At 39.3% G+C, this 113,481-nt stretch overlaps 2 protein-coding genes across 3 annotated transcripts; one reads left to right on the plus strand and one right to left on the minus strand.

The window, feature by feature from the left end:
* Window positions 1-1,958: 1,958 nt before the first annotated feature.
* On the minus strand, window positions 1,959-76,833 carry arid5b (AT-rich interaction domain 5B). 2 transcript variants are annotated; one of them, XM_086259083.1, is made up of 10 exons: window positions 76,764-76,833; window positions 76,177-76,431; window positions 66,686-66,920; window positions 43,519-43,749; window positions 23,138-23,301; window positions 21,131-21,404; window positions 16,443-16,495; window positions 15,298-15,395; window positions 7,295-7,505; window positions 1,959-7,105 (listed from the first exon to the last, which is right to left on the minus strand). In XM_086259083.1, the coding sequence occupies exons 1-10, from the start codon at window positions 76,782-76,784 to the stop codon at window positions 5,105-5,107; spliced, it is 3,543 nt and encodes a 1,180-aa protein (XP_086115209.1). In that variant the 5' UTR covers window positions 76,785-76,833; the 3' UTR covers window positions 1,959-5,104. The 2 variants fall into 2 exon arrangements, with proteins under 2 accessions (XP_086115209.1, XP_086115210.1); XM_086259084.1 differs by lacking the exon at window positions 66,686-66,920.
* A 21,745-nt stretch (window positions 76,834-98,578) lies between these two features.
* LOC147315994 (transmembrane protein 26-like) lies at window positions 98,579-106,104 on the plus strand. Its single transcript, XM_086259085.1, has 6 exons — window positions 98,579-98,851; window positions 99,306-99,402; window positions 99,543-99,632; window positions 102,245-102,441; window positions 102,564-102,643; window positions 103,986-106,104. The coding sequence occupies exons 1-6, from the start codon at window positions 98,661-98,663 to the stop codon at window positions 104,486-104,488; spliced, it is 1,158 nt and encodes a 385-aa protein (XP_086115211.1). The 5' UTR covers window positions 98,579-98,660; the 3' UTR covers window positions 104,489-106,104.
* Window positions 106,105-113,481: the final 7,377 nt, after the last annotated feature.

Here is a 113,481-nt window from a genome sequence, read left to right on the forward strand (position 1 = left end):
ACTAGGTATGCTTGAGAAATGCATAGAAGTACCACTAGCAGGTACTCTGAAAGCTGTGTTATTTTGGACAACTGACTGTGTAGCCCTGATGAAACTAATTGCATGAAAAGATATCATCTTATAACGGAGCCAAATTTCCTTTCATTTTATGAATTTATAATCAGTTTATATAAATAAAAACAGCATCTTGAATTTGTAGTTGTTTGTTTTTTTTGTTTGTTTGTTTTACTGTTTTTGATCAAAATATTTTGTAGTTTTTTACATTAGTATTGTCCTCTGATCTCAATGGTTGTTGTTTAGCATGTTCATTATTTAGACTTTTACTGGCACTTAATTTTATGTATTGCAACATAGCTATTCATTAATCATGTCCCACTGCAGTGTAATTTGCGTATAGTGCAATGTTAAAAAAATATAGTAGTTAATGTTTCTCAAAAGGTGCAATTTTCTTCTCACTCTGTTGTCTTGGAAGCTCACCGTGTTTTTTATGATTGCTGATCTGCAATAAAACGGCCTACATTCCACCCTGGTGAGGCTGCTTTATTTTTGCTGAGCTTGGAAGTATTACTGAATATTTTTCATGTTTAAGGTTTACCAGGGGGTGGCAATAAAAGTCAAAGCATAGCTTTTATTGCCACCTAGTACACATCCCATAGAGATACATGCACTGGCACATTTCTCTACTGCAGCAAATACTGAAGAGGCTTCTCTGGCATTGAGCCCAGAGGTAGCCTGTTGTGAAGATTAAGGCGGATGGAATCTCATAGCCAGATAATGGTATTACAATAATAAAACCCCATTCACACTGCATTTACCGAGGGAGGGAAAAAAAAAGCATTGCTTTGATGTTAGCACACTGACATTAAATACCAGTTTATCCAACCCTTGCTATTTATCTGCAGTTCAGTTAAAGAACACCACTGAAGAAACAGGAGGTGGGGTGCCCCCGGCCTCTCGGCCTAGGGCTCGGTCACTCAGGCACAGCTGGGGGCCGGCGGAGCTCACGGGCACGTCACTGCAACTCCCCCTGGCTTCTGCTCCGCGGCTGCTGGGCGAGCCCTCATCTGGGACTCTCCTCAGCTCTTACTGGAACAGTGGCACGGCTGCCCCTCTGTTGGTCTTCCATGGTCTCTTGTGTTCTGGGGGCCTCTGGATGTCTGGAGTTTTGATCTCCTCCATACCCGCTTCACACCCTGGAGGACGGGGCTGTGGCCCCCCCACACTCCCTAGCAGATCATTACATGGAGAAACCTTTGGAATGCAAGCATGCTGATCCACACAGGTATGCACACATGGGTATTCACAGACGCGGACTAAAGCTTTCTTGGCTGCTGCCTCAAAGCACACTGTGCGCTGTCTATCTTGCGTGCTGCACAATATCGTTTATTATTTAGTAAATATTGATATCTATGACTAGCTAGTTTATTGTGATGGTGCTTTGTTTTCTCTATTATTATGTTGCTCTTTGTTGTTTGCTGTCTCCTCTGTTTGTTTGTTTTTTTTGTTTGTTTTTTTTTTTTCTCCATACAGGTGACCCAGGAGTTCTTTTTTTTTTTTTCCCTCTCTTCCCCCCCTTCTCACCGTCTCTTCTCCCCTTTGGTTTTCTTTCTTTCTCTCCCCCTCTTTCTCTCATTCATTCCCCCTGTCCTATTTATTAAAAAAAAAAAAAAAAAAATGACAAAGGATGAACTGAAGCTCTGCCATCACGTAATGTCGCATACTGCTGTTTCTGATGTCATTTAAAAAAAAAAAAAAAAAAAAAATTAAGGCGGATGGAATCTCATAGCCAGATAATGGTATTACAATAATAAAACCCCATTCACACTGCATTTACTGAGGGAGGGAAAAAAAAAGCATTGCTTTGATGTTAGCACACTGACATTAAATACCAGTTTATCCAACCCTTGCTATTTATCTGCAGTTCAGTTAAAGAACACCACTGAAGAAACATATAGATAGTAAAATACTTTAATTAAATATACAGGAGGTCATATAATACAAAATGTGTATTTTTTTTGTCTTGCCTGCCAGCTGGGTGATTGGTAAACAGATGGCTGCTGTATCAAAAACACTTTCAGGATGCACATTAATGGAAACGACATGGAAAAAAAAAGTGAAACGACAACAAATAAACAATATCCTAATTCTTAAATTGTAGTGTTTGAATTTAACGTGATCACGGTGACCTTGAAACAGAGCAAACAAGGACACGGCTAGATTGTGTAACCAACTTTTATACTGTTTTTATACTATATACAGATTATAACAGTTTATATGATAACAACCACGCAGTCCTATCTACAGTGCTATTTACACAAAATAAGACGAGAAGGAGGGGTTGCCATGAATTGATCCCGTATGAATGTTCTGTACAGGAGCCAGCACTAATGCCAGTTTTACCTACACACAGCAATGTACAGTACTTAATCAGAAATGAATGTCTTTATCTAAGTATTCGGTAAAACTTTACAGACGTTTTACAGATTTTTTTTTCTTCTTTTGAAACACCAGACATGTTCACTGTGTATTTCGACTATCCTGGATTGCAATTATATAGTGGTTGTAAAAGCCGGCGCAGGTGTTGTCTTTCCACCTCAGGCTATGGAGCATGGTAGGCATATTTTATGGAGTCTGGTACCTTTTCATCACTGCTTGAAAACACATAGAGCACACACGCCCTGCGGGTGACAGACACCAGACCTGTGTCAGGATCAGTAAATCTCGCAGGTTCTTGTATAATCGACTGGCTGACAGAGTTAAGCTAGGTCAACAGATTTACTTAAGTTAAAGCGTAAGTGTTTAAAATTTAAACTTCTTAAAGTGCCCCTATGTGTTTCACCTTATTTATTTATCTGTTATATAGCTTTTCTTTTGTATATTTAAAATTATTCTCTCACACAGAAAACACTGCTGCTGAACTGCCTTGCTAGTCCAGGCTTTACTTACTTGCCTACATAATAATGTAACACTGTGACATATTGCCTTCTTAGCAGCTAGTTTGGTGCACACTCAGACAAAGAATAATGAGCAGTGGCATGAATTAAATCCAGAGTCAACCAGCTGCAACTTCTTTAAAATGCTGCATATCTCAGTTACACCTAAAGAACTGAATACCAGTAGATTCATCTTTTATTCGTTAGTTTTTTTAAGTATTTTGGGGGGGATGGACTTTTTTGCCTTCGGAGTTGAACCCAGGGCCACTGTGGAATATGGCCGCTTGTGAGCTAAACCAGAACCCAAATTACTTTTATTTTTGACAGCTATATCATAGAATAATTGGGAAATTCTTGTGTTTACTGTTGGTACAGAGCACGGGTAGTGTGGCTAACATTATCATCCTTTGCTTCTGTCTGCACTCTGCAATTACACATACTGTATTTTTACAGCAAAATTCCCGATAAAGCTGCTCACATTTACATATTTTTCTATTTCTGCTGTCAGACAACAGAAAGAGCACAAACCCACTGAGACTAATTTAAAATAGCTGTAACTTTCAAGCTATTAAACCATTGCTTAGAACTGCTAGAATTATAACAGCGACTTTGTCTAACAATATCACTGTTTATATAAGTAGGGGGACCATTTCAGAGGTTGGGAAGAGTATAGAAAAAAGGTTTTCATCAATAAAGTGTGTAAACTTACTCAAATAGGTCCCCAAATATGTTATGAACCTGTAAATGAGCACAATAGGGGCACTTTATAATTTAAGCACAGATACTAACCATTAGGTTTACAGCATAACTGTTTACATTTTAAAAACATCCCATTCTGTGCCTCACACATTAAGTCTGGTGTCTGATAGCCAAGTGTGCCATACTGTTTTTGCATGGGTGTCTGTGCGCTTCGTTTCAGACAAGAGTGACAGTAATATTGACATTCCTACCCTGCTACAGAAGATAAACCTTAACAACTGTAGTGCTAACTCTAATCCAACACTGCGAAAGGCACAGATATTTGCAAAGCAGTAATATCCTAAGTGACAACATTCCTATCAAATCATACAGGGAGTCTTTTCAGCGTACTGAAGAAAAGAATATGTTCACCAACAAAAAAGCTTTTCAAGTCAAGAACAAAAAGATGAAATGCTGATTTTTTTTTGTGGTGAGCATTCCACAGCAGACAGCTGCTTCATTATGCTGGTCCTGCAGACAAAAACAAGCCGCTACAGTCTACTCATCACAAAAGGTTTAGGGGGTCATATCACTTTTAGTTTAGAAAGTAAAAAAAATGTAATGACTTTTTAATCAATGCTTAACAAAAAAAAGTAATTTGTCAACAGACTGAACATGAAAACTGCTTATTTTGTATTTGAACTGAAATACATGATTATTAATAAAAGAAAAAACCTGAACTGAGGAACAAGTGAGTCTACAGTACATCTGTCATACACAGCACCTCTAAATGTTTTGTTATGATTAAACTATTCGTGTTATGCAGCACCACAGTGAGTGTTAATGTCTATTCTAAAGAGTCCATGTGGATTTACTGTGGCACAAACAGGCAACAGAGCTCAGCGTGGAGACATGTAAACAGATACAACACCACTGGCTGCCTAAAGAGTAATTATGCGCTAAACAGCTGCTGAACATGGTTTGCAATTGTGAACGCACCTCTAGTTATATAAAGAATTTGATTTACGTTGTCATGTTACTTGTAGTGTTCTTAAGCAACAAAGTTTAGCCCTCAGATGTAGTAAACAAATGGCTTTTCTCTGTTGCCCTCAACATTTCACACATCCAGAGCAACAACCTGACTCATGGTTACTGAGAGCGGCAAACTGATTTGTGAGCACATACACATGAGCATTGTGCAAATAAGAATACGACGACAACAACAAAAAAGATACAGTAAGTGGTGATACAAATAAAGAACAGTGCAAAGTATATAAACAAAGGCATAAACAATTTAAAAAAAAATAAAGAAAATGGAATTTTCAGTCCACCTGACTGATGCATTTATCAGTCAGTTATCAGCCAAAGTTACATAATCAGTGTTTTGTTTTGACTGAGCCACAATCCCCGAGATAGAGAAACAAAGACAAAGAAAAGCTGAGACAGTTTCTGAGGATGAAGAAAGAGAGTGGGAAATAAATGTCTCCTCTTTCTCACAGTCTGGTGCTGGGGTGTACCGAGGACAGCTGAGGTGGTGGGAGGGTTGAGAGAGGGTATAGATGGTGCAACAGGTCCCCATACAGTGCTGCCCCACCAGGGTGCCTGTAGAAGTGGTGTGGGCTAGGACTAGAGGCCAGAAGCTGCCTGTGGAGCATCATGGAGTGGAATAAAGGGGGAACAAGAGGAGATACTGCTGACTGGCTTTTTAGGTACTGGAGACCCGGATGCTGTTGGAGCCCGTCCTGGGCCCCTGGTGAAACCAGGCTGCCAGGCGGGTATATGCCAGCATAGAGGGGTGCGGCATGAGGTGGGGGAAAAGTGGTTGTAGGGTGTCCCTCAGGAAGATGGTTGTTGAGGTGAACAGCATGGGCCGGCTCAGCTGGTTTCAGCTCTTCTGGATCGCTACGTCGGATTGTGCCAGCAGGGTGGATTGGTGTAACCACACGAACTTTCCTTTCAGGGACATCTTCGCTCTCGGGCTCTGCTAGACTTCTTTTACTGGGTCGATTGGGGCTGGTGAGGGAGGATTCACCTGAAGCTTTGGGGCTGGGAAATGACTGTGATGCCTCTGCTGGGTTCTGCTTGGGGGGGGAGATTGTCATAGGAGGAACTCTGCATGCTTTAGGGTGAGAATCCAAACCCTGGTGCATGATGGAATATGAGAGACTACAGAAGGGAGGCTTAGAGAAAGAGGAAACCCTCTGAGAGCGTTGTTTAGAAACTGTGAAGTCTCTTGGCTCATCTTCGGCCTCTCTGCTCTCGCCGTGTGTTTGAGTCCTGTCACTGAAGTGAGATCTGTAGGCCAAGCCCTCTTGCTCCAGGGTGCCACAAACAAAACCCTGGCTGCCTTCACGGTCCCTTGTGTAGTGCTCTCGCCGCTCTGCACTAACAAAGCCAGGAATCCTCTCTTGACTCAGACAGTTCTCAGTTTGCCTATACAGATTGTGGAGGTGAGGGGAAGAGTAGCAGTCACTTGCGTAATTCCGGGGCTGAGAAGCCGGGCCCTGGAGTAGCTTCTCCCCACAGTTTTCCAAGGCATCCTGAGCTCGGGGGAGATAGGGCTGCCATGGTGCGCTTACTTGAGGCTGGGGATGATGGCTTGTCCGGCAATTGTAACTCTCTGAAAGCTCCCCAGCAGTGCTCCTCTCTGATGGGCCACCTGTGGCTTGGTGGTGAGGCTTGCTGCTCTGGGCATGCTGGATGACTGATGGCCTGAATATAGGAGCTACCTCTGGGATACCGTGCCTTTGTCCTAGTCCCTCCTCTTCACTCTTTCTCTTCTCCTTTTCCCCTTCAGACACTGATATGACAGGAACTGAGGATGTAGCTGTGGGAGGTGGAGGCTGAAGAGAAAGAGGTGTAAAGGAGAAAGGGTTGGACTCACACACTTGAGAGAGGAGCTTCTTTTTGGCCAAAGGAGACATGACCCCCTGGCTTGCTTTGCAGTAGGCAGCCGTCTGTCCGGAGCCCTGGGTAGACTCCTTCTTAATAACCCCATAGTCTTCTTTCTCTGGGAAGGAATCTGTGCTTAAGTCTATACACTGTTTGTCTGCCTGTTTACACATCGGCAACACCTTCCCCACTCTCCCACCATGACCTTCAATGGGGTCTTTGACCCTGGAGAAGGGCTCAGGCAAGGCTACATGTCCAACAGGTTTGTCTATATCCCATCGATGAGACAGGTAAGGGTTTTTAGGAATGAAATGACCTTCATTTTGCTGTTCACAGGTGAGTTTTGACTGCAGGGCCTCACTGATTTGCCTCCATTCGGGCTGGGAACCAGAACCAGTACAAAGGGGTAGACCAGCATGTGGGCCTCTGCAGTCTGGCTCTTTGGGGCAGAATGAAAATGGCTGCTCCACCGCCAGGGACTCCTCTTTCTTCAGGGTAAGGTGTAACTCTTCCTCCTCTATTACAATTGGTTCATCTTGCAGAGGTACCTCCTGTTTTATGGCTGAGGGAGGGTCATGATCCTCTTCTTTCACCGTATCATCCTGCAATTTGGAAAAATGATAGTTATTTCAGTTTTTCAAAGAAGAAAAGAAACTCATACTTTCTTATTTGGCAAATTCAACACAGGGGATGTGGGACTGATGAGAAAGCATAGCAACATAAAAATTAAATTGAATTGAGAGTGAGATGGAATCCTGATGAGCCAGCAGCTGGATAGGTTTGCTACTAACCTGTGACTGTTCTTGGCCTTTCAGTGTATCCCCTCTATCCTTTTTACTCCCCAGCTTGGGATTGCTCAGGCTTTTTAATTTCTTGGCCCCTAGTCCTTTGGCTTTGGCTCCTGACGCCTTCTCCTGGCTGGTCTCCTGCTTCCTGGGTTTGGCCAAGGGGAGGGGTTTGTCGGGCTCTCCTTTAATATGCCTCTCGTAAGGGAGGAGGAGCCTGAGGAAGAATGTGGGCAAAGCAGATATGATCAAGTTATGTCCTGTCAACTTTGCAAGGCTTGGTTACTGATATATTGTGGATCATTGCACATAAACAAAAAGCTTTTTTTCCTGCTAAACAGGAAAAAGGTGGAAGCTTTTTTCTTTCTTTTAAAAAGCAAAACACCTTGATTGTTTAGCGTAAAATACAATACACCACATTGTTTGGCAACTGAGCTGCAGCTTCGCCCCTGGCATGCAGTGTATCAAATAGCTTGCTTTAAAACCTCCTTGTTTTAATACCTGGCAAGCATTAACGATCCTATTGTAATTAAACTAGGTTAGGGGAAATCCAGGCTCAAATGGGTGCCAGAACATGTGTGTGTGTGTGTGTGTGTGAGAGAGAGAGACAGAGAGAATTTGAATAACCAGTTATCTCCTGCTGAGACAGATCACATTTGGTATTACTTTAACCTTAACAGAAAATAATATGTGTGTGTCTGTGTATGTGTGTGTGTGAGGGGATTCTAAAGTTAATGTAATTTGGAATGAAAAAAAAGGAAAATATCTTGGAGAAATGACATCAAATTCTTTAACTTCACCGCACATAATCTCTAATTTAATATACTAATGTTATTAATGATAGAAGCCCTTAAATTGGTTATAATAATGAAATATTTCAGCTGGTATAAGCATGCTTTAGCTGTTACATGTTATGAAATCCTGAATAGCTGCGTATGCTTCAACTTCATTAAGTCCATACTAAGTAACAAGGAAAAATCTGTAGAATAAACATTAGACTATTTTTGACTTCTGGTAATCCTCCTCTGAATACGCCGCAAGTCACTTTTCCATATCTGATGTCATAACTAATGGGAACATTAGGATCTGGATAACATAACAACACCCATGTGTAAAATAATAGCATGAAGAAACCAGTGAGGGAAACTTTTAGGCTTTTATTGCTAGGAAAAGAAAATGGAAATTGGCACTAGACCAGAAATAAGAAACGCTGTGGAACAGGAAACCAAGACAACTGAAAAACTACGACACTAAGAACTTCAATAAGTTCTTCTGAAAATCTTTCCAGCTCCTCTGTCAGTTTCTTTAAAACAATAAAAATCCATGAAAGCCAGACAGAAACATGACTTTCTAAGTCATGAGAAGAAAAAAAAAGGTCTTCTCGTGTAACGACAAGAGACGGTTGCACTATTCCTTTTAAGGGACATGGCGGTAAAACAAACAATGAATCAAGAGCTGTTTCGCCTCCTCTTCAAAAGGAAGAAAAAAAAGCCTCAGAGAGTTCAAGAGGCTCTGTGGGATTTTTTGTTATTTTTCCTCTGAACAAAAGTGCTGGAAGGGAAAGCGGTGAAACTACATTTCATACAGCTGGTCTGGCACCAGGCCCCAGGCCAAGAAAGGAAATGTACTATTAAATGTGACTTATTGGAGAGATGGAGAGCAAAGAGGTTGTGAAAGAGAAGAGAGGAGGGAAAGGGCCAAAAGGAAAAAGAAACAGAAGGATAGAAAGAGCGGCATAATGACATGTTAATGAACAGGAAAAATGATTTTGAATAAAGGAATGAAAAATCCTAGAAAACATAACTTTAAAGTAGAAGCTGTGGATTTTCCCCTGTTAAACAGGGAAGTGCTTCTCAGTCTTTCTATAATTAGGCCTTATTGCACAAAAAAGGAGGGTGAGGTAAATCTTCCACTGTTATAAACAAAAGGTCTTGAAAATTGTTATCGACATACCGACATGTAAAAATATCTAGAGGCTATTAGAGATCAAGGGCTAGAAAAGTGACATGTTTGCTGCATATACAAGGGTCTACTGTTGACTATCAGCAGGATCTGTGGGAAAGAGATGGCTGCCTGGGCCTGGGTCAACTTTATGGAATGTCAATAAGGGCTAGGGGGATGGTGGTGTTGCTGGTTAATGTAAGAGCTGAACCAGGGAAATTACTGGAGCTGAAAATAGTTACACATGGAAAGCTTAAGATGTTATGTTGGTCCGGGAAACCAAAAAAAAAAAAAAAATCAGCCTCAGGAAGTTCTATTCATTGTTAGAAAGACTTGTTTTGTAACACTTAACTACTGACCAAAAATTTCAGTCTATCAAAATATGATTGTACATTTTATACACCCATTACAGTATCTTTGACTGCCAGGAAACAAGTATTAAAACTGCAGGAGTCCTGTAAAAAACAAACAAACAAACAAGGCAAAGCAAGTAAAAATTAAAAATAAAATCCTAATAGACCCCTGTGTGTGAAAGCAATTTCAAACACTGCACCTATAACTTAATCATGATTGTGTAGTATGATATAATAAGCACTTATAATACAATACTGCTATAAGTAGCAATTTCCTTCAAAGCAGGGGAGGGGCTAAGCTTGGCAGCCACTGAAATAGTTGAGAGAAAGCCAGATGTAGTTATTAATTTGAGCCACTTGGGGGCGTATTCTGCACTGGAAGACTCCAACAAGGAATTTCATCAAGGCAGGAGAGGCAACATTTTTATGAGGTCAATAAATACTTAACTTCCTCTCATGCCAATTTATCACCTGGCTTTTGTTTAAGCGGCCGTTTTCCATGTTCCTTAACAAGGAATCCAAATACGCAGTGAAGATGAAATATTTATATTAATAGACAGAAACTATCTCATGTAATTAATCAGAAAAAAATATTTCTTCATATATACAATGGATTATATGTGACTGATTTTGGAATCTGGGATCAACAACACTGTGATTCAACAGAACAAAACTGTCAACTAAGCAGGTCTGTGCCTTTGAAATAATGGCTTACACACAAAGCACTTCTACTGAAAACAACAAAAAAAAAAAGACAACTTGGCAAAAACAAGGTGACTTTACCAGCAATGTGCTGCTGTTGTCCGAGTCTTGTGTTACAGGAACAAGCACTGTGCTCAAATCCAAGAAATGCCTAAGTCACCAAATAAGTGGAAAAAGCCCACAGGCTGTTCCATTTCAACAATTTCCCTCTCATCCGTCTTGAAATTAATTTTTGCTGGTGTTGTGTTAAGATCACAAGAGCTGCTTCATGCGTTAAAAGAAAAAAAAAAAAAGGCTGGTGGACAAGCCCCTGGGGCTGTAGAAAGATTTGGAGGAAAGAAAAATAACGTACTTTTACAAGGCTGTGAGGAAAAGAGAATAAAATAGAAAAGGATAAAATCAAATCTTTATCATATGTAAGTGGAATGATTAAGCACCATCACAGCGATGAGAAAACAATAACTGCTGTAGAGAAAGAGCCAAGATGCCGGCAGAGGGATAAACAGACATTGTAGCTGGTCCCTTTGCTTTGGATTTATGCCTCAAAGCCTCTCTTTTGTCTCGAAGCCAAACCACTTGAGGTGACCCTCATTCATGCAGTTAAAACAGGAGGGCAGCGCAGGAATGTATGAAAAACTTAAGTCCTTTGTCAAGTCTGAAAATACCAGATTTAAAATGACCTCTACTGTTCCCCCGGGGTTTGCTCTCATTAGCTGCTGCTGCTGCAGCTTGCAGTAAATGTTCACCATACAAGGTGTGAGCCAAGAGTGCTACATGTAAGTGTTTAAAATAAATGTGTACTATTCTGCATAAAGGACCACTCAAGTCTTTCAGTCACTAAAGTATTAATACGCCGTAATATCCACAATATGTTCCCTCTTGCTGCCCTGAAGTGGACTGAAATCTCAGCAAGAATATCATTAATTTAATTTGCAACACTGAAGCACTTATTAATTTCAGTAGACTTGAATAGATTCTCATACAGTCGATTGCCTGTCACACATCAGTGCCATAATTTGTGATTTCTCACTGCCACTGGGGGAAAAAACCCCTCAGACCTTTTGATTAAATTTGACACATAAAGAAATGATCCGATATTGTGATTTGTTAGATGGCTGCAAAAAAGAAAGAAGAAGAGATTTTTATCACTGAATGCTCAATAAAGCATTTGTCTTGGGGAAACCATCTCGCTCTCAGATGTTAAAATAGCTGCCTGCTATTTTAGTGTAAAGAACATGCAGCTCTTTGGCTGCCTTCCCACTCTAGCTCAAGTCCACATTCTGTGGAAGTGTTCATGGATATACAAAGACTTTGGCCATCCTTCTGATACAGACAACATGTTGAGACATTATTATAGTCTTAAGGAATGCTGAGAGTAAATACTATGTTATCATATTGCAACTGTCCTATCTCTCTCCTGTTTTTTTACTTTCTTTCTTTTTTTTAAAAACTAAAATAGTCAACCATTTTTACTTCTTTATTAAATTCTATCAACGTCTCATCCTGCTTCTTTCAGGTTTACAAGGTGATACTCTTTCCACACCACTTCTTACTGCAATCTAATGATACCCTCTGCTGCAGGACAACAGACCAACTTAAATCTGTGTTTCAGTGTAAAAATATAATGCGCTACATCTGATGTATTGCAACACAGCAAGGACAATGCGGAGCGAGACGCTGACGAGTTCAGAATAAAATTTACAAAACAATCCTGTCTCTTTCTCTCTTGCCCAAATTTGAAACCCGTGGTATTATACGGTAATTCTCAGAGCAAGGACTGACTCAAGGTTTCCTAATAATGTATTTTTATATCTGGAAAGCAGCTTTAGTGAATGCAAAAGAACATCGATACCAGGAGGAATGAATAAAGGCTGAATCAATAAAACATCTAGTCGACTAAAATTGGAACAGTCGTGCATCTGTCTTAAAAGAAACACATATCTGCATGATCTGAGCCAGAGAATATTTCACAGGCTCCGCGTACAGTACATCTGGCAAACATCCATTACTTTATAGACAAAATGATTTAATCCAAAAACCCCTCATCTGCGTTTTCTGCTATTACCCAAAACCTCAGAGTTTTTAAATAGCAAATTATTCTAAATTGCTTCGCTGTTGCCATGGATACCCCCCACCTCCCCCTCCAAACCCCCCCCCCCCCCCCCCCCACACCAATACCAACCCCGTGGTGCAATTACATTAGAGTGCCAAGGCATGGTGAGGTATTAAAAATCCGTAACAGGCAGAAATGAACAGAGATGGTGGAATGTGATGTTTCTGTTACAAGAGATCACGTAGGAAACCTGGAAGATTAAATATGTAGGAGCTGTTAAAAGGCGCTGACCTGTATAATGAAAGAAACAGCATGAAGTGCAAGGCAGGGAGTGGAAGAGAGAGAGACGGGGAGAGGGAGAGTGAAAGAGAGAGAGAGGAGGGAGAAAATGGCACAGCACAGAAGCAAAAGGCAGTCTATTTCAAGGTTATTGATGCCATCTTTTTCATGACCTCATTTTTAATTCAGAGCGCTGGGCCCTGACAGCTAATCTCGGGAAACGGTTTAAATAAATATCATTAAAGCTTCCCCGTAGCTGCAGCGGCAGACCTTGGCTTGGACATTTCTACATTGATTTTTCCCTGCGCACTAATGAAGGGCGCTCTGTGCCTAAACAACAGTAACTTTGAAAATGACAATTAGCTGAGGTTATCTCCTGTTCAATTCCAGCTATGTAACTCTATTTCTACCAGTGATTACCGCCCGCTCCTGGACAGCATAAATATAGTGATTATGCCCCTGGCTCCATCTTTCACAATAACATCTCCTAGGAAACCATTTCATATGATTTTACCATTAGGGCTGTAAAGGGATAATGTGTATAATTTAAAACGAGCACTGAATGCTTGTGGATATTCACAGTCTTTAACCCAAATAACACCAAGACAGCCAAGAATATCCACTTAATTGAAAGCAATTATGTCCTGAAATATTGTTTCCTTTTTTCCTACTAGCTGGAGACTTATTTCCTGCTCTACTCTACTTTGGCCCACTGAGACAAATCAAAGTGATCCTTCTGAGAGATGAGGAAAACATAGGTGTTGTTCCAGTTTGTTCACTGTACATTCTTCCCTGTGAAATATATTTCTGTAGCACGTTGACTAATGATTAAAGGTGGAAACAAAGACGCCTCTGGGGAACAAACACATACTTCAGCGAGCCCACAAACAGCCTCATTCATCATGCAGAGAGAATGGCCGTGTTTGCTGAGTTAATACAATGAAGCTAATTGCCCTCCAAGCAGTCCAAACACCAAGGCTCAGCTAAAATTATTCCCCTGATTGGAAACTTGCTCAGCTTCAGCTGATATCTCTCTCTCTCTCTCTCTCTCTCACACACACACACACACACACACACACACACACACACACACACACACACACACACACACACACAGTCACCCCCAACCCCTCCTTCTCTGTCAGACTGATATTCACTGCAGTGTGTGGATATTATTGCTTTGTATTGATTCAGCATTATTTTCTCTCAGCTGCTTCTCGGTGGCTGGAGAGGGAAAGGCCAGCGCAGCAGCAGTCACACCTCAGCGCTTCCCACAAATTCGTCCTACACCCCTATTTTATGCCTTACAGACAAATGAACAATATAGCGTTTTACTTCAAAGTAATTGCTGCACTCCACAAAATAAGGATGAAACACGTCTTGGATTCTGAGTTTTGCAACAACAACAAAAAAAGCAAAGACTTCTTTTTTCCCCAGTATCATATTTGAAGCCATGAATTGATAGTCACGTCTATTATTAGTAGAAATAAGAGCATCCAGTTTGCAGCAGGTTCTTATTTGAAGTTCGGAGAAACAACTGGGAATGCAGCATAAACACTGGAGGCACTTGCAGCTGAACATTTAGAGGCGCATTGTCAGCTTGTCAACAAATTCAACACCTAAAATAATATACTCTCACAAATATGGTGTTGCAAATTTCCTGGAAAAACTGCCCTGGCCGCCAATGCTTGTGCTCGTGAATTCGCTTACAGCATGCAATCTTGACACAATATGAAGGTGCCTGGCTCCCTCATATGGCACTGCTGGCATATTGCTGTATTACGGATAGGTGTGTGTGTGTGTGCCTGAACTGTGCTGATGCATAAACCTGCAGCAGCCGGAGGGATGTGGAGAGGGTCACAGGCCCGGAGGAATGACCTGCTTCATGAGCGACTGGTTATCTCTTGCTGGGAAGATCGTATTTGGCATTTGTTTAACCTTGGGAAAGTGGCTGTGTGTGTATGTTTGCATGTGTGTGTGTGTTTGTGTGTGTTTGTGAGTGTGTGCTAGCAGCCCTGCATTAATAACCACACAGCTCCCTTAGGATCATATCCATATGCTTGCTTAGGTTTTGTAATACCATCTGAGTGATTATAATGTGGAGGTTGAAAATGCTGCAGTATCAGGCTGAACGATTAAATGAATATATTAAACTGGTGTTTTCATTTTATCCCGCAGCTTTCTGTGCTTGTAATGCATATATAGTGGAAAATGGAGAGACTGCATGCGTATTCATATAGTTCAGCTAATAATTAAAAACTTTGCTGTTATTTTGAACTCCTTAATCCTCTTTGGTTTGTTTGTAGAGCGGAATTGGAACAGATTACAGCACAATTGGTTTCACTGTGCCACACAACTGATCAATTGAGGCAAGGAAAATAACCAAATCTCATGTCATTATGAATTGATTTAGGTCCATAGGATAAGGAAGACATTTCTAAATACAATTACAGCTACATGCTAAAACAGTCGGCATCCCACTGTTGCTCTTCATGTGTACATTGACTTTCCGTAAATAAGATCAATATGTGTCCTGCTGTGTCCTGATGTTACAAATAAAGCATTGTGAAAGTACATTTGATGTAGCTGTGAAGGAGTTTACCCACTTCAGGCGATGCAGACTGTTCACATGTGCATGCATAACAATGTGTCATATATAACTACCCGACATAATAACTCACCTCTCGTAGTGTCTCCGTGTACATGTGGCGGCACTTGTGCTGCTGGGGTTGCCGCCCAATTCATCATATACATGTTTCCACTGTCTGCGGACTGTGATCTGGAGCGATGGGTGAGAATACAGAGTGATCAGACAAAAAGACAAAAGAAATAGAGACAAAAAAAGAGATAAAAATAAGACCAAGAGAAAGAAAAACACCAAAAAATAATAAAAGACATAAGTAGTTGACATCATTTCAAGGTCTTGGGGAGCTGATGAGTCATCATGTTCCAGTTATTGAATCCTCAACACTCAATTCTCTAACATAATAAGCTCTGTTAACATCATGCAGTCAGTTGTTCCTGCTACGACTCCTTATTCCACAACAGATGGGAATAAAGGACGAGCTACAACACAAAACACAAAAGAATGACGGCTGCCACAGAGCCAACAAAGCCACAACATGAAACGTGAGATAATCAGCTGCAGATATGAGCGTTTTAAAAGGATATGAGCCCCAATTATATGAGCTGTATCCTGTTTACGGCCTAGTTTAGTTGTCTGTTTGGACGACACAGCTAGCATATTTAGAAACAGGCATAAGCAATCGACTTGAAGACTTAATATCAAACATTGACTTCACTTTGAAAATACGTCGCACATGAATAGTGAGTGAATAAAAGGCAGGTAAGGCTGCCAAGTTAAATGCCTCATACACCCTCATTTCTGACTCACTCTGGCTGTGTGTGAACTCGCATATAGTACTTGCTCACACGTGGGTATGTATGTGCATTTCACTTCATCTCCAAATGGGAAAAAATGAGTGATTTAACCAATTTCCTTTTGACCAGTTTAGAACAGAGGAACATGTGTTTTCCACTCCAAGGGGGTTTTGAAACAACAGCATCATTTCTGCTAAAAGTGGCTCTGAGCGAAACTTTCTTCTTGGGAAAACAGTGACTGAGCTCAAGGGGTAAAAGGAGGGCAGAGAAATAAAAGGCAGGGAGGAAAGAAGGAAGACAGGTTGGAGGACAGCATTAGTGGAAGAGACAATTTAGAAGAAAAAAAAAAGAGCAAGTGTGGATTTTTGGAGGAGAAACAGAAAGAGGGTGGGGAGGGAACTTCATGGAAAAGCAGGACTATATTGCCACATGTGTGAATACTTACCAACTCATATCCTCCGAGTTTCTGAGCAGCTTGAAACATAGTCCAAAGGTTGACTGTGGGAGAGACAGAAGACAAACAAGGGAGTTAGGAACTCTGGGAAAGGACCTGAGCTGAAACACATAACGTCATGTGCAGTCATTACACAAGAGAGAAGGCGATGAATATCAAACTTTTATTTAAAAGCTGCCATAACAAAACAAGTGTTATGACTAAAAGGTATGTTTACACGCTGAAGTCATTTGTTTAGATTAAAAGTAGTTCTGGGCGCTATAATTGTATTTATTACATAAATGGATTGTTAGCACTGACAAATCAACATGTTTAAAAGCTGATGACATTTTATTTTAGGTAAAGTCTAAAAGCCTACAGAAAGCATCAGTACGGGCAAATACATGTTTAGCTTTAAACCATATAATGCACATATAAATGAGCGAATGCACGGATTAAACTATAAACTAATGAGACACACTGAAGAGAGTAGTAATTACATATTCTTTGCCTGGAAAAGTGAAAACAGCTTTTCATCATAATTTCACACAAAACAATTCTGCACTTCAGCTAAAAGGATGCAAATGAATACTGAGCACTTATACAATCATGACTATGTGATAGAATACAGCATATGCTTTATCCTGACAAAGAGATGTGTTAACCCTCAGCTGCCGCCTGCAGGTATGAATGAAACACCATTAAAAGCATCAAACACTTGGCAATATGCTCAAACTTCTGTTTGAACTAATGCAAATTCCTTTGCATTGATTTTCCCATGCAAATACCCCATGACAGCCCATATCAAAATAAAAGTCTTGTGTAACATTTTCCTAAAAATAGCCGTGTAAGCTTTCAGAAAGGCTTCAAATGGCTGTCTGTCTTTGAAAGAAAATATTTCCCACAAACAAAGAACCACGAGTTCATTGGGAGACTTTTGTGCCAATGACATTTGTATTTGCTTTCTGTAACATCATTGTTTAACATTTTTATATGAAGGCCTATAAATAAGAAAAGGAGGCCTCGCCTGGGGAGAAATCCATCAAAATTCAATCTGTGCGTACACAAAGCCTTGCATTTGTCAAAATGACATTTTCCTATCTCCGCATTTGACAGCATTGATTTTTTCCTTCCCTCCTCTCTGTGACCGTTGTCAATGCACGGGTGGAATAACAAAGGGAGCTGGGTAGGTTTTTCTGTTTGAACTGAGCACGCTGGCGTATTGTGCTTTCTGACTGTAGAAACAGAAAGACGGTCTATTTAACTAGCTTGTTATGCATCGACTGTAATTATTACAATAGCACACGGGACTGGGAGGGAACAGGACACATAAAGGAAATGAGAGAACATGCCTTTTCTTAGATGTCTTGTCATTAGCAATTTCTTTTCTTAATTCCCCTCTATTTGGCAGGGGCAATTATCACTGAGATAAGGATGACAAAACAGGAACACAATGCAGCCTCAATGACACACCGATGGCATGGCAATTAGACAACAAGGCTGGAAGAAGGAGACAAATTGGAACTGATGTTCACAATCACATGCTGATGCCCGAGCACTGAAGCACACACAAAAAAATTTCACACAGAGGCACACACTCACACTTAACAGTTAATCTTGGAGATCAAGGGCATTCACAACATACAGTGTAACTACTTCTACTCTTGTTTTATTCCTCCTACATCCACTATCACAATCTCAAAATTATCTTTCTACAATCTCTACTGCAGCCATGCAACTTAAATGGCAGCAACTGTACAGCAAAGTCAACAAAAAAAAAAACCCAAAACAAAAATAGAAGGACGACAACTCACTGGAATAAACTGCAGCCACACTTGGTAGCTGTTTTCTGCAATTCAAATGCTAGTGCTCTCGTAGCTTTTAAAATGACTGAGCAATGCAAATTAGGAATAAAAAGAGTGCATACTACAGCTGGAACATTAAGTTTAGGGACAGCAATAATCAGTGGGTAGTTTCACAAACAATCATTTTAAAAATTCAAAAATTGTATTATTTGGGTACTCTGGCTTCCTCCCACAGGCCAAAAATATGCATATTAGGTCAACTGGTGATTCTAAATTGGCTGCATCAGCCCTGTGATAGACTGGTTCTCTGTCCAGGGTGTACACTGATGTTCACCCTATGACAGCTGGGATAGGTGTTTAAGAAAATGGACCGATGGATGAAATTATCTGGCTCCAACTCTTGAAATGTGAACACTTTCTTTTTCTTTTCATTTTACTAAATACATCAGCAGGGAGAAAAAAACCCCAGTTCATTGGATTTCACCTTGCACGCTGGGATTCTGTGACTTTTTCATAGTTTCACAAATGAATCACTGATTAGCTGTAAGTAGAACACTAAACAACATGTTGATCTCTAGATTAAACAGAGAAATTGTTCATTTCCACCTTCCAGCAAAGATAAGAATATCTTGAGCCTCTAAAATGTAAAGACATCTTGTGCTTATCTTGACAGAAAACTGAATATGAGGCCGGCTGGTCTCAGATGAGCACTTGAGCTCTAAGATGTTTAATTCATACAAACCTTGAAGTGAAACATGAATTCCGCATGAGAGTGAGGCAGGAAAACAAGTGGGTGCTGAGCTAAACCAGCAATATTAGCATTTCTCTGTTTAAAATAGATTATGAGTCATTCGAGGTAAAGGCAGACCGACTGAATTTCAGTGGTTAGCGGTCTTATCTCTCAGCCAGACTGTAAAGCTTCACTATTATGGTGTTAAAGGTAAGACTCCAAGGCTAGAAGATGAGGTGGAATACGCAGAAATAGTCTTCGTTCAGGTTCAGATAGGGTTTTTTTGGAGGTGAGTCAAATGGATATTTTAGTGATCCAGCCAACAAAGCATGGGTAAGTCTGGTAAATCAATCAACCATCTGTTGCTTTGTTAAACTCTGGAGAACTTCATAAAAGATTATTACTCAAATGCAACTGAAATAACATAATTTGGATTTCCATTTCAGGAAAGTGAGCTCTGATCTTTTAATGCATTTGTAGCAAGTTTAAAGAGAAGACTATGAAAACGGCGTCTGATTACATCTAAGGGTTTGTTGTATTAATTATGATGTGTTTTCCTTTTTTCCTCCTCTTTACATGTGCTGATGTGCGCTCGCTGCCAAGGACGAAGTTTAAACAGCATGATTTCACCATTTAATGAGGGCCTTGCTTATGATGTGTCTGGTTTTGAGATTCAAAGCATGTACTGTATGTAAAACAGTTGGCGCGTGGACCTCGACTTTATTCTGAGCTCAAACTGAGAAATGCCAGCTAAAAGTAAAGCGAGTTGGGTATGCAATTCTCCCTCCGACTCTCTACGTATTCCTCGCTCCCTCTTTATATCTCCCGCAACCACAATGACCTATTTAAGCAACAACATGTCGGCAGTCAAGATGACAGGACTGTCAAAATACCGCAGTGAGGTTAGCGCAGTCGAGTCGACCACAGCTTACCTTCGTGTAATAGTTTAGAGTAATGAGTTTTACTACGCTATAAACTGTCACTGTTACATTCAATAGGCATGTCTCCCCTCTCCCTGTCTCTCGTTAATTTGCTGGAGTTGTCGTGCTACATTCTGATCTGAATGGCTAAATTCTCCTTGGTTCCTCTGACATGAATGCAAATGTTATGTCCCTCCTTGAATAAAGACTGAGCATGAACTAAATCTGAAAACCACAGTTTGTGAAGAGAGCCCGCATTCTCATGCGTCTTGCCTCGACATCAAACACATAAAGCAAACACACTTTTTCACTTTCCAGAGACCACAGTGTGCCCTTTTTGATGCTTAGGTGCGCGTTTTTTCTTCTTCTTCTCTGTCCTGTTCACACCAAATGCAAGCTAAGCATCCGACCTATATTAGAAATCTTTCATCTTGGGCCGACGTGTTTCCCATACATGTGATGTTCTTTTAACACTGGTAGAGGACGTTCTTGGCCTTCACAGGAAACCCCTTTGACAAGTGAGAGAAGATATTCTCTCTTTATATAAAAGCCAGGCAAAATGTGCTCTGACAGGAAGTCTCCTGAGTCTTTTACTAACTGCTAGATGGGATTTTTCTCAACATAGAATATTAATCCTTTAGTTTATTATTACTACACACTGAGTTAGTTTTTTAACATTTTGGCTGCAGTTTAAATTCTGGGGCCTTAAACATAACGCCCATCACATATGGGAGCACATGAAACTCTCACACTCTAGATGAATAGGAGAAAGTCCACCATTGACTAAAAACCAGCTACTTGTTTCTCCTTTGATCACAACAGGGGCTCTGCATATATAACATGTGGTTAGAGATGCCGATTAGAGTCCACGCAAGGTTTTCCCCTGCCCGTTACACCGACATGTGTGACTTACAGAGTGCACTTTCACTCTGATACATATACTTGTGTTTCTTTTCTCCAAGCACACGATATTTTAGGGTTCAAATAATAATGTGCTTTCTTTTTTCTGTGCAGGGAAATTCTGAGGAGGTTTGGGGGCTTTTTTTTTTTATTGCTTGTTCCTACAGGTGTCTTTTACTCCAAATTTGTTTTAATCTCCTCTCAGCCTCAGTCGATGTTACGACCTAAATTTTCAAAATAACTCCTGTAAAAATGTATCCACACAAATTTTTTACTATCGATTCGAGCGCTCCATTGCGTCAACAACGGCAGTGAGGGAATAAGAGAAAAAGTTGCCCTACTCACTCTGTTTGAAGCCGAGGAAGGGGATCCTCTCTATGGGCGTGTCTCTTTCTTTCATGTACTTGTAGAGGTCTACTAAGAAAGCCTGCTCCTCCGCTCGGCTCTCCTCTGATGTATCCTCCTCTTTATTGTCCTCTTTCTCACTTCTCTCCTCCCTCTCCTTTTCCTTTCCTCTGTCCTTCTCCTCGGATAAAGATTTCTTACTGAGGCCAATGGCCTTTTGTTTGGCCGGTGCGGTTATTTTTCCGTTGGGTACCGTTTTACAGTTGGGTTTGACCTGCAAAGAGAGAGCATACAGACTCAGCGGATGTATTTAGCGGAAAATTAAACCCTTAACAGAGTGTTATTCAAATGATGTCAGACAGTTTGTATGACTTTTGTTAGAGTTTAAGCACAAGTAAATATTCCTAATGGCCACAGAGGAAAACTCCCATTGATTATCAATGAAGCAGCTCTTCTGGTCATAACAGATTAGGCACAGATAGGTTTGACTCCAGCTTTGAGAAAGAATTGCTTATATTGATTTAACTGTCCAAGGTCATAGGAATGACTGTGGAAGAGCTTTTACCAAAGATATTTCCCTCACAGGAATATTACGACTAATGTCAGACAATAAACGAGGACAGAGGTACAAAATCAAAATATCAATAGAAAGTGATACCACTAAACCGATGTTTTAAATAAAGAAAACATGACAAGACCTAGTAATGGGGCTTGATGATTATTTCTTGTTTCCAGTTTCCTCCATCGACTAACATGATTTCAGAATGAGTTGAGTGCTTCTCATTGGTGGAAACTGTTCTTAGATTAAAATATGAAATAACCCATTAATAACCCAATTTAAGATTACACTGTACCTGGTAAGAGGCTATTATGAGGAAAGTGACACAGACAAAAAAGTACCTCTCAACAAAAGATCCTATCATAATATCATAATCTATCAGTGATAAGTTAATCAGGTGAAATCACATTAGATTTAGGAAGAAGTCAATTATAGAAGTATAATCAGCAAATGCTGTCATAATAAAAATAATAATTTTTAAACAGTCTTCATTCCCCAGTCGTCCTTGCTTCATTTGTGTTGATTTGTGACATCCCTTTTTGTAGCACGTGGCCTTCGCAATCGTGTTGCTTTTTACACGTCCCGAATAGACTACACTGTTGCTGTGTTGGTCATTGTGTAGGAAAGTAAAGGTTATTCTGTAACTTAAGATTCAAGGACAACGTGGAAAGCAGCTGGTTGGCAACAAAAGCTGTGATCTTAACATAAAGCTAGTGGACTTTAAAGTTACTATTTGTTGTATAATATCCTTATAATATGTCTTTTACAAATATTTATGTAAGTGTAAGCTTGTAGACTAGCTTACATGGCTATATGTTCTAAGGAAATGTAATATATGGTGTATGTATACCGTACAGGCAATGCGTGTAATAGACCTGCTGACTGGAGGATACCATGTCAGTGTCAATTTTTTGCTTTGCGTTGGCATGAAAAAGGTGTTTTTTCTCCAATAAAGTGCGGAAATGTGAAGTGGCAGAGCAGTTCCTCTCAGAGCACCGAGTCCGCTCAGAGTCATGTGAAGGACGCTCTGCAGGCAACAGCAAACAGCTTCCCCACAATTTTAACTAAAACTGATAAATTACTGTCTTACTAAGCCTAACCATAACAGTGTGCAAGACTGCTTCCTCCAGGCCAATTTGAAGAATCCAGGGATCAAACCCTGAACCCCGTAATTATAGGACAACATAACTCAGAATCTGAGCCAAAGCTGCCAAAACAGTTCTAGTCTGTGTTTTTTTTTTTTTAATCTATAGGGTTATCTCTGGAGCATTCACGCATGCATGTACAGTGACACTGATGAGGCATCCTCTAGTGGACGCTTGTTACCGTGATATCGCAGCTGTTTTTATGGCAACACTTCTCCATTTTATTTTAAGAAATATTTGCTTTTAGCCCATGTCCCAGTTTTAACATGTAAATACTCCCTGAGGGAATGTAACTCATCTTACCTTGGTTGTAATTTTGCCCTCTGGACTAGAGGGTTCCTGTGCTGTCACTGCTGTCGAACCCTGGTTTGACCCTGATGACCCCTGACCCTGAGCCTGACTCTGGGAGTCTCTCCTCTGAGAGAAGGACAGCTTCTTCTTCCGAGGTCGCCCCTTCAGGTTGGGAGCTGACGGAAAGGGAACAATGACAATTAGATTTATCCATTTAGATGGAAATTTGCTTTTTAAAATCACTGAATACTTTCAGCTCTTTGTTGCCAACATCTAATTCTTTCATAATAATATACTTTGTTTTACAGGAAGAATAAAAAAAAAAGACTTAAAAAGAAAACGCCTTTTAAACCCAAATATGTATTTCTTGCCTGGGAACTTAGAGGGAGGGTATGACAGGAACATTTACAATCAGGGGAAAGGAATTTCACAGGCCTGCTAGCCTGTAGCTAATTATTTTTAAACTGGATTAGTGCAACATTGTGCTGAATGGGGTTGCAGCCTGCCAAATTGCTCCAATGTGCTAGTAAACACGATCCTCAAGTTCACTCCCAGCCTAAAAGAGAAACTCCATTTTAAATTCAGACAGATGTATTTTTAAGATTACAGATGAGGGCGTCATAACAGTCAGGCAGTTAGAATAATAATGAAAATGACAGATGCTGGTTAACCGAGAAACCCACAAAAGGGAAGAAATTTGAAACAGTCAGTTTGTGCTAAGAGAAATATTTCACACAGATGCTAGACAAACATAGCTTGTATTTTTTTATAACCGCAACATATATAACATAAAAATGCTTTGTCTTGCCCCCCCGATTCTAAGCAACATAAATAATTACACTGTACTACAGCACATCAGATGAACTCATAATCATGACTCTATTTTTGGTTTCCCTCTGGTTAGTCTTCTCATGTCTTAAAGCTCAACGCTGTTAATTAAAAACACATGAACCTGCATGATAGGAGCTCTTTGTTTGAAAGGCTGGCAGATATAATTGCTCAGTTCACATTACACACACAATAAAGTATCTAAGCCCTCCAAGTCCTTTGTACACCCACGTTTATGTCAACCCGCAATTGTAATGTAACTTTTTGGCAGAGTGACTTGCCTCCTCGCAGCAACACAAACAGAGATAAGCTCAAAGGAGAGGGAAAGAAAAACTTCAAATAATCTAAGTTCAGTCATGTATTTCTCAGCGTCGACATTCTTTCTTTCCATCTGCAATGACAATTAAATCACATCCAAGGTTGTTCTCTGCCAAAAGGACTCTGTGATTATTTTTGTCGGATCAAATTCCCATCAAGAGAATGTTACAATAACACCAGAGCTGAATAAAACTAAGAGGCAGTCATTAAAAGGGTAAAATGATCACGACTCAGCAACCCATCACTTCATGTTGTTATTTTCACAACCGCTACGCTGCGGAGAAACAGCACAGGGAAAATTCCAAGGACATTTGTTGTGCATTTGTCATCTCTTTGGCACTAAAAAAACAAGTTTTCAACGCTGTAATCTTTACTTAGAAAGCGCTGGGTGTGTTCCTCCCTCCACTGTTTATCCACTTTGGTGCTTATCCGGCTCCTTTTATTCGGCCAATTACTCATTAATACTGAAAAATAACACATCTTATTGTATTTACTTATGTTTAATTTTGAAGGGTCATAGACATAAGCCATAAAATATCACAGTATGTTTCGTCTCAGCCAAATTGTGATGCTTAGGCTTTATGTAAGTAACACAAGCCATAAATATAAAGTAAAAAAGAAAATGAAAGCTTGAGATGACTAAGAAAACATATCTCATAGAGAACAAATATAAGAGGAGTTATTATGACTGCTTGCAGGTTTGAATCCAGATTTATCCTCCAACATGTGACATTAGATTTAAACAAACATCGCAGGTCCGAGTAAGGTCACACACTCAGTGTGGTTCTGTTTTTAGTCCAATCACTAACCTCGCTGACACCATACACTGAGTTACATAACCTGCCTGTCTGTTTACATTTTTCATCAAGTCAAATACTGCTGCGTAAGAAAAAGCTGCAATTACTGCAAAACGCTGCTGCATAACACTCTGCAACAGGGCAGCGAGTGAATCTGAATTCAGTGACTTATTGACAGAGGCCAAACAGAACACATTTAAACCAGCCAGGCAGATGCTGCAGATAGGGGTTAAATGGTGCATTCATGTACTTTTGTAAATATACAGAAACAAGCACACAAGGTCAAGTAAAGGCAATTTTTCTGTGCTGCAGAAGAAGCGCTGATCTGCTCTCCTCGTGGCAGAGTTGCGTAAGGGAGGAGTCATCAGCTTTAGAATAACACAAAGAAAATAAGACGTGGACTGACTCTGTGCAGATCGATTTTGTCGAATGGAAACACAGACATTTATAGTCTGTAGAAAAACAAAGCCAACATCACAAGACGATGATTTTACAGCACCCTGGGAGACGTGGTATTTTTAACACTCTGTGGGCATTAAGTGTTTTTGTCAATGTACTAGAAAAGAACGAGATCATTTAAGCACACTTGATACTTCCCCTCTGCAAGCCAAATATGGACCTTATAATCATACACCAAAAATGGATGCTGACCAAGCTTCCCCTTAAGTTAATAATTTCTTACTTTGTGGCTTTCTGCTTATTTGGGAGACATGCACTGAAGTGACCAGAGGACTCTTTCCTAGTCCCCCATAAAGCCCTAAGGCATACTGCTAACACATGCAGACACACACATACACCATCACCAGACACTGGTGTTATAGTAAAACAAAAAAATAGTGACTAAATTCATATATATGGATAAGGGTTATTCCCATCATGAGCCACGAAAGTCACAATGACTTCAGCACAGAGAAGCACAGGATGAACACTTGATCTCAGGATGCAGCTGAATGCTTTTAACAGCTTTAAAACATTGCTTTGTCTAATAATTTCTACCCCCTCAGATTCAATTAGACACAGCCCTGGCACCTCTGTTTCATTGCTATTCAGCTGATGTCAATGATAATGAAAAACTCATTAGAGACAGCTCAGGAAGGGTTCTGACGGTTCTATGCATCAACAGAGGCGAGCCACAGGGAACCACAACAAAATGGACTGATTGATTGAGAGGCTGCTGTGAGTAGAGAGACATATCAAGCCAACTGGAGAATTCAAGTGATGGATGTCTCAGTTGATAAAGCTCACAAAGCTGACTGAAAAAGTGCAATATCTGCATGCTCACTTAATGAACAGGAGGGTGGCTTCACAGATCCTCTTTAAAGTAGTTGGACAAATGATCACGCTGATGGGCTGCATGGGCCAAATAATTGTGCTGTGCCTGTTTTTGTATTTGTTTGGCAAACTGAAATTAAAGGCTTAGAGGATAGAAAAACACTTTGATGTGCTTTACAGGATTAGTGGCCAACTCATCCTTTCATTTGGCACTTTGGAGTAACACTTATGACAGAAATAATCACTCACAACTACAGATGTGTGCAGTGGTTTCCTAATTTTAGCCACACCAGCAATATCGGTTAAAAGAATGGCAATTTTGGTCAGCTGAAAGATCAGTTCACCACTTTGGCACAGATGAAACAAGACAAAACAGCTAAACAGAGGAAATTTTTAAAGATGTTGTTAAAGGTTCACATGGATAACAATAATTTTGACTGAAAGTCCTCGACAACTGCAAAAAGTTTGGTACAGACTAGATTTTTAACTTGCTATTATCATGGTAAAAAATACAATAAAGTTTGATTAGGCTAGAAAAGTACACAAAGGTGGCAGAAAGCATCTAATCCCATAAATTAAGGTTATTCTTTAATGGGAATCTTGATTGTATTACCATAAATGTGCAGTCATACAGAAAGAGTGGGAGTTACTCACGCCTTTGTTTTCTAACACTAGTACATTTCCATGTTATTGTATTGTTTAGCCTGTTACATTATTCCATTGTTAGGTGGTTGCTAGGCAAGATGACGACATAATAGATCCTGCATTATGAAAGTTTTTGTGGGAATAATTGAGATGTTACCGTCATGAAAAAAGAATGACAGACTGCTTTTCTGAGGTGTTACAGTTGCATAAAGCTTCAAATGGGTCATTTTAGCCCATTTGTAGGTAGTTGCTAGGCAACATGATGACATGATATAGATCTGATATAGATAAGAACCTCCAGGGGCCGAAGATGTTCCTGTGTGCCAATTTTGGTTGCTCAACTCCTCATTGTACGCGAGGCAAACAAACAAACAGATTTCATGTATTATAGTAAGAAGATTATAACATGCATACTGACACAATGTCACCACTTCATTTTTTCAATATTAAAGCTACATTTCTCATGGCACCCCTTGCATTTTTTCTCTGAAGCTATTTTCAAGTCAAAAGTTGAATCTACTGTTTTTCTTAATGACCAAAAACTCCTTATACAACATGTTGTTAGCACCACTGTAACTGCCTCGGGGAACTACACAGTGTGGTAGACTTACGTTAATTTACAATCATCCTTGTAATCTTATTATGCAAATATACAACGAGGATGCTATAAATGTTGATCATTCATTTTATTGACATTTACAAAGGTCAAGCTGAAATAAATCATTAGTAAAAACTGTTCAGAAATGCTACAAAGTTTCAAATGACAAACTAAACACTTATCTGTGGATTTTCTTGTTCAGTTCACTTTTAAGTGCTATAAATGCTTGATTTTTTGCTTTAGTGTTAATCCTTTTAATTATTACAATGCAGGGATTTGTTAGAGGAGCATTCATGACCAACAGTCACCTATTGTTTCTTTTTATTTCAGTGTATTTTACACCCAGTTTCAGGTTAACTATGATAACCTTATTCAGCTCGATAAATAACATTTTTTTTTCAACTGTAGACAAGTTAAATGATAATTTCCCTCCTGAAGTGATGACTGTTCTGACTCATCACATTTGAAAGAGGAACATATGAGAGTTTTTATCCCCCAGACAAACTGCAATTGGGGAAGAATGCCCCATCTACGCTTTCATGAAACCAGACTCCCACTCATGCCTCTGCGCACATCCTTAATTCTACAGTTGAACTTCAACTACATCTAACTTCAGCTAATGGGGTTCAAGTTCAAACAAAGAGGAGAGCGAGGATGAGTGTGGTATTTCAAGAACAAGCACCAGAAGAACATGTTTTGACATATTTTGTTGTCTTACTTGGTTGCAAATTCACTAAAGGCCTGACACCCACTCAGCAATTATCAGAATAGCCCGCAGCCAAAGGTAACATTCATGTTGCAATACAAGGCCTTGCCTGTACAGTACAGTATGTCCCCCTGGATAGAATATGGCAAAATGTAATTTTGAAATTATAATTAACGACATTTATGGACAGAATTCTTGATAAAAAAACCCAAACAAAACAAACAAACAAAACCACAGAAGCACAGCAAACCAAAATAAAATTATGTAACATCCTGTTGATGAACCTCTAAGCACATGCGGATCTTTAGAGCAAATATAGCATAACCACTCAAGTCAGTTCAGCAGCGCAGAGATATTGACGAGTGGAGTTATGTTCCAGAGCTTACAATCAATGGGAATTCTCCAAAGAGAGATCCTCTAGGTCAATTAGTTCAATAAGTAACTCCCTGATGAGTTACATGCTGAAGGTTCAGTAAATGTAAGGGCTTTTTTTTTTAACTAAACACACTGTAAAGTTGTGAGAGAGAAGAGCTCTATCTGTGCAGGTGAGAAGCAGTCCTCAGGGAAGGATTTGTAAATGAAACTAAACTTGTGAATACGCCCACACTCAGACAAAGGAGGTCACTCAGGTCTGCTATACAAGCTTACAGTGGCGCATTGGAAATTTACCGCAAGTTATACAACATAAAGCACCGGGACAGACTCTTTGAGGACCGAGCAGCTGTATTTCCATGTATGCATAAAAAGATGCCACTGGAAAAAGGGGAAGTTTTTCAAACGGAAAACAGAAGCAGACTTAGAGAATTAAACAAAACAAAAAAAAAATAGAATAAAACTAAATATGACTCATAAGGAACAATAATAGCGGCTGTCACAATGCAAACAAAACAACCAAAGGTTAAAAAAAACCTGACAAGTAATGAATAACACATGACAAATCATGATACAAAGTGCCCTCTGATACAACGCTTAAGACACAGACTTTAATCTGTAGAGCAGTGGAGCATTAAATGTGCGATCAGCGAAGTGATATTGCACTTTGGTGAAACATTTCAACTCCACCGGAGGCACAATGAAGTGACAAGGGAGGCTCTTAAGCAACAAACCAACAGTACCAGACTGATTCCTCAGCCAGCGATGACGGGCAACCATGTGTCTTCACTATATGTACGTCAAAGAGCTCAGAGTTTGGAGGAATTTCAAGTACTTGTTCTCAAGGACTGGATGTTTCTGACCACACTTTCATGGAAAAAGCACATCTGGGCTAATGTTTCTTCCTCAGGCTCATCTCTGAGTCAATACCTTGTCTATTGCTCTTTTGGTATTTATGACACATATTGCCAGCAATTTTAATCAAAAGGTTCTCAAGGGGAATGCAATACACAACACCTAAGCACATTTGTACTACAACCTACTGCACAGGTCGCCGCTGCTTACCACAAATTAAAACAACAGTTATTTGCCTTTCAAGCTGGCAGTAAATCAGGATGTGATAGATTTGTTTTTTACCGAATACCACTGGATATTTAAAAAACACACATTCCCCACCCAAACTCACTGTTTTGGTTTAAAAGACTCGCTTAAATCTCTCTCAACAGTGCCCTTCATCAGAGCTGGCTTTAATTATACCCACACACTCCTATTAGAAAAAAAAGGAAATTCTGATTCCTATCTTTAATTCCTAATTGTGACCGCTTTGCCCGTGTGTATGGACTGTAAGTGACTTTGCACTTGCAGTCTGCAGAGATTCCGAAAACACAAGCAGTCCTACCAGTTATCTTACACTATGACCATAATTTAAAAGTGATGGTATAATAGAGCGAAGCATCAACAAAGGGAAGAAAGGATCGGAATACTTTTACAAACATTCTTTGTTTTATGAGGCAACCAAGCAAACTAACCCAACACAGATTTCACAATATCATGACCAAAACCAAAACAGCTCTCTTGATTTTCCTCATGTAAAGCAGCATTAGATGCCTCCTCCTCGCCGCGATTATGCCGCGACTGAAGCTGCCGTCACCTTTCGCATACTAACATCAGGCACTTTTGACATACTTGTAATTCTCACTTTGTCACATCTGACAGCAGAGCTATTCCTCTGTTCCTACGCTTGAGGCACGTTTCTGCTCAGAGTCATTTGAGACACATAAACACACAGACAGACACACAAAAACTTTAATGAACAGCAATACTTCAAGCATCTCCATCGCTGCAATCATCAAAAATTACACAATGCGCCCACAGAGCGAGCGAGTGTGTGTGGGTGGACACAGTACACTGTTTTTATTAATCATCAAAACCTCCGTAGGTTGATAGATGATACAAGTGTTAATTAATTTCTCATAAATATACAGGGGAAGATTATCATTGATAAAGTGCAAAACATTTCACACAAAACAATCCAAGAGTGCGGCATTTCATACTAGGTCAACCTCAGGGGGATTTCACATCAGTAACACTGAAATATTTTCATCACCGCTATTGCCTGTTTTTGACTATGAATGCATAAGAAGATATTTTAATACTGCTGTGCCTGAGAGCTATTCTGAATTTAATGAGGAGGAATTATTTGGCTTCTTCCTAGGTATGATAATAGTTACACGTTACTGTTATTACAAAAACACATCTGAGCTGTGCCAAGCCTTTAAAAACAACAACAACAAACTCACCTTCCAATTTAACAGAGGGAGAGGAGAGCGAAAGAGATAAAAATCAGTAAACACAGCAAAGCCCAGCAGCAAGAGCAACAATTTCAAATTTTCACTGGTGCTGTGTTTGGTGAGAGTACCTGTATCAGGAACTTGCTCTGACTACTAACACACAGAAAATCACTGTAATACAAGGCTATTAGAGCATGGCCCGAGTAAAAAGCAGGGATTAAGCCGACCTGTTTCTAAAAGAGGTCTAACAACAGTCCCCCTGAGGTACAACCGACTCATCCCCAGGTCCTCGACAGCTTCTTGTAAACAGCTCTTTCTTTCCAACAGCACCTTGATTGACTCTGCTCGAAGCGTTTTTTAAAGAGCAAGCTTGCCCAAATTACACACACAAAGAAGCTTAGCCCATTATTGGTTTTTTTTTGATGTCTCTATTTTTGTCTGTGTAAATTTTTTTAAAACCTAATTCAGAGGAGGTGAAAAGAGGTTCACTTATCCTCTCCTTTTTATTAGGATAATAGAAAAATGATTTAAATTAACAACATTAAATTGGAGACAATGTCAATATTATTATCTATGTAAAATATTCACTCTTCGAGGGAAATATCCAACTCCTTAGCTTCTAAGTGCTCAGCTATGTTTGCCATTTAGTGGGAAATTAGTAGAATAAAGTGAGTGCACAGACACAACTCATAGGGCTGGGTGGGTCATTCCTGGTAATCCCCTTCATATTTCACACAGCCAGTTGAATAAATGTTAACATGGAAATCTTTTTTTTTTTTATTGGCGAAGCAAGTCAAACACATGTGTACTGACCAAACACTGACAGTTGTTATTATATATGAAATGTAAAAAGCTAGAAGGAACAAACAAAAACAGCCATTTCGTTCATTTCATTATCTTGTTCATATCTTTAGAATCTATACTTAAAGAAAAACTAAAAGAGAAGTCAGGGACGAGTTTTAAACAGGTCCGGGCGGAAACGACGTAGGGAGGAGATGAATGGAGGCTTCTAAGAACTGAAGTTTTTATTTTCTTTGCATGTTATTGATAATGACAACTATTTATAGACCATAAAGTAATTAAGACAATTTACAAATAAAAAAGGGCGTGTGGGTTGTTGAACCTGTCGGAATTGGGTGTACTGTATACTGTGACTTATTTTGCTGTTGTGAGTCAACATTAACGCAACAACCTAAGCCCCAAAACAAGTTTTCACTGGAACTTATCCTACAGTTGGTCTGCCAATTATCCCAAGGATACACAGCCATGGCTGGAAGACTCCCAGTTCAGAGTATTTTTCATACTTTTAATTTTTCTGTGTTGTTATGGGCTGGGGAGCAACACCCAGCTACCTGCATGGTTTGGTACCACTAGTGGTCAGAGAAAAATCTAACTTGCTCTCTCTAATGTGCGCTTAATGTTAGTGCGATTATGTTAATATATTCACAATGCAAAGATGGGAATCTGTGTGAGATTTTTACCAGACCTCCTCTTCGTTTCCAACAACTCTGACATCCCGTTCCAGTCTATTCCCCCAATCCTATCATTTCCTATACAAACACCGCATTATATCGGCTACAGTCTGTTTTTATTTCCCTCAAAGACGATTCCCCTTAGCTAGCTGACTGACAGCTGTGTGTGTATGCATCATTATCTCCTTCACAGAGCCTGTCTGTTGCCATAGCCTGTGGCAGACCTCAATCACACAGTATTAGAAATGACTTCGGTTTCTGCAGAGTGCCCTGCTTTTGCCTGCTGCAGGTGAGCCACACATTATATGAGCCAGCCAGATATAAGTGAACTAGAATATCTGTAACTACAAACGTGTTAAATCAGATACTTGTGTTTATCTGATTTAGCCAGCAGAACATGACAAGACATAATCAGATGCTGATAATATTCCTGTTCCTGGAAGTAGAGGTTATGGAGGCCAATTAAATGGAAGAGAAAATTAGAAATAAAATGTTCTATGAAGCATCCTACACCTACCGAGAAGCAGATCGGGTCTGCGTGTTTTATCAAAAAGAAACAGTTGTCATCTTTTTGTCACATAAACTCATTTTTTAAAATTGTCTATGTAGGTGCAATTTACTAAAAGCTTAAAAGGAAGAGTGCAGTGTTTAATCTGAATTTAGCTGATGTTTTAAATGCTGGTCAGGTCTGCAGTGTTAGTCTGTGGTTTCAGCATACAGTCAGGTAATAAGATCCACAACAGAGGGCCTATGCTAATGCCTTTTTAGACAGTGCACAGTAGATAAATCATGTTTATAGATTGATATCCTCCTCTATGGCCTCTGTGAATATAACAAGATTGCCTCCAATTGCATCTAAATATGAGCTTTACGCATGCAAACACACTGCATAATAAAATACCGCGCACACAGATATGGAATAAAGAGTCTCGCTTGCCATTTCAAACTACAGCCCACCACACTGGCTATTATCTGGTGTTTATTTTCTAATATGTGACTATACTGTAAAATGCTCTTTCTTTCTGTTAATCCTGACAATTTGTCAAATTTAAATCCAGCAGCAGTGCGCAGAACACATCAATTGAAAGTTAAATTAATTTTGTCCCCCCCTCCTTCTGCTGCCTGTTTTTGACTTTCTCCCACTCTCCTGCTTCTCCTATCTATTTCTCTTTCCTTTCTCTAATAAGTATGTGAGCGGTGGCAAATGTAATTACAAAGGGGTGGGGTTGGGAGGGGGTGCGTGTGTGTGTGTGTGGTGGTGGTGGTGGTGGTGGTGGTGGTGGTGGGGGGGGGGGGGGGGGGGCTGCTATGCATACACAACAAAACGCAACATTAAAAAGCTATTATCAGAAAAAAGAACATTTTGGCAGATATATGGCGGGGGGCAGATCTCGCCATATGTTTGCGGAGATGGGGACAACAAGTCAGGTAGTAATTATCAATCATCATCAGGAGAAACTGTCAAAAACGCTAGGCCGGGCACGCTCTGACTAGTGTTGCCATGGAGACAAGCCCACATCCCTCTAAGTGTGTGTTTACCAGGACATTAAAAATACTCTCCCATATTTTTATCTCACACTTATAAAATCATGTAAATCGTTCTCTTGGCCTGCAGAGTCATGAGGGCTCAGTGTGTGTGTGTGTGTGTGTGTGTGTGTGTGTGTGTGTGTGTGTGTGTGTGTGTGTGTGTGTGTGTGTGTGTGTGTGTTAAAGATTTCCTGACAAGTCTCAGGAGATTTTTAAGGGATAAAACTGAGGAAAAATAATTCAGTTAAGGTTAGGGGTTTTGGTGGTACACCAATTTCCCTGTCTTGGGTTTTGGCATTTTAGGGGTTACAATTAGCAGATGTAAATGGAATATTCTCACCATAGTAATGAAAAAAGAAAGTGTGTGTATGTGTGTGTGTATTTGCCAGTAATGAGCTCATTTTTGCAACCATACTGTTGCTGTACACAGACTCTCTATTCAGACTGTCACTATTCATATTCCTCAGCCTAGCAGAGAGGACATTCTCCCAAACCATCATGACTTTGTCAGTTTAAATTTTACATATTTCATTCTCTCTTTTGCATAGCCTACTTCAGTCCCCCCCCCCCCCCCTTTACATGCACTGCATGCCTTTAAATCAAATGTCACTACTTGCTACACAGGCTATTCATTCCCAGAACAGTGCAAGTGTGACTTTTCGCAGAATCACACATGAGGAATGTTTCTGGAGCGTTTCCAAGCATTTCTATCGACAGTGGTTCCTTCAGATGACACTTTTCATGTGAACTCAATCCATTACCCTTTAGAAATCGGGATTTATTTTCACTTAAAGCCAGCTCTGAAAATTAAATACATAAGCAAGTAAACATAAAAGCAATTTAGGGGAAACTGGTGTAAGTGCATCGTGAATTTTCCTGCTTTATTATGGCAGTCATTTTGAAAAAAAAGGAGTAGTGTTCTTAATTCATTATTTGTGCGCCGTTGTGCATGCTCCCCCTGGGGAGAAGCAACATTACTCTTTCATCAGATCAAATGAAGCGAAGCCGTGCCGTTCCAGGAAGAGCCAATTAAACAGTTCAAAGAAGTTTATTATTGCGATGGATTATGAAATCATTCTCATCGGATTCATTGGGGTGTGTGTTTCAACAGGGGTGTGAATGTGTGTACTTTAGCACTGCGCAAACTCATAAAGGCTGTCGACTCAAGCTTTCCATTTACAAAGTAAATAGGGAATTATGTTACAGTGTTACATGTTTTACAAGGGAAATCTCACAAACTTAATTTATAGTCAAAATAAGCCGTAATTACAGGAAGAAACTCTTTCCTTCTCGTTTCTTCCTTCACTCTTTCCTTTTTCTCTTTCATTTTATCCACCTCATGTGATTGCCTCATGATGGCAGCGTCACCTGTTAAGTACTTATTAACAGTGGGTTTAATCTTAACCCAGCGCCCCTGACTGACACATATGCTGAGGAATGCAATGACCTCTGACCCCGGTGAACCAAATAATTTGATTTATCTCAAGACCCATATGCACAGTATAAATTTTATGCATGGTATATATTAAAAAAAAGAACTGATACTGGCTCAAATCCAGCAAGGCACAATGTCTTTCTGGTCTCTCTGTGTTGATTTAAACTGTAATAAGTCATAACGCAGTTTTTCTGTCAGGACAAAAACACTACAGCACAATAAAAGCTGTAAATATCTGACAAGTGAACATGTCACCTCAGCTTTTTACTGTGCCAAAGTGTTGGCAAGAGCTCTTAATGGCCATTGTTCCAGGAGAGGAAATTAAAAAATAAATCCCTTTTTGCAAAGAAATGTTAAGAGGACGCAGAGGGACTGCCCCAAATACACACACCCCTGTTGTTCCAAGAGTGGCAAATGTAAAACAGAGTCAAAGTTACATAATGTGGAGGATTTGCTAAAAACGGGATAACGTTCAAACGCTTCCACATCATTGATACTGACAGACTGCAGCAACAACTCAGTAGGAGTGGGGCTCTAAAAAAAAAAAATACAGTATTTCAATTTGGCTTTTGGAGGGAGGGAGAGGGAGATAGACAGAGGGAGGGAAGGGGGGGAGGGAGAGAGAAAGAGAGGGAGAGATGAAAGGGAGCAGTGGATAAGCTTCAAGGCTTATCCTATTCATTACTGGAGGAAAAAAAAATCGTAGCATCGACCTATAAATAAATGAATGCCAGGATAAACACGAAGCCCATACATCAATAAAACATATGTATTCTAATAGATCACGCTCTAGTTACACTTGATGGGATCGAGTCAGCCAATGAGCCCAATCATAGGGACTTTATCATTCTGCAAAGCTACGCAGCATTAGGCCGTGGTGATTATAAATAATCATCATTCTCATAACAAAATAGACCAATAGATACTTTCATCTTTGTTCTCTTTTTCTTTTCCTTGTTTATATGCTACTGTGTTTAAGGCATTCAAATTAATTCTCAAATCTACAAACAAACAAACAAACAAAGAAAAGGAAAACAGGACAAGTTATCGCCTCTCTTTGTATTTTCTTTTTAGTAAATAGTTGCATATTCATAAGAAAAAAAATTAACACATTTGTAAACAAATGTCTAAAACTGCAGCCAGCACCGCCTCTGTTTAAGCACTCTCCTTTCCAAGAAACATCTGGGTCACTTTGAACAAAAAAAAGAAAAGAAAAAAAATCTGGAAACATCAATCACATTCACCGCATAGTGTATAATCCTCACTTTGCTGCTGTCGTGTATCAGCGGTGCAACAATGATTTTTGACGTCACTAAAAGTTACACAAGCCTTTTTTAGGGAAACAGCCGGCAACAAGTCTCCACCTACACAGAGATATTGAACACTTAAACCTGACTAAAAGGCTGCATTCAGGACGTGTTTCCACACCGGAGCCTGACTCTGTAAACAGCGTTTTCAGTTACACGTATGAGTCAGACTTGCTCACCCCAGGTTGCAACATGCTATTCTGTACATTTATATTAGGGAATTTCAGAAGTTGTATCACATCTCACATCTGGCGTTTATGAAAATCTGACTCTCAGTGTGTTGTTTTTATCACATTTAACTCACAATAAACCGATTTATCAATTGAGCCATTACGAATGAGGTCAAGCTAACCTCCTCAGCTCAAGTGTAACGTAATACATAAAAAGCATTGCATTTTATTTAAGAAAAAAAAGTTAAAAATAAATCGTTTATAAACTTAGAAGAGCTCGAGGAGGTGCTTTTTCATGTGTGCATTAAATATAATTAATTTACCAGATTTTTCCCTTTAATTCCTGGAAGCTGTCAACATGAAGACAATTGCACATACATGTTGCAACATACTTGTTATTGGCAATCATTTGCACTGAGCATTTCATCACTTTATTATTATTTTTTCCACTGTTAACATCTTGTGGTTCTGCTATTACAAGTAGGAGCCAGTCTGAAGTCATTCTTTTGTGATGCGTTCAAAGACGCTACGACATCCAATGTGTAAGACTCTGCCCCCTCTTAAAACACTCCATTCAAAAATTACAATGTGCTGACAGGAAAAGTTCACCTGGAAAAAACCGCAGAGGGAAAAACATAATAAGAACTTAGACTGATTTAAAATAGTTTAAGGCGGGTTAACTTTGAAATCTTGGATGTCAGAGTTTCCATAAATGCAGCAAAAAGGGGAGATTTCCAGACAATCACTCCTCGCAGCTGCAATAACATGTGATGACAGCATGAAAATGAGATGGTGACTAAATATTTCACTATAGGATCAACTGCATAAAAGAAATTTTATGCTTCTACAAACCAATTTTCATTGTCACTGCATTGAAATCAAATTTATGTTTTGTCAGTATATGTCTGTTGATACAGACCTCATATTTCATGACAGATTAACAGCTTACGAGGATTTCCGCTGAAATGATAGCAGCCCTTTGCTGTTTATCAACCATTCAGCATTTGATTGATGTGCATTTCTATCATCTTTGTGGAAAATTACTGACTACATTAAAATATAAGCATTCAACTATGAGGAGCAGGTGACAGTTTCCCACTCATTATGCGTAAATCTTCACCACATATAAGAGCCAGAAGTAGCATGAGTGTAGGGGCAAACCCAGGGCACAAAACAAGAACCGCCCCCATGCTCAGTGGTTATGATGTGCTTTGAACTATATGTCATTGATGCACTCAAAAATGAAGCAAATGAATTGGTATAATGCTGAAGTAAGACATGAATGTCCTTTTTTCTCCAAATATCCTCCATCAGCTCCTTCGCTGACAAACCTTTTGCACTGGAAATAAAAGCTAAGCTTGTTCCCCAAAGCTACTTATTTATCTATGTTACATTTTGCTATTAATAGATAAGTAGTAATGCAAAGCCATATGTGTAGAGCTGCTGTGTTGCTGATGACATAAGAGGGATAATACAAAACAATTGTGCCTTACACGATAGAGAAGTGCTAATGCTACCGATGCCAGCGGAGGAAAGTGGTTTTAGTTAAAATAGCACAGTGGCATTTATTCTGCCGTGCATACCATACACATTAGATACGATGAAACACAAGCCTAGTATATATTAAAGCTATATGTGAGTAATTTAGGTGCTAATAAAGTAAAAATATACAACTTTCACATCTTACACAAGGACATTGCAATGTGCGTTGTCATGTGTAAGTGATCTTTCACCAGATGTTCACTTTGTTTTTATATACAGTTCATGTCCTGATTATGAAATGTGACTATACAGCCACAGCATGTCCTCTGTCCTCCTCTAAAATCCTCCTCTACGGCCTCTGTATACCATGACATATGGACAATGAAAAATTCATGGGCCGTGGTTAACACAAATCTGCAGAGGAGATAGCAAAACATGAGCTTAGCAAGCAATTTGCCTATTACATTGACAGACGGAGCTGTCGTGGGACGATATTGGCATATGCATATTTCATCTAATCAGATTTCATGTTTAAAGAGCAGCGAGAAAGTGGTTCAAGTTGTGGAAACAATGACATCATGCTGTATGTTCATCTAGTGACCCAGCCCAATCAAGCTAGAAGGACTCAATGTTTTCAAAGATTGTATCTCAAAAAGCACAGGTTCAGGATTTTAGGCTGTTTACTTACTATAGATTCACTCATTTTTTTCCCTCCGTGTATGTCAGCATCAGTTCAGTTCAAATGTTTCTTTTGTTCCTGTCAAACACAGACACCACTGACTCTGACATGCAGAAAAACCTCTTAAAAGCACACAAAGCTCAACTAAATTCAGCCACAGATGCATTAAACCAGCGCTCATGCACCGCAGTACAAAAATAGATTGTAAAATATTGTGTGTGATTGGTGCATCTGGACAGCATTAATATATTGAAGCAATAAATTGTTTTTTTATACTCCTCCCACCCTGGAGGATTACAAAAAAAGAAAAAGGGATTCCAAAGGATTGCAATGAAAATGTTTCTTTTTGATAAAAATCAAATCAGCAATGACTGAGATGTATTTCAAAGAAAAACAAAGCTGATAATAAAATATATAGATTCTGTGCCAAGACCTGGAGCATATAGGATAAATGTGAGCAAGCCAGAGAAGGAGGAGGAAGAGGGTAACTCCTCTCAACTGCTTTGCCTCAAAAAAGTGATTGCCTCACTAACTCTCAGAATACTGTTGATTTAAGCAATGTGCACACCAGGAGTGTTAGGTTTCTGGAGGTGGGTGGGGGGGTGGGGGGGTGGAGAAGGGAGTGGAGAGGAAGGTCAGCAGTTTGGAAGCATAACTTGAGAATCCGAGAAACCGGGAAAAAATGGTGCTTGTAATATTTTCCAAAACAGACGGCCATCTTGTTTAAATATATCATATACAGCACCTCTAGGTTGAGTTTACAAATGTTTATGTTATTGCCTTGTAGCACATACTGCGTCCCTGCCAAATTAACGTGAGTAATACTCAACATAACCAGGACAGCTAATAACAAATACCTGACCCTTGTCATCTGTCATTCAGCGCTATTTATGGCTTTTTCTCAAGGCATTTTATTCCAGCACAGTCTGTCATTACTCTTAGCTTTATATAAGAGATCGTTTTTCTTTGAGTGTGTCAGTAAGCACACAATAAGTAAAAATATCTGCACTGGCAACGTTTAATGCATAACTTAAATTTCCTGTCGTACGACTGTGCAGTGTTAATATTACATTCCTCCTGGCAAGAAATTAAATTGGGGACACAAAGTAGCATGGGTATAATCAATCCACGTTGGCAGAGAATGCATGATAATTATAAACAAAATCTGTGTCATTCCCCGCGAGGAAAGCAGCTGCAGGGGTGACAGGCGATGCTGAACATGAATATGGATCACAGGACTAAAGATCTGGTAACTGACGCAACCCCGGTTTTGCTCGAGCTGGCTCAAAAGCAGGGACGCTGGTAGTGACGTGGATGAAAAAAAAAAAACACGAGCTTGGATTGAGTCCGATGAAGAACGTTTCTGATTAATGTCGTTAATACACCAGGAATAACTCTGCACCATCTCCGCACCTTAGTGAACTCCAAGCAAACGCAGAAGAAATGAAAGCCATTATATAGACAACAGCAGCCCAAGTACGCTAATGTTTCATTATCATCTCTTTAAATGCAGATAAATGAGAATGAGAGTGCACTGAACATGCTCAAATAAAACGACATATGCTGCTTATTAAATAATCATCCCCTACATGATTATGTTGTACATGCACATATTGTAGTGCTCTGTTGAATCCGTAACCAGGATGCCAAGAATAGACTGGATTTCACCACCATCTGACGGCTGCATTTCACACACTTCTATACCAAAAGGCTCAGTTAAACTCTTTTTTTTTGCCCTCTCGTCTTCTTTACCTCCTGAGGTAGCTTGACACACTTTCATGAATTAGCCTAGACAAGATGGACAGCTATTACAGCTGCCACAGCAGATTTAGCTGAATCCAAAAGGTCAGAATTAGCATTGAGAGAAGCACAGGAAGAAAAAGTCCTAAAATTGTTCCCCGGATCAATTTCTAACATTTTAATATTTCACAGCAGCACAGTATTCCTTCTTACGTGTCCACTGTGCTAGTATTTATCGTAATAAAGGTGGATTTAATATGGCGTTTATAGCTGCTTTTTCATATGGAGCCTATAAATGGGAGAAGAACTTTACTCAGCAGCTGTGTATATGTGCAAAAACCCATGCGTGTGTGTTTAGGCCTACAAGTAAGACACCCTTGAGGCTTTAACTCACCTGCCAGAGTGAAGAAAATTACTTAGCTCTGCTGTTTTGAAACAAATCACAATCAAGTCTCCTAGCAGCAATTCCAGCAGAAATAAAGCTCTGCTTCAAAACTAGTAAACCCTTAAGTGAAGAACATTAGAAATCTGGTTGCCTTAGTCAAAAAAATAGTGGAATTCCTTTAGGCTATGAAAATAAACCTTTAGCTTAAATGTGGCTCACAGAGGAATGGTATTATTGAGCCAAGTGAATGAGCAACAGCCGCCACAGGATGTTAGCGTTACTATTCATAACTTATTTTTCCTATGCCTAAAACCGTTTTCCCTTCTGGTCTCACCTCTGCTGCTCTCTTAAAATGCAATTACCTACTGGCAAATTTACAGGAAAAGAAAAACAATGACTTTTGACCAGAGGAGTCGTTAATGTGAATGTCAAACCGATGCTGCACAAGAACCCGCTGAGCAACCGAGCAGAGGAAATATATAGAGAGAGATGAATCACTTTAATCCTTTGTTTTAGACCAACTCTGGGTTTAATACATGGATTCAAGAGAGGCAAGGAAAGCGGATTGAATGGCAGACAGACATGTTCCAGCACTTCAAGACTCTTCTCCGGAAACGCTGAATGCTTTCCATACGTGTGACTGATGAGGATGTTTGAACAGTAGACACTAAATAAACGCAAATATACTGAAAATATGTCAGAAAGCAAAAGGTGATTCCTGATTCCTCTCTTGGTTCTAATTATGTAACGTAAACTAAAAAAGCATTGATCAAAAGTACATTTGGTTTCAAAGTAAAGGGCAAACACAGGAAACAAACAAGGGAGTGACGTGTTATGAAGACAAATCACAGCTTTGAAAAACATAAAACGTTATTATTTTTATATTTATTTAATTATAAACCAAGTCAGGTAACAGGTATAATAAAAGGTGTTGAAAAACTTTTTTTGGTATCAATATCAATCCAATCCTCTCTTAAACAACTAAGCTTTTAGTGATATATTAGTGGATACAGCATACTATGTGACGAATACGCCCTAACAGCAGGGATCTCGGTTATGCAACACAATTTCTGTCATTTAACTTTTTTAGCTTTTTTAGGGAACTTTTAGTATAATTTCTGATTTGTCAGCACCATTCAAACATTCATACTCTTATATATTCATTGCATAATAAACTGCACAGTTGCACTCGTCTATTTTGCTTTTTCCTCCTCAAGCATAACTCCACAAACCTGACAAGATGACAGCATCGGTGACAGGTCTCACTCATGTTCTTGCTAACATTTACTCGACTTACACGGCTCTGGTGATTGCTCTCTTTATGGCACGTCACTCAAAGCGTTGTTAAGCATTTGCTCGACAGTTTAGGCAAATGGGCTGCGTTTAACTGTTTGTTTGTCTTTTTATTTGATATTCACTCCAGTGATTTTGGCGGGTGTTGTGCCAATACAAACACCAACTATTGGTCCAGCTCGGCCCTAATTTTACATTTTCAAGAAAAAAACTAAATAAAATCTAGTTATTTAAAAGTTAAATAGCATTCCAGTGTCCTAACACGTCGTACTATGTGAGAGAAAGAGATCTGAATCAATGCAGCAGAGCCGAAGGTGCGGTCTTATTCTCCTTTGTGCCAAAATCTGGCACCGACATTACCCGCATTCAAATTAGCCACTGACAGTTTGGAAATGTGGGTCTGTTATGTTAATGGCAGTTAGCGTCATGAAGCAAATTCACAGAAAGATAAGCTCAGTTTGTTTTAACTCCACGCCCCCAGATGTGCTTTTGTCACTTTCAAAATTCACATTCAACAAGTCAACTGAAGTGATTTCACTTTAATGTTCAAACTCAGCCTATTGAAAAATTCCTTGTCAGAAAGCCAAGCAGGGCTGTTTTTCTCAGCTCATTAAATCCTATATTTTTTTCACAGCGCAACAGTATTTGGCATGGGAACCAGAATAATTCACTGGCTCTATTTTTCTTTGTCCTCTGATGGACTTCGTTTTGATAGGCAGCCCTTAACAAGTGAAAATATTAAATGAACTAAAGTACTTTTTCACCATTTCACAATTTTCACACAATGGAACTAAATTACTTGGCCCAAAATGCCAATTTCCCACTAAAAGCAGACTTGAACAAATGGTCTAGGTAACCAAAATGACATAATTGGGAGTTTGAGATGAACCGTACTGTGAGAATGAGTTTTAAGAGCATGCGTATGTTCAAAGATCAGGACATGATGAGTTTGATGTTTCATGGGCCAACACTCAAAGTTCCATAAACTGGCACTATAATAGCTGCTGGCATTCAAGATGAGCTAATATGATAATGTATCTAAAGGCTACAATCAAATCTCCAGCTGCCACACTCACCAAACTCGTCGCAGATGCTCTCATTCTGCAGCAGGGTGGGGTGTTCGAAGGTGTCCCGGCAGTACAGGATCCTCGTGCTTCCATCCAACGCAGCAATGCCGCCCAGCGCCAGCACCGTGTGGTCTATGAGCAGAGAGGACGGCTGCTCTCTGAGCCGTGCCAAAACGGAACGGTAACGACAATACTGAGGGTAACTGAGGACTAAAACCTTGCGCCCATCTTCTTCCTGGCCTGGAAAACACAACAAAAAGGCACGGAGTTAGAAGGGCCACAGAGGTTACACATACTTTAATTTGACATTGAACTGTAACTGTTTTGCTTTTTTCAAGTGCCCCTCTAAGAGTTGTAGAGAAGGGCAGCACTTAATTTTTACAGAACACATCCACTCTTCCATTTCTCTTCGGCTTTTATGATTTCATTCTAGCTCATCGATCATTGTTCGGCTACTTTTATATTCAAGCACATCTACTGCCAGTGTGCTGTGAATATGAAATTATCTGTAATCTCAGACTTTGTCCTAATGAAATTTTATTTGATTCACAATAAAACCAAGGAGGATCAATATGTAAACCAGCAGAACAAACTTAATACTTTATTTTGTTTCAAGAATTTGTGAAAGGTGCCACATCTGCACTGTTTTCAGACGGACAGGTGTCCCTTGCGAGCTGGTATCTCATCACAGGGATTTCGCTGTGTGTATCAGGAAATGCATCGAATTAAGGAAGCAAGATTCTCTAACGCTGCTGTTTCATTGTGACTTTAAATAGTCTTCATGAAAGTTTCACATCCTTTCCTTGTAGTAATAATACACTTCAGCAAACTGACAGGATGACTTTCATGAGTGCAAACATATGACGTTGCCGGACGGCATGTTCGAAATGCATGACATGCATAGCTGCTTGGGTGACAAGAGGAATGTCAAAACAACTCCAGATGCCTTCTTTTAACAAGCAAGTTCAAGGATGGGAATTCTCAAACAGCAATTTAAACAAGGCTGGTGTGAATCAGTGTTTGCAGGTATCTGTGTACAGCCACTTGCTGATAAATGTGAATTTGTTATTTATATAACAATCTCAAAAAAAAAAAAATCACGGTTTGTCGCCTTGCTTCAAAAGCTACACTCACTGTTTCACACAGGTAATAGCAAACCCTCCCACTGGAGCCAGACTTTACTTTTGTGTGATTAACATTCCATTTACAGTGTGTAAGTTTGACTAATGCATTATCACCTGTGACAACTGACTGGCAGAGAAACCTCTACTGTTATTTGGAGAACCTCAGGACAGGAAGTGCACACTGAGCTGATACAATAAACTGCCATAAATCCCAGGAAGATATGCTGATAGACAGTCGGACAGTTAATATTATACTGGCACCGTGTAAGAACCTAACCAAGAGACTAGCCTGCTTTTAACTTTCGACTTCTGACAATGGTGCTAGATGATTGTTAAAGGCTCAACAGAGGTTTCACAATTCACCCTGAGGGTGCATGACTGTGCGTATGCAATTTCAGTGCAGCCCATCAAAAAGTTGTTTAAATATTCAAGTCTCGACCTGAGCGCCGGGGCAACAGACAGAATGCCATTCCCAGCTAATAAAATACCATAAAGACACCGTTGAACAAAAACAACTGAAAGTGTACAATGACACAGAAAGATAAAAATGTAACATAAAGTCATACGAATACAGAGCTCCGTGTCAGAAAGATGACAACTTATTACAGGAAAAGGAAACCACTAGAACCACATATATATGTAGGGTTTGATATGATGTGCTCTGAAACGTGCACTGAGTTTTATTTATATTTGTTATGTGTTTATGGCCTTTCTCCTTCATAATGATGCCTGAGTAATCGCTTATATGTTGATGTTATGCAACTAGGGTGTTGAGGTTACAGGTTACTGACAGTGATTAAAATGACAGTTTTAATGTTTAATTAGAACAGAATGTATCTCCTGCCACCCACATATCAGATATATGATAATCCTTAACTAATTACATGCCCGGTTAATGTTTATTCAGCAGGAGAGGGTTAAGGAAGGCACTTCAGTAAAGAAATATTGCTGTAAATATCGGCCAAGCTGAAGCCATGAGAGAAGCATTTCCTGCTTTTTAAAAACGTATATATATCTTGTGTTTCCTGTTGGACTACTTCGCAGAAACTGCATGCTCTAGTAAATCTGTCATGAGAACCTACTCCTTTACAAACAACAAATGGAAATGATCTGAATATACACAGAAGCTCTGGCACTGAATCAACTATTTTGTGTAATATAACATCATCAGGGCTGACCACGGACATGCAAATGTTTTCGGTGGACTGCATGCACAGTACTAGTAATTGCAACAAAACATTTGGGCACGAGTGTTGCTCTCTTTCACCAGAATAAACAGGTGCTATGAAGTGTGCTCAGTGCACATGACACACTGGAAACAACTCCTTGGCACTCCAAGCGCCGGCAGTGGTTTTAGATGCAACTATCAACAGTACTATCAGAGCAAGTCCATACAAAATATTTTTTATTTTTATGAATAAACTGGAGAATTCTTTTTACACAAAGGCTGCCTGCCAGATCTGAAAAAGAAAGTCAGCCACATCAGCAATAAATCTGTAAAGTTATATTGCGTGTACCTTTATGGGGGGGGGGGGGGGGGGGGGGGGGCGGGCTACTTAAAAAAGCAACAAAAAAGAATAGCTAAGAGTAGGTTAAAATGAATGTCAACCTGAATGTGAAATGACTCACTTTAATCTCTGTAAACCGAACTTTAAGCTAGCTCTTGTGAAGTCTGAGCTTGCACAACACTGAACTTCATACGCGGTTTTCTGTTCCAAACAATGAACTAGGTATGCCAATTATAGCCACTTTCATTTCAACTTTTCAAATGCCAAAGTATACATTTTCTAATGTCCTCATTTTTTCTGAACAGCAGAGCTAAATAAAGCTAAATGAATTACCCTGCTACCACAAAACGAGCAAATTCAAGAAACTGCAACTGCTGAATTTTCACTCACTTGGTGTAACAGTAGCGTTTAGAAAAACAGTAAAACTGATTCTAACTAACAATTTCAACTCTAAGATAATATGACAAATGAATATGAGGTAATGTTAAATTGATAATTTCAATAAGTCCAGGGTGTACCCGCCTCTTGACCCATCAGAGTTGGGATAGCTGGCAGACCGTGAGTAATTGCATAAGCGTGAAAAAATGGAGGCATAGTAAAAGCTCACGTGTTGTAACCCTGTAATTATAGAGTACAATCATAAAAAAATGACCTAGAACAAAGAACAATACTAGATAATGATCTGACATAAGCCAATCATAAAGCACACAGATAATATGCAAGTGCTTTGTTTCTTAAAAGCAAACACAATTCTGTAAACATCAGATTTTTACGACTCACTCATTCTAATAGGCTGTTGTTTGCAGTAAGGTCTTAATACTATTCTAGCTTACTAACCAGACTACAAGGTTCCACAGCTGATGAAGTAGAGTCAAGCAGTTTGAAACACGATTTTTATATGAATTATTAACCACCCTGTCTACTTTTACAAAGCCCTTGGACATGACATTCATGGGAATTTCTGCTGGTGAGTTAATATTTCAGGGGGAGGCTAACTAGCAAGCTTTTCACCTTGCCTTGCTACAGACAGTTTTAAACAGATTTTAAAAATGCATTTTCCCTTTTGTGGTGGTATTTTCTGAAGCTGCAGGCTGATAAAAATCACTGAAATGTGCAGCAGAAGCAGGACAGGAAGGACTCTATTCATAACATATTTACAACAGCTGCATTCCCAACAATTAGCGTAATTAGTTCCACTGTACTCCAACATACGGACCACCTCAAAAGAAATTATTAAAACCATTCAGCCACTCCACTCACACATATATTCACATGCTACAAAGTCGCTACAAAGCCCACAAATGTATGAACACACATTTTACTGCATACATATCCCACAGCAGTCACACACATTTATCCAAGATTGCGGCATTTGTCATTCGCAATTACAGCTCAGAGGTAGAGCAGGCTTTGTTTCCAAATGTCAGGGATTTTATTGTAAGCGGTCACCGTCAGAGCTGCTCTTTCTCCCGAGGACCCTCACAGCATTTCACTTGATTAGATTCAATTTGGAGTGAGAACCGCAGGGCATTAATAACTGTACAAAGGTGTTGTAAAGTATGCATGTCAGTGTGCGTGCGTATAATGCACATTGAGTGCAAACACACTTTAAAAATTCCTTTTGTTCTTGCAGCCCGACCTTTCAAAATAAAGGACGTCCTTATCTTAATGTAAGCGTCCTAATTGGTTGGGGCTGTGGCTGTATCACTGGAGAGCTGAAGACATTGTGAGAACATTATGCAATTTGTTTCTCTCTCTGAGGACCTCTTTTCTATTTTCTCTTTCTGTCTCTCTGTCCTTTCCTAGTGGTAGTATGGCGTGTTGATCAAACAGCTGCGGTGCGGCAGATTATTTTCAGAACATGCTGTAAAGCTTCTGACCTCATAAACTACAATAGTGTCAGGGTCATAACTGCTCTGCAGGACAGCTGATAATATAACCACTCAGTCAGAGCAGCACAAAATAAATTCCAATACTTTACAGTACACAGTAAAGTGAAAAGGAATACTAATCATTAAATATTACATCCCCTGTGGTGCTTTTAAAACACGTATTACACTTAAAGGGGCACTCAGCTTATTTTCACCTCCCTGTAGCCTGCTGTATCATCTGCTGTGACTCTGGAGGAGCTTTCTAAAGTTTCAAAATATAATGCTGATGATGTCATCGTGCTAGCATTAACGTTATCTAAGCTTGGACCAGCACTTTTCAAATATATAACTGAAAAAGTGCGGCATATAAAAGATGTGGGGGTAAACAAGCCAAGAAGGCCCTAATCAGAGAGGCTATTGAGTTGCATTACTGGAGCTCAACTCATAGCGAGGAATAAAAGGCAGAATATTTTGGCATCTCATGCTTGAATTATGACTTATCTGGTTGGCTATTGTTTCCAATGTGGAGTCAGTGTTAGTCGGTACAGTCACCACTACTTAAGAAATATGTCTGGTCTCCCTTTTCCAGCCACCGGAATGCTGCACAATCAGATAAAATCTACCATCTCGACTCCCTGCATCCCTGCTGTTATCGCTGGATTTGAGCTGATTCTCAGTCTTGTGATCACTTTGCATGCGAGGCCCATTTCTATTACTTATGAATGTATATATTCTAAGTAGCACATCTCTTCATGGTACTATTTGATGGATAGGAATCCTTTAGTGTACATAATACCTTTGCATAGTGCTATATACCAAATATAATCAAAGGAATTCACTATATATATATATATATATATATATATATATAAATTGTTGTGGAAGTTTATGTGGAAGATTCAGCAATTCAACTTAGTTAAGGAGTCATAAAGAGAATACTTCTTCTCCTTTTGATTTGAGCTGTCCAAGAGACTGCTAAAAAACCTTGATCCATTTTCTCATGGCTTTCTGTTACGGTACTACCGAGAATAGCATTAATACAAGCTAATTCAACAACTCCATAGACTTGTCTCTGGTATGCAAGGCCTCCAGAAGAAAATCAATTCAAAAATGTACTAATGCAAAAGAAGAGCTTTTATTAACATATGTCTATAGTTTGATATTCAGTCTTGCAGAAAAAGTTTGCTCAAGCTGTAGACACTTCAAGGATGACTGAGTTACTAAAGCAAAAAGTGCATTACAGTAATTTAATCAGGATGTGACAAAAGCATGGATGGGTTTCACTCTGTGTTGAGATGACAAGATTGGGCTGATCTTTAAAATATTCCCGAGATTAAAGAAGCATGACTGAAACATTTCTGTAATATGCAAATAAAAATGCGAGCTGGAGTCAGTCTTTTTTTTTTTCAGACACAGGCATTACACAACTACAGCAAGAGTTCGGGAATTGTGCAACAGGGTGAGGGCTGGTGATTAAAATGTATGTTTTAGCTTTGAGCCATCGAACCTCTAATGTCAGGAAGACAATTATACAAGAAAGTCTGCAATACTCATTTGTGGGCTGGAATACTTTAAAAATGACATCAGTCAGGAAGCATAACATTAACAAATGTTTCTCCCTTTATTTTTCTATCATGGGAACATTTTAGAGTTTCAGGTATACAAGCAGGACTGCATGCAGTGAGTCCATACATTATGTTAATGGTGTCATGACCCACGTAAATAATAAGACAGATGATGCACAAATGAAAGGGAACCGAAATGGGGAGCAAAGCACAAAAAGTGAACAAACTGAGAAGTTGCAGTGCACAGTTTTCTTTTTATACTTTTGGTTTGAACATGTGAAATAAAACAACTGTACACCAGATGTAGTATTTCCTTTTTAAAGGGCCGGAACACAAGATTTGATAGTCCTGATTTCCTGGCTTATCGGCAGCCGCTGTTCTTTATTCAACAAATAAAATGGAAAAACAAATGAGACTCAACTTGCAGGGTAAAGTTGCTGATAATTCATTTGGAAATCCATCACAGAGAACAAATGAAATATCTGCTTTGATGGTGCATTCAAGGAAATGCGTAAATCTGAGAGCCTGCCAAACAGCAACTTTTTAATGTGAAGCATGATAGAAAGAATGAATGTCATCTTTTTTGCAACATCTGTGTCTGCCTCCTGTCAGAGGTAGACACAAAAGTTGATTTCCTCTCAGAATCACTCATCTATGACATGCTTTTGGAAACCCACTCATCTTTCATAGACATCCAGCTCACTGAATTTCCCTTGAATACATCATTGCGATTTAAAACATAAAATTACTCAACTTCTTTTTGCACTAATGACAGCAAGGTCTTATGAGTTGTGCTATATGGTATGTCAGCTGTACCGGTATGCCAGTTATGGTGTCTTGCATGACGTGAATTGTTCAAATACAGCTATAGTCATCATACATCTACTCCACCCACAGTGACATCGAGCCAGGTGAGTCAAGGAAGGACTTAAAGGTGTTTCATCTGACTTAAGAACAATTTGTACCACAAGGTTCGCAAGAATAGATTGTTTTCAAAGCTGCACTTCACAGCTCAGCTGTGGAAACATTAAAATAAGACAGCGGCAACAAAAAGTTGCATTACATCTAACCGAAAAGTGGAACAGAGAGCCTGTTAAGTGCTAATTCTCTAGCCCTGTGCCAAATTCTCTGTTAACAGAGTCTGTGTGCAGAATACATATTATTGTGGGTGTGTGGTTTTATTTGTGCTTTATTTCTCATTTTATGATGACATTTAAAGGTTTTAAATTCTACAAACAGAACAATAAACTGTTGGGAACCTATATAAAGACCCACTTATAAAGAGATATTGTACAAACTTTTGGTCACACCAAATAGTATGACTTTCTATTTCTTTTATAAGCATTATAAAATGGCATTTACATATTAGTTAATATGTGCGATGATGTGCTGCACGACATGTTTAATGAACATATTTAATAAAACAACTATCTAGAGCATACAGTAGTGAGGTAGTGTGTAAAGTAAAAATAAGGGTTTTTACTTCTACCACAGCATAATAAAAGCAACATGCAGTAATCCATGTGCATAAAAAGGGATGAAAGGAGATTATACTGTGGTCCCACTGTACAGGAATAAGTATGATGAGAAGAAGCTCAGCCACTATAACATATTTTGTGTAATTACACCAAATGAAGAATTTCTCTTTAATAACAAGCATGATAAACGAGTCATCATAATCAAAATCTCAGAAATGCTGCATTCAACAAGAAACTCATTAGTTGAGGTTGAAGCAGCTGCTCTGGCAGATGAAACATCATTGATATCATTGAATTTCAAAACCAGCAAAATAAATTTCAAAACCAGCAAAATAAAAGGGTGATCTATTTGCCGCATCTTTGAGCTCCTCTGCTTTTCATTGGATAATTTCTGTAGCGGCTTTGAAAGTTGGGAATAAAACTAGTTGTAATACGAGGGTTGTTGACAGTTAAAAGCAGATCTGTGCTAGCTAATTAAAAACCAAATGCTACTCATGTAAACTGTGTCATTTACATTCAACCAAGCTTAAAAATATTCAAACTGCCCACAAGCTCTGACAAGATCTTTCAAGCAAGTGTGCTCATTTCTCTTGTCACAGACAAGCAGGAAGAAGCTGAAAACCATTACTCTCATGCTCTCTGTCACCCGCTGTAGTCCTTAAATCACTCACTCTGCTCAAATTTGCTGTTGTCAACATTTCCACATTATCTGCTCGGCCAAGGAATTTACTGGATCCCCCTGCTGCTTTTGTGGGGTTGGCGAGAAATGGCAAGGCATGTAACCCAGAGCCAATAATGTCACTTTCATATTTGATTTTTTTTTTCCTTCCTTTTTTAATCCCACGGTAACACCAAAACAAGCCCAAAAACTTAAAATATAGGGACAAGTGAGGCTGCGGTGAAGAAAGGGGGCAGAAAATAAGTAGGGAAAGTAAAGAAAAGTAGGTTCTTGTTTGGTATTCTCCCTCCATGCTGTGGGCTCTCTTCTCTGTGCTCTGTATTGATCTTCGAAACTGCCCTGTTTCCATTTAGCCTCTTCTCATAATATATAACACAGCTCTGATTTATTCACCTCCTTTCTCTCTCCTACTTTTCAATGAGGGGACATGACACTGAGAGACAGCAGGCGCCCGATCTGGCTGTTGGTTTCAGGTTATTGAAACCTGACCAAATAAAGAGAGAACGGCATCTGTCAATGACACCAAATGGAAATGATGTGTGGGGGGCATCACATTTACACTACAGGCAACCTCATGTTTTCAATGAAGACAGAATTACATAAAACAATGAAATAAATTCGTTGAATTTGCATGATTCATCGCCTATCCAATCTGTGAATGACTACACTATCTGGGATAAAACAAAATGTGCTAGAACATTTTGCTAATTGCAACCTAGTCTGTGCAGTAAACAAAATCACATTAATCACACCGGGGATGCAGCAGCATCAATAAATCACTATAGTAGAGTAAAACAAAGCAAAGCCATCACACAGACACTAACGCACAGTTTATTTTCTTTAAAGGGAGTAAAATTGAAACAATATTTCAAATTTGTTTAATGGATTTGCACAAAATAACAAACTGTGTTTGCAAATGACTCAGTGGCCGTCCATCATCAACATTGCATCAGTCACACACACTGACTCGCCTCTCCCCTGCTCATTATATCAGCTGCAAGCTGTGCTCTCACAGACAAATGCACACAATGTACACAGCATACGTTCTGCCTTTTAGATCAAAAGACAAGCTGAAATCTAACTATCACAGTGAGTTGGCTCAGATGATTTAAATCAGGACATTTTTTGACAATTTATTTCCTTTCTCAGAACAGATATGACAAATTCATGCAGAGTCGCCCATAAATCAACTATAACGAAAATGATCATGTAGCTGAACTGTACTGAACTGAAGACTATTCCTACACGAGCAGCCACCGTTTTTATGCCGTATTAGCAAACAATTACATCCCAACGTCTAATACGAAACAGTTCATTTTTAGTGACTAATCAATAAAAAAAACCTCTCACCTGAGCCATTTTAGCTTCTTTAAGCTTCTTTCATGTTTTGGTTTTAACGTCAACACGCTTGCATCTTTGTGCACAGCTGGATGCCCTAAAAACCTACTAAGCAATTCATTACCTCAAGCATACCAACACAGTATACAGCTGGTGAACACAGCTTAGCATTTAGCAGCTGAAGATCCAGATATTTTCCCTCAAGAATTGGTGGAGATCAAAACAGAGTGAAAACAAGCAGAGTATGGAAATTATTTTTACAAAATTAATCCAAGTGCTGTTGTTGCCCCGTGTCTGTTTGTTAACATGCCCACTGTTATAAGTTTATCATTGTTAGCTGTTGTATTCACACATCACTCAGTGGCCAGAAATTGGGCAAAAGGACAAATACACAGTAAACTATTTGCTTGAAACTGGGGCATTTGGAGGAGCACAAAGCAGTTCAACCTCAGCTGGTGTGTATTATTATTAGTACATTTTTTAAAGTCAGCTTCTTAAATTAGCACTCTGATCTGATTTGCTTTCTGTATAATGCTTTGAACAAACTGTATTTTCTCACCTGCATTATTTATATAAAATATCATTATTTACTGCCAGTATAATGTATCACTGCATATGCTGCTATATAGATATTTTGCCCCACCCCTCACATGAGCACTATTGTAATCTGTGATTGTTACAAATAAATGTTCGCAAAAGCCTCTCAAAAGCATTTCCTGCCTTTTAGCTGCGTTTGCAAACATAGTTTGTTCCCGACATTTATGTTTTCACCAGAATGTTTTATATTTTAATACACCCTGTTGAGCACGAAGTCTGGTCTTTTGTTTATTGCGAAAGTGTTTCAGTGACAAGCTGCGAAGCAAGTAAACCACAGCAGAATTTCAAAGCTGACAAACAATGTGGAAGCAGGTTTGTCACAAGGTGGAGACTGACACAGGCGCAGTTTACTTAGGGATATTTTGTTATAAATATGACTGTTTGGAACACATTGAGCTTACCGGCGGATAGCTAAAAAGCGTTATGTGCTCCAACACAAGAAGGTGAATGAACTGTACCCATCAGGAATTCAAGCTGATCACATCTGCTGCTCTGCGTGAAGGCTGTGATATTAAAAAAGTATCAGATGGGTGGAGTGAGTATGACTTAGTATGTGAGAGTCTGGCTTTTACGTGCACATGCCTAATTCTTGCAAGAGAATAATATTCTCACAAAAGGGCACCAACACCCAGAGGAAATGTTCCACTGAAACTGTACAGAGGGCAAATAGAAAGAGAGAGTAACAAAGAGAGAGAGTAATACATAAAATAGAGAGAAAGAGAGCCCTCCATGCATGCTGGCTCCTGTTCTTAATTATAGTAAAGCACTAAAGTGCCTCATTCATTTCAGCAGGGTGGGGCGGCGGACTGTGACAAAGGAAAAAAAAAGAAAAAGGATAAAAAAAAGAAACATTTATATAATTTTCACCTCAATTTATTCAAGTGTGATACAACACTAGTATGCACACACACACACACACACACACACACACACATACAGAGAAAATTCAACTTCCCTCAGCTTAATTCCTTCCCAGATGTTTTTGCGGTTGATGTTGGTGGGAGGGGGGGTTCAAAAACACACACCCATATTAAATGTTTTCAGTTAAACAGGCAAGAGAAGAGAAGAGAAGAGAAGAGAAGAGAAGAGAAGAGACAAAAACAACACAAGCACTTTCCTCCGGTTGATTTATGTGATTCTATTACATTAAACATTCTTTCCCCTGAGCAGGCTCAGCTCCCTAGCAACCATCGCTCGCAGCCCTAATGTGTCTGGCACAGGGCCAGGGAAAGCTGCCTGCCTTATTGATTGCCAGATTGAAAAGTTTGCATTTAATAGGTCCTGTAATACATGAAGGAATTATTCAGAGAGGCTCCTTGTCAAAAACCCAAATTGGTTCTTTTGACTATAAAAAAAACAACGGGGGCCGTGTAACAAATGAGCTTTCAGAAAGCTCCTCTTTTGTGCCTGAAATGAAATTCGATGTAGCTTTGACCCTTCAGAATTATCACTGTCACCAGGAAGTAAACTCGAAACTGATAGCTATGAGGACAAGTTTGTGCCATGTTGATCCCCTTTTGTGCGGTGATGGATTGGCCCTAAACACTGTTCGCTGTCTGGTCCCCGGCTGCATCCTGACTAATGAAAGACTACTGCTGGGTTTTGGGGGTCAATCCACTTATAGCGCAGTCAATTCAGAGAGTAAAAAAAGCTGCTCTGCGAGAACCCAAAATGTGCAAATACCACAGGGAGTAAATTTAATCAACTATCTGTGGTTGGAGAAATACAGCTTCCTTTCAACTACACAAACAAGTGAAACCCTTCCCCGTGTCTCTTTCCCTCTCCTCAAACAAGCCTAAAAGCTGTTACACCCAGGTGATGATACTCTATCTGCTATGACGGCCACTCTCATTTGTCACGCGGCTCTTTCCGACACAAACTCAATTGAGCAGCTGTGATCAGAAATCTCAGAGGTTGTCAGCAACAGAGAGAATGAGGAATACATAGAGAGTTTCTTTGGCTCAGCCTGTAGAAGACAGCATTTTCAACCGCACATATCATTCTCCCGCAGAATGAAATGGATGACATGTTTGCCTTTAAATGTATCTTTAATGGGACAGCGAGTTCCCATTTAAGTGAGTTCTGCTGGAAGGTTAGAGCAAAGGAGGGAGAGGGAGAGAGAAAAAAAAACACATCTTATCAGGAGATTGGGAATTGGGTCAGGCAAGGAATTACATGCCATTCTAGATCAAAGTTGCCGTGTGTATTTCCTCAAAGAAGGGTCCCTCATTATCAGCTCAGACTTATTTCTCAGGGCGTATACTCAGCATAGTGTGCAAAAGGAAACATAATTTAATGTGTTTTAGTAAAAGAATGAATAAAAAAAGAAAAGAAAAGAAGAAGAAGAGGGACAAAAGAATAATACTGGAGGCTATTTGGGACAGGCATGTTTCCCAATGGTAAAACTGTAATGAGAGAGAGAGAAGAGAGGGGGTGTTTGCTGGAGATGCTGAGGGTGGGGGGGTGGGGGTGTTGTTGTCATTCAGCATGGCTCCATTGCGAATTCCTGTCATTAAATATGAACTTCTCTTTCTCCCTCGCCCTATCTCTCTATCATCAGATCTGTATAGAGGAGGAAGGCTTTATATAAACAGCCTGTGCAGTTAAGCCAACTGGAACCCTTTTCAATAATTACATCCAGCACAATACTCAATTTACATTGCATTTATTTAGCTGGAGGATTTGACAATGTGGCAAAGAAAAGAGTGACATTAGCAGTAGATGATAACAACTAGAGCGGTGCGCTCCCCAAGGGGAGATGTTTTAGTCTGTGGCTTAGAGGGAGACTTTCCAGATAGCAATATGTCATTAAAAACCAGTGCCATCTGTTCACATTTCTTGTTTATGTGCTGTCATGGATATAAACCGTACTGAAGATACAAAAGCAAATCCGAGAAATGCAATCTGTAGGATTTTCTCTTGCATTCTTTGCTGTGCAATTAGTTGTGATTACACATTCCAGCAGCACCACAATAAAGAAAACAAGACCCACTAACAATTGTTTTCTCTCCACAAGCACTAATGATCTCTGTTTGAAGTTCCCAAGCTCAGTCCTACACAAACAGTTTTCACATAGCTGCTGTCTCATTCGCCTAACATACACAGTATCTGGCGAAACGAGCAGGTAATTTCTGATAAACTGCAGCCGTCTTGGCTCTAAACTCATTCATTCCAGATTACAGAACATGACCTCTGATGTGGCAAACCTCCATCCTGCGCTTTACTAACAGAGCTGTAATTACTGTAATGCAGCACATACAGTGTTTGTAGCTGCTTGTCTCACATTGCACAGGACTGATAAGAACTTCAGTGAAGAATATCTACCAGCTGTGATAACAAGTTTATGTGCACTGGTCATTCATGCCAAAAGGCTTCTTACTTCTCTCTGCTGTTTTTTTAAAATATTATTATTATGAAACAAGTCCAAAAGGAATCTAAAATGACAGTGCAAGATATTTTATTTGTTCTGTATAGTGTTGTACTTTGACTACAGTATAATGACAAAGTGTTTGACATGAAACGAAAACAACATGAATCAGAGATTCTTTGGCAAAGGCCTTTGTTGTCTAAGAAATAACTTGCTAAGTTAGTCTTCGTGATGCCTGACAACATGGGTGTGTCATACTTTGCTCTTCATGAGAGTCCAACACAGCTGTTTTTTCCCTTCCCATTCAGTAATTATCCTCAGCAATATAAATAAAATTTTGCACCTACTCTACAAGGCAGCAATTCTGTGACTAGGCTTTTGTTAACTTTAAATATTACCCTCTGACACTGTGAATGAAACAACAGCTTTCCCTGAGTTATGGCTGACGGGAAAATCGGGGAGGGGGGGAGGAGGGGCTGGCTGAATGCCTCTCATTTTGCCAAGTGCTCCTCGGGCCACCACATAACAAGGAAATGGACTGAAAGGTTGAGAAAGAAGACAGAGAAGCATCAATGATCTATTGTTTGCAGGGAGGGCACTGCATACAACTCCTCTGGCAGTTAATATATCAAAGAAAGCCAAACATACTACACCATCTGCAACGAGATATTTTGCAAATACACATTACGTCATCTGTAGTTCTTTGGCTTAATAAAAGCATTAAGAACAGCTATGTACCCAGGCAAGTATGTGTGACTATGCGCACACACTCCCACAGCTTCCAACAAAGGTCTGGAATCTATCAAAGCTTCCAAATTACAATTACCTTTCAAAGGAGGAAAAATGCATTACAGTACCTCTGTGCTGTGAAATGAACGCAAGGCTATAATCTATACTGTGTACTACAGTTTACACCCTTCAGCTTGGCTGTGCACCTGTGTTTAGTTCAGCCTTACACATTATGAAATATATTATGTGGATGTTGAGAAGCTGATCCGCAATCAGCAATGAAAGCTATTTTTACCTTGGCAAGGGTCTGACTCAAAGTGTTTTTCCAACACTCTAATGCTATGATACAAATAAATGGTTATTTAATGTTCACACACTCTCACATACTGTAGAAGTCAAGAAGCTATTATTATCATCGTTCTGCAGAGTTCAGTCTTATTAATTCACACACCTTCAAATCTTGAAAATAATGAGCCAAGTCTCTGGTATTATTAAGAGAGACAAGTGGAATTATTAAACTCGCATAACTTGGAAGCTCACAATAAACTGATAAAATCTGTGTTTAGTTTTGTAAGAACAACAGAAATGTCACTTAGGAAATATTTTATTACAGCATCAGATTTAATGTATCTCTGTTTTAATGATGATGCAAAAATCTGTTCATTTATCTTCAGATCAGACACAGATGTGCCTGTGCTGATAATTATATGTTATTATAAAGTAATTAACAAGAACTAATGAGGCAAAGGTAAAGTCCTTGAAAAAAGTTAGCAATTCCAGTTTGGAAACTTAGTAATGTCTGTTTGTCCATCCATCCATTCAGCTGCTCACAGGGTTATAGTCTTACATTTCTATATCATTACCACTGATATATTTCACTACTGTAACTGGTAATATGTATATAATATGCCAAAAAAAAGTCAAATTCTGGGCCAATACTGACACCCATATTTAAAAACAACAATTTGGCCAATAGGTGATCTTTTTTTCTGTTATATCATCGATTAATTTGCTTTTTGTTGCTCTTCATCAGACCATATTTGCCAATTATCCAGTGCAAAACGGATTGAATACAACAGATAAATATCAGCAGCCATCAGTAAATGGCATCTTATTTGCTGATAGCTTATACTGACGTTTGGCTAATATATCAGTGCATTAGCAGTCATTTACTGAATGATAAATAGTATTTTTGTGAGTAAATCTTACGATGTGCTTTGCCAAAACTATCATATACATAATCAAAAGGGAAAAAAGAAAATTTTCCCTGACTTGCAGCGAAGTAGAATCATCAAACAGTATAAATTTTAAACAGTTGAAACTAAAAGCAACTAAAATGCCTCAGATCTGCACTTCAGTGGAGAACTTAACACTGCTCATGTTGTAGGTTTGACTTTCAAGCCTTTTTAATAAGCACAACAGGGCGTCCAGAAGAGGACATGCATTCATAAAGCAGATGGACTGGCATGCTCATAAAAAATGCAGGGTTATTAATTGTACAATCTGTGATGTCTAGAAAGCCTACTGAGCAGCACCAAAAAAAACATCCATATCTATCTATCTGAAGGCAGAATGTGAGGCTGTCATGCAGAAAGAAACATATCGGGGGAGATGTACAAAAAACCTCAGCACTGAAATATTAATGCTGCCGTAATCCTTTAAATAGGCATCATATTACACATCATGTTTTGACATAGACTAATACAGAAATCTCTCTAAAAAGTCTGCTGGTTGGGTAACGCTTAAGTATGAGTCAGAGTAACTGGAACAGGCAGGCGATTTGCTTAAGAAAAGAAAGCAAATGTTTCTCAGTCAACACACAGCCTCAGATAAAGCCTCATTATCCATGTGATTTTAGAGCTTTCATAACAGCGAATCATTAAAAAGAATAATTTAATAATGAATCTATCAGGGAATTTGTCTTGGAGGCAGAGCTGCTAGCGCATTATGAAAGCACCTCACTCTGTTTCTGTCTATTTAAGATGCCTGGCAGAGGTCACATCAATAGCATCTCTGTTGTTCCAGACCTGACTAATGGAGAGAAGAGAGACACAACTGTTGTTTCAGACCTCCCTAATGGAGAGACGGAGCTCTTCATTTCCTCTGAGGCCATTCTCATTGTTTAACCATGCACCAGCCTTCAGCCCCCTTCATTGCATAAGCCAAAAAAACACATTATGTGACAATCCAGAAATAAAATAACACAAATTATTGATGAATATAGCTATCCAAAGAAGCTGAATTTGATTACGGCGTGAGCCATAACAGGATATGGCTCGACTGTTGGGTGGTCTCTTTCTCTTTCTCTCTCTTTCTCCCATTCAAATTCGAGGCATGCTCAAACATCTAATAGATTTTTCCACCCCAGCACACAATTTACTGCTTACAGATTTAGAATTCTCTGGCTTCCGGCCAGGCCACAGTCAGAAGGGAATTAATGATATGAGCACATCAGTGAGGAAAAACAGCTTGTGATTCTCTCTCCTACAGGTCTGGGCATAATGAAGAAGATACTGCCATAAACCCCCCAAAAGAAAAAAAAACATAGCAAAGGAGGAGAGAAGAAAACAGGAGGGGGTGAGAAAGGCACATAATCAATACAAACACTCCATTAAATTACTTCAAAAGAGATTTTGGACAGTTTCTAGAATTAGTTCTGCAGAGAAAAAAAAGCAGAAGGGGAAGCAAATATGTCTGAGGGGCGGAAAGCAAACAAGTGCAAACGATACAATCTGCCACATGCTCTGAACGGAGGAGTACAGTGGCAGTGTGTCTTACGAAAGCATGGCATTCTTTCTTTGCCTGAGTCACAACATACCATTACTCTTGTAACACCACAACCCAGTTGTCTTTATCTTTTTCAAGAAACTGCTTACTCCTTCCCACGTTGCAGTCGAAACATAAAACGCTTTCACGTGTGATAGTGACTCAGTGTCCCAAATATTGTTCTGTATTGTCACCAAGACAAATCAACCATGAGAAGACCGCATCTGTCTGTTTCCTTATCACAAGTCCCTACCCGCATAAACATTCTGTGACTCTGTGAACAGTCTCTTCTCTGAAAGAGGACAGAATCTACCCTCTACATCAAATTGAAATGTTCCGACTGAAATATTGTCAGGATATCAACTCGGGTATATGTGCCAAGCCTGGCATACAGATCAGATGTTGTATCGGAGGGAAATACAGCGGCTATATCCCCCGAGTGAGCGAGGCTGTAAAGATTCTTGGAAAAAAAAAGCCAGGTACGCGTGTCACGGGCCTATTACGCCTTCGAGATCAATCAGTGTAAGTGACAAAAGCGACATCGCTAAATACGCTCAACCACATGTCAGCATTTAGACTTAAAAGTGTGCCCGTGTCCTCCTTAGTGTGAAATTTCCTCTTTGTGTTACTGTCGATCTGCTGCAGCTCAATACAACTCAACGACATCAATGCAAAGAGGGCACCTTAAGTCATTCTGTGGGTCAAGACGACACAGAAAGGGAAAAATGTTTGGACATGACATGGGAAATTTGTCCAAATTTTCATGCTGTTAACATTTACTTAAAATAGCTTCATACACACTTAAAAATCACATCAGCAGTAACTGTCAGTTACTGAAGTTGAAGTGTCAGTTCTGAAGTTGCATTCTGACTGACATGTGAAGGTACAAGTGTCATTTCCTGTTTGCATAAACTGGTGTGTTGACTTTTTGTATAACAAGTTCCAAAACCAGTATTCATGCAAAGTAGCTTATCCTGTATGGAAATGATAGAACCATACATCATTTTTTAATTCAATTTTGTAGTGAAGGTTAGGTGTTTATCCGAGAGTTACGTGTTTGATTCTTAGCTTCTCTAATTCCCAAGCTGCCCTTGGGCAAGAAACTCCACTAGTGCATAGATGTGGAAAATATGTAGGTTCCTTTTAGACAAAAGCACCCTCCAAATGTATTTAACTTGAAACTGCATACATTATAAAGAAGGTCAGTTATGATTTAAGCATAGAGCTCACAATAACGTGCATTTTCATTCGAATCTGTTATGTGAAATTTGGACATTGACACACTTACTGGATAGAAACATTATTCAAAGAACTCTATTTGTGGCTTTTCATACAACAAAAAGTTGCATAATGAACATGAATTTCCTTGAATTCCAATAAGTGGCTTTCATTTCCATTACTAACTGAATATTGCATGAAAATGTTCTGCCAGATCCAATCCATCATTTGTTGGTTAAACATCAAAATTACAGCTTTGAGCAGCACTGCACATAGTATGTAGTATTTTTTTTTATAAAAAAATAGATGGAGTCATATAATTTTCATTTTTGTATGGTTGAATCTTCAAAGGTGTTAGAGCATAGAAACAGTATTTAAAAAAAGTCAAGGAGATGGGCGAATTCACCATCCCTGCAATTCACTCTATTTTTTTCTGCCAGCATGGTTCCTTTAGTCTCAGTGTTTTCTTGGAGAGCCCTGATCCCTCCAATTGCTGAGGGATGAACTGCCTACAGATCATACTATGGGTGAGGGCAGGAGTCATGAACACCATCTATGTTCTTTGAACGCAGGAGTCGCAAGCTATGACCTTGTATAATCCTCCACATCATCTCAGCTCACAATCTGTTCAGTGGCATCCACACCGAAGGCTTGAATTAAAGAAAGACAAGACAGAAAACCTATTGAGCTATTTTGTGAGCATGAGCCATTCTGTCTTTTTTTCTCCAATCCTTTATTATTTTTCTTCTACAGCACTCTGTGTCTCCCAGCACAAGCCTACAAACTGTATCAGCAGATACAGCTCTCAAACACTCGGCCTCGTAGTATACGACCAGAAACCAATTTCGGCAGGCAGCAATGAAAAAAAAAAAATGAGGCCAGTCCTCTAGGGAGAGATAGAGGGGCAGAATGTAAACTTCCCTGGCAAGCCATCCCTGGTGGATTGAACTGTAAAAAGAAGCTCTAATACCCACTCCAATACAAGATAAACTGAGTGGACAGTTTACATTACCCGATTAAGTGAATTACACCACAGATTACATAAGTACTGCGAAATACATTACATCACCCATGCAGACTTGCTATCTCTTTATCGTTAGTTAGGAATTTGAGTGAGACAAACACAGTTCAACACAACAATTTTTCAGGGCTGGAGATTCTTCAGAAAAAAACCACACAGTTCTTAAAACAGAACTGCAGATTGCCTCAAATCAAGTACTCCTGTATTTCCCTTTGCTATTTTGAGTTCAAGCGGGTTCACACTGATAACTCGGTGTGAGTGCACTAGTACACTGATGGTGGACTTACAATGGTCATAAAGTTGACTGACATTACATGCTTCTTACCCTCGGTGGGTAACCACTTTGGCTACGTACAAAGGCTTTCAATGGTGAGGCTAATGCAGTGCAGCAGGTCCAAGAAGGTAGGAGGAGCACTGCTGATAGGACTATCAAATAGACATCCAGATATATATGGTGCTTAGCCAAAACTGGACAGATTGTAAAGGTTCCACTGTACAGTATGTTTAAGCATGGGTCCATCTTGTGAAGCAATGCCCAGCTTTGTTTATAAAATACACGTTTTTCCCATGTATTTAATTTTAGCTGCAAAGATCTACACAACATTTTAGACTCCTAAAATAGGTGCCTTTTCTTAAAGTGGCGGTGGCAAGCTGGGAAATATATTATTTGTATTTCCTGACCTTGCTCTCTGTCATTTGTGGAAAATTCCCGTGAACATGTTGACTTTGACTACGCAACAATTTGTTTTTCAGCAAGTGTCTTATTGAGTAGTTTGTCCATGAGAGAGGGAACATAAGATTGAATGTGTTTGTTCAAGTATGTAAAAGATATCTGCACCAGGGGGTATCATAGAGTTGTTATATCTGCAAGAATGCTGCAGAAGATGATTTAAAACACACTGTGAACTCTATTATTTTTGGGGGGTTTTCTGTGTTACCCCAATGTCCACACTATAGATTAATGTATGAGTGTTCATTGGCTTGCTAAGCTGTAAACATTTAGAACATTTGGAGCTAACATTCAAATGCTGCAACTACCAACAGCTTACCAATACGTTCACTCTGACACAGTCAAATATCACCTATTATGCAATGAGGTACAAAGTGTACATTGTGTGCTACATGGAAGTGTAGTAATGGAAGTATTTGAGGAGAGACACAGTGTCAGAGCCAGAATAGATGTTTCTCGTTTTTCCAGTTTTGGTGCTGAGCTAAGAAGCTGCAGCAGCTTTAAATATAGCATAAAGATATTACCTAATTTTGACCTTCTTGGCTAAGAAAGTGACAAGGCATACATGTCAAAACTTAACTTTCAACAGATGACATTGTTAAAAGACCAAAGAAAGACACCCTGTTATTTCAGGTATGGCACTTTGTGAAACACTTGCTGGAATTTGAATTATGATACCAATAATTTCTCTGCCTTGAAGGTTTTGCAGAGCTGCCAACGGTGCAGGACTGCAGTAAAGGTCACTTGCTTCTAATTAATTACTTTACTTAATGTGGGCATCTTTTGTTACACTTTTTACGCATTTCTGAGGAGAGAATACAGTAGAGCTTTGTTCGCTTACCAAACCACAAAACCCAATGTAATACAGATGAAAACAAAAAAATGTCTTCCTGCTGCTTGAAACACATTTGTCTTTTATTTTTCACATGTTGCCTGTGAGACACAAATGCACAGCAGTGCACTTTATTCACGCTGGCAGCATGCCAGGAAAAGTTAGGATGCACACTTGGAAAAAAAAAAAAAAAAAAAGAAGTTTTCCTCGATAACAATGGCACACTTTATTGCTCTTTAGCTCACAATGCTTTTCTGTGCAGCTTGTGGTATTGCTGCAGTATCCTGTTATGAGGAACAATCCAATTCTTCTGACATAGTTACACATCAGCCTGAGAATAACAATCAGCAAATGCATCACTCAAGTTATAAAGAAGGCTGCCACTTCAGGCTAAAAGAATCTAAAAAAAAAAGAGAAGAAGAAGCGTGTAGAGTTGTATCATAAAAGCATTAGTTGGCTAAGAAAGCGAATGAGCGAACGTATTGTACAGAATTACAAGCATTCAGCTACAGGATGCTTTAAGGCTACTTTTATATCTGATCTGCTGCTGCTGTGGTATGAATATTTCATTTTGGTAGTCAGCAGCATTGCAGTGGCATATTTCATATTTCTCTCCCAAACTCTCTGCCTCTCTCATATTGTTAGACTGTCAACAACTGACACACGCCAAAGATATAGTGAACAAACAAACAAATGGATAAGTGAGCGCACACCACTGATTGTCGGTGTGTATCATGCGTGTGCATCTATGTGTGTATGTGTGTCGGAGTGTGTATGTGTGTCTCTGGTGCCCTGCCAGAGCCTGAGCCCGTTCTGCTGACTGGGCAGATTCTCTGGCGGAGTGTCCCATCGGAGTGACAAGTGCATTTAGAAACAGCCTGATGGAGTCATTAACGGCAGCGCTGCTCATTAGCAACACATGCACACACACATGCATTCACGCACACACAGAGGCAGGCTCTCAGTAGCAACAGCGTTATCATCAGGTTATTACACCAACAACAGTTAAATCTATAAATTCTAGACTATACCACACGTTTAAAGAAAATCCAAATAAGGAGCATAATACCATTTCAGAAGCAAGCTGACACATCTATTTATGAAAGCGAGCAATCATAGACACACACACGCGCCTGCAGGCACATTCACGCTATATTGATTACTGGAATAACAACAAAGCATTCATTATTGATCGCCTTGTCCTTTTTGCGTATGAGATTCAAGCAATGTCGAGTAATCAAGGGCATTACAGCATCACACAGAAACACAACAGCCTCTCTTCCCGGAAGATCCTGAGCAGAAAACACTACAAGAGTCATCAATAAATCACTATTTTCTACAGAAGAAAAAAAAGTATTTTTAAAGCCTGTAGCAGTTTTACTTCCATGTTGGCTTTAGGAATAAGATGGTTATTAAAAATTAATTATTAGAGGATCAGGAAGCTAAAAAATTCTGGCTTGCTTAAATCGCAAGGAAAGGCACTGGTGATCTGACAAGAAATACTGTAATTGATGGCATTTCAAGCATGTTTGCTATGCTATGTAAAACCATTATAAGCAGTATTTGGCATTGCATCACAGCCAAGTGAGGGAAAGGCAAATAAGTAGGAAAAGGCTTCAAAGGGAACATAATGTTCTTTCTGATTATTAGGCTCAAATGCCAGAGTTTCCTATCTGAATCAGATGAGTCATCTCCAGAGACATCCAGCTTTACGTTGGGGTTGATTCATGGGTAAGGCTGTAGTGAGAACCCAAGAGCCTGCTTCAAGAAACAAGCATTCACTGACACTTAATGGCACGGTGTACATGATGAATACACCAGACAGCCATTCAGATACACACAGCAATGATCCTTAAGGCTGCTGAGCTACACAGCCAATTATGATCTGAACTGATGGATAAGACAGTATCAGAGGTGCCTTATACTGCAGTTTGATGTAACTCAATTATTTATGACATTGCCAGCAGAATGATGTGATTTTTGCAGTGCAGTCTTTGTTGTTGTCACACTCAGAAAACAGAGCTGTAACACTGTAAGATGATAATATGTTGGCAAACACACTGCCATTACCTCTAGCCTGCTTGTATTAGTGTGATTCTTAGCTCATTATAGCGGGAGTAATTCCAACTATGCACTGATGAATTACTCCAGTCAAGACAACACTTGTTAAACCAACCAAAGGACAATAAACATATGATGATAAATGGTGAACATGGGACACAAATACATAAACATTCAACACAGCAGCCCAGAGAAAATGGAAAGATGACAGTAACCTTTTGGAATGAAGGAAAATAATAAAAATAACCTCATAAAAGGCTAAAAAGAAATTGAGGTCTCTGCCGGAGCTCACCTAGCTGTGCCCTCTCCCTCTGGACATCCTTGAAGTTGAGTCCACTGGTAAGGGTGCTCTCCCTGTAGCGGTGGAGGGCCTCCCTCCTCCCATTGGTCCCCAGCTCCCGGAGCACCGAGGGTTTCAACGGCTCGGCCTTGAGACTGTTGTCCCATCCTGAGAAGTCTGGTACCGTCCACTTCACCAGGTCCTCCAGTCGCACGATCACCTTCTCAGACAGCGCAATTACTTCGTGCTGAAAAGAGGCAGGAGCAGAATCACGTAGCGAGTTACATAAACGCAGCTGTGCCACGGAAATGGATCATCTAGTTCCACCACAATTTTATGGCTCTGAAATGGTTTTGTTGCATAGACACATAAACATTTCAAAACAGCACATCTCCAAGTATGCAGATGTGCTATTTTTAATAACCGAGACCAACAATAACCAACTGTGGTGTGTAAATAATTACACAACTTGGGTTTATGAGATTAGAAAACCTAAAACAAACACAAATAATTATAGAATACAGTACAGAAAACACATACAGGTTCAAAATTATACTTTTCTAAAAAAGAAAAACTCTCATAAAAGTGAAAGTGTTGCTCTGAAATATACTAACGTAAAAGTAGCGTCTTAAGTAAAGTATTGCACCACATCAGGTCCACTACTCAAACTAAGCTGAGCATAATCAGGGTCAAAGTTTGGGTAAAAAAAGAGAGGATTAAAATTAGACCAAAGATCAGAGTCGAAATGAGAGTTTATAGAATAAATAGGACACAACAGCTAAACGGCCTGTGTATAATCTCAATTTGTATGTGCATAAAGTAACGTTATGGCTTTGGATGCACCTTAATGTAAGTAAATTACCGCACCATGAATATGGATGATGTGGATGATTGCTGAATTGAATTTATGCCAGCAACTAAATCAATGTCATTGAGGACATAGGTGTTTTTGACTCTTTGATTAGCGTTTAGGAAGTCGGGCTCCTGATAATCACCGTGAATGTTAAGATTTTATGCTCTAAAATGACAAGACGCACTCAGTGGCTATGATTACACCTTCAAAGTGAAGAAGAGCAGTTGAAATGTAATTTGTTATACCGGGAATGTAATGAATGAAGAGGAAAACGCTGTAGCCACAGGTTTCTTCAGTGCACAGTAAAACTAATGTGGCACTGTCAGGAAACTATAAAATGTAAATTTATAGCAGTGACGCGCATGGTTGACACAGAGGCAACGTTTTGTGTACATACTTCAGTCTGCTCAGTTGGCTTGCTTAATAAGATTTGTTCTCCCGTCTGTGTGTGCTTCAACCTATTTTTTTCCTACGGTGGATTCAGCTCCTTTTAATAACTCTCATGCTCAAAAGAACTACAAGTCCAGAGGAGGGAAGGAAGCAGACATGCTTAAATGTGTTTCCATTTGAAGGGCTAATGGCTGAAGTGCTTGTTACCAACAGAATGGAGTGCTGTGCTGTAAGATGGCTATTACAGAAACAGGGAAATCTGGAGGACAGATGTGTACGGGCAGAAACGCAGACACACTGAGTAGGTCTCTGATGTTTACCTTGGTTATCTCCAATTTACCAGGCATCTGTCTGCCTGTACTTATTTCCCCTCAAAGAGCTGTCGACATTAAAATAACAGCCATTTATGTCATATCAATGTGTGTTGGCAGAGGGTGTGGACAAAATAAAGCTACACTTTAGAACAAATCCTTTCTTTGTGAATCTTTAAATGTTAAGATAAGCTGGTTTTTTTTTTAGCCATTTAATGTCGTATTTGTTTCGAGTTTGTCACCAAATTCCAGAAACATGCATATGGCTTTTGTGTGTTTCAGATTCTCCCTGAGTGCTCTGTCTATACAATTACCCATATTCAGTTCTCACATCATTGCAACTAAAGGCATATCAAATCCCAACCAGTTGGAGACAGTATTTCCTTATAAAGGAAAAGCCTGCGAGGGATAGCTTGATATAGCTGTGCCTCCCTCACTAAGTAGAAACATCAAACATGGGTTTTCGGTCTTCTTATAATGAGCTGTCTTCAGCTGTCAAGTGGTGGCGGGTGGTTGTAACCGGCTTTCCATGCAATGAAAAACTGACTGCTGTTTCTGCCTTCAGAAAAGCCGGCCATTTGAATAATGTAGAGCAACAGTAAATAGCATTCAGCCTGCAGCCAAAAACCACATTGTAGTGTATTTCTACAGAATTACCTACTATACTTTGATGCAATCTCTTGACAGCATATTGAGAAACAACATCATGAAATATTGCACTTGAACCCATTTACAGCTAAAATAATGCACTGAATGCTCAAACAGTCAAACGGCAGTAATTCAAGTCTCCCAATAGCACACCGGAGCATACACGCAGCTATATCAAACCTTAAAAACACACAGCCATTCCCTCTATATTAATCAGGTGAATGACATGGTGCCTTGTGTGACTGTCAACAGATGCTGTTTGGGGACTTGTTCGGCTTGAGAGCAAAACACAACAGGTGAGCGCAATTCAGGAGCTGTCAACACAGTCCAGAATATAATCAGTCTATGAACAGAGCTGCAGCCCTGAAAACAGGCTACATCCATTACTTTGCCATATAATGCCTTTCCTTTCCCTTCTGTACTTTGGCTGCACAACTTTACAGCAGCGAGTCTGTGAGCTGCAGCAGGAAGATGAATTTTGGCTTGTGGTTTGCATAAGTCATGATATTTGATTGAGAAATGTTTAGGTAAAGAGTTTGGTAATGTGCTGTGTTTCCGTAAAAGGCTTCTGAAAACCAGCCAAGTCCGTAAGTTGTTGAGAAATGATCAAAACAGCAGCATTGCACCAACCTCTTTTGCCCTTACACTGAGAAAAACACTGAACTGCAGCTACAACAAATGACTATTTCCTTCATGACTTTTAGCCTGGAGTCAAAGTGGCATTGCAAGAGAAAATATTTAAAGCTGGGCCCACTCAATATTTGATATCAAATTAAACTGAACATTGTTGATATTTTCGAATAAATATTAAACTCCTAGAAGTTGTGATGTCTCAGTTCTGAGTATATTCTGAGCTTCTTACACCACAGCAACAGAAACCTGAATAGTTTTCACACTACTGGGTCAAACGAGAAATTTAAAGGCACTGATCTAGCAACAGAAGAACCCCTCAGCTAGTCTGATTGAATATCATCAGACATGAGGGCAATGGTCAGTTTGTTGGGGGGCTATAACTGGTAGATATCCAGGCCAGGATCTGTACCATCCACTTGTTATTGTTTATGTATAATGATAGATCATAAAAAGCAAAATTGGGATCATCTGAAGAACCCCTGCATGCTATACCAAAGGCTTCTCAATAATGTGATTGTTCAAAGAAACCACAAATTTCCAGTATCAGTCAGTAAAATTGATTAAGAAAATAATGCGTAATAATAGGGGAAATGATGACTACAATAACTGCTAACCTACTTGCTAAACTGCTGTTGACTAACATTCTGTCAGCCCCATTAATTGACTAATTTTACTAAGATTAATCACTGTAGCAGCGTTGCAGGGGTCTTCTTCTCACTCCTCTGATTTGGGGCGTCTTGGGGCCCTGCTCCTCTGTAAATGCCGCCCATCCACACTGTGCTGTCATTTCGAGTTAGGCAGTTGATAGTTTAGCAAAGCGGCAGACACAGCCAGCAGGCCACTTGATAATATAGGTCAGAGGACTACAAGCCTGCAGCCACGAGGTGACACTCCACATCAGCAACACACCAAATAGCCTGGTGTCATTTCATTGACACTTCCGACACAGATGCATTAGAAGCATTTATACACAACACTAAATATCTTCATGTGTTGGCATAATTTTACTGTGGGTACATCAATAAGCCCATATAAACACAAACTGCTCCTTTTACGGTTGAGTTAAAATGCAAGATAACACATTAACAGCTCAGTGTTACAGCGTGGCTCCATACTTCTATCAATAATTTATGTTATTACTGCAGCAGCATGATATCTCCAAAAACATTACTGAGTGAATTTATTGCTATGACTGCACATAATGGACTGAAAGTAGAAAAAACAGCCTGCTGCTGCGAAACTGTAGATAACTCTGTTCCAGAAACCCATGACTCCAGCAATCTCATTGAAATTAAACTCGCTAAAATCCATATCATTCAATTTATATGGATGCAATAGTGTACTGGTGGCAAAACAGCACATAAGGGACATTCCCAATCCTATATTTGGTGATCCAATTACAAACAATGTACCCTGAAATATTCCATATCACTCCAAACAATTCCCTGTGAGAAATCCACGCCACTGTGCGCGAGCATTAAGGCAGACATTCCTGACTGTCAGCGTTCTGCGGCGGAGCATCTCATCGCTCAGACGGGACTTTCAGCTTGAGAGTCAAGGGGTGCATGCTCCCAGTTGGTGGGTATCTTTCTATACTATGGGCACACACGTACACATACACACAGTGCTCCTGTCATGCTGGGAAGGTTTCAGCCTGCTGCCTCGGAGAGGTCAGCACTGGAATTCCTAAGGCCAAAGGAGATTAGTAATTGAGTAATGGACATGGTGACATGGACAATGAAGAGACAGAGAGGGAGAAAGAGAGAAGTGGAAAAATTGAGAGAAAGAAGGAGAAAGAAAGAGAGAGAGAGGCTAGGAAACACAATATGAGTTCATTATCTATCTCCCCTCCCCATGACTGACCTTGGCTTCAGTGTCCCAAAACAAACTTATCTGGGAATTAAAGAGGAACTCAGGGGAGTAAGCCTGGAACAATTGAATTAGAATATTTTCTTTTTGAGACTGCCTAAAGACTACAAAGAGTTCAAAGCATTGCATTTAAAAGGTGACTGTACATTATGTACTACCACTTAATTGAAGCAGTTTATTCACATGCATAAATGTTGCTGTAATATCAGCAGGGTGCTGAACTCATCTTTTATTCACTGATTCCATTAAGCAACTTCACTTACATCGGCCAGGGTGATTTATGAACTTTGCATTCTTTTGCAGTTATAACGAAAGAGAGAAATAGCAAGATAAGAGGAGTTTTCAAAGCCTTACTGAAAGTGGGTGAGGCATCCATCATGTAAGGTGACACCACAAAAAAGCTGTGTCAGCTCCCTTGAATCGCTGCAGCTTTGTATCCTTGTATTTTAGCAAATGCGCACGCAAAAATAAATAAATAAATAAATAAATAAATAGAAATACAGAGAGACTGAATGCATGTTGATTCCACATGCTCCATCTAAGAGAGCGCAGTTAAGAATTAAAAATATTGGCTGGAGGATTTAAGCAAGAGCTTCCCATCTGTGGCTGCATTCTCCTCAAAGGTTATAATAACGATCCACTATAGCTGGGGGCGCTGGAGTCATGCATCAAGGCAAATGTTTGCCTGTTCAAGTGGTTAGTCAATGACAAAGTGGAAAAAACTGAACTAAAGAGCACCAAAAGTCTTCTGTGTGTTGACAAACAGGCTCCGCTGTAACATATCATTACTTTAGCCTGCAAAGACATTTGGTGAAAAGAATCAGAATCAGAATGTTTGCAGGGGTTTTTTATAGCCTTTGAAGTCCAGTGTATTACATTTTAAAGGTTTTAAATTACACTATCCTAAAAAGCTGGTAATAATTTACATGCTATTTCAGCAATGGTGAGGAATTCACTGGAGGGCAGTGTTCAGAGTTAATGACTTGTTCTGCGGCAGGAGGAGGCATATATGCGTGCACGCCACACATGCACACTAAACACATCCCCACTCCAACCCCCCCAACCCACCTCTAAATTCCTGCCATTGTTGTGTGAATGGGGAGATTTGCTATAATGCACACACTGGTCAAGGCAACAGAGCAGTATGGACGCACTCAAAGGATCACTGTAAAAATGTGCCATATCACATTTACACTCGAGTCATTCAGCAGAACGACCTTATCCATCAAAATGCTGGTCGCATATCTAAGCCACTTACACTTAACTCAACTAGCATCCCAGATGCTTGAATTACCCATTCAGGGTTTTTCCCTTAGGAAAAATCAAAGAAGCAGCAAATGAATACAATCTAATTTCCCTACAAGCTGGCTTTCCAAGCACTGAAACACATGCATGGACTACTGCCATGTACTGAAGAAATGGCTCTGGATGCATGCCAAAGTGTTTTCCACAGCAATCAATACTGGCCTACTGCTGCAGTCCCCAGCCTGTCAGTGTGTCTGTGTATGTGTATGTGTGTCTCTGTGTCTATGTGTGTGTATGTATGTGTGTGTGTGAGCCAAAGCCTTGTCAGCTAGAGGGACAGAATAGAGGAGAAGAGAGGTCAGATGAAATCAGAGGTGATGATAATAGCACATTAATATAACATGATCTAGAAATATTCTCTGCGGTTGTGACTTCCTATTAAGAGAACCTTGCTGTATTTGCACTAATGTGGGATATATAGTATAAGATAAGAATAAGCAATTAACCGCCTGAAGCAGCGTATACAATAAGTGGGTGTTGTGTGTGTGTGTGTGTGTGTGTGTGTGTGTGTGTGTGTGTGTGTGTGTGTGTGTGTGTGTGTGTGTGTGTGTGTGGTGAGCTGTTATCTACAACAGCTCTCTCCTGAAATAGGGAGTCCAAAAACAGAAAGTATTACAGCCGGTGAGCAGCACCAGCAAGAGAGGCAGGCCATTTGGAGTGAGAAGAAATAATGTGTCACTCAGTGAGTTTTAAAACACATGTGACTGCTTCGTTGGTGGCAGTTTGCAGGCAGACAAATAGAGCAGAGGCCCCAATAGAGGGTTTGTCATAATGGGTGAGCAACTCTACACAAAGCCTGTTTAAAGAGCAAGCTGAGCTCAACTGGTGGGGGTAAACACTGTTTGTCATGCTGTGATCCAATGAAAAATAAAGCTTCCTCTACATATGGACTTAATAATTAACTCAGCATAAATAGGTTAATAAATTTTTCCCTGGATCTGTTTATCAACCGTTCAGCAAATACGGGCGCCGAGAGTTACGCTTATTCGATGAATCATTATTTTTGTTTCCAGCCAAAGTTGAGTGGATTCAAAGCTGGCTGTGTTTAAAAGGAATTGACCTCCAACCCTTTGACAGAAGAAAAACAAGCACAGTAGGTCACGGGTTGGTTCCTCTTGTCACTGCACAGCACAGCAAAACATGACAAATACAGCGCAGGAGAGGCTGAGAGCAAACAAATACCTGAGAAATAACCAGGAAATTACATCATACCACAGCACTGAGAACACAAGTGAATCAGTAATCCAATTCTGGGGAATTGTTCAATATATGGCTGTTTTGATATCTTAAAACAAAGTCATGCCTTTTTGGTATTTGGAGGATATTGGCTTCAGGCTTAAGATAATAGTTATCTACAAGATACAAGGCATGATCTGTTGGAGAAAGAGAGCAAAGCAGCACCGACTGTCATAAGTCATACACTGATTCTGCTTTATGTTGTGTGAAAATATTCAAGAGTAAATCTCACATGATCTGAGAGTGAATGTTATAAATTGTGGCTTTACCTCATGATGTTGCCCGTGCTCATTTAACACCAAAACCTTGTGAAAACAACACACTTCCTGAGAACTGCAAGTTATCAAGTTCATATCTGCATGAGTCACTGGGCTAATTTGAACCCCTGATTTTCAGCCAGTCAATTACAGATTTAGAGTCAGCGTGGCTCCACAGTCATTAATCTGTCTTTATACACCACTTTTCAGCGCAGCTAAAAATGAACTTCTCTCTAATGTTTACCTTTTCACACATACATCACTCAGACGCAGAGTTTAGCAGCCGATGAGTTTTAATGTCATAGCTTTATTGTCAGACTGGCTTGCCCTTCCTGTTTGTTTTTTGGATTACGGCTTGCCTCTGTAAGCACTCCTAGCTGACTCATGCGGTGCAGATTAGTGTTATGGGGCAAAGTCAGCGAGAATCTGAATGGGCTCTGTGAAGGTCATAAACTGACTTGAAGTTGTCAGGGCAATTTCCACTCTGTAATATACAGTAAGTAGTCCGATTTGCTGAGAGTGGAGTGTTTGACAAGTCCTTTAATTGAGGTCAGCCTGGAGGCACCTACATTGCACTTAAACATATCAGCCCTCTTCTATAATCATTACAATGCCTTGTTTATGCATAGAGACTGCTTTTTATTTCTGCTGTGACTTCTCTTATCCTGCACTTTTTCATATATATGACAAATATGAGGTTTCATTTGCACTGCCAGGACACACCTTCTGGTAGTTAAGTATCATATTTTCCAGATATGATGTCCAGTGGAGTGGAATGTAAGCACTTTGCAATGCAAATAAGTCTTTGGGAAAGGGGCGGGGAAGACACGTCGTTGCGCAAGCGTTGCCTTAGAATCAGCAATGCATGCACTCGAAGTAATTACTAAATAATTGCAGCGTGCTAAAGACTAACGCGAGGGGATTTCGGGAGATGATACCAGTTCATACAAGAATGATAGTTTGTCTAAAGCGCTGCCCATAAATAGCCACCTTTTTCATGAAAGGGAAATGTGATAGGCACTCTATTACTCAAGAGGAAAGAATGTAAGTAAACCTTCAGCGGAAGAGTCAAGTACAAACACGGCTTTGTCCTTCCCTATAAACAATATATGAGCACCAGAGGGTGATTTCAATGCAGCCGCAAGTGATCAAAAGCACATAGCAGTAATTAAAGTGCTGCGGTCGTATCAGGGAAAAAAACAACACATCATTTGTTTTACAGCCGGTTAGAAAAACTCAATAATCAGACTAATGCCATTCAGTGCAGCGATGTAACCGGATCACAAGCGCCACATATGGCCACAGCCAATTATAACTATTGCTTTTCTGTGCCAACAACAGCGTAATTCAACACACAGAGGTTTTAAGTGCAATATCACATTATTAAGGATGGAAATGCTCACATGGAAAATTATGCAAAACGCGGAGAGTAGCTAAAACGTGTCAGCGCTGGCTTTTTGCTCTGCCACGCTTTATGACTCGCTCTACTTCTTTCAACATCAGGCTGCATTACAAAATATCTAATAACTATCGTAGCGACCGATCTGAGCCAGTTTGATCCCATGCATTCATTACCGTTTCGCAATTTCCGCCCATATGTCTGCGCTTGACACGCTTTACCCAGAAATGAAATGACAGAGCCCAGGCGCAGGATTGTTGCGGATTTTCCCCTTTATAACACAATTAACCCCACAGAGCGCAGCGGCAGCCTTATTGAGCGCAGCTGGACAAGTGCACATTCAGCAGTTGACACCACAATAGACAAACAGACTAAAAGTAAAACTAGTGGAAAAAGAAAATACCGCTGTAGGTCAGTCCTTTTACTGCTCGCATCAATCATTGTCAGTAACAGTGCCTGTGTTTATAAATGCCCGTGTCACCGGAGACATCCAATGCCAACTCTTAATGCGGTAAAGATGTTAAATTAAATCCTCCCGAACGAGGTGGACTAAAAACACCAAAAAAATTCACAATTATTCATCAGACGATTAATATTCCTACCTCTCCATGAGTGACTGTGCGTCCCTGGGGAGTATCCTCGGGTAGAAAATAAAGTTTGGAGCTTGATAAAAGTTGTTTGCTTGTTCTTTCTTCCCAGAGCAGCTGAAGCTCCGCTATGCAAATAGGATCCTCCGGTTTGCATCTGACGAAGAAAAAGTCTCCGAGAGACAGGATTCTCGGTTTGGCGTCCCGGTTAAATTTAAAGGCTTTATAGAATATATATGGTCCATGTAAACCGCAAGACGAGCCCACCCACTGTAGAGGGGAAAAAAAGGCAAACAGGGAAATATTTACATTGCTTATCAACTCGTTTTCGTAAACAATTTGTAACAAGGCGAAAAAAAACATTTCTAATGTCCCTGCGTTATTACGCATAGTTGGCTAATATCAAATTAGGATCTCTCCGTCTTAAGCAAACAATTAGTATCATGTAACTATTTTTAGATGGTCAACATATTCACAGATGTAGTCATACAAATGCTGTATGTTTAAAGTTTTGTGGATAGGAACATGAGGATACTTTAGAGCAGGTGGCGTTTAGCGCAATGCGAAAATAAAACAAATCGACGGTTGATATCAAACGTTACCTTCAGTGAGTTCGGCTCCATCTCGACGTTATGAATTGATTAAACTCAACACGCTCTCCAAACTTGCTGGCTTGAATGGATTGGCAAGGTCCTGAAAGGGACGTATTTTTCTAGAGTTTAAAACATGGCGTTTCCGTCGTTGAAGCGACACCGAAAAAATATGTTTTCAATTAAATACGCCGCGAGAAACATCGCCCATATTTGTATTCTAATCCGATTAAGAAAATATTTTATAGTGGCCTTTTCGGCACATTTCTATTATTCGCGACCGCTTATTTAGGTAAAATATTAAAGTCCAACTCAAATATTTAAAACAAAATCACTCAGCTATGAAACATAACTGTAAATAGAAAAATAAAAAACAGGATCTGAGCAAAATATTCTGCCCACAGAAGCTGACTTTGTGCCATTATTCTGCGTTTAAGGGCTTTTACGAGACTATGTATCTTCCAGGACTTCTGTAAACGACGTTCAGTATGAAAGCACATTTCTCAGAGTAATGACACTGAAGCGCTCGCTGTGGATGCCTTCAAGAAACAATGTTACATGAAAGTTAATAGGGCTATCAAATGATTCCTCAAAAGGCAGTGTAGGACCCGTGAGGTGCTTTTGCTTTGAGCGGAACTTGGTATGCGCTATGGCTCAGGCTCGAGCAGTGGGTTTAATGCTGGAAATAATGCCCTTTATATATTTTGAAACGAGCATTTGAAAAGACAAAAAAAAAAAAAATTGGCCGAGTTAGAAAGCGGGGCGTCACGAGACAGAATCCACGAGGCGGTCCTTTCTCCGTACATAAATCATATTCAAACGCTAACCTGACCTTGTGCAGACAGCTGGATATGTGTTTGACACAGGTTAACATATCTGAACGATTAAAGTCTCTTATAATTACGTTGATGAATATTTATCATTTTAAACAGTCGGGGATTGCAACCGATGTAAGGAAACCAGTATTAGCTTGTGAATTATTAATAACAGCTATGTTATTCATACCAAGTTACACAAACTTCTCGGTTTCTATTTACATCTGCGGACTCATTGTCCTTTGAGTCCCCGCTGTCTGAATGTGTCAGCTCTATTTTATCGGCTGTCTGGAATTATTCGTATATTCAAAAGTACCGACTGAGTCCACAGCGCTGTGCTGTTCCTCCACCGTCATCCACCCTTTGCCCTGCATTTATCCACCACTCAGATCTCAGACCATGCAACAGCAACACAGGCCTACTTCTGACACCAGCTATTTCAAGCAATATTACGCAATGCGCCTTTTTTTCCAGAAATGATGGGCAGAGAATACAGGCGCATTGATTTCCACCCAGCAAAGTGTATTTATGTCTTCTTAACTGACATGTTGTGTTGTTCTAGTTAAATGAATGCCTGCCTGGTGTTTATCTTAAAGACATACAGAAAGTGATGAAGAATTAGTGGCATCAGGGCTGAAAGATGGTAATTTCCTCCTATTATCCCCCCCCCCCCCCCCCCCCACTACCCTGCATTCAAAGAAAAGACAGGACGTTATGCATTAATACAAAAATAGCTGAGGCAATGTTCTGTGACACTCAGATATTTTAAGTACCAGTTTAGAGCAAAAGGTGGATTACACAGAGGCCCATTGTCTTACATGTGGCTGCAGCAGTGTTGGGATTCCTGCAGTGAATCCAATATAAACCGCAGCTCTTAGTGTTATCTTTCCTGATTTCTCCCACAGCCATTTCAGTTGCTGAATCAATGGGGTTGCATTGTTAATGGCAGCCAGCATAATGAAGTCCTTGGTTAATCAATGGCACCACTCGAGCTCTTATCTGGCAATTGCAAGTGTTTTCTTGTCAACAGCTAGAGCCCAGCGCGAGTGCAACATTATTATGCAGATATTGGTGTGAATGAAGCTTCACGTTGAGAGTCTTTTTTGAAAGTAAATGAAAACAGTATGCAGAAAGAGAGAGAGGTACTGGTTAAATATGATAATATATATCAATATATGGGACATCTTAAAATTTTGCAGTAGCAGATGCGGCACAATTCGCTGGAAATCAAAGTTTACAATGTCATCTGCCTCGCTTTATATCAACTTTGTGACGAGATGAGATTTAATAATGGGAATCTGTAAGAGATATTTTTATGCAGTAGTTTAGTGAGTGAACTTGAAACACGGAGAATGGATGGATGGTTAAGATTGGAAAGAATAAGCATCCTCAAAAACTTTCCACAAATAAGTAGTATGAGGAACATGCAATGCATCATTCTGAACACCGAATATTCTCTGGAAAAAACAAAACTATGAGCTCACAAAGAAGCCTGAAACCCTATTGAAAAATGTTCACAAATGAACTCACTAAAAGGCCTTATTTTGGGAAATAAAATGAGAAGCTGGATGAATATGTAGCTCTGGACAGCTACCTTGCTATTTGTTGCCTGTAACAAGAACATACTGTACTAGATACCTGTTAAAGGGGTGAACGCTTCCTTTTTCCTCAGCACAGGTGTTCCGCATTCACTATAATGAGCCAGCCTCAGTGGGGAGCCACAAATGTGGTTGGAGAGCCACCTCAAAGTAAAGTGAGGTTACAATTTTAACCATGGCAAAGCAATACCACACCAATAGAAAAAAATAGGACATATAATTTCAACCACATGTTGACCTGTCTCACTAATGAATGTGACATTTTTTTTAGAATAGCTCAAGCAACATTAAAGAGAGATTAAATCAGTATTGTGGTGAACCCATCCAGAAGAGAAGTGAATAAAAGTGTATTTTCCAGCAGTATACTAACAAAAAACACCCTGTTTTAAAAGTAGGCAGTGCTTTTTTTAATCCTTTCATAAATCCAATCACGCAAATCCAATCCAATAAAGCATTTACTATTAATGCATGGGAGAAAAAACAAAACAGAGCTAGCTTTTTAGCGCCTTTAAGTTAATTTTCTTAGTCTTCCTTTCCTGCTTTTGTTTTATTTTCAACAACACCAAGTAGGCAACTTGTCTTCAGAGTTAAAAACAAAAACAAAAACAAAAAAACCAAAACAAAACAAAACAAAACAAAACCCTAGAATAAATCCATTGTGCTCCACTTGCTCAGAATCAGGAGGCAGGCATATAAAGTTAAAGAAATAATAATAAAGAAGGTAGTGGATGAACATGGGAACTAAAAATGTAATTGTTTCCACCAGGAGTTGGTAGAGACCAAAGACAGAGCTAAAATGAAAAGAAATACATGACTTACATTCACCAGATATTCAAACGCTACCCTGAATGTATGCAAAATGAATGCTAATGTTGGACATCACCTGGAAACTATAATGTTGCAAAAGGATCCCAATACATTTAGATGCAATTAGTATACATCATAGACTTGTTTCTTTTGCCCCCAAGTGGCCAGAAAAGGTTCTGCATATTCAAATTTGGTTTTTGATCATTATTACAGTTATTAGCAACAATTACCACTGTACATTCATCAATGCACCTAAAATGTCATAAAAATGCTTTTAATTTTACTGACAAATGTAGGTGAAGTAATACTGGATTTATCCCAACTGTGTACGTTTAGACCCAGAATAATCGAATAATATAATACTATTTAATAGAGCACTTTTATTTCTGGACATTTGCTGTGATTGGGTAGATTTTATTTCTAGAAATTATATAAAATTAAGTAAAAGGTACTCCAGGTGAGCAGGAGGTTTTCGGCTATCATCCTATGATAACTTTCTAAATGTTTCTAAAATGTTTGAAAGCTATTTTTGGAGATTGTTCACTCTGGGTTTTTTATGTCTGTAGTACTTCATGCTATAGTGGCCGGGGCTCTTTCTAAACACGGTTTTTGTAAAATGAGGTCACCACGTGTGTAAGTGTTCCCTATGGGCCAAAAGCTGAGGCTACTGAGTGCTTTCTTACTTTACTTGTATCTACATGTCAGTAAAGAAAACACCCTTCCTCCTACCCACTGTTCAAACCTTGTGTTTATTAGAGCCAGCCATTCAGAAGGACAACTAAAAGTATGTCATAGCTAACTGCTGTAAAAATATGGAGCTAGAAATAGGCAGAATAGGCCACTTTAAGTAAATGCACTTAGTGACTTTTTCCATTATTTTTGTAACAAAATATCACAACTCAAAATACCAAAGAAAAAAGGATCATTAAATTGCAAAAAAAAACACCAAAAGCCTCCTCATTTACTTAATTAGTCATCTAATAGAGTGTTGGAAATATCCTGAAAGGAGAACTAGGCAGATTTATAAGTAATACACACGTAAATGCACGGGCAAACATCACTTTTACTGACAGTAAAAGCTTTCAATGCAACATTAGGATTCAGATTTCTAATTGTGCTGCCAGGCATTATGAAAATCTACTGATGACTAAAGTAAGAAAGCATCTGAGAAATTAGGCCAACACACTCTATCTCCTACTCATTCCAAATGCACAAATGCATTACCAAGTGGATATCCATCTATCATCAGTGGAAAGCCCTGGAACATTAAAAATCCATCAAGTAAATTTGTCCAGGGGAACGTGTTTCAGTAGTAACTTTACACCTGCGTCTTTGTGCTGCTGTAATCACACGACAATGGCTGCTGTCTGCAGCATGACTTTAGGCAAGGTAAGAGGAGATCTGAGAGATGTTGCGGGGCTAATTTTAGCCTTAGAGTCATTATAAGATGGTGTTACATTTCTCCCCATTCAATCACATGTCGGTCCACCTACAGTGGACAGCACGTAAACAAGAAAGCCGTCTTGTTTATTAACAGGATCACTTTTAATCAGGACTTCATCTGGAGGCTATTTGAGAAGATTTCTGTGTATATAAGCAGGTGTCAGCAGTGTACTCTAGGCTGAATATTAACTGACTTCGCTCATAAATATCTGTGATGCAGTGATATCTTCAGAACATCAAAGGAGCGAGCGCGTCCAGTGAACTGTGTGGATTATTACAGTTCACAGCAGAACAGATATCGTCTTGAAAATATACTTCTCTTCTCTCTTTTAGTTCTTATCGAATATCACACTTGTTTATCTGAGGCACAATACATCATGATTTATGCATAATTTATAGCTTCTGCATTCCACCTTTTCAGTTTCAGTATGCAGCACTGGGGTGCCTTATTTCCCGCAAACCAATTTTTGTATCCATTCATAGCTGCGACACTGATGATACCCAATACTACATATTTATATGCGTGTTATAGTAATTCATAAGGCAAACATTGGTAGACCCAGTCTGAATGACTGTCGTGACAATGAACTAATTGCCTGCAAAACACAATTTCACATTCACGGGCCACTATTACAGCTGAATTGTTTGATAATGTCAAGTGAGTCATTTTATTAAGCGCCACACAAATGTAATCATGCGGCAGGGCAACGTGAATTCGAGTGTATACAAGTGTTAACATCAGTATGGGTTTTAGGTTATTACCACCACAGCAAATGTAAATTTGCCTCATTGATGGAGAGTGCTCAGCTGAATCAGAAATGTGCAAACCACAAACAAAATAGGCTGCTTCATTCCCCTGCCATCTGCACACACATCAGGACACACACACTCCCTCGCACACACTAGCACATACAGACAAACACATGCACACAGACGCACACTGTCGCATTTTATATCTCCCCATCTGAAACCAGGATTAGAACCATGAATAATGTATTTATGTAAATGTCTGATGGGTATAACTATAAAAGATGAGAGTGATTGAAAAGGCATTTTGTTAGATTGAGTTACAGCTGCCAGTGAGTTATGGATGTTTTCAGTGCAGGCAAACATCACTGAATTAAAAAAAAAAAAAAAAAAAGCTCTAATTTTTGAAGCATAGGGGTCACAGTGTCACCCTCACATCTGAGGAATCCATTAAAACTGATACCTGATCTCAGCATTTAAGATTTGCTTTGCATGTTTCAGAGATCAGTATGGTTATTACACCCAGTGGTCAAACCATCATTGACTATGAAATCACTGAGGACACTGACCTCAGCATTTACCATCTGTGTAATGCATCACTACTGCCTTTTCTGTGAGACACCAATTGTTATAAAACAGGCATAAATGTCAGCAGACATCTATGATCAGATTATTCACTGGTGTGTGTCAGCCTCCCATCTGCTCTTAGAGTTCTGCGTTATGTATATGTCAAATAGCTGTGTGCATATAGCCAATAACAATGCAGGTATTTTACACTGGCTGTTTTCAAGCTTTCTCCTCAGGTATTCTATTTGAATAATAGCTTCAGTTGTCATGTGCGCAACACTGCTGTAATCGGTGTAATCCCCATGATATATCTGGAAACCAGGACGCAGCAATCAGCCTATTCAAGAATGGAGACAAAGGATAAGTTTGGAATTAATGAATGACAACTGCTAAATTGTTCCATTACAGCAGTACAAGAAAGGTAATACAGTATTGTATTCTGAGCTCAGAGCCTGAGCACACATATTAAAGAGAAAAAAACCTCTCAACATTAATAATTTATCTCATTTTATAAGGCAATTTAGCAGTCACTTGAAGTTGCTATGGTGACAGGGGGGTATTTTGAGACAACTAATGACCTATGCAAAACCCACTCACTGTAAACTTCACTCAAGCTAAATGAGATTGCTGTCTGTGCTGTGTGTGATACATGGCTGAGAACTTAATCCCCACGCTATGCTTGGCCTTTTTCTGCACAGGACAAATTAAGGTTGTTAATATCAATGTAAAACATCTGTGGGCTGTTTACTGTACAGGGAATATGAGCCAAGTAGCAACTGGGGGCCAACACTGTGCTGCATAATAGTCTTTTGTTTTGATTGCTAATGCAGAATTCATAACAGTTGTCAGGTTAAGGTCAGAAAAAAAAAAAAACCTAGCGAGTGAAAGGAAAATGAATACACATGATATGGTTTGAGTGTAATTCAATATGTTTCACACTAAATCCACTTCAATATCTCTTTATTTTTCGGCTTACGTCAAAGATTCCACATTGGAAAAGCTTTGAAGACTTGCTCTGTTCTAGGGCGAATCATATTTGTCCAATAACTGCTTGGCCTGTTGCAGCTGTCGGGGCTGAGAGAGAATGAGTCATGTGTTACCCATTTAAGTCCAATTTCTCCCATGCAAATGCCTGACATGTGTGACTCTGCAGGGCCCTGGGTTAAAGCAGTATTTCTGAAACGAAGGGAGAGAATTCAGGCCAGAGCTATATGACCATTTAACCACCTGCTTCACCTGTGACCTGTGCTGTTTAAAGAAAGTTTATATTTGGGAAACAATCAGCTTATGTTGTTTCTGACATGCCTCTAAATCAGGCACAGCTGGCATGAAATTAAATGAATAAACAAAAGAGGAATGGACTCAGCGTTTTTGCCTTAAAAGGAGCTCTCTTTCTGGAAAATATGAGTTACATCCAGTGAGCTGTGGTGACTCTATGATTTTGAAACATAACATTTTTCGTCCCCAAAATAGATGAACACACACAGGGTAATGTCTGCTTGTTGTAATCACACCTCTCCAACCTCCTTCCTTCCTTTTTATAAAGTTGTGGTTCTTTTGTCCATTCGCTTAAATATCACAGACTAATAATAAAGGCGCCGCCTTCAGATATGTTTTTTTTTCCTGCTCTTCCTGGAAGCAGTGGTGTTGAGTGCCACCTGTTGGGATACAATCTTAATGACACCGAGCAATAAATCAACAAATGTAAAACAGCCTCTTCAACAGCTGGCAAGGCATGTAGTACACAAACTGTAAGCTAGAGAACCTAAACAAATGAAAATTAGTCTATTTATAAGGCCAGATGACTCAACACTGAACCACAGGAGAATTTCAATGTGGGCCTTTCATGCACAGAGGTTATTCATAAAGAGATATTCTATATATGAGATAAAGATGAAAACCTCATAGGAAATGAATACATATTTACAATGTAAAAAGAAAATCATATTTATCACGCAAACACACACACATATATAGAATTTCGTACACAAGTTTGAATTCATTTAGGATATTCTCTAATCTACACAGGGCCAGAATTATACATCCAGGCTAAAATTATATGTGCACTCACATAATCTTTTAATAAGTGGTGGTGAAAGTTCTGCCATGTCTTTTTAACCTGACAAGGCCAATACCTAATAAGTTCTTGTTAGTGTTCATAATTGACTGCAGCTTGTAGTTTTTTTTTTTTGCCAAAATAAAAAGGATTTGTTTGACTCTTATATCAATACTCAGAACAATGGAAAAATGCAAGGAAGGGGAATTGCAGATTTAAACAAGCTGGGAAGGCCTCTTCGAGCTATTTCTAAACTTAGAAAGCCTGTGCACAGTTAGTCTGACATGTCAATTCCTGCACAGTGAGATGAAAGTTCTGCCATGTCTTTTTAACCTGACAAGGCCAATACCTAATAAGTTCTTGTTAGTGTTCATAATTGACTGCAGCTTGTAGTTTTTTTTTTTGCCAAAATAAAAAGGATTTGTTTGACTCTTATATCAATACTCAGAACAATGGAAAAATGCAAGGAAGGGGAATTGCAGATTTAAACAAGCTGGGAAGGCCTCTTCGAGCTATTTCTAAACAACTGAATATTCTCCAGATCATCAGTTCAAACATTTTACGTTAAATTTAAAGATACTGAAGATGAGGCTTTCAAACTGCAAAAGCTGTCAAGCTCGGTGGTGCTAGCATCATGCTCTGTGGCCATAACCAAAAGCAAAAGAAAACATACAAAAATCCCCTGGCATGCAGTAAGCCTGAGTATTAGGGAGGTGTTGAGGAGCTCCAGCTGATGATCCAGTCTTTGTACTATGTAGCAAATGTGGCTCATTAAATGTAATAACAAAATCTTTTAGAAGAATATGAATAAAACATGTTTGTATATGAAACTTAATAAACTAAAAAAAAACCCAATGTAAAAACTGCACCAGGGTTCATCCAACAAAAGAACGATCTTGACTTCATTATAGCTTTGCTTGGGGTTGTTTTCCTCAGACGTCAGCCACAATAACCTCAAACACCATGCCAGAGATGAAGCAGAAATGTTAAAATAAATCACTGAAACACAGCTAATGCTTATTTTTTCTATATTTTTGCTGGCCCTGCACTGATGTTAATGCTCCAAAACCCAAAGTTTGTGCAAAACACCTAAAATCATGCATTCCGTATATAGGAGTATGCTTTTACATCACTAATGCAGTGTTAAGTGCCCAATTTCAAATTGCACGTTTAGTTAATAGTCATCACGCTTTCTAGTCTGTAGGCTGTTGTGATCAACAATATTTCAAACACTGATCCACTGTTTTATCCATTTTATTTTATTCCACATGACAGACAAGTTTGTTCTTTGTGCTGAGACAGCAAACAATGCCACTCTGCATGAGCCTTGTAGCTGCACTGATTGAAGCAGCGGCATAGAGGGAATCACTGTTCTGTGATCGGAGACCAGAGCCCCTCGGCCATCTCTGTCAATATCATCTCCACACAGCAAACAGCTGAATCATGAACACCACCCTCACACAGAAATGCAGGGTCACACCAGGCCTGGGGTGTAATGTTGGATGACCTTTCTGTCTCAGTCCACAGAAGGGAGCTTGTTTCCATTTATGAGTGACCGTCTCTGACTCGGTGCTGTAGTGTAGCTGCTGTAGTGAAGCGCAAACGCTGCTAACTGAAATTAGTTTCATTTTGTATCAGTGCCACTTTTGTTTTCTTTTTGAATAATTCTAGGTTTTAATTCTTTGGAAACCAACAACCTGGATAAGAACCATGGTAGTGATTCACAAATACACCAATGGTTTCTTAAGAAACTCAAACCACAGTTTCTTTTCTCTTCCTCTCCCTTTATTTCCCATGCATGCAGCTGGATACTCTCTCCCATGCTTTTTTTTAATGTGGTTGAAATTCTCATTTTGATTTTACATGACGTAAACAGAAGTATGATGACAGACAATTTGGAACAAAGACAGGAAAAGTCTGACTCTTTTCCAGGGTTGCAAACCTTTCTACTGTTTCCTGTCTAATGCACTGACTCGCTAGATTAATGTGAATAGAAATCAACTGAGTATGCAGCCAAATAGAACACAATGACGTGTGCATGTTTTAAACTTAGAAAGCCTGTGCACAGTTAGTCTGACATGTCAATTCCTGCACAGTGAGATAAGATATGTAATTAGAGTACTAAATCACAGTCTTATGTTAGATAAAGTCTAATGACAGATGAGAAGCAAGAAGAAATTAGCTCTTTATACTGATGTATTTCTTAAGATCAAGGATACTGTTGGTTTTTTATTCATTTATTTTTACTTTTTACATATTGGGATGAATCATTGTGCTGACTGAAAAAGATAAAGTAAAGATAAAGATCCCTTTATTGTCGCTGTACTTGGGCATTGTACAACTTGAGCAGAGCTTACGTTTCAGCAGACTAGCATACATACATTCTTACTTGCTTACAGTCATCATTCATTCCACATAAATAATAAAACAGCAAATATGTACTATGATGTAATCTTACATTAGGCAGCATTGGTGGACATTGTACGGGCACAGGTGTAATGTTCAAAATCTGGGTATTATACCCAAAAAACACAAGGCTACTTCAAAAATGGGGCGATCGTGGCTCAAGAGTTAGGAGTTCGCCTTGTAATCGGAAGGTTGCCGGTTCGAGCCCCGGCTTGGACAGTCTCGGTCGTTGTGTCCTTGGGCAAGACACTTCACCTGTTGCCCACTGGTGGTGGTCAGAGGGCCCGGTGGCGCCAGTGTCCGGCAGCCTCACCTCTGTCAGTGCGCCCCAGGGTGGCTGTGGTTACAATGTAGCTTTCCATCACCAGTGTGCGAATGGGTGGATGACTGGATATGTAAAGCGCTTTGGGGTCCTTAGGGACTAGTAAAGCGCTATGTAAATACAGGCCATTTACCATTTACCAAAAATACGGAATCACAGAAATAAGCTATTTTAAGAACAAAGTAAAAGAGTTCAACTAAACTGAATTATTCTCAAGAAAATAACATTTAATAAAATATCATAACTCAACAAACTGAGCTACCCAAATGAGAGACAGCTCAACCTATATAGTTACTGAATAAACTATTTTAAACATCAGAGGGGAAAACCACAGAGACAATAGCTAAACATAATACAAGGAGAAACCCCCTATATGATCACAACACTCATTTTGGTGGCCTCTACACTTAAACCAGCTCCACCCCCTCCTCTTTTACTCAGACCTGGAAGGACTGGAGCAGCAGCCTGGTAACAGAGCATTTCAGTTGTGGGTTGTGGGCAACCATCACACACCAGTGAGCTTTTGCGCTCTCTTAATGAACCTCTGCAGGTTTTTCTTGTCTGCCAGCAAGCAATTAGCATACCAAACTGTGATGTCAGTCAGAACACTCTCTATGGTGCTGCAGTGAACCAACAGTCTCTTCTCCAGATGGTTCCTCCTCAGCATGCTAAAGAAGTGGAGTCTTTGCTGGGCTTCTTAACCACCGTGTTGGTGTTAGTGGTCCATGAGAAGTCCTGAGCCATTTAAAGGAGGACTTTCACTGAACAGTCCGGGCTGATGTGGAGAGGGACATGTTCCCTTCTGTGTCTGCTGAAGTCAATCACCATTACCTTAGCTTTGATGGTATTGAGCTGAAGGTTCAGCGTACCATCCCAACAGTTTTTAACCCCCTCCCTGTACGCAGTTTTATCCCCTTCACTGATGAGACCAATGACTGTAGTGTCATCAGCAAATTTAATGATGGTGTTAGAGGGGTAGGTAGGTGTACAATCATTAGTGTGTGGGTGGGTGTACAGGAGAGGGCTCAGCACACTGCCTTGGTGGGAGCCTGTGCTGAGGGTCATGGTGGAGAAGCCTGCAGTACCTCAACTAAGGGTGATTTGGACAGAGAATCCCTGATCCAGGCACAGGTGGAGGGGGGGCAAACTGATATTAATCAGCTTGTCAACCAGAATTTCAGGAATGATGGTCTTGAATGCTGAACTGTAATCTATCAACAGCATTCTGATACAATTTGAGTCTTGTGTAGGGGTGTGGCAATGGCGTCCTCTGCTGATCTGTTTGCGCTGTAGGCAAAGCAATAAAAGTCTAGGTTCTGTGGTAAGCAGGCCTCCATGTGCTGCAGGATAAGCCTCTCAAAGCATTTAATGACTGCAGATATTAAGGCGATAGGTCGGTTGTCTATGAGACAGCTTGGGGCAGATGACTTTGACACAGGAATAAAGTTGTTTGCCTTCAGATGGTGGTCTGTGACAGTGAGAGGTTGAACATCCTGGTCAGGACTCCCCTTAGCTGGTCAGCGCAGGCACAAACTATTTTACGTACTCCATCAAGGCCAGCAACTTTCCTGATGTTCACAGCTTTCAACACCTGCTTCACCTGGTGTTCCTGGAGGGTGAAAGAGAAATTCCTGTGTATGTGTGTTTGTTCTTCAACATGAAAACAACTTAAAACTTCTTCAGTCTCAAGAAAATGAAAAGTCTTGAAAAACTTTGGCAGATTCTTCAAGATAAGAAAACAATCTTTTTCTCATTTAACCTTTTCATCTTTACTTGATCATGATTCATACATGATTCCAAACATTTTTGTTTGGAATCATGTATGATTTTCATTTCACTTCTCACGTGTACACGACTTTGTATTGGTCTTTCACATGGAATTCCAATAAAATTGATTCATGTTTGTGGCTGTAATGTGACAAAATGTGGAAAAGTTCAAGGGGGCCAAATACTTTTGCAAGCCACTGTATGAATCTAGAGATCTGAACCAATCTTGTGGTGGTTTAGTTGGGATCATTGAGAATAAACAAGTTATTTTTGGTAAGACCATCATTTTTATAGCAGCAACCCTTCCCGTGAGTGATATGGGTAGACATTTCCATCCAGCCAGATCGTCTTTTACTTTTCTTTAAAAGTGGGATATGGTTTAATTTAGTTAGATCTGCAAGCTTGGGAGAAACATTATTACCTAAATATTTTATATTTCCTGATTGCAGTGGTGTAGAAGAAAAATTATGGAAGGAGCAATTAATCGGAAGGACTGAAGATTTTGACCAGTTAATTGAGTAATCTGATATTCTTGCAAAAGAGTTTATACATGCAATCACCCCAGAGAGATTAGTTTGTGAGTTTTGGAGAAAACGTAACACATCATCTGCATAAAGGCTGATTTTATGTTCCACGTTCTTGCATTTTATGCCCTTAATTACTGTATTCTGTCTAATTGCTGCTGCTAGTGGTTCAATAAAAATTGCAAACAGTGAAGGGGAGAGTGGGCATCCCTGCCTGGTGCCTCTCAGGAGACAGAAGCTGGAGGATGTTTGGTCAGTTGTTTTGACACAAGCTGTTGGGGAATTGTATAATATTTTTAACCAGTTTATGAAAGAGGATCCAAAACCAAATTTGTGTAAAGTTGCAAATAGAAATTTCCAGTTAACTCTGTCAAATGCTTTTTCTGCGTCTAAAGAGAATATTGTAGTTTCTAGGTTTTTACTGTATGAGTAGTCTATCAAATTAAGTAATCTACGTGTATTTGTTGATGAGTGCCTACCTTTTATGAAACCAGTTTGGTCAGGATGAATTAAGAGGGGGGTTATTTTCTCTAATCTCTTTGAGAGAGCTTTGCAGATTATTTTAAGGTCTACATTTAGGGATATTGGACGATAGCTTGAGGGATATACAGGGTCTTTGCCTGGTTTTAGCAGGAGATTAATGTTTGCACAATTCATATTTGATGGAAGTCTGCCCTTTTCTTTGATTTCCAACAACGTTCTGTTAAAAACTGGTGCTAGAATCGTCCAGAATTCTTTGTAGAATTCTACAGGGAAGACGTCTGGACCTGGAGCCTTACTTATCAGGGCTTCCTGGAGTTCACCTGGCGTCAGTGGCAAATCCAGTGGCGAATTCATTTTACTGTTTAGGTGTGGACGTAAAGTCACCCTCTATCATGTAGGCAACAGAACATAGTAATTTTCTTAAATTCTCATTCACAGCAGGTGTCCTACATAACAGATTCAAACTAAGCACATCCATTAGAATTGAAATTTAGATAGGAACAATATTTGTATTCTTATGTTATGTATGATTAAAGAATTGCTTCAGTACTTCAACTTTTACTGGAATATATGTATATTTTATATTAGTATCTGTACTTCTACATAAGTAAAGACAGTCTGTACTTTTGCCACCTGTGGTGCTCATGCTCAGGACAGGGTGCTAATGACTCTGCTTCTGAATACCTTGCTTGTAACAACTGGCTATTTGAGCTACTGTTGTCTGGTCACTCTCCTCTGACATCAACAAGGTATATTCACACAGGGAACTGCTGCTCACGGAATACTTCCTCTTTTTCAAACCATTTTCAGTAAACGAGTGTGTGGGGAAAATCCCATTAGATCAGCAATTTCTGAAGCACTCAGACCAGCCCACCTGGCACCAACAACCATTCCACATTCAAAGTCACTGAAATCACCTTTCTTCAGCCTTTTGGATACTTAATTGCTTCTGAAGATTGTGTTGACTTTTCTGGATACCATGTCTAAAAGCATAGAGTTGCCTAGTATGTGATTCGTTATTTAGATATTTATGTTATCTAATAAAGTGGCCAGTGAGTGCAGGTGTAAAACTAAGAACTAGAGCCCGTGAAATACAGACAGCAAGTAAAACTAAACAGGACGTGAAAGAAAGCTACTCTTCAAAATAAAACAGGAAACAACCAAAGGAAACAAAAGAAAAACAAACGACCCACCTAAACACCTAATGTAAACCAAATAAAGCCTTGTGTTTTTTAAAACAAGAATAGAAAAAAGAGAAAAAAGAAAGCCCTATGACCTTTTACATTTTGTGGCCTATTTGTTCTACTTCAGTTTGAGCCTGATTGGGCCTAATTTATAGTTCCAGCAGAGGAGCTGCTTGTCATTCCTGCTAAAGAAACATGATATGATGCTGCCCTCTCCTGTACACTTAAAGAATTTATGATTAAGCCAATCATGCCGCTCATAAATCATAAAAAAACCAACTTTCTGTTTACCTGGTGTTCAGCTTATCTGATCTCTGATCTCCTGTGAGGATCAAGGCAGAACTTGACCGGTGGGAACTTTATTTGATTTCCGCATGTTTTTTTTTTTTTCATTTACAGTGAAAGCCACAGTGAACACTGAAAATTCAGGTGATCAGTTCTGACCTGCATAAAGAGAGAGAGAAACCTGATTAGCGCTGTTTAGCTTACACTGTAAAAAATGTTTGTGAAAATTACAGTGAAAAATTTCCAAAGGCAACAGTACTGGACCATAAAGTAAAAAATAATACCTTACTTTACCAGAAACATTCAGTTATTGTAAATCAAGAACAGTACGTGACATTAATGTTTACTGTTAATGTGTTTAAAAAAAAAAAAAAACCCTACAGTTCTAGGTGAAAATATATTTTTCATTTGTAAAAGTACAGTGAGTATACCATAATTTCAAAAGTAATTGCAATAAAATACATTTGAGGCATTTTGCTCTACATTTAACTTTACTTAACAACCAGCCATCATTTTGAAAAATCATGAAGTCTCAATTTCTGCAAAAAAACATGTTATAAGTTATATAAATCTCTAAATGGCAACTATTATGTTGAAGCATTACCTGCAGGGAATAATCCTTTTGGCTTTTTTAGTTGCAGAAACAACTTTTCATAGGTTTTTATTCATTTGAAATATTCTGTGATACTTTGCAGAGTTTACTGGTTAATGTTTTCAAATTCATAAAATTGTTTCTGAAGAATATTTGTGCCTTTGTTTCAGTGCCTTTGTGATACTCCAGAGTGTGTTGAATGCTGATGATATTTCTAAGATCTACAACAGGGGTGGGCAACTCCAGGCCTGAAGTGCTGGTATCCTGCAGGTTTAAGATGTGTCCTTGATCCAACACAGCTGATTTAAATTGCTAAATTACCTCCTCAACATGTCTTGAAGTTCTCCAGAGGCCTGGTAATGAACTAATCATTTGATTCAGGTGTGTTGACCCAGGGTGATATCTCAAACCTGCAGGACACTGGCACTTAAGGCCTGGAGTTGCCTACTCCTGATCTACAAGAATTCCTGTAAGATAAATAAACTGAATCCATATCTCACAAACCTTTTCAGTGATTAAGAGTAAATTCCGTTATGTATCTATACATTGCTTTTGTATAAATTGTCTTGATTTTATAACACTTTAAAAAATAGCCTTTTGGTCCTACCATTTTTTTAAATACTTTTTTTCTGTGTATCTTTTAGTTACAACAGTCTTTTGTCCAACCCCGGCTGTTGCTGAACAAAGAAGACTTCCACTACCTTTTCCCAGGCCAGCACCTGGCGCTAGCCCTGAACTTTATCCTTCTGAGCAAAACAGTTAGCAGATAACATCGATAACATAGTGCTTAGGCCTAGCTAAGCAGTTTTCACAAGGTCTTGCTGATACATACTTCATCTTGAGCATGCAAAGGTTATACAAAAATCATACAGTGAAATTCTTACCACCTAAATCTAAATGTGAGGGTTAACTAGAATTTTCCCATTACAGATGACATCGATTTTTCACGTTTCAAGTTGTAAATGGAGAGCTGGTTCAAACCTAAGGATTGTCCCCTGCTGTTGCTTAGTAGTCCTACAGTTGTGGTGAGTTTGGGCAGTAGCACAAAGTTTGGCTTTCATGCACTTTGCTGCCTCAGTTATCATATAGTTTGTTTTTTTTACACGTTTCTATGATACAGTGAAGAACAATCACACGGAATTCATGTGCTTCAAAAGTTTTTATTTAACAAATACATATACCTTTAGTTTTGGTAGTGCCAAACCTTTTTGGCAGCTCCTGTACTACAGCTTGTGTGGCCTGAGGTCCACAGTCTGTAATATGGGCTGTGCAGTGGTTTATCACCTCTGTTCTGTCCTTTTCATTGTTGGATCTTGAAAATAAATCGACATTTTATGTATATGATTCATCTTCTGTTGAGTGCTACAATTTTTGAATGCACAAAATAGTTTAAGCATTTCCTGAGCGCAGTGCAGCTGGAAAAGCAGTGCTGCCAACTTAGCAGGAGTGTTGGACTGCCTGCACTCAGTTTCATAAGTGTTATCAGGTACTGCCCATAAATGTGTTTTAACATTTTCTTTATTTCGGTTTGGGCTTTTTCATACTGGGAAAGAAATGTAAATGTTAACACCAATACTTATGGCACCCTATGTCTCCATCCCTAAATGATCAGCATAATATTCAATCTGTGAGATTAATTTTTTTTCTTTTGAATATTCCAAATAAATAACTGTTATTTTTTATGTTAACCATACAATAACAATGTAATTTACAAGTTGTTTGCTTTTTGTTTGTAAGACAGTAAATATGAAAATTTGTGGATAAGTTATATATGCTGTGGGATGCAAAAGTTAGGGCAAGCTTGTTAATAGTCATTATTTTCCTGTATAAATCGTTGGTTGTTACAATACAAAATGTCAGTTAAATATATCATATAGGAACTCACACAGTGATATTTGAGAAGTGAAATATTTATTGGATTTACAGAACGTGTGCAATAATTGTTCAAACAAAATCAGGCAGGTGCATAAATTTGGGCACTGTTGTCATTTTATTGATTCCAAAACCTTTAGAACTAATGATTGGAACTCAAATTGGCTTGGTAAGCTCAGTGACCCCTGACCTACATACACAGGTGAATCCAGTAATGAGAAAGAGTATTTAAGGGGGTCAATTGTAAGTTTCCCTCCTCTTTTAATTTTCTCTGAAGAGTAGCAACATGGGGGTCTCAAAACAACTCTCAAATGACCTGAAGACAAAGATTGTCCACCATCATGGTTTAGGGGAAGGATACAGAAAGCTGTCTCAGAGATTTAAGCTGTCAGTTTCCACAGTTAGGAACATATTGAGAAAATGGAAGACCACAGGCTCAGTTCAAGTTAAGGCTCGAAGTGTCAGACCAAGAAAAATCTCGGATAGACAGAAGCGACGAATGGTGAGAACAGTTAGAGTCAACCCACAGACCAGCACCAAAGACCTACAACATCATCTTGCAGCCGATGGAGTCACTGTGCATCGTTCAACCATTCGGCGCACTTTACACAAGGAGATGCTGTATGCGAGAGTGATGCAGACGAAGCCTTTTCTCCTCCCACAGCACAAACAGAGCTGCTTGAGGTTTGCTAAAGCACATTTGGACAAGCCAGCTTCATTCTGGAATAAGGTGCTGTGGACTAATGAAACTAAAATTGAGTTATTTGGGCGTAACAAAGGGCGTTATGCATGGAGGAAAAAGAACACAGCATTCCAAGAAAAACACCTGCTACCTACAGTAAAATATGGTGGTGGTTCCATCATGCTGTGGGGCTGTGTGGCCAGTGCAGGGACTGGGAATCTTGTCAAAGATGAGGGACACATTCCACTCAGTATCAGCAGATTCTGGAGACCAATGTCCAGGAATCAGTGACAAAGCTGAAGCTGGATCTTTCAACAAGACAACAACCCGAAACAGTGCTTGAGGCACACAACGATGTGTGCTGCACATAGAGAGAGGTATCATTTCAGAAACACCAGGAAGACTGAAGCTCATTGCAGGGACAAAGCAGGACTCATGATCTTCACCAGCAGCTCTTTTTTTGAACATAAAGATATTATATTCAGTCCTGTAGAAAGTTAAATATTTAAATATATATTATGCTCTCGTTACTCTGTATGAATGATTCTGTATTACTTTATGATAAATAACACACTATTGGCAAGAAAGAATTCCGGATCAGACGTTTTTAGTTCAACATACAAGTGACGATTTTTGACCTTCATCAGGTTTTATTCAATTGTGTCAGAGAAAACATCACATCCTCTTCATGCAGCTGACTACATTCAGTGTTTAAAACAGGAGTTGAGCAGGTCTGAGATTAGCACCTTTCTGAAACACCAAACTCAGGTCCTGTTAATGCTGGTATATAGTGACACAGTTACATGGGTGATCAATCCTTTTGACTTTGTCTTTAACTTTATCTATAAGCAGCTGCAGCTTTTACTGAAAGCACATGTGGTACTTTAACCTTTGTACTGTTTTCATCAGTTAATTATGGAGTTACTACAAAGAGTGAAGATATAGGATGATCTGTCTGCTGTCACTGGCTGGTGCTGAGGTCTGAATCTGAGGGCAGCTCCTGTAATCACAAGGAGAACAGAATCATCACAAACTGAAATATAAAGTTTCTCTCTCAAATCTGAAATAAAAAAATTTCCAATATAATGTTTACCTTTTGAGTTGTTGATGCTTTGTAAATGGAGGTATGCAAAGATGAGATGATGGAGCAGGTTTCAGTCCTGGTTCAGTCTGCTGCTGCATCCTGGTCACCAAGCTACCGAGGTATTATCAGCAGTGTGTGAGCTGCTGCTTGGGTATTGAACAAGAAATATTAAGGCTTCAAATTATTTCTCTTAAAGGATGTAAGCTGTACAGAGTACTGCACATGTGACTTTGTGAACATATCTCATTAGCAATAATTCAGACAGTTTTTTAACATGAATGTTTGCAACAAACTCAGTACAAAAATATATACAGAGTCAGTGCTAAAAAATTCATCAGTGGAAAAATTAAACATATATTTGAACTTAAGCTGCCAAGCGGAAGTAGTTGGTTTCAGTACATAAATATCGGGCTTTGCTATTTAATTCGTAGTTACTGATTAATGAGGGGTTACTGAAGTGCCAGGTTTGTTACTATCCTTACATATGTGGCAAGAGACAGACAACATGCTGTTTGTTAATAATCAGCTCTGCACAGGAGCTGAAGCAGAGTCCAGCCTGTTGCTCTTACAGTAATATACTCATAATAAAAGTACAGTAACAGTAGTTAGTTAGTGACTGAGCAGCCCGGTGCTTTTCTCTTGATTTCTGTGTACATAACTGATTTGTATCACTGCCAGTACATAAACACAAATTCAAACTTTATCCTCGGAGCACAGATGTTTTAAACTGATCTACTTCTATATTTCCGATGCATGAATTCCATCTTAAAACCATATTTATTTTGTCTGTATTGGTTCATTTTGTACAGCAGCCATTTTCATTATTCGTTAAGATTTGTTTTTGTTTTTTTTTAATTATTAAAAAAAAGATCAGCGTTGTTTCATTATATAACGCGTCTGAGATATATATTTTACAGGGATTACAGGCAGAGAAAGGGGAGTAGGGGTGTGCTGCAGGATGAACATGAATAACAGTGCACAAAATAGATGTGATATACATGACAGTTCTTCCCTCGTTGCACTGCAAGGGTGATGAGAATCTATGAACAAATAAAAATTAAATGCAAACTAAATTTTTGTTGTTGTTTTTTTAAACATTTTAAGTTTTTAGCTTTAACTTTTTTTCTTTTTTTTGATTTTCAGTACCAGTAGTTACATCAGACCTTCCCAAAGTGATTGGGGCCCAGAGCCATGGCAGGGGGGGCGCGGTATGAAAAGGAAAAAAACAAAAGGCTTGGGCACTGCTAGCACGGGCGCCCACAGAAACGCAAAGCAGGAGATGAAGCATCGCTGAATATGTTTCCAAACCAACTTCATTCTAAGCCAAAGACTAGAAAATCTGGTGAAGCATATCTTCCCTTTGGTTTCACCTGCACAAGTGCCGAGGTAGGTCTCCCCTGCAGAATTAGTTTTCCCTTTGTCGGGAGCAGCGCTGGGCTCTCCAAATCACGGACAAACAGTATCCCACATTCTTGATTTTTAGTTCACAAACACTTGTTGTAATGACTAACTACTCCTGACATTTTGGAGATGTTAGCTCTGTATACAGTAAAGTTACAGCGGGATACAAATAATATCAGACTGATCCTGCCACGATTTGTTCCCCCGGTTCAAATCACAGACAAACAGTATCCTACAGTTGTTTATGTTTTTGAACCCATTTTGCACAGAGACACATTTTTTTAAAAATGTATTGATGGCAATGTTGAATATTATTACTCAGGAAAAAAAAACCAACTACAGTAAAAATAATTACACCCTGATGCGTCAGCCTTTCTAAATAGAGGGACAGTAACTGCTTGTGTATATATAAGCGTGTAAAACCTGAGGATAGTCAGATTAACAGTAACAGTATTTTGTCTCTGTCTGCCATTCTGCAATGCAGCTCATGTAAACAATGTGGCGTACAGCCTGACGTGAAAAAAGGCACATACCTTTGACGTTGTGTCAAACTCTGTATTCCTCATCCACAACTAAACGCAAAAAAGGGTTTTAAAAAATATCTGTTTTCGGTGATTCGAAACGCCGTTTACGACGAAACAGCTGCGTTTTCAAAAATACCCGTGTAGGTGTGGACGTAGCGTAAAAGAGTTAGTAGTTTATTTTATTACTACCCGTAATTTATTGCAGATTACTTGTATTTGCTTAATTGTTTACTAAATGTTTGAGGTGTGAAATAAAGCGCAATGGAGCAAAATATGGGTGTGTGTGGTTGGAGGATGTGTGCGTGCGTGTGCGTGCGTGCGTGCACGCGCGCGGGGGGGGGGGGGGGGCGAACATTTTTCATGTAAAACATAGGGGGGCCCAGCAAAAAAGAAAAAGTGAGTTACATCATGAGCTTCACATTAAACATTAGGCTACTCAGCAGCATTTACAGTCATTTAAAAAAATTGCTTTATTCCTTGGAAGCCAGAAACACCAGAATTATGACTCACAAATACACCAGCGGTTTATTAAGAAACTCAAACCACAGTTCCTTTTCTGGTCTTCTACTGTTATTTCCCCTACATGGACCCATGCTTTTTCATGTTGTGCCTGAGGAACAAGGCGGGGCTTTATCCATGGGAACTTTATTTGAAAATGCATTCCCAAAGGTTTTGTTTCACTTACAGTAAAAGCCACAGTGAACACTGGAAATTGAGGTGATCACTTGTGAACTGCGTTAAGCCACCGACATGGCGCTGACTAAATTAATGAGTGCGATCCTCACCAGAGCGCTGTTTATTTTAGTTGCTGTCATCGGAGTGTTGAGGGTGGCATCGGTTAAGAAGGATAACAATTACTTGTTTCTGGCTTTTCTTTTGTTGCCGCTTGTTGTTGAAATGATAGTAACACTGAAGATGCGAAAAGGACAGGATTATAAATGGTAAGATAAAGGAGCATGCATGCAAGTGATGGTAAAAACAAAAGTGGTGTAATATTGTAATTATATTATCCTTAAGTATTCATTAGGCTACTTAATGCCTGAAGCTACTCATATTACTTTCAAACTCATCTCCGCTCTATCGTTTGCACTTTCCCCCTCTAATAGACAGTATAACAGTATAATGCATGATTAAATTATGCATTTTCATCTTTTCCTAGTCTTTATCTCGACCCCGGTGTACCTTACATGCATATTTAAGTAGTTTGTACCTTTGCTGCTACTATATTGATAAGCTGGGAAGCTAATAGTTAAACTGTCCCGAATGGTGGTACGATACCCCTTGACTTTTATTACTTCAAGTTAATCTCTTCAGTCTTCCTGCATGCTTGAAGTAAACATGCTTATCACTTTTCTTTTTTTTAAACATTTTTGAATGCCTTTGGTTGTCTTGTAGGTTTTCCCCTCCTATCTTTCTCTTCCTCATTACTATTATTCCCTCGATCTGGATTCTGGAGATACAACACCAGCAAGACAAAGCCAGCGATCTAGAGGTACCCCATGTACATTTATTGACCGATTCTATCAAGTGTCACATCTGCTATTAATGTTAAGGTTTATAAGATTTAATTACAATAAAATAATAAATACCCCGTGAAATTCACTCACAAAAGCTTCTTTAAATTGTTTTCAGTGCAATAAACTAGATTCTATAGAAACTTTGCAAAGACTGTGGAATCGAAGCACCGAGCAGGGAAACACCACAAACCAGAATTTACTTAAGGTAAGAGTGACTGAATTGTTAAGTTATGGTTCTGTGACAGAAATAAAGAGAGAAAAAAGAAAGAAACTGTGAATGAATGAAATGAGAAAGATCACTGTGCCATGTGAAGTGCTGTAAATACAAGAATGAGCTCAAATGGGACAAGCAATGAGCAAATACAGACTTGCCAGGAATTTATTTCGTTATCCATGTCTAATCAGAGAGAACCAGTTTTTCCACTTTTTCTACCAATGTTTTGAGTGAAACTCTACAGAGAGTTTCACTCAAAACATCTTCAGCCAGGAAGGGACATATAATAATAATAATAATAATAATAATAATAATAATAATAATAATAATAATAATAATAATAATAATAATGGTAATGGATTGCATTTATATAGCGCTTTTCGGGCCCTCAAAGCGCTGTACAATTCCACTATTCATTCACTCTCACATTCACACACTGGTGGAGGCGAGCTACAGTTGTAACCACAGCTGCCCTGGGGCAGACTGACATAACCTTCTACAGAAATAACATCCGGTGGCGTTGTTCCTCTTCTGGTCTTTCGCTAAGAAGGCTGAACTACCACTGTAAAGGTTGTTATTTCTTTATGCTAAGACACTTAACAGCATATTGACTGTTTCATAATGACTTCTCTTTAAGAAAGCCAGAAAGAGCAGCAGAAAAGGTTGAAGCAACTCAAGTAAAATAAAATGATTAATGATGATTTCATCATTTAGTTCTTGGAAACTGTTTAAGCATGCAGTGTGGACTGAACGCATAGTGAAACTATTTATGCTCTGATTTTTTCATTTTTCATTCATGCATTAAGATTGACTGGAAATTAATAAAATAATCCAACTGATCCACTCCACCTGTAGGAACAATGCATTTTTGTCACACTTAAAAAAAACAAAAACGAATTTATTTCAGCTACCTATCCAAAATGCGGCATCCAAATTCCAGTGCCTTTTCACTTAGTACTCTTAATAAGAAAAGTAGAAAACAGTAAAGCATAAAGTGGACAGTCTCTCTTACTTTCATCATTTCAAATATCATCAGATTGATGACAAAGATCAGAATCAGAATCAGAATCAGAATCGTGTTTATTGGCCAAGTATATGTGCAGACACATACAGGGAATTTGGTTCCAATAGATGGTGGCTCTCAAGCACAGCAATGTAAATTACACACACACACACACACACACACACACACACACACACACACACACACACACACACACACACACACACACACACACACACACGTGTCTATATATACATATTACACATACATACACAAAGCTGTGTAAACCAACTATAAATAACGAATCTAAACTTATATACATAAAATACAGAAATGAATGAGGTGGAATGAATACTACAAAATGTACATAAGGTGCAGTTGCAGTCTGGCAGTGTGACAGGTCAACTGTTAAGAAGGGAGATGGCGAGGGGAAAGAAACTGTTCCTGTGTCGGGTGGTCCTGGTCTGCAGGCTTCTATACCATCTGCCAGAGGACAGCAGAAAAGTCTGTGTGCAGGGTGTGAGGGGTCTGTGATGATTTTCTCTGCCCGTTTCCTGGTTCTTGAGAGGTACAGATCCTGGATTGAGGGCAGGGGCGTGCTGATGACCCTTTCTGCTGCCCGTACAGTCCGCTGCAGTCTGCTCCTGTCCTGTTTAGTGGCTGCTCCATACCAGACTGTGATGGAGGAGCACAGGACAGACTCAATGACCGCAGTGTAGAACTGGATCAGCAGCTCCTGTGGAAGACTGTACTTCCCCAGTTGTCTCAGGAAGTACATCCTCTGCTGGGTCTTTTTGAGGATGGAGTTGATGTTGGTCTCCCACTTCAGGTCCTGGGAGATGGTTGTACCCAGGAACTTGAAGGTCTTCACAGTTGACACAGGGCTGTCTGATATGGTGAGGGGGGGCAGAGTTGAGGGATGTCTCCTGAAGTCCACTGTCATCTCTACAGTCTTAAGAGTGTTCAGCTCCAGATTGTGCTGACTGCACCAGAGTACCAGCCGCTCAACTTCCTGCCGGTATGCAGACTCATCACCATCTTGAATGAGGCCAATGACAGTGGTGTCATCTGCAAACTTTAGGAGTTTGACAGCCGAGTTCAAGATGCAGCATTAAGAGCTAGATAATTCACAAAGTGCCCACTAATTGGAGAAATAGGAATAATTTTTAGAAAATAAGAGCCTGGGTCTCAATATTGACGAAGAGTTTTAAAAATGTTTAGCGCAGGTTCCAAGAAAATAGACTTTTTTACTTATTTAATAAGTTTCTCCACTATTCTGTTATTTATTTTGAAAATAATAATTTAAAAAATTGTACAAAGGAACTCAGGTTCTCTTATTTACAGCAGGGTCTTATGACATATTACCTGTACTGTGTCTCAGGTTACTTATACTCAAATGCTTCTGTAGAACTGCTTTTAATTGTATGTGTGGGAAACTATCATAAACTATCATGTGGCTCACTGTTGTTTACTGAAAGGACAGAGATGAGATTAAATCCCAAATGGCTTTTTGAGTGAAGTGATTCAACCTTCTCAGAAAACCAAGTTTTCAGCATTAAACATCTTGCCATCTTTTTTCCTTTTCTTAAATACTGAGCAGAGGTTGTCCACTGTCTGCGCGAATGACTGGATCCTGGCTCTTCACCAGATCGTGCTCATCCTCCTCATTGTGGGGAAGTGGCTTCTGCCTTTGGGAGGCGGGGTCACAAAAGATGAGTTGTCTCAGCTTCTTCTAACTTTTGTTGGCACTGCAGCGGACATCCTGGAATTTACTAGTGAGACGCTGTCAGATGTAAAGTAAGGGGCTAATCGTGTTGCTTGTACGTTAAGAATGTGCTTCTCCTATCGAGACATAAGTCTGCATTTAATGTATGCAAATGCATATATAGTTCCTGATATTGGTGTCACTTTTCTTACAGAGAAAAAAATCCTGCCATGGTTTACGTCATCTTAGCTGTATGGACCTGGAGCATGTTGCAGTTTCCACTACATCTAGCAGGTCAGGTACCTTAAAATACTTGGTGTTTATTAAGGAGCTACAGCAGTGTAAGGAAGTTCCTTTCCTGTTCCCCGGTCATGAAAAAGACAAACAGTCTTAACAGTGTGTTTAGAAATTGGCTAAAAATCCAAGCCAGTCCAGTAAGTAAACAGTTAAGTACATAAGTGCAGCAAGTAAGTTGAAATTACAGCCCCCGGTGCTTTTAAATGACTAACTCAAACATTTTTACTTCCCGAGACTTAAATTAAAGGAATTAGGTAGCAGGTTATAAGTTTTCAGCTGCTTTGGTGTGGTTCCTCCTAGTGCACAACACAGCTCATGCCCCATGTGGCGAGAGTATGTAGGCAGCTGCTGTAGGATCAAGGATTGATATCACTGACTTGTCCCCACTCTCACATAAACTAAATACAACATCTCTGGGACTTTATTTTTTTGCCCATCTGATGCTACCAAGTTGCACCTCCGACTGTCTAGGAGCGCAGTAACGCCGTGGTCTCTTTAGGAGCATGTCCCAATGTTGTCAGGCATCCACAGAAGCACGTGGGGGGCCATACAAACTACTCCCTCACATTTTTAGTTGCTGCAATATAATTTCAGCAAAATAGACAAGCCTCCTCACAACATTTTTTCACTTTGATTTCTGGGGTGTCTTTGAATTCAGCCCTCTGTAGGTTTCCATTTCCATCAAACAATGTGGCATCTTTTCATTCCCATCACATTACTCAGTATATATCAGTGTAGATATCAGCATGATTTTTTTCTCATTTTGATCTGATGTGTTTTCAAAGTGTTACAGGAAATATTCAACCTTAGTTTTTGTGGTCTCGAGTCTTTATTTACTATTTGTTAATAGGTAAATGGTTATTCTAATGATAAGTATCTAACTTTAAGGATATCTTATGCTCTGGTTTGTTATTAATAATTATTATTAGCTCCCCAGGTTTCTGCTCACTGGGAACCTTCTTCCTGGTCGTAGCTAAAATACTTTTGACCTGGGTGGCTAAAAAACTTGTTAAGACTATTTCTGAATTAATGTCACCTTTATCTAAGGTTTCCTCCTGTATCATCCTCACTAAAACTTCTAACCTTTGGTTAATCCATCCACTTGTGTCCTGCATTCAGGTTCTAAATTAAAAGGAGACCTGTTATATTCAGACCATATTTGTATTCTTGGACTCTACTAGAATAGCTTGGTAAATTTCACACTTAAACAAAAAGCGAGATAAGCTGTTTTAAAAACAAACAAATAAATGTGACATCTGTCAAACTACATGCAGCTACCTGAAGGAAAGCTTCATTTTTACTGTCAATCATTTGTTTTTCCTCTTCTTATTCAACATAGTGGTGAACACCAAATCTGATGAAGAGAATGGCGGAGAAGATCAAGTTGTCCGGGAAACCTTCTTTATTAAACACAGCACTGATATTTGGAGTATCATAGAGACCCTCTTTATCCAGGATGGGCCTTTTCTGTTGGTCAGACTGACTGTCATTATTCACTTCAGAGTCCTCCACCAGATGCTTGGTTTCTTTGCCATCAAGAACGGCCTAGTGATCACACTGAGCTTGTACAGGTTGGCCATTATATTGCTGGACTACAGACATTCCATGGGCAACAATGCAGAGGCAGTACCGATGCATGAGTCAGATGACAGACGTTGCAGCCACAGCAGCACTGAGGCAATAGCGATCCATGAGTTAGATGAGCTATGCGACAGACCTTCCAGCCACAACAGTGCAGAAGCAGTGTCGACCCATGAGTTGGATGACAGACGTTCCAGCCACAACAGTGAAGAGGCAGTGCTGACCGATGAGTTAGCTCTGGTAGATAAAGAGGAATCTTAGAGTGAGATGTATTACGCTAAACATTTAAAACCTTTTAAATTCAAATGGCAAAAACTATCACTGAAGCAGGAAAAGAAGGAAACACAACACAATGGTTTGACACAGCTACAAAGTCAGAGTGACTAAAGTCAGACTGTCAGATAAGAAGTTAGTCGACTTCTAACAGTGTGATAACTGATGTCTGGCCGACAGGAATTGAGGGCAACAAACGAAGGTGAAAGCGAGATGATGAGATATTTTTGCATGTTGTGTGAGATCGAGAGGAAGATAATAACAGACAGAAATTTTCCTGTTTTAACCCAAACAGGAAATTGAAAGTCATGCAAAAGCCCCTCTAGTGGTAGTCGGTAGGTGCTTTGTTCATTTAAGATGATTGCTCTTTACAAAATAAGGAATATGCTGTTTACAAATCAAAAAGTATTGTTACCTCAGTAGTTACATTAAATCAATGTGATATCTGTGGCTAAAACAGGTGGATCATTGTCCATTTGTACATTTTTTTAAACTAAAGATAAAATTGCACTCAGGTGATGAGCTGTGTATGAGTTGCTTTTAAAGCCTTTAAAACCGTTTTTACGGCTTTAAAATCACACAAAGTTTTTATACCTGATTTATGTGAGGATCTTCATTTAGCTGGTAAAGGAACAAAAATATATGTCATGTTTGTTGTAAATGACTATAACTCATGATATCCTGTCAAAGCTGCTCTGACCTGAATACATTTCAGTAAATGTGGCTCATTTTACTTTTTTGCTATTTCATTTATCACAAAACCAGAAACAGTGGGTTCAAAATGATTATTTTTTAGTTTTTCTGGGTGATTTGTCGCATTGCCAATATATACAAACACAAATTCAAACTTTATGAGCACAAATGCGCTACATCTACTTCTGTTGAAAATATTCATTTGAAAACTGTGTTTATTTTGTCTACATTTCTTCATTTTGTACAGTAAATCTAACCTGCAAACTGTCTACCGTCTCCCCTCTGTGGACATCAGTGTATTACCACTTTGATGATGCCATCTGTGACAGTTTTTTGTTTGAGATGTTGCATCAGAATCAGTCTTATCTGAGTTTAGAACATTTCAGCTCCCTATGAAATCACTGTGGCTGCTGTCAAACTGTCACAAGAGTTGATTTTTGTATTCACCATCTATATGCCAGCCAGTTTTCAGAGATGTCAGGAAATTTAAAATTGACATTTGCACCTGCGTCATGGCCCCACAGTGTGGTTTCCTGTTTTATTGTGAAGGTCTGTGTCTTATGTTAGTGTGTCCAGCTTCTGACAAAACAAGAGTAAAACAGTTTCTCGACTAACTCCAGCTCCAGCAAATAGTCTTTTCCTTTTCCTCTCTATGATGATTAAACTGGATAAAACTGAACAATGTTTGGAACCATAAATCTGTCATGACAATAAATACTCAGGTGTTCAAAAGGCTCAAGGAATGTGTGAAATCCTTCAAAACAGTTTATCACACCAGATTGAGTCATTTTCACCCTTCCTTAATATTTGGAAATGCTCTAAGGCAAATGAGGAAGAACGGCTGTCCAAAATCCGGTCAAATTGTAAACAAGCATTGTTTCATTATATAAATCATCTCAGATATTTATTTTACAGGGACTTTTTTTTTACAGGAGGAAGGGGAGAAGAGGTGTGCTGCAATATGAAGATGCATAAAAGTGCAGCAACATATATGCCAGTTCTTCTTTAGTTACACTGCAAGGAAGTACATTTAATTGTTAGTGTGATAAAAATCTGTGACCAAATGAAATCACATATAGTGTATTACCAAAAAAATAAAAATGTAGGACAACAATGATACACACTTCTAGTGTTCACCGTCATTCTTTTAAACAGTGTTATATTAACCTTTATTTTGGTGGCAATTATTTAGACCTGTTCATTGACAAAGACTTCATATTGGCACATGCTGCATGTATGATCTGTTGCGGAAAACATATGTTAGAGCTGAGAACTTCAAACAAGGTTATGAGAAATGTGCCAAAGCCAATGAGACTAAAACAACTTTGTGAACTTCAAACACTCCCCAGTTCTCTGAAACTCTGATGGAGAGATGGAGCCTAGCAGTCCCGGTCAAATATTGACATGATTGATTGACAGGATTTTCACAGAAATCTAACCATTGAGTGTTTCCTGACTCACTACTGTAAGAAGAAATGAATTATTTGTATATAGAAACAAACTCCAAAAAGTTGATGTTGTTTATCTGGACATCTGTGTTTTCAGTGGGAGTGACGAAATGTTTATTTAAATTATTATTTAATAATAACGAAATATAATATAATCATTAAATAATAATTCTGAATAATTCCACTTGAAGTTAAAACACAAACAAAGTGGAAAAACCATCAAGTTTTCTTGGCAGTTAAGGTGAGCTTGGCTTCCCTCTTGTGGCATTTTAGATGTATTACATCATCTTGCTCCTCTTCTGCTTCACAGCATTTTTCTCTTTACTGCCTCTTTAATTGTAACAGAAAAAGTTAACTAAACGAAATCATTTCTGGAGATCAGGACTCCCGTTAAACTGAACTAGTAAAGATTTGCAAGCTTCTTATTTTGTAAAATTAAGTTAAACCTGGTTGGCTGCTGCATTTTACGCCCACTTTCACTCCACTAATCCATTTCATTCACTGCCACTCTCTTTGTTGAAAGGTGAAAAAGACATTTATCAGGCAAATGTCATTCTCTTTGGCTGCTTGTCTCTGCCTACACTGCTTAACACTCGCTGAATGTCGGGCACGTTTCATTACCCTTGATCCAATCCAAAATCTCAAAAGGTAGGCGATTTGTGCAAATTATTTTCAAAAGGCTAGCATATATATATATATATATATATATATATATATATATATATATATATATATATATATATATATATATATATATATATATATATATATATATATATATATATATATATATTAAATTATGTGACTTGTGAAGTTAAACTTAATGCATTCATAGATTTTGTTAGATTATAATATTATTTTATGCCATGTTATACCCCTAATTAAAGGTTGTGAATTATTATGTAGTTTTAGTTTGCAGTATTCTCCTGAAGTAGAAGAAGCTGATAACTATTGCATTTGTTAAACTGATTTGCATTACATTAGACTGATGATTTATTGTGGATGAATGATATTGTTTTATGATGTTATAAGAAATACTGTTTGCAGAAAATCATCGCCTTATTTGTCTGATTAGAGGGGAATGGAACATACTGGAGTTTTCTGCCCCATCTCAGCAGGAGCAGATAAACGGGGAGCCAAGGTCGTAGCTTAGGCACTGTGTGAGAGAAAGCATGTGAATGTTTAGGCTTTTATGATAAGGTGGGGGCACCAGAGGCTATAAGAGTTTTATCAATGCTCCACCATTTTGAGATCTGAGGCTGTCTGCATACAGTGTCCATCTCCCACGCGTGTGACTATTAAAATCATCATTTGACTCAACCCGGCCGGACCAGTGTTGTTATTGTGGTTTTTCCTCTTGTATCCATCCCCAATATTTGAATCCGTAACAATTTCTATTTATGCATTTGCAAAATAATTTTACCTGTGTTCAGGTTGCTGTGTATTTGTGTGTGGGTTGGCAAATGCATTTGTGAGAAGTCAAAACACGCAAATCATTGTGCAGATTTGTAAATCTTAGTTTATGTTCATGGATCATACCATATGCTTTTGTAAACATTTCTAGACTAATTTTACACCACTGAAATATGAAAAAGCACTCGCTTAGGAGGAATGACAACTGGTAGTGCAACAGCGCTTATAGAGCTATCAGTTGACACCTCACAGAACACATAACAGGCTGTTCAAAGATAGCAACACTGGAGTGGACGACAATACTCTGGTGGAATGAGCTTTAGTGTTCACAAGGATTAACTCTTCTTTTATTATCTTTAGCCTAAGGAAACATTGTTCAAAGAAAGGTGGTTTAATGTAGGTAGAGTATAATAATCCCTAGCAGCCTGTCTCCAAGGTTTACTTTACTTTTTTAGACTTTACTGTCTAGCACATGAGCACACCTGCAGAGAATCACATTATCACAGAGTCCTAGAAGTCACAACCTAAAAATAAGTAAATAAATATATAAAATATATAAGCGTGACCTCACACATCTTCTGGGTTTCTAAATTTCTTCTATTTGAGGTTTTAAAAAATTTAAAAACACAGCTCTGCCTGTGAACACAGTAGCCCCACCCACCTGACGATCAAATGTTTGTTTGTCAGGGGTAACCAATGAGAAGAAAGCTGGTGTAAAGATAGGTGGAAGCTCATATGTATAACTTAAAGTTACTAAAGACCCAGTTGATCACCAGAAAAATGTGAGGAAGTTAATGCAAAGAAATATCAGGTTCTTTTCTGGGCTACCTCCTTGCGAGTGGGCAGATGAAGACAGAGCTCGAAACAAATAAAAGCTGTAGTGCACTGGGTTGTTCCCACCTCACCTATCCCCCTCTGTTAACAGCTCAGGAAAGCATGGGACGAGGCCAAGGGTGTGTTTCTTGAGACAGCTGAACGACATAAGAAACTGGCAGATTGATGGGGGACACCTGTTTTCATTTAGATCAACATGTTTGGTTGTCATCAATGACATCTCTTTACAGCCCCTATGTAATTGAAGAAATCATAACTCCATCCGCTGTCTGTCTAAAACTACCTAAATCTATGATAATTCATTCAGCATGTCATGTCTCCCAGCTGAATCCTGTCTCAGTCCTCAGTTCTCTTACCTCCATGTTTTGCTTGGCTTCTAAGTGCTTACTCTTGCTCTTGCCACTGCTTCCAGTAACCCCCTGGTGTGTCATCTTCCTCGTGGCTTTGTTGAAATTCTCCTTTGTGATTTTGAAACTCAAACTTCGGTTTAGATTTGGAATCATTTTATTTCCTCATCTGTCTGCTCACCCACTAACAGCGCTGTTCCCTGGCTTGTAATTCTCTAATAGTCATCATTCTTTCTAGATTGTAGGATGTCATGACCAGTAATATGTCAAACACTGATCATTTTATTCTACATGACAGACAAGATTGTTCTTTGTGCCAAGATAGCAAACAATGTTAGTCTGCATGAGCCTTGTACTGATTGAAGCAACTGCATAGAGGGAATCACTGTTCTGTGATCAGTGACCAGAGCCCCTCGGCCATTTAATAAAAATAATGGATTGCATTTATATAGCGCTTTTTGGGGCCCTCAAAGAACATACTGGTGGAGGCAAGCCACAGTTGTAGCCACAGCTGCCCTGGGCAGACTGACAGAAGTGAGTCTGCCATATCACGCTATCGGCCCCTCTGGCCAACACCAGTAGGCGGCAGGTGAAGTGTCTTGCCCAAGGACACAACAACCCAGACTGTCTGAGCAGGGGCTCGAACCGGCAACCTTCCGGTTACAAGACAAACTGACAACTCTTTGAGGCACGATCGCCCCATTTCTGTCATTATCATTTCAACAAAGCTGAAAACAGCTGAATTTTGAATACTATGCTCACATAAAAATGCAGGGTCACACCAGGCCTAGGGTGCGATGTTGGATGGCCTTTCTGTCCCAGTCCACAGAAGACAGTTTGTTTCCATTTACTCGCTCACAGAAAAAAAAACCTGCTGTTGTGAAGAGGAAAGCCTGCTGATACAAATTCATTTAATTTAGTTTCAGTGATTTGTAATTGCTCAGAGTTGACTTAAGACTTAAGATGCGTGGAAAAAAGGAAGCTGCCTCGTGATTAACGTGATTAACTAATGGGTTTTGAAGAAATAGAACTAAGTTTATTTTTTTCCTTCCTCTTTCGTCTTCTGTAAAATTCTCACTGTGATTTCACGTGATGATGACTGAAGTATGATGACAGACAATTTGGAACAAAGACAGGAAAAGTCTGGCTGTTCTCCAGGGTCACAGACCTTTTTACCGTTTCCTCTGTGCAAAGCTGATAGACCAGATAAATATGAATAGAAATCAACCTAGCACACAGCCAAACAGGGCAAAGTGACGTGTGTGTGCGTACCATGTTTACAGGGCAGGGATAGCTCAGTAGGTAGAGTGGTTGCCCCATGATCGGAAGGTCGGGGGTTCGATTCCCCTTAACAGCTACCCTGAGGTACCCCTGAGCAAGGTACCGTCCCTACACACTGCTCCCCGGGCGCCCAATGGCTGCCCACTGCTTCACTGAGTGAATGGGTTAAATGCAGAGAGCAATTTCCCCACGGGGCTCAATAAAGTACAATAATAATACAATAATGTTTAGATATCTTTGTGAGGACCAAAAATTGGAATGTTGCTATGCTTGTGGGGACTAAATGTCCATCATTTTTGATGGTTAGGGTAAGTGGGTAGGGAAAGCATTATGTCAATTTGATGTCCTCACTAAGATATAAAAACAAGTGTGTGTGTGTGTGTGTGTGTGTTAGATGACATAATCACTGACTTCTGTTAGATAAGTGTGTGTGTCTCTGTGTCTCTGTGCGTGTGTGTGTGTGTGTGTGTGTGTGTGCGTGTGTGTGTTAGATGACATAATCACTGACTTCTGTTAGATAAGTGTGTGTGTCTCTGTGTCTCTCTCTCTCTGTGTGTGTGTGTGTGTGTGTGTGTGTGTTAAACTGTACAGAAGTTTTAGAATTTTCCTTAGTAGGTTTTAAAACTTAGCATTCTAGCAACAATATCAAGAGGAATCAAATTTATGCCTGAAACAGACAGATGCATAAAGAACAGTGCTTAGACACAAGAAGAATGGAAAGTCCTGAAACTTGTATCATGGACCCACAAACTCTGAGAAGTCAAATTATGATCACCTGACACGTCCACTGAAAAATTGTGGCAAGTTCTCCAAGATAAAAAAACAAAACAAAAAAACATTGCTGTTTTGATCAATTTTTTTCTCCTTAATGTATTTTTTTAATGTATTAAAAATACATTCTTAACATTATTATTGCAAGGATCTCCCACTTTACCTTTATTGCTTCTTCCCGCAGGCGATACGGTCTCTCAATCACACCACCACACAGTACTGACCCACACATACAGTTCTTACACACACACTGGACTTTCTGGACTTTGGTTTTGCACAACACTGGTCACTATATTCTTCATTTCCGGTTAATACTTGTACAGCTGCTGTTATTGTGTATATATTTATTTATATTTAGATTTCTTCATACATTCTTATATAGTTCTATATTGTGTATTGTGTATTTTGTTGTACAGTTATTTTATTTTCAACTTTAATTTATATATTTATCTTTATCTTATTCTTCCCAGTTAAATTTACCCTTCATTCTAATTTGTGTTGTACAGTTATTTCATTTTTAACCTTAATTTATATTTTATTCCTTCCTAGTTAAATTTACCCTTTTTAATTTTTCATATTTATTTCCTATCTTATTCATAGCCTTTTCCTTTTTTGTTTTCTTTAGGTCACGAGCAGTTGTCCAAGCATTTCACTACATATCGTACTGTGTATGACTGTGTACGTGACAAATAAAAATTTGAATTTGAATTTGAATTATTGCCTCAAAACTTTCCACAAATTAAGAGTCTAATTATATTTGTAGCTCTGAAAATTTATATTGACAGTCATGTGAAAAAGAAAGTTTGCAAAGGACTCTATGCAGTCTTTTGCAACACTGCAAACACCTGTCGGCTTCCACAGGAATTAAAACCCAAGAGTTACATCTTAGACTCTACAGGCCTCAGTGAGCATATTGAATGCTAAAGATCAGGACAGGACAATTAGAAAAAGAGCAAATGTGTATGGCTTGTTGGAAGGATAGCCAGGAGAAAACCTCTTCTCTCTATAAAGGCAGCACAGCTTAAGTCTGCACAATTACATCTGAACAATGTACTTTGGATACAAAGGACAAAGTCAAGAAATCTGCCTTAATGCAAACACCCAAACACAGAATATCCAATACTTCATGGAAAATGCAAACCATGGTGATGAAGGGGTGATGATCCAAGCTTGCAGGCTTGCTTTTGCAGCTGCAGTATCCGGGCAGTCGACAATGAACTTCTCTGTATTTCAAACTATTATTGAGTCAAATGTGAGACCATCTGTTCGACAGCTTAAGCTTGGACGTCCCACACACAACAGGAAATCTACAGCAGAATGGCTCAAAAAGAAAAGAATTAAGGTGTTCTGATGACCCAGGCCAGACCTCAGCTTAACTGAAATGCTGTGGAAGGACCTTAAGAGAGCTATGCATAAATGAATAACCACAGACTTGTAAAAAAGAGTGAGTCAAAACTCCTCCACAATGATGTGAGAGACTGATAAAGTTGTAAAGAAGATTGTTTCCAGTTATTGCTACAATAACATGGTTCTACAAGCTACCAAATCAGAGGGTGTACTTTGCTTCTCATGGGACTCCTGTGATCTTTTTTACATAACTGTATGTGAACATGGAAATACTTCAGTCCACCTTTACCTGCATTTTACACCCCAAGTTGAGTACTACTAGAAATGCAAGTTTTATAAAATTACAAACTAAGATTCATCCAAATATAATCCTATTAAAATGCAGTTACTGAAGTTAACTCTGTAACTTCTGTCGGTGCTGTGCTTTTTTGGAAATCGAATTTCCCAGAGGAACCCACCCGAGGGATTAATAAAGTTCTATCTAATCTAATCTAATCTACATTTACTCAAGTGCTCAACCTAAATACAAGCATAGGGTATTTGCCACTTAACAATCACCTCTTTATAAAAAAAAGATGGTATCCCAGTAATTACAGGCAGATTTCATGGTGCTGAATATTGCAGTATGTGCACTCTGTAGCTCGGGACAACTTGGAGATGAATGAATGAAGACAAAAATATCTTCCTGTATATTTAAGATTGAGAGCAAATGTTTATGCAATGCAGAAGTTGTGTAATTGTAAAGATACTATTACTGTGTGTAGAACAAACTTGCACAATTCTGTAAATAAACTGTATCTGCATTTGGACATGGGTAATTTTTTCCTGTATATATACAGTGGACCTT

This window comes from Aulonocara sp. 'chitande type north' Nkhata Bay, linkage group LG13 (assembly GCF_057382095.1).
Source record: "Aulonocara sp. 'chitande type north' Nkhata Bay isolate Kocher_YH1m ecotype deep benthic linkage group LG13, A_spYH_male_GT1.1, whole genome shotgun sequence".
In the NCBI taxonomy this organism is placed as follows: domain Eukaryota; kingdom Metazoa; phylum Chordata; class Actinopteri; order Cichliformes; family Cichlidae; genus Aulonocara; species Aulonocara sp. 'chitande type north' Nkhata Bay.

Bases quoted from the DNA above. Each gene is read 5' to 3' on its own strand.
- LOC147315994 (XM_086259085.1), top strand. From the start codon at position 98,661: ATGGCGCTGACTAAATTAATGAGTGCGATCCTCACCAGAGCGCTGTTT. The intron at 98,852-99,305 runs GTAAGATAAAGG...GTTGTCTTGTAG, and splicing joins AAAGGACAGGATTATAAATG to GTTTTCCCCTCCTATCTTTC. The intron at 99,633-102,244 runs GTAAGAGTGACT...AATACTGAGCAG, and splicing joins CAAACCAGAATTTACTTAAG to AGGTTGTCCACTGTCTGCGC.
- arid5b (XM_086259083.1), bottom strand. From the start codon at position 76,784: ATGGAGCCGAACTCACTGAAG. The intron at 15,396-16,442 runs GTAAGTATTCAC...CCATCGCTCCAG, and splicing joins AACTCGGAGGATATGAGTTG to ATCACAGTCCGCAGACAGTG. The intron at 7,506-15,297 runs GTGAGTTATTAT...ATTCTTCCTCAG, and splicing joins ACACGGAGACACTACGAGAG to GCTCCTCCTCCCTTACGAGA.